Source organism: Macaca fascicularis, chromosome 6 (assembly GCF_037993035.2).
Source record: "Macaca fascicularis isolate 582-1 chromosome 6, T2T-MFA8v1.1".
Lineage (NCBI taxonomy): Eukaryota > Metazoa > Chordata > Mammalia > Primates > Cercopithecidae > Macaca > Macaca fascicularis.
In genome coordinates this window covers 187,893,203-187,995,908 of record NC_088380.1, presented here as the reverse complement: position 1 = coordinate 187,995,908, position 102,706 = coordinate 187,893,203, and the positions used below count along the sequence as shown (strand labels likewise).

Sequence of the window (102,706 nt, the reverse complement as noted above, 5' to 3'; positions counted from 1 at the left end):
TCCCTGATGATTAGTGATGTTGAATATTATTAAATGAAACTATTGGGCATTTATGTGTTTTTTGAGAAATGTCTCCTCAGGTTCTTTGCCCATTTTACAACCGTGTTGTTTTTCTAACTATTGAGTTTTTAAGTTCCTTATAAATTTTGGATATTATCCTCTTATCAGATATATGGTTTGCAAATATTACTTTTACTCTACAGGTTGTCTCTTCACTTTGTTAATTGTTTACTTCACTGTGAGAAGCATTTTAGTTTAATGCTATTCCATCTGTATTTTTGCTTTCATTGCCTGTGCTTTGCGGGTGATACTCAAAAAATAATTACTCAGGTCTATGTCGTGGAGCTTTTACCTTCTTTTATTCTAGTACCTTTACAGTTTCAGGCCTTATATTTAAGTTTTTGGTCTATTTTGAGTTTATTTTTGTACATGGTGTGAGATAAGTTTTTAAATTCTTTCTTCTGCATGCAGGTATCCAGTTTTTCCAAGACCATTCACTGAGGAGACTGTTCTCTCCCCATTGTGTGTTCTATACATCTTGACTAATCGTCAATTATTTACAAATTCATGGATGTTTACTGGACTCTGTATCCTGCTTCTTTGGTTGACATGTCTGTTTTTAGGCCAGAAACATGATGTTTTGATTACCATAGCTTTGTAATATATATTTAAGTCAGGTAATGTGATGTCTCTAGCTTTGTTGGTTTTGCTCAAGATTGCTTTGGCTATTTAGGGTGTTTTGTGGTTCCATGTAAATTTTAAGATTTTTTTTTCTAATTATGTGAAAAATATTATTAAAATTTTGATAGGGATTCTATTGAATCTGTAGATTGTTTAAGGATAGCATGGACGTTTTAATATTACATCTTCCGATTCATGAACATGGAATAACTTTCTGTTTGTGTTTTTACCAATTTCTTTATCAATGTTTTGTAGTTTTCTGCATATAGATCTTTCATCTTCTTAAATAAATTTACTCCTAAGTAGTATTTTTTGTAGCTATTGTAAATGGGATTCTTTATTAATTTCCTTTTTGGATAATTTGTTAGTGTACAGGAACACTACTGATATTTACAATACGATTTGGTTTCCTACAACTTCACTGAATTAGTTTATCAGTTATAACAGGTTTTGGTGGAGTGTTTAGGTATTTCTATATAAAATATCATGTTGTCAGCAAACAGACAATTGCATTCCTTCCTTTCCAATTAAGATGTCCTTTATTTCTTATTCTTGCCTAATTCCTCTGGCTAGAACATCTAGTACTATGTTGAAAAGAAGTGGGAAGAGTGGGTATTCTTGTTTTGTCCTTGATTATTGAGGAAAAGCTTTCAACTTTTCCCCATTGAGTATGTTGTTAGATGTGGACTTGTTATGTATGACCTTTATTGTGTTAAGATACATTTCTTCCATACCTAATTTGTTGAAAGTTTTTATGGTGGAAAAAAGTGTTGAATTTTGTAAAGTGCATTTTCTGCATCCATTGAGATGATCATATGGTGTTTGTCCTTTGTTTTGTTAATGTGATGTGTCACATTTATTGATTTACATATGTTGAATCTTTCTTGCATGCCTAGGATAAATCTCACTTGATTACAGTGAATGATCTTTTTAGTTTTGTTAATTTCCGGTTGCTGGTATTTTGTTGTGGAGTTTTGCGTATTTGTTCTTCAGGAATAGTGGCCTGACCCTGTGTATCCAGTCCCAGGTTAACCACTGAAGCCCCAGGACCCAAGCCAGCCATCTCAAACCTAGCCAGTAGCTTAGCACGGATACATTTAGCCTGAAGACCAACACCAGTGGATACAGGCTCCAGGACAGCCACTGTGGCTTCAGTGACAAGGCCAGCACTGACAATCCTAGGCCCCAGTCCAGTTCCTGCAGAGTCAGGCTCCATGCCATCCTAAGTACTAAGATGTTCTCAGGCTCTAGACCAGTCTCAGCTGCTCCATGACCTAGAACCTGCTCCAGCAGACTCAAGGTGCAGGAACATTAGACTCCAGTGACAGGAAGGATTCTGTGAATTGAAGTTCTAAGACCACCCCTGAAAACAAAGGCTTTGGGCCAGCCACCATGGATTCCAACTCCAAGGACATTTTACTGGTCTCAGTTGCCAGGTAAGCCCCAGAACAAAGCTAGTTCTTTTGGGCTCAGGTTCCAGGCCCATTCCAGTGGATCCAGGTGCCAGAGCCATCCTTGTGCCTATCTAGCCCCTGCAGACTCAGGCTCAAGGCCCACCCCAGCACCAGGTCATCCCTGTGGATCTAGAACTTAGGCAGCCTCAGCAGATACAGGGTCACCCTCATAGACACAGCCTCTAGGCCCATCCCCATAGACTCAATCAATAGGTCTACCCAAGGGGATCCAGGCTTCAGGCCAAACCCACAGACCTAGAAGTCAGTTCTTCCCATCTGCTGACGCAGGCTGGCCTGCCAAAGGACTCTTGTAGCAACACTGACCTCAGACAGAGAGCCTTGCTAGAATCTCTAGATGAGATGACTGGTGAAAATGCTTCCCAGACAAATCCAGTCTGCAAAGACTGGAATAATCCTTACTTTGTCAAATGTGCAGACATCAACATAAAGCAAAAAGAAACAGGGAAAACTAAAGAGGTATAATACCACTAAAGGAACACAATAAACTCCCAGTGCCAAATGTCAAAAAAATGAGGATATACAAACTGCCTGACAAAATACTTAAAATAATAGTTTTAAGGAAGCTCAGTGAACTTCAAGAAAATAGAAACAATTCAATGAAATCATAAAAATAATAAATGACCAAAATTAGAAATTTAACAGATATTTAAATTATTTAAAAAATCAAACAGATGTTCTGGAGTTGAAAAATACAATTAATGAAATTTTAAAATGCAATAAAGAGGATCAATAGCAGAATTGATCAAACAGAAGAAAGAATATGTGAACTCTAAGACAGGTTATTTGAAAATATACAATCAGAGGAGGAAAACAGTATAAAAAGAATGGAGAAAGTTTATAAGACCTATGGAATGGTATCAAAAGAACAAATATTCGAATTATAGGAGTTTGTGAGGAGCAGAGAAAGATAAAGGGATAGAAAGAGTAAAGAAATAACAGCAGAAAACTTTCCAAATATGATAAAAGCTATAGCCATCCAGATACAGGAATATCAAAGGTCTTCAATAAGTTTCAATCCAGACCAGAAATATAGCAAGACATTATAACACAACTGTAATAAGTGAAGAACAAAGAGAGAATCCTGAAACTAAGATAAAATAAGTAAATAGCATATATGGTAGTTTGAATGAGGCTTGGATCCATCAGCAGATTTCTCAACAGAGAATGTGGGATGATATAGTCAAAGCGCTGAAGCAAACAAGCAAACAACAACAAAAACTACCTATCAAGAATAATGTACAAGGAAAATTATCTTTTAGAAATGAAGGAGAAATTGCAACAAGTAAAAGCTGAGGAAAGACAAAGATGGCTGACTACAGGCACCCAGCACTCACCTCCTCCACAAGGAAGAACCAAAACAGCAAGCAGGTAATCACACATTGAATATAGCATGTAGAGAAAAAATGCTGGAATCCAGAAGGGAAGCAACTGGACCATTCTGAGGCATGAAAGCTTGAGATGGCAGCACAGAGAGGGAAGTGAGGCATCCAGTCAGATTAGCTCAGAGCCAGGAGGGACTCCCATTGGAGGAAAAGGCAAGTAAGAGATCCTCAGCAGTCCACATGCCAGAGTCCTGTAGTACATGCTACAGGAAAGTCCCTCAGCCCTCAAAGGCCCTGAGTAGTATAGGGATTTGCTGGGTCCATGTTACTGCACTGTTCCACAGAAGGAGTTCATGCAGTGTTACATCCCCAGGACCCAATCAACTGCAGCATGACATCATTTTGAGAACAGACCCAATACAAGACAACATTCTGCACCATGGCTTAATAGCCCCTGCATCTCCACATCCCTGGGGTCCCATGAGCATCCTCTCATATCCACCCAGAAGTCTGCAGCATCAGAGCATTAGCTGGACCCAGATGTACAGTAAATCTGAACCCATGGAGCACTCTAAACCCGGACAGCAGGCATTCCTGCGCATCAGGGAGTCTGCGCTCAGAACATAGAGAACGGAAATACGCACTCCCCAGAACTTGAGAGCCGCCTTCCTGGGTCCACCACCACAAACAGTTACTCTGTTCCCTTCAGTAATTATGTAAATAAAGTTTATATGCTATTTTTAATTTTTAGTTATTTCTTTATAGTTAAACAGTTAATCTTTCAAAAAAAAAAGTGAAATAACTCAGAAAAAGAAGAATGAAGAAATCCTATATGACATATGGGACACAATCAAGTGAACAAAAACTCAAATTTTGGGAGTTCCAGAAGGTACAAACATGGCAAAAGGCATAGAAAACCAGTTTAAAGATAATAGCTGAAAAGTTCTCATGTCTTCGAAGAGATGAAAACATTTATATGTGGGAAGATCAAAGAATCCCAAATAGACCAAACCCAAAATGTCTTCTCTGAGGCACATTATACTCAAATTGTCAAGAGTCAAAGACAAAGAATTGTAAAAACATCAAGAGGAAAACATCAAGTCACATGAATCTCCATCAGATTAACAGCATGTTTCTCAGCAAAAATATCTGGGCCAAGAGAGAATGGGATATGTTCAAAGCCCTGAAAGAAAAAGAAAAAAAAAAAACTGTCAGGCAAGAATATGATACCTAGCAAAGTTATCCTTCAGAAATGAAAGAGAAATAAAGTCTTTCCCAAAACAACAAAATCTAAGTGAATTCATTATCACTAGACCAGGCCTTCAAGAAATGCTTGAAGGATTCCTGCGTCTAGAAGTGAAAGGATGATATCTCCCATCACAAAAACACACAAAAGTATGAAACTCACTGGAAGAAGCAGATACACAAATAAGAAAAAGAAAGGAATAAAATGTCATTACTATAGAAAGCCATCAAATTGCAAAGATAATAAGAGAATAAGAAAGGAACAAGGATATACAAAACAATTAAAAGGCAATTAACAGAATAATAAGAAGTCGTTGTTAGTAACAGCCTTGAAAGTAAACATATTAAATCCCACAATTAAAATTAAAAGTTTTTTTTCCAACATGGTGGATTAGAGGCATTGTTAGCATGCCTCTCCTACTTGGAAAAACAAAATAGTATCTAGACATACACACTGTGAATTTTTTTTCTAATAAGCAGGCAAGAACTTAACAGGAAAACTGAAAGAAACCACAAACTCTGAAAGAAGTGGCAGGCTGCAGCCTACACAATGAGTCAGGCAGAAAACTGTAAGTCCTCAAAGTATGAGGGGGGATAAACTACCCCCAAGATATACACTACCACTGGGGAACCTGACAATACAGGCCATAGGGGATGGCCTTAACTCTATCCAGCCTGAAACCAATTTAGGGAGTAGTGGGGAACAAAAAATTAGAAGCACCAGCACAAGAGAGCCTTGCATGCATTCCCAGTCTCCAGTGTGGACCAAGGAAGCCATTCCTGATCCTACCTCCCAGGGGACCTCACAGAAGTCGACCAGCTAATTCAGGCAGCAGTCACAGGTTAAGAGAAGCTTCTAACTAAAATTCATCATATTCTCTCAAGTGGGATGAACTTCCTTTGCCAGAAGTGGGAGGTGAGTGGAAAGCGTGCTGCATCCGTGAGTGCAGAAGCTGGGCACCCTGGCTTTGCTGGCAGACTGGGAGGGGCATGGCCTAAGTGCCACAGTTGCTGTCTCTGCCAGAAAGGCTTATGGCCTGGAGCAGTTTTGAGTTCTGAGTGAAAACTGCCTGAAACTTAGCCACTGCTAGTGGAACACCATGGGCATGAGATCTGCCTTGCCAAGTACGTGGGGACTGGGTGGGGCTTACTGCCACCTGCTGCTCCCCACTCCCTGTGTAAACTCTTCTGTGCAATAGAGGCAGCTGCACCCCTTCCTAGAACGTTGCCCCAGTGGCAAGAGAACCACCTTCAACCCCCACAAGAGCCACTGTTTTCCTTGCATGTGGAGAGCCAGCACGTGGACCCGCCTGACCCAGCCTCCACCTGGTTTTGCCCCTCCACCTACCCTGGTAGCTTTATACAAAGGACGGAAACTTTTGGGAATTCTGTAGCCCCTCCCATTGCCTGAGACACCAGAGTACCTCCCCTGGGTAACATAAGGCAAGCATAAATCCCACTGCTACTACTGCAGCTGGTGCTCTTTTCCAAGCAACACCTCCAAGCTAGAGGCCAGCTGACACAGTCCATTACAGCAGCTCCAGGTAGAGTAACAGAGCACCCAGGAAGAAGAAAACTTGTGTGTAACCTCAGCTATCACCATTTCCCGCAGTGTCCTGACTAACCAGTGGATCCTAGTCTGTCCAGGTGACAGTTCATTACTACTATAACCATCATTTGAGAAAGCCAACATACCAAGGCTATTTATAACGAAGGAATCTCAGAGTCTACGTTACTCTCCTGCCACCCTCATCAGAGCTGGTGCTGGTACCCATTGCTGGGAGACTTGGGGACAGATTACATCACTGATGACTTTACTGGCAAATTCTACCAAACTTTAAAAGAAGAATTAATACCATTTCTACTCAAACTGTTCGCAAAAGTTGTAGAGGCAGGATCTCTCCCTAACTCATTCTATGTGGCCAGCATTGCCCTCATACCAAAGCTAGGCAAAGACACAACAAAAAAAGAAAACTACAAGCCAATATCCTGAATGAACATAGACGCAAAAATACTAGCAAACTAACTCCAACAACACATCAAAAAGATAACACACCACGATCAAGTGGAATTTATCCCAGGGATGCAAGGATGGATTAATACACACAGATCAGTAAATGGGATACACCACATGAACAGAATGAAGGACAAAAACCACATGATCATCTCAATAGACTCAGAAGTAGCATTTTACGCAATTCAACATGCCTTCATGATGAAACTGGATATACAAAGAAAATACCTCAACACAGTAAAGACCATGTATGACAGATCCATAGCTAACATCATACTTATTGGGAAAAAAACCTGAAAGCCTTTCTTCTAAGATCTGGAAGAAGACAGAGGTGTCCACTTTCAATACTTTTATTCAGCATAGTACTGGAAGCCCTAGCAAGAGCAATTAGGCAAGAGAAAGAAAGAAAGTCCATTCAAATAGGAAAGGAAGAAGTTAAATCGTTCTTGTTTGCAAATGACATAATCTTATAATTAGAAAAACTGAAACACTTCAACAAAAATCTCTTGGCACTGATAAATGAATTGAGTAGTTTTAAGATACAAAATCAACATACAAACATCAGTAGCATTTGTATATGCCAGTAGTGAACAATCTGGAAGAGAAATCAAGAAAGCAATCTCATTTACAATAGCTACCAAAAATTTAAATAGCGAGGAATAAATTTAGCCAAAGAGGTGAAAAAACTCTACAATGAAAACTACAAAAAACTGATAAAAGAAGCTTGAGGAAACAAATAAATGGAAAGATTTCTAATGTTTATGGATTGGAAGAATTATTATTGTTAAAATATTCGTACTACCAAAAATGATCTATAGACTCAATGTAATCCCTATCAAAATGCCAATGACAGTCTTCACAGAAATAGAAAAAGAGTCCTAAAATGTGTATGGAACTACAAAAGACCTCACATAGACAAAGCAATCCTAAGCAAAAAGAACAAAGCTGGAGATACCACGCTACCTGACTTCCAAATTTACTGCAAAACTTTGGTAACCAAACAGCATGGTAGTGACATAAAAACAGGCACATAGACCAACAGAACAAAATAGAGAATCCCAAAACAAATCCGTACATTTACAGTCAACTCACTTTCAACAAAGGCAGCAAGAACATACACTGGGGAAAGGGCAGTCTCTTTGATAAATAGTGCTGGGAAAAATAGATATTCATATGCAGAAGAATGAACTGGATGCCCCATCTCTCACCATATACAAAATCAAATTAAAATGGATCAAAAAACTTAAATATGATACCTGGAACTACAAAAGTACTAGAAGAAAACACTGGGGAAATGCTTCAGGACATTGATCTGGGCAATGGTTTGTGTAAAACCTCACAGACAACAAAAGCAAAAATAGATAAATGAGATTATATCAATCCAAAAAGTTTCTGCATAAAAAAGAAACAACAGAGTGAAGAGACAGCCCACAACATGGGAGAAAATATTCACAAACTAGACATCCAATAGGGAATTTCTAACCAGAATGTATAAGAATTCAAATAAACAGCAAAAAAAAAAAAAAAAAAAAAAAAAAAAAAAAAGACTTGATTGAAAAATGGGCAAAGAACTGGAATAGACATTTCTCTAAAGAAAACATTTAAATGTTTGAAACATATATGAAAAAATGCTCAGCATCACCAGTCATGGGAGAAATACAAACTAAAATCACAATGGGATGTCAGTTAACACCTGTTTGAATAGCGATTATCAAAATGATGAAAGATTAGTGTGAAGGATGTGAAAAAAGAGTTCTTGCACACTGTTGGTGGGAATGTAAATTAGTACAGCCATTATCGAAAACAGCATGGAGATTCTCCCGAAAATTAAAAATATGACCACCTTATGATTCAGTAAGTAATACTACTCCTGGGTGTATATGCAAAGGAGTTTAAATTGGTATATTGAAGAGAGAGCTGCACTGCCGTGTACATTGCAGCATTATCCACAACAGCCAAGAAATGGAATCAACCCAGGTGTCTGTAAACAGATAAAGGGATAAAGAAAATGTTGTAGTTTTAGTAGAGATGGCCAGGCTGGTCTTGAACTCCTGACCTCAGATGATCCACCTGCCTCGGCCTCCCAAAGTGTTGGGATTACAGGCGTTAGCCGGGCACGGTGGCCCATGCCTGTTATCGCAGCTACTTGGGAGGCTGAGGCAGGAGAAATCGCTTGAACCCAGGAGGCAGAGGTTGCGGTGAGCCAAGATCATGCCATTTTACTCCAGCCTGGCTGACAACAGTGAAACTCAAAAAAAGAAAGAAAGAAAAGAAAGAAAGAAAAAGAAAGAAAGAAGGAAGGAAGGAAAGAAAAGAAAGAGAAAATGTTGTGTATATACAAAAACATTTATCTAAAGAAAATATTAAACATTCTGTATGTGTATGTACGTGTGGGTAGACACTATGTATGTATATAGATACACAATGAAGTAGTATGAACCTTTAAAAAGAAGAAAATCCTGTTATTTGTGACAACGTAGATAAACCTGGAGGACAGTATATTAAGAGAAATAAGCCAGGCCCAGAAAAAGAGGTACTGCGTGATCTTATGTATATGTAGAGTCTAGAAAAGTTGAACTAACAGAAGTAAAAAATAGCATGGTACTCACCAGGGGCTGAGTGTATGGGAAGTTTGGGGAAATGTTGGTCAAAAAGTAAAAAGTTTGAGTTAGGAGGAATTCATTTAAGAGATCTATTGTACAACCTGTTGACTATAGTTAATGTATTGTATTCTTGAAAATTACTGAAACAACAGATTTCATGTGTTCTCATCACAAAAAAGATAAGTATATGATGGAATGCATATGTTGATTAGCTGTTTATAACCATTCCACACTGTATAGATATTTCAAAACAACATGTTGTACAACAGATATATACAATTTTTGTCAATTAAAAAGAAAACAAAATAGCTGAGTGCAGTGGCTCACGCCTGTAATCCCAGCACTTTGGGGAGGCTGAGGCGGGCAGATCACCTGAGGTCAGGAGTTTGAGACCAGCCTGGCCAACATGGTGAAAACCTGTCTCACTAAAAATACAAAAATTAGCCTAGCTGCTTGTGGTGGCGGGTGCCTGTAGTCCCAGCTACTCAGGAGGTTGAGACAGGAGAATCACTTGAACCCGGGAGGTGGAGGTTGCAGTGAGCCAAGATCACACCACTGCACTCCAGCCTGGGGGACAGAGCGAGACTGTGTCTCGAAAAAAAATTAAATATTAAAATAAAATAAAATAAATAAAATACCAAAAGAAGAAACAAGTAACTTAGCCATAAGGAGAAAGAACCAAATCGAGAAGCCATAAAGTTTTCCCTGTGGAGACAACACTGGGGTAGGTTGGAAAGGGACACTGTAGTAAGGCACTGGGGGACTATTGCTTTTTATTACAATGCTTTTAAAAAATCATGTTTTTGGTTTTTTGTGGGGGGGGGGTTCTGTTTGTTTGTTTGTTTATTTGTTTTGAGACAGGTTCTCTCTTTGTTACCCAGGCTGGAGTGCAGTGGTGTGATCTCAGCTCACTGCAGCCTCAACCTCCCAGGCTCAAACAATCCTCCTGTCAGCCTCACGAGTACCTGGGTCCACAGGCGTGAACCACCCACCTGGCTAATTTTTTGTATTTTTTGTAGAGACAGGGTTTTGCAATGCTGCCCAGGCTGATCTTGAGCCCCTGGGCTCAAGCAATCCACCCACCTGGCCTCCCAGAGTTCTAGGATTATAGACGTGAGTCACCGCACCGGGCCTAAAACCTCCTTTAAATATTAGTTTGCATTACTTTGATAAAAATCCATGTTTAACAGTCACATGGGCTTCTCTACATCCCAAGCAGATCTGGGATGTGAAGTCAGGTTTCCTGTGTGAGTGACGTTGCTGCTGCTTTTTTGTGTGAGTTTTTTTTTGTTTGTTTTTTCTTCAGTTTTATTTTCTTTTTCTTCCTATTTTGGCCTTGTAAGAGAACAAAACCACAGAATAGCTCAGAAAATTTCACTTTTACCCCCACTTCTTTCCTCCTTTCTCCTTACATTACACACACACACACACACACACACACACACACTCTCTCTCTCTCTCTCTCACACACGTCTCTGTATGAGCTTGGCTGCCCAAGGCCGTCCTAGCCCTCTCTCCTTTCCTTTCAGAAGTTAATTTTCTGACACCACCTTCCACAGTGCCCTCTCAGCTATTTTGTTCCTAGACAGTTCACAGCAGTCCATCCTCCTATCTCTAATGTCTGTCTTCTGGTAGTTTCTGGGAGTATTTATTACTCCCTGAAGAACACACAGGGAACCTGCCAGCATCTCTTGTCACTCACCACGTGCTCCTTCGGCTCCCTCTGTCCCTCTGGCCCCTGGACTCAGCTCATCGACTACAACCCGCTCTGCTTCCTCTCCCTGAGGTGCCTCAGGAGCCTTGCATTCTTCCCCAGGCACAGCGGGGGCACTTAGCTCCTGATTTGGGCCCCACCGTCCTGCTTCTCACTGCTGTCCTAAGGTGGGAAGCTCAATGGCTGCACCAGGAGGCAGGCTCTCCGGAGCTTCTAAAAGCCCATGTTGCGAAGATTTGGCCCCTGACACCAGCCTGGGCCTGAGCAGCAGCCACTGGGCCTGGTGCTCCTGTCTGTCGCTGCTTTAGTTTGTTTTAATCATCTCTATGATGAAAACTAACTTGGTGGTTGGGATGTTTTGTGGGGGAATTCATTATATTGGCACTTATTGTTTCTAGTCTGACTACCATGTTACATTAATGTTAACTTTATCACCTGTTGTTCCAAGTTTCTTATTCATGATTTTAGTCCTTATTTAGTTTGGATGGCACAGCTAATGGCATCATTCAATTTTGATTTGTTGAAGATAGTTGTTCTGATATTCGAAGCTACAGAATTTTTTTAAAATCTTCTATTTCATTGTCATTTGATGTGGGCCAATACCAGTTGAATCTCTGAAACTCTGTTTCACACACATTTATTTATTTCAACAACCCAACTTCATTTTGAAATAAATGTGTTTTTTTGTTTGTTTGTTTGTTTTTTGAGACAGAGTCTCGCTCTGTCACCCAGGCTGGAGTGCAGTGGCTGGATCTCAGCTCACTGCAAGCTCCACCTCCCAGGTTTATGACATTCTCCTGCCTCAGCCTCCCGAGTAGCTAGGACTACAGGAGCCCGCCACCTCGCCCGGCTAGTTTTTTGTGTTTTTTAGTAGAGACGGGGTTTCATCATGTTAGCCAGGATGGTCTCGATCTCCTGACCTCGTGATCCGCCCGTCTCAGCCTCCCAAAGTGCTGGGATTACAGGCTTGAGCCACCATGCCTGGCCAAATAAATGTTGTTTTTTTAAAGCTACTTTACAAATTTTTGTTTTATTTTGAAACAGTCGTATAAATTTCCAGGAAATTGCAAAAATTGTTGAGTCTTGAGTACCCTTCACCAAGCTTTCTCCAATGTTAACAATTTTTTTAAATTAAGGTAATGGCAACATCTTATGCAGCTTTGCTATGGCACAATATCGAAACCAGGAGATTGATATTGATATAAATATGTTAACTAGACTCCAGGCCTAATTCATGTGTTACCAGTTTTTACATGCACTCATTTGTGTGTGTGTGTGTGTGTGTGTGTGTGTGTGTGTGTATACATGCACGTGCGTGTAGTTCTGTGCAATTTTATTAGATATATAGATTCAAGTAACCACCATCATAAACAAGATACTGTTCCAAACCAGGCATAGTGGCTCACACCTGTAATCCCAGCACTTTGGGAGGAGGATCCCTTGAGCCCAAGAGTTTGAGACCAGCCTGGGCAACATAGGAAAACCTAATCTCTACTAAAAATAAAAGTTAAAAAAGTAGCAGGGCATGGTGGCACATGCCTGTGGTCCCAGCTACTCAGGAGGATGAGGTGAGAAGATCATTCAAGCCTGGGAATTTGAGGCTGCAGTGAGCTATGATTAAACCACTGCACTCCAGCCTGGGAGACAGAGCAAGACCCTGTCTCAAGGAAAAAACATACTATTCCATCACTGTTGAAGACCTCCCTCAATGTGCATCCATAAATCACTCTGATATGGTGTGACTCTGTGTCTCCACCCAAATCTCATGTCAAATTATAATCCCCATGTGTCAAAAGAGGGACCTGGTGCAAGGTGACTGGGTCATGGATGTGGTTCCCCCATGCTGTTCTCGTGATAGTGAGTTCCACGACATCTGACAGTTTAAAAGCGTGTGGCAGGTCCCCCCTTGTTCTCTTTCTCTCCTGCCGCCATGTAAGACATGCCTTGCTTCCCCTTTGCCTTTTGCCATGATTGTAAGTTTTCTGGGGCCTCCCCAGCCATGCAGAACTGAGTCAATTAAACCTCTTTTCTTTATAAATTACCTAGTCTCAGGTAGTTCTTTATAGCAGTGTGAAAACAGACTAAAACACACACCTTTCCCCCCCTTTCCTAATTCCTGGAAACCACTTATTTTTCTTCCTCTCTATGATTTTGTGATTTTGAGAATATTATGTAAATGGAGTCATATACTATGTAACTTGGTGAGATGGACTTTTTTCACTGAATATACTGCCTTCAAGATACATCAAAAATGTTGCATGTATCAATAGCTTGTTCCTTCTTTTTAACCAAGTGGTATTCCATCTACAGCTGCTTTAAGACACACTCTCCCAGCGCTACAGAGAAGGGACTGTGGAAGACCCTGTAGATTTTCACTTCAGTCCCCCTCAAGCTCCCTGGGGTAAGGCCAGAGGGATTGAACATTGGCACCTCCTGGGAGCTGCCAATCACCTGGCAGTCACCTCTTCTCACTCAGCAGATGCTGCGTTAAGAAGCACATCCCTCTCCCACTCTTGACACTGTCTATGCTCAGGTACCTGAGTACCCACAGACTTGGACATTCCATAAAATCAATAAATGAATAGTAGTGTATCAGGCATATTACTGTGATTTTAAAAATGTGAGTGTTCATATTATAAAGTGAAAGAAAACAATCTAAAAAGACCACATAGTGTATGATTCCAACTATATGACATTCCAGAAAAGGCAAAACTCTGGAAATAGTAAAAAGACCAGTGATTTCCAGAGGTTAGTGGTGAGGGAAGCAGGAATAGCAGAGCACAGAGGATTTTGGGGGCAAAGAAAGCATTCTGTGTGATGCAGTGATGATAAATCCATGTCATTATCCATTTGCCAAAACCCATAGAATGTACAACACCAAGAGTGAACGCTAGTGTTAGCTGCAGACTTTGGGTGATAATGAGGTGTTAACACAGGTTTATTGGTAGTTGCAACGTTCCACTCTTGGTGGGATGTGGACAGTAGGGAGAGCTATGCACCTGTGCAGGCAGAGGGTATATGGGAACTCTTTGTACTTTCCATGTGACTTTTCTATGAACCTAGAACTGCTCTTTAAAATAAAGCATACATTTTAAAACATGGGCATAGCACTCAAAGGATGAGGTTCGAAGGCCAGGAACCTTCGCCTTTCTGGTCTTTCACCTTGGCCACGCCTTGGCTGGGCCTCAGGCTGCTCACCTGGATCTTCTGGATGTTCTCTCTGTCCAGCCCGGTGATCCCTGTGTAGTAAGAAGCATTTGGAACTGTGGAGGGCTCTGGCTTGTTACAAGGCAGATCCCTGCTGCCAGCACAAGCACTGGCCACATGAAACGTAAGGTCGAGGATGCATAATATGGTAGCATAATAATTTTCACGATATTCTTCTAATTCATGAACCCGGGATATCTTTTTATTTCTGTGGTCTTTAATTTATTTCATCAATGTTATATAGTTTATGTACAGATCTTTCACTTCCTTGGAAAAATTTATTTTTATGTATTTTGGGGGACAGCTATTGTAAATGGCTTGATTTCCTTTTTTGACAGTTTATTGTCAATATATAGAAATGCTGTTGATTTCTGCCAGGTGCAGTGGCTCACGCCTGTAATCCCAGCACTTTGGGAGGCCAAGGCGGGTGGATCATGAGGTCGGGAGTTCGAGATCAGCCTGACCAACATGGTGAAACCCTGTCTCTACTGAAAATACAAAAATTAACCGGGCATGGTGGTGCACACCTGTAATCCCACCTACTCGGGAGGCTGAGGCAGGAGAATCGCTTGAACCCAGAAGGCGGAGGTTGCAGTGAGCCAAGATCACACCACTGCACTCCAGCCTGGGCAACAGAACGAGACTCTATCTTAAAAAAAAAAAAAAAGAAAAAGAAATGCTGTTGATTTTTTTTTATGTGGTAGCCTGCAAATCTACTGAATTTATTTATTAGTTCTAACCATTTTTTAGTGATGTCCCTAGGGTTTTCTACATATAGAATATGTCATCTACATACAGGGATAACTTAATTCTTCCTTGCCTATTTGTTTGTTTTGTTTGTTTGTTTTTTGAGAAAAGGTCTTGCTCTGTTGCCCAGGATGGAGTACAGTAGCGTAAGGTTGGTTCACTGCAACCTCTGCCTCCCAGGCTCAAGTGATCCTCCCACTTCAGCCTCCTGAGTAGCTGGAACTACAGGCATGTGCCACTATGCCCAGCTAGTTTTTGAATTTTTTTGCAGAGACAGGGTTTCACCTTGTTGCCTAGGCTGGTCTCAAACTCCTGGGCTCAAGTGATCTGCCCACCTCAGCCTCCCAAAGTGCTGAGATTGCCGGTGTGAGCCATTGCATCAGCATTCCTTTCCAATTTGGATGCCTTTTATTTCTTGTGCTTGTCTATTCTTGCTAGTTCTTTCAGTACTATGTTAACTAGAAGTGGCAAGAGTGGATCCTTGCCTTGTATGGAGTCAAATCTTTTTCTGCATCTATGGAGATGATTTGGTATTTATTTCTCTTTTATTCTGTTGATGTGATGTATCACATTGATTGATTTGCATATGTTAGACTAACCTTGTATTACAAGGATAAATCCTACTTTCTCCTTCACTTTTGAAGAATAATTTCACTGAATATAGATTTCTAGGGTGGCATTGTTTTTTCTTTTAACACTTTAAATATTTCACTACTCATTTGTTGTTTGCATGGTTTATGACAAGAATTATGATATAATACTTATCTTTGTTCCTCTACCAGTAGGGTGTCCCCCACCCCCCACCCCGACAACCTTCCTGCACCTCTTCAGCTTCTTTCACGGTTTCCCTTTTTGTCTTTGGTTTCCTACAATTTGATTATGATGTATCTAGGTAAAGTGTTTTTGTTTTTTATTCTACTTAGTATTCTCTGATCTTCCTGGATCTGTAGTTTAGTGTCTGACACTAATTGTGGGAAATTTGTAGCTATTACTTTAAATATTTCCTTTCTCTGTTTTTCTTTTCTCTTTTTTTTTTTTTTTTTCTTTCTTGGTCTTTCTCTATTGCCCAGATTGGAGTGCAGTGGTACAAACATGGCTCACTGCAGCCTGGACCTCCTGGCTCAACTGACTCTCCCAGCTCAGCCTCCCAAGTAGCTGGGACCACAGGCACATGCCATCATGACTGGCTATTTTTTTACTTTTACTTTTTGTGGAGACATGGTCTCAGTGTGTTTCCCAGGTTGGTCTCAAATTCAAGCAATCCTCCTGCCTCCACCTCCCAAAACATTGGGATTACAGGCGTGAGCAACAACACCTGGCCCTGTTCTGGCGTTTTTCCTTCTCTTTTCTCGTATTTCAGTTTGGGAAGTTTCTATTGAGATATTCTCTGTAGCAAATTCTCTTCTGAGATGTTCTTAAGTTCAGAGATTCTTTCCTCAACCATACCCAGGCTACAACTAAGTCCATTAGAGGCATCCAGCATTTCTGTTATGGGGTTTTCATTTACAGTGTTTCTTATAAAAATTAAAAAAAATAGTTTTTGCAAATTAATTTTTTTTCCCTTTTTTGGGATGGAGTCTTGCTCTGTTGCCCAGGCTGGAGTGTAATGGTGCAATCTCAGCTCACTGCAACCTCTGCCTTCCAGGTTCAAGTGATTCTCCTGCCTCATCCTCCCAAGTAGCTGGGATTACAGGAACCCGCCACCATGCCCAGTTAATTTTTGTATTTTTAGTAGAGATGGGGTTTCACCAGGTTGGCCAGGCTGGTCTTGAACTCCTGACCTCAGGTGGTCCACCCACCTCGGCCTCCCAAAGTGCTGGGATTACAGGCGTGAGCCACTATGCCTGGCCATTTTTTTCTTTTTTAATAGAAACCACAAGGTCTCACTTTGTGGCCCAGGCTGGTCTCGAACTCCTGGGCTCAAGCTTCCCAAAGTGTTGTGATTACAGGTGTGCGCCACTGCAGCCAGCCTCTTTTTATTTTATTCTTTCTCAGAGTTTCAATCTTTCTACTTATATTATCCATTGTTCTTTATATTGTTCGCTTTTTTCATTAGCATCCTTAGCACATTGATCATACTTATTTTAAGTGCCTAGTCTGATAATTTCGAAATTATTGCCATATCTGAATCTGGTTCTCCTGCTTTCTTTTCCTCTTTAGATGGTTTTCTGTTGCCCTCGAGCATGCCTTGTAAAGTTTTGTTGAAAACCAGACATGATGTATTGGGTAATAGGAACTTAGATATATTGGCTTTAGGGAGATGGTTGGTGTTTATCTCGCTAGGAGAATTATGCTGTGTTTACTATTTGCTGTAGCCGTAGATGTCTGAGGCTGCAGTTTCCTCTAGTGTTGCATTTGCCTCCTCTGGAAGGCCCTTCTGAAATAGTCTGAGCCTTGCAGGTCTCTCACTGTGATCCGCTGTTGCTGTACAGGAGTCCTGCTGCCATGGAGGTGGGGAGGGGAATATTCCCTCATCTTGTGATTAGGTCTCAGTGGTTCTGTGGTCTCTGCATTTGCTGTATGACCTCCACACGTGCTGCTCACCTCCCCTCCCACTTAGATGTGACAGGGTGGCTAGAGAGGCTGGGTCGTTGACCCTCCCTGGGTCAGGTCAGGCTTTCATCTAGACTCCCATGTGTGCTGGCCTTTGTTGCAGGGAAACTGGAGGAGAAAAGAATGCTCTGCTACATTTGCAGATGGTTGCTTTTCCTCTGCCCCTGCTGGAGGCATGAGATTTCCCTCCAGTCTTCACAGTGGGGACCTGGTGGGGCTCCTGGAGATAAAACTCAAGAAGGTGTGGGAGCCCTCAAGGCTAGGGTTTTGAACTCTGACTGGTCCAGCCTCTGCCTCCAGCAGCTGGTTTATTTCAGTCTAGTTGTTCCTACTTGTTCTGGCTCCAGGCAGGCTTCATCTCTTGGGCTTCTGCTCGTGGTTAGTTGTGATTTTTTGTATCAGCCTCTCTCTCTCTCCAGTTTTCAGGGCAGCAGTTTGCCCTGTGATCTACGAGGAGCTATTGTGTTTTAGTTTGTTCAGTTGTTTCCCTGTAAGTGTGGGAATGATGCCGCTGAGCTCTTCATATGGCAGAGCAAAAATCAGAAGTCTAGGATGCCTTTTTACTGTGCCAGAGGTTCCCTCCCCATGACGGTCAACAGAGAAACCTAATTACACTTCAGCATTTCCTCTGCACTGACCTTGCTTAGTTTCACCATCTCTGTCCATTATCCTGCTTCTCCGACCCACTGAGAGCAACTTGTTCAGCAAGAAGGTGACAGTTAAAAACTGTGGTCAGATGGCGGTGACTCACGCCTGTAATCCCAGCACTTCGGGAGGCCAAGGTGGGCAGATCATGAGGTCAGGAGATTGAGACCATCCTGGCTAACACAGTGAAACCCCGTCACTACTAAAAATACAAAAATTAGCCGGGAGTAGTGGCGGGCGCCTGTAGTCCCAGCTACTCGGGAGGCTGAGGCAGGAGAATGGCGTGAACCTGGGAGGCGGAGCTTGCAGTGAGCGGAGATCGTGCCACTGCACTCCAGCCTGGGCGACACAGCGAGACTCTGTCTTTAACAAAAAAAAAAAAAAAAAAAAGTTGCAGTCAGATGCACTAAGTCTCTGGCTCTACAGTGAGCGCTCAGGTTAGTAATAGATGACAGTTGGGCTCCAGCTTATGCAGGGCTCACCCTTCCAAAAACAGCCTCGGGCCCAAGAAAGACCCAGCCAATGCCAGTGCTGCCCAACCCACCTGCTGCTTCCCTGTTTCCCAGTTCCAGGGCTCCCCCAGGGCCCCTGCTGACCAGCTCTTTTCCAAGGCCACACTCCACAGGAGGACTGGAGAACATCTCAGGGAGGCAGCCACAGCAGCCACTGCGTGGAGTCCCAGCAATGACATGGTTTTGGACCTTTTTCTACAAAATCTTTGAATTGTTACTGGGAAAGGAGGTGAGAGGTCCTCGGCCCGATGTGGACTGTGGCAGCCGGTACTCAGGGGTCCGCTGGCTAGAGGAGGAGCCCCCTAAGTCTCATCAGTGTGGAGGACCCCCTGAGCCTTGGCCCCTGACGGACTGAATTCTGGGCTTTGGAAGCAGCACAATTCCCGGACACTGCCCTGCCTGGAGCGAGGGTAGACAAAGATCCTGGGAAGGAAGAAGAAAGGAAGTGGAGTTGTTCGGAGCCCTGGCCCTGGCATACAGATTCCAAACCAGAGGCTTCCATCCTGCAGTTAGGGTGGAAGAGACCAGCACTATTAAACTTGCAACAATTATTTTAAATTACTTTTGAAAATACTTACTTTTTAACCTTTAGTAACGAGAAGAGTTACATTTGGAACACTTTCTATATCTGCTTTTATTTATTTAAAAACATTATTTATTTTTATAGAGATGGGGTCTTGCTTTGTTGCCTAGGTTGGTCTTGAACTCCTGGCCTCCAGTGATCCTCCCACCTCAGCCTCCCAAAGTGTTGGGATTATGGCATGAGCCACTAAACCCAGCTTTGTATCAGTTTTTAGATGTTAGAAACTAGAGGCTTAATTCTGGAAAGCATATCTTGACAGTAGTTTAAATGTGAACATGTATTTTTAGAAACAAATTTTGGCTTATGTGAACACAGATTCACTGTAGTATCTGATGTTGTCACAGTCTTCAAGAGAAGAAGACAACCATTCACCATCCTTGGACGTATGTGTTGAAACGCATGCTGCTGTGTGTGCAAATGAACCCACTTTTATACTTGTATTATTTTGCATTGATGGTCTATTTTGAATTTAAATAATCATGCTTTGATTCTTCATAAGTTTTTATGTTATGGAATTGTTTGCACTGATCATAAAATAAAAATAAAAATATAAATAAAATAAAATAAAAATAAAAATAAAAGAAATGTGTGAAATAAAAAAGTGGTCCAAAGAGGAGCTCATTTCTTTGGGAGGGGCTGGGGCTGGGACATAGGCTGGAGAGGGAGTCACCATGGCGCTGGGCATGGTGCTCATGGGAAGAGCTGATTCCCTGCCCTCCATGGGGATGGAGTTAGGAGTACTTGCCACTCTCCAAGCTGCCCCTAAAAGAATCACATGGAACTTTGGGGGATGCCTGCAAGAAGAGGAGCTTGGTATCTTGTTCTGATGGGCTAGACGACCTGCCCAGAGGAAGAGAAAACTGGGAGATGAAGCCCTTGGAGAGAGCCCGCCCAACCCTCCCCAGTGCCAGCTTGTGTTTCCCATGGGTCAGGTCACCCGGGAAGCAAGGCATGTTGAGCCATCTGGCTGCCTCCTTCCCAGGCCGTCTGCCGGGTGGGGAGTGCATGGGCGTGTCCTGGCACAAATGGCGTGGAGCAGAGGCTAGGGGTTCAGCCAAAGCACAGCTGAAGGAACTGAGGAAAAGGGAGGACTTGGGGAGGGTGTGGCCGCCTCATTTCCTTTTTAATTGCAAAGCGATACATGCTTCCTGTAAAAATTTCTGTGTACCATAAAAATGTACAGCGCCGTAGTACCCCATAGTACGAATAAACCATGTCTGTTCCCCTGGTAGCAGGTGGATGGTTTTCGACCTCTGCGCACGTACTGACGAACTGAGTGTCCTGCGTCTTCAGGTGCTAACGCAAACATTTCTGCAGAACAGATTCCTGGGAGCGGAATTGTTGGGTCAAAGGATGTTCACATTTATAAACTGGTAGATGTTACAAAAATTGACCTCGAAGTAGCTGTACCAACTTATAAGCCCACCAAAAATGTGCAGGAATGCCCAGTTCCTGGAATCGTTGTCGTCCCATTCAGATTCCCTGTGGGGCTGGGGATCCCTTGCCGCCCGCTTGGCTGAGGTCTTTCCCCCGCTCTGCTGATGGCAGCAGCTGTTGCTAACTCGCAGCACGGCTGGGGCTGCACAGTCCGCAGAGCTGGCGGGAGCCCCGCCCCTTCTGAGCTGGGGCCGGAGCCCCCCGCGCCCAAACCGCCGCTGCCGACCCGGCCTCGCGCTCTACGGAGCCGGCAGGAGGCGCACCCAGAGGACGGGGCTGGAGCAGCCCGAACCGCACCTGCTCCGAGCGCTCCTGGGCTCCAGCGGGACGGCCGGGCGTAGGGAGGGTCGGCCTCGGCCTTCCCGGGGGCCACAGCTGCCCTCTCACCTGCAGGACCCGGGCATCTCCGCAGCCTGCACCCTCGGGGGCCCCGAAGGACCCCTCCCTTCCCCGCTCTGTCCCCGCGGGCTCTGGGGCGTCTGCTCCGGTTACCCGGCCTCTCTCTGCTCCGATCTCGTGGCGGGTTTAGGGCCGAGCCCTGGGGGCCTTGAATGACCACGGGAGGCAGACGGAGTCCTCGGCGGGAGGGGGAAGGTCCCCCCAGTAAAGGTCCCACTTTCAGGTCAGGCCGGGCCTTGAAGGCTGGGCGGCCAGTCCTGCGGCCCTGAGTGGGGACTCGCGGTGCCTCCTCCAGGCCCGCCCGTGGCCACGCGTTGGCCAGTCGGCCTGTGCTTCCTCCGCTCTGAGGTCATGAAAGTCCCGGGACCAGGCAGAGCAGAGGCCGGAGGACGACCCAAGAAGGGAGGCAGGTGAGTGGACAGACGGCCGCTGGAGAGAGCGGTAGAGACCTGCAGGCAGGGAGGAGCTGCAGGCCGGGGGGAGCTGCAGGCCGGGGGGAGCTGCAGGCCGGGGGGAGCTGCAGGCCGGGGGGAGCTGCTTTCTCTGCTGAGAGCCTCGGAGACCTGCGGAGACACCGAATTACTTGCCTGTGGAGAGGAGTTAATCTCTCCAGGGCCTCCTGTCTGCTTGGAGCTGAGCACTCCATGGGCAGCCAGCCTGCAGGGAGGAGCTGCGTTCCTCTGAGTTGCTGTAATACTCAATAAAACTCTTCTTCATCCTTGGCAGGTCATGCTCTCCGTGGGCTATCCTTTTACTTATTTGTGTCTTCGCTTTATTTCATTGTTTTAGAGTTGTCAGTGCACAGATATTTCACTTTCTTGGTTACATTTATTTTTAAGTATTTAATTTTTTTAATGATATTGCAAGTGGAGTTGTTTCCTTGGTTTCTTTTTCAGATAGTTTGTTGTTAATGTGTGGAAATGCTGCCGCTTTTTGTGTGTTGGTTTTTTATCCTGCAACTTTATTAAATTTATTGGTTTTAACAATTGTTATTGGAGTCTTTAAGGTTTTCTACATAGAGAATCATGCTCTCTGCAAATAGGGATAATTTAATTTTTCCCTTCTAACTTAAGTGTTTTAATTTCTTTTTCTTTCCTGATTGCTCTTGCTAGTGCTTTCAGTTCTGTGTTGAAGTGGTGAGAGGGGCATCCTTCCCTTGCACAGGATTTCAGAATAAAAGATTTCAGTTTTTCCCATTATGATATTAGCTGTAGGCTTTTCATGAATGGCCTTACTATGTTTAGGAAGTTTTCGTCTATACCAATTTTGCTGAGAGCTTTTTTGAAAAAAATCATGAATGTTAAATTTTGTCGAATTATTTTTATGAATCACTGGAGATAACCATGTGGTTTTTATCTTTCATTCTGTTAATGTGGGGTATCATATGGATTATTTTCCTATCCCAGGGATAATTTCCACTTGTTCATATGATGTTTTTGGTGTGTTGTTGAATTTGGTTTGCTAGTATTTATTGAGAATTGTTGCATCTATGTTCATTGGAGATATTGGCCTGTAGTTTTTTAAATAGTGTCTTTGTGTGGCTTTGGTATCAGAGTAATGCTGGCCTCATCAAGTCAGTTTGGAAATCCTAGCTCCACTTCAATTTTTTGGAACAGCTTCAGAGATACTGGTATTAGTTGTCCTTTAAATGTTTTGTAGAATTCATCAGTGAAGCCATCAGTTTTTGAGCTTGTCTTTGGTGGGAGACTTTTTATTACTAATTCAATCTCCTTACTCATTTATACTTGTTTTTATCTTCTTTGTTTTTCTTTTCTTTTCTTTTTTTGTTTTTTGAGACAGAGTCTTGCTCTGTTGCCCAAGCTGGAGTGCAGTGGCACAATCTTGGCTATGCAACCTCTGCCTCCTGGGTTCAAGCAATTCTCATGCCTCGGCCTCCCAAGAAGCTGGGATTAAGGCATGTGCCCTGACACCCTGCTATTTTTTTGTATTTTTAGTAGAGATGAGGTTTCTCCCTGTTGGTCAGGCTGGTCTTGAACTCCTGGTCTCAAGGGATCCACTCACCTTGGCTTCCCAAAGTGCTAGAATTACAGGTGTGAGCCACCACGCCCAGTCTGTATTTTCTATTTCTTAATGATTCATACTTGGTATATGTTTCTAGGAATTTACCCATTTCTTCTAGACTATCTGATTGGTTACTGTACACAGTAGTTTTTTATGATCTTTTTTACTCTGTGGTCTCAGTTGTAATGTTTCCTGTTTCATTTCTGATTTTATTCAAGTCTTCTGTCTTTTTTATTGCTTAGGGAAAGGTTTGTGAATTTTGCTTATCTTTTCAAAAAATCCAATTCTCAATTGTATTGATTTTTTTCTGCTGTTTTTCAAGTCTCAAAGTCACTTATTTCTGCACTGATCTTTATTATTTCTTTTATTCTGCTAACTTGGGGTTTCGTTTGTTCTTTCCCTGGTTGCTTGAGCTGTAAAGTTAGGTTGCTTCTTGAGACTTTTCCATTTTCATATTGTGTTGTATTTTCATTTTTATTTGTCCCAAGATATTTTTTGTTTCCTCTGTGATTTCGTCTTTGGCTCGTTGTTATTCAGGAGCAGGTCGTTTAATTTCCACATGTTTGTGCATTTTCCAAGATTTCTCCTGTTGTTATTTTCTAGTTTCATACCATTGCGATTACAACAGACACTTGATGTAACTTCAGTCTTCTTAACTTACGTTGTGCTGTAACATAGACTCCTGCACAACGTTCCGTGTGCTCCAGAAGAGAGTGCATTCTGTTGCTATTGGATGAAATGTTCTGTATATGTCCATTAGGTCCGTTTGGCTTAAAGGCCAATGTTTCCTTTTTGATTTTCTGTCTGGATGTTCTATTCCTTGTTGAAAGTGAAGTATTGGCCAGGCTCATGCTGGTGGCTCACACCTGTAATTTCAACACTTTGGGAAGGCTAGGAGGGAGGACCCCTTGAGGCCAGGAGTTCAAGTTGACCAGCCTGCACAATGTATCTAGACCCCATCTCTACAAGACAAAAAAAAAAAAAAAAAAAAATTGCCAGGCATGGTGGTGGCACATGCCTGTAGTCCTAGCTACTTCAGAGGCTGGAGGCAGGAGGATTGCTTGAGCTCAGGAGTTCAAGGTTACAGTGAGCTATGATTATGTCACTGCACTCCAGCCCAGGTAGCAGAGCAAAACCCTGTTTCTAGACAAAAAATTAAAAAAAATGTATTAAAGTCATCTCCTACAATGCTTTTTAGTTTATCTCTCCCTTTAAATTATTTTAAATTTGCTTTATATATTTAGTGCTCTAATTTTGGGTGCATATATATTTACAATTGTTATAGCCTCTTAATGTATTGAAATATTATTATATAATGTCTTTCTTCATCTCTTTTTTACAGTTTTTGACCTAAAAACTATTTTGTCTGATGTAAGTATAGCTAACCCTGCTATCTTTGTGTATCCATGCACATGGAATATCTTTTTGCAAGGTGTATCTTTTTCTATTACTTTACTGTCTTATCAATTCTTTATTTTTAAAGTGAGTTGTTTGTCAATCTCTTCTTTTTAATTGAAGTATCTAGTCCATTTGTATTTGTTATAGCTATCTCTCTGGTAAGATTTAAATCTAACATTTGCTTTTTGTTTTCCACATATCTGTACCCTTTTCAAAAAACACAGTTCCTCCTAGTTGCATCCTATTGGACTAATCAAAATTGTTTGGTATTTTATTTTATCACCTCTATTGATTTTTTCAGTATAAATCTTTGGTTTTTGCTATTTTATTTTGTTGTTTTTTTCTTAACTTTAGAATTCACACTATGCAGTCTCCATATACTGCAGTCTACCTGGATTTGTTGTAACAATTTACAGATGACATAGAAAATTGAAAATGTTACATATCTTTTTGTGGAAAGGTCCCACTTTCAGGCCTGGGAGGGCCTTGATGGCTGGGCTGCCAGTCCTGCAGACCTGAGTGGGGACTGATGGCTGGGCTGCCAGTCCTGCGGACCTGAGTGGGGACTCCTGGTACCTTTTCTGGACCCACCTATGCCACCCATGGAATCAGTCGGCATGCGCTTCCTCCCCTCCAAGGTCTATAAAAGTCCCAGGACCAGCCAGCAAAATCAGCACCGCAGAGACCCCTTACCCTGCCACCAATGAGCTTCCCATCCTCAGGCACGCTCAAGCAGCGGGAGCCTCCCAGGCAGGGTCAGCACTGGTGTATTCCGTAGACTGGACAGGGATACACACAAAAGTGTTGCGTTCACCCTTTTCCTACTTTGAGGGTTAGCTGCATGGAAAACGTGAACAGTAGGGAGAAGGACATCCACCATGTGCTATTTGTATGCACTTGCCTGGGGCCACTTGCAGGAGGGAAACATGGGTTTTTACTCTGCATGCTCCAGCCTTCTGGGCGGCCTCCCCTGGGGCCTTCCTGGTTCACAAAATGTATACCTGAATGTCTCGGGTCTCTCTCAGTTTAAGGCTGGGTATGTGCGCCCCCCCTTTTTTTTTAAAGTCCTCAGCAGGTATTTGTTTTCTCTTTTCAACATCCTGTTCTGCAGCTTGTCTCAGCTCTCCATATGCTGAAGAGCCAGGTCGTGGCACAGGCCGTGCGGAGACTAGCAAAGGCTTTGAAGTTCTCCTCCTCGGTGATGATTTAGGCTTTCTCCTTCCCGTAGCCGTTCCTGATGGGCATAACTGGTCCTGTCAAGCTGGTGGCCAATTTCAGTTCTTCTGCTGAACCGTCTCCCTTTCTGGGGGCCAAGGCTTCCTGGGGAGAGGACGCGTTTGGTCCCGCGCACCTTCCTGGGGAGAGGACGCGTTTGGTCCCGCGCACCTTCCTGGGGAGAGGATGCGTTTGGTCCCGCGCACCTTCCTGGGGAGAGGACGCGTTTGGTACCGCGCACCTTCCTGGGGAGAGGACGCGTTTGGTCCCGCGCACCTTCCTGGGGAGAGGACGCGTTTGGTCCCGCGCCCCTTTAGCTGCTGTACATTGGCCTGTGGGACTCAGTGGACTTGTTGTGTCGTGTTGGATCCACAGAGACGCCAACGGTTTGGCCCAGCTTCTGTGAATGCCGGCTACCCTTAGCTCCTCCAGGCTTCAGACCCTGCCTACTTTGGTGTGATGCCTTAGCATGAGGCACCTTACTGTGGGCGGGGTGGGCCCAGGCGCGGGGGTCGGGGTGATGGGATCTCTGGTTGGCTGGTTGAACCACGTGGCTGTGTGCCGCTGCCAGCCCTTGTGAGAGAGGAGTTTGAACTTCATGCCATTCCAGCTGGGGCCTCTGGCTGCCCACAGCCCTCCTGCACAGGAAAGCAGCCTTCCCATCATTGAAAGTGGGTGGATCAGAGCCACTGATTATTTAAACACAGTTTAATGTTGTTTTTTATATTAGCTGTATGTTTGCTTTTCTTATTTATCACATAAATACAGTCCTAAAGGAATAATAACTACAGATGGAGAGGAAACATATTTTTAATGTTATAACATATTTTTAATTATCACATCATAATCCTTTACCCCTTAATACGTAAGTGTGCATTTTCTTAAGAGCATTCTTCTACATCAAAATCAGGAAATTAACGTTTATCCAATAATAACCTTGTTAATGTTATCGCAAAAACAATCATGAGTAAGAACCCCAAATATTTACACGCTAATGCAAATGAATGTAGAAAATAAAACTTGGGTTTTCTGAATATCATATGTTAATAAGGGGAATAGCTTTCTCCCAACAGGTGACCAAGGATATTTTCATAAGCTTAAAATACACTTATCTGACTTGATGGAGAAACAAATTACAATCTCCCTCTAGAATTTCACAGACAGCGGTATCTGGACCTAGCATCTCATGAGGGCTGGTCGTGGGTGTCTCTTCCTGCTGTGGTGAATGTGTCCCTCTCCACCACGCCCCACACACAGGTTGAAATCCCAACACCCAGTGCAATGTAGCAGGAGGTGGGACTTGTGGGAGGGGATTAGGTCATGAGGGTGGAGCCCTTACGATGGGATTAATACACTTATCAAAACAGATCTGTCAGGGGCTGGGTGGCTCACACCTGTAATCCCAGTCCTTTGGGAGGCCGAGGCAGGCAGATCATGAGGTCAAGAGATCGAGACCACCCTGGCCAACATGGTGAAACCCTGTCTCTACTAAAAATACAAAAATTAGCTGGGTGTGGTGGTGGGCGCCTGTAGTCCCAGCTACGCTGGAGGCTGAGGCAGGAGAATCGCTTGAACCCAGAAGGTGGAGGTTGCTGTGAGCTGAGATCACGCCACTGCACTCCAGCCTGGCGATAGAGTGAGACTCTGTCTCAAAAACAAAACAAAACAAAAAACCAAAAAAGAAACAGACCCTGGTGGGGGTGGGGTGAGGTGGCTCATGCCTGTAATCTCAGCACTTTGGGAGGCTGAGGTAGGTGGATCACTTGAGGCCAGGAGTTCAAGACCAGCCTGGGCAACATAGCAAGACCCTGTCTCAATTTAAAATCAAAAATATAAACGGACCCTGGAGAACTCTCTTGCTCTCTGCCATGTGAGGATACAAAGCAAAGTCAGCAGTTTGCAGCCAAGAAAAGAACCCTTGCCAACCCTGACCGTGCTGGCACCCTGATCCTGGACTTCCAGCCTCCAAAACTGTGAGAAATACATTTCTGTTGTTTACAAGCCACTCAGTGTATGGTATTTTGTTATAGCAACCAGAGCTGAGTAAGGCACTTCCCAAGTCTGCCCTCAGTGGTGTCACATCTTCAGCTTGAAGTCAATCATATTGGGAGTGCTAGCACCAGAGAAATTGGCTCAATATATTTTTTTTTTCAGAAAGCCAGTTATTAAACATTTATCAGATACCACTGCATTTCTTTATCATTCTCTCTCTCTGTTTATATTACTATATGTTTTAATGAGCCATTTGAAAATAAGGTACAAACATCATAATCCTTTACCCCTTAATACATAAGTGTGCATTTTCATAAGAGCATTCTTCTACATCAAAGTCAGGAAATTAACATTTATCCAATATTATTTAATCCACACACTTCTTCCAAAATGCCCTTTTTTCCCCCAATAATCTCCCTCTCTTTCTCTCTAGAATCAAGCAATCATTCCACCTCAGCCTCCGAAAGTGCTGGGATTACAGGCCTGAGCCAACTTGTCTGGCCCAGTGATGTTTTTTATAGATCCAGGATCCCATCCTGGGTCACCGATTGCATTTAGTTCTCCTGTTTCCTTTAGTGTGAAGCAGTTCCTCAGTGTTGTCCTGTCTTTCAGGACCTTGACATTTTTGAAGAGTACCCGTCAGTTTGTCTAATGTTTCCTCCTGATTTATGCGTTTTTCGGTGCAGGAATACCTCAAAAGTGATGCCGTTTGTGTTCTCCACTGCATTGTATCAGGAAGAATGTGATGTAAACTGTTTTCCCATCTGGCGATGTTAACTTCTGTCATTTGGCTAAGGTGGCGTCTGCCGGCCTCCTCCACTGTGAAGTTAATTGGTACGTGTTTTGTACTTACGAGTTAAGAAGTAATATTTTGAGACTCCTATTGTAGGGCAGAGCTTTCTCTTCTCTCCATGAATTTGTTTGTGTATGTATGTGTATCAGTGGGGAAATACTTATGGATTCCTATTTTATTCAGGGGTTCAAAATCCATACTGACGTCGAAATCCATTTGACTTGGCTCTTCTGTCCAATCTACTTTATTATTTTCTGTTGTAGGATATTGTAGGCTCTTCTTGTATTTTCCCTGCCCTAGCCTTGGACTCAACCATTTCTCCAAGGAGACTTCATTCCTTTTGCTGAAAATAGTACTAAAAACTAAGTTCTGGGACTTGGTGTGCCCATTGGTACTGGGGTGTTGTTGTTGCTAAGCCTTCAAACAAGACAGAGCTGGGAACGAGCTGCATGCACACACATCTATGTATCTGTCCACGTGTGTGCGTGCATTCCATCTCTCTACATACAGTAAAGCCCACGCGTTCACATTGATACCTCTCATCCCAGTCCACCTTAGACTTACTCTCACCCTCTGCTTTCCCCTTTCTGTATTTCCGTATTTCCCTTCACTGATACAGAAACCTGACTCTCAGCACACTTCGTGAATTTTTTTATTTGTACACCCTCCTCTGGTGTGTAACCAAACTCCTGGGCCTGTGGGGTGAAAGCTCATCCCCAGAGGTGTCCCTGCCCCATCCATTCCCATCCCGGTGCTGAAGGCCCTGGTAGAAATCTCAGTCCCCATGAAGAGGAAAAGAAAAGGAGAGGGAAAGAGGGAAGAAGGAGGAAAGACCAGTTAGAAAGCTTGGCTGCGACTAGTCTCCCTTCCTCATTCTCCTTCTCAAGCAAGATGGGCAAGGAAAGCTCTGCCTGGAATAAGGGGAAGGGGAGGAGAACATTACTCCTCTGAATTGTACTCTGAAACAATGCCCTAGGAGATCATCCAGCAGTTTCATTATAGTTCCTTTCAAATGAATGATTTTGAAGATGAATATTTAAAGAAAAAACAGCTTCTTCCCCTTTATTACAGAACTGATACATATACATTATTGAACGTTAAAAAATACAAAGAAGACATTTAGAAAATACAATTACCAACCATTTTCCCATCCAAAGGTAATCACTAAGCTTTTTGGTGTATCCTTCTCCCCGCCACCCAGCTCTTTCAGTTTGCAAAATTTCAAACCCACAGCAAAGCTGCATTGATAGTACAATGAATATCTGTCGACTAGTCACCTAGATTCACCAAGTGTTGTCATTTTGCTACATTTGACTTGTCTCTTTCTTTATATTAATATGTTTTATATTTTTCCACTTAGTCACTGGAAATTCAGTGGCAGACACTGTGGTAATTTATATCTAAAAAACTTCAGTATGTTTGCTGAGAACAAGAATATTCTCCTACATAGCCATAATACAAATGCCTCACTCTGAAAATGAAGCTGGGCACAGTGGCCCATGCCTGTACACCCAGCATTTGGGGAGGCCCAGGTGGGAGGATTGCTTGAGTGAGGAGTTTGAGACCAGCCTGGGTAACAAAGTGAGACCCCGTCTCCATAACAAATTTAAAATTAGCTGGGCATGGTGTTGTGTGCGGAGGTGGGAGGATCACTTGGGCCCAGGAGGTTGAGGCTGCACCCCAGCCTGGCCGACAGAGAGACTCTCTTGGGGGTAGGGGGTGTAGAACACTTCTCCAGTGATATCCTGTTCGTGTTTCATTTTCCCCAATTGTCAAACTAATGATGTCCTCGGTGCCATCATTGATGGTGTTAAATTTAATCACTTGGATGATCTGGTAGACGTCTCCATTGTAAAGTAAATTTCCATTTGTAAATTTCCCCTTTCAAATTTATAAGTAGTGTATAAGGTCACTGCTTTGAGACTGAAAATACCCTGTTCTCCAAAAGACTCTCACCAATAATTAGACTTCACCTCTAAAAGAAACCTTCCTGTTTCTTCTTTTTAAAAAGAAATTTGAGTATCAGCATGAACTCAAGGATTATGTTTTTATTCAGTGTGTTATCATCTCTCCTGTCATTATTCATCCTGATGTTCAAATTGTCCCACAATTGGTCAGTGAGGTCCCTTCAGCCTGGCTCCTCTACCCTTTTGCCATGTTGCCGTCACGTTTTGAGCGCTTATTTTACTTTACCACACACAATGCTCCAGGCTCACCTGGAAATTTTTGCCCCAGCCCCAGAAGCAGCTGTTTCTTCAACTTCATTTTAATGGGAAATGCTATTTAAAACTAGGATCTGAGCCTTACTTAGGTGAACTCGTTGCTTACGAAGTGTCATTGCGTCTGGACTTTTTTAGAGCTAGCAAACACATACAAAAAATATAAAACTATGCAAATTAACTGATCCCTCTAATGCAGTCACCAAAGCTTTCTCCCGTCTTTCTTCCACACTGGCTTCTTTCCCCCCGCCCACCGCAGGCAACCCCGGCTCTCAGCGACGTGGATGTCTTTGTACTCATTCGCTCAGTCCCACAATCCGCATATGAGTTTTGGACGTGTCTCCTTTCCTTGAAGAAAATCGCATTACACATACGCATCTACGTAGGCAAAGGTCCCCCTCTTTGTCCCCCTGGCTGACATTTTGGCTGGTGCACCTGCTCACTTCAGCCGGAGCAGGAGAGCAAAGCGCGGGCCTGGGATCCGGGGAGCCTCCCGGGCCAGTCCTGCGGCCACGAGGGCGCCTCACCACCAGTCCGGCGCGGGGTCCGTGGGCTCGTAGGGCTGCAGCCACGTGTCACTGTCGTTCTCTTCGGGGACGCGCGTCCCTCGAACCCGCAGCGGGCAGATGGTCAGGGGATCCGGACGTTCGCCGCCGTCGTGGGCCCGGGGCCTGAAGTAGGCACACAGCGCGCCCGAGAAGGTGTCGTGGAAGGTGAAGATGTGGGAGCCGTCGGACACGTTGAAGAAGGACAGCTGTCCCGCCTCGCAGTCCAGGAAGACGCCCAGGCGCCGCGGAGGCACGCGCAGGGGGAGCGCCACGCGGTGCGGGGCCAGGACGAAGTACTCGCAGCTGTTCCACAGCCCCAGCACCCAGTAGCCGGTCGCCGGGCTCAGGCGCACGGGCCCCGCGCGCGGCACCGCGGCCAGGCAGGCGCCCAGGAACCAGCGGCTGCGGCGGCCCACGTGCACCTCCCAGTAGTGGCGGCCCGCGGAGAACCGCTCCAGGCTCAGCGCGCACGTCTGCTCCGAGAACCGCTGCGGGTCGCTCGGCGCGGGGCCTGGCGGCGCCCGGCGGGAAGACACGCTCTTGCCATCCTCGGACACTTCCAGGCTGGGGTGCGCGGAGGCCGCATCCAGAGTCACGTCCACTGCGCAGAGCCTCAGCGTTAGTGCGCGCCCAGGACGGTCTGGGCCGGTCCGTCTCCTCCCCGAGACGGACAAACCTCTAGTTTCTCTTGGTGCAATAATCAGTGAAATGAACCCCTTACTCCGACCCTCGCCCCTGCAAACCCCCTCCCCGGGACTGAAGTGACATGTTGTAAGTCCCTCCTGCGTGTTTGATAGTGACAAGGAATCCTGCCCTTGCTTGAACTCCATACCAGAGATAACAAGGAAGCAGGCTGGCGGGAAGGGAGCCACGTCCCGGTCAAGGGGAAGGACCTATGGGCGGGTTCTAGTTCCTGCTGGTGGCACCACCCCGTGTGACCTTGACATAATCAGGAGAGCACTGAGCATCATTTTACAGAAGTTTTTGGATTTTTTTTTTTTTTACATCCAGTCCTTCAGAAAGTTTTAAAAAGGATTTTAAAAGGACCTTTGAGCTCATCTAGTGCAATGCCCCACATTTCAACACCCCATCCCATCTGACAGATGGGAACCTAGGGGACCCCTTCTGTCAGAGGATCCGGGAGGTTCCTTATAAACTCTGCACTCTCTCCTGCAAATAGCCCCGAGCCAGATGGAAACAAACGTAGTGTAACCCCGAGGAGCGACGTGTTTGGGAGCTCACGTGTGCGTGTGTGTGCACGTGCGTGTGCATGCAACCACGCGTGTGTGCCTACACATGCAGGCATATGTGTCATGTGGCGTGTTTGCAAGTGTGTGTGTGTCTGTGTGTGCAGGCCCCATACTCGGCTCCCAGAAAGCCCCAACCTCTAATCTCAGATCTCTCCACCTCCCTTCTGTTTAAAATGCAGCCAACCCAAAACAAATCAGTTTCCTGGCTTCAGTTACCTGCATATTTTTGGGCTGCTCTCCACTCTGAAACCAAACAGAGAAGGAGAAAAAAAGGTCAGAAATCTCAGTCAGTAACTCTGGAACCTTAGCAAAGGCTCCAGATGCATGAGGGATGCATGCAGCGAGAATGAACCCATTCCCACCATGACAATGGGCTTGAATTCAGACTGGTCTTGGGGTTCACCATGTATTTTCCTGAGAAATTTTAGATCCAGTAGAGGCCTGTGTCATTGATACCAGAGCTACATGCAGGCTGAAATTCTGCTGAAAAAAGCAGGAGAATGGAGCATGTAAGTGAAGAGACTCTATAGGCAGCCTGGATGCCCTGAGACACAGACGTGGAGCCTCAGACTCTGACTGGCCAGGCTGTGCCCAGGAGGACCAGCTGAGCCTGACAGATCCCGAAGATGCCCTCCAGATGTTCTGTCTTTTCGTGACATGCCTCCATTCTTAATGTGAATCAATCTGAGTGGATTTCTGTTGTGTTTTATCTTGTTTTGTTTTGCAACAAAGATATCCCCAAGTCACAAAAGCAAAAGCAACACAAGACATTCTCAGAGTTCCAGATATTTACAGCAAGGCTTTGTTGCCCCAGTTTTGTGTCAGGATAACTGGTGAAGCCTTAAACACAATAGCTCTTGTGTAGAATATCTCAATTCTACAAAGATGTTGATTTTCCCTAAGTTTATCTGTAAGTTCAAAGCAATCCTATGTAAAACTCCTTTTTGGATTTTTTGGGGAGATTTATGAATTTATCCTAAAGTTTATATTTTAAAAAAGTTCATTCACTTTAAAAAAGGAATTGGAAATGGAGAAGGAAAACTTGTACTTCCAGATACTACAAAAGCCATAGCAGTAAAAACAATGATGTAATAGGTGGCCACTGGACAAACTCATATAGAGACAGGAATCCAATGTGCATCAAAGGTGGATCCCCACATCAGTGGCGACCCTGGAATGGTGGAGTAAATGGCGTTGGTAAGCCCAACCCACTATATGGAAAAAAATCACAGGATTCTCACCCAACACCTCATAAAATGGCAAATTTTAGATGGATTAAAGATGCAAATATAAAGATAGTAGAAAGGTTTTTGTAGTTACAGAAAGAAAAAGAAATAGAAGAAAGTGTAAGAGAATATCTTTGTGACCTAAATGTGAGGAAGGTTTTCTTCAATGAAACTTCAAAAACACAAACCATAAGGTAGGTAAAAAGGTGATGGATTACATTTTATCAAAATTAATAATTCCTTTTCAGTAAGGGGAACTATGGACACAGCTAATGGCAGATGGCACAACAGAAGAAGGAATTCACAATGTTTACCTACAAAGGATTAATCTCTCTCTCTCTCTCTCTCTCTCTCTCTCTCTCTCTCTCACACACACACACACAGAGACATATAATATTCCTGTTAATAATAAAAGACAGCAATCCCAAAAGAAAAATGGGTCAATGATACGAACTGGCAGTTTTCAGTAGAGGAAGCTCCCGAACTAACTAGCATATATGGAGATGCTCAATCTTCTCAGCATTCACAGGTGTGCAAACCTAAAGAACCATGAGCCATCACTTATCCCCATTGACTGGCAAACTTAGAAAGCTGGCTCACATGAGATGTGGGCACATGGAATGTCCCTGCATGGCTGGTGGCAGGATGATGACGCTGCCTTCAGGGTATCCCAGTATCCCCTTACCCCATGGGACACACCCACCATGGGCCAGCAATCCCCCTCCTAGTTATAGACCCCAGAGAGATCTCCACACAGGGCCGTAAGGCAACGCGTTTGAGACTATGCATTCAGTGTTGTTGTGGAGTTAGAGGCAGCCTGGATACCTTCCCCAGGAGGGTGGCTGGCTAAAATGACACTCTGTGGTAAGGAGGAAAAACAGACTGAATACACATGAGTGGCAGCGATGGATATTAAAGCATCGTGAGCATGAGAAAAGCAAGGAACAGCACGGAACCATAAATGTCACTTACATGAACTAAGATGCATATGCATAAATCGATATTCACATTTTGCAAGAATATATACAAACTATATACATCAGACTATCTGTATTATGGGTGGATAGAGGAAGGTATACAGAGAAGTATTTACATGCACAGCAACACACTCATGCCAGAACCATGAGTCTGTCTTGGAGGATGGGCACCAGGAGTCAAGGTAACTCTGATATGTAACCAGGATTGGAACTAGTGGTTTGCAGCACACTTAGTCCTCAGGACGGAGTATAACCTCTACCCAGTGACATAGATTAACACATGCTGTGTGAGGCCGCGGAATGCAACCAGAATGAAGCCCGATAGGTTCATCAGGGTGAGTTGGACCGGGGTGCTCAGACATAAATGAGGAAGAGTCAGAGAGAGACGGATTCCACTCACCAGCCTGGCCTTCAGCCCGTCTCCAGTCTGAAGCAACCAAGGAAAAGCAGGAAATTAGCACATCAGTACCCCAAGCTTCCCCGCTCACACATCACATCTTGCACCCACCGCGTCCCCTCCCCTCCCCTCTCTCCCGCCACCCACACCACCAGCAGGGGTCCTGCCTGGGCATCATACCTGGTTGGGAGATGAGAAGATATATCGGGAGCCAGATGCAAAATGATGAATAAAGAGAAATAGTTCTAAGAGGGGTCACTTACCAAGCTCTTTCTGAAGCTTCTCTGCAGGCAGAACACACAAAGAAAACATCAGCCTGCAGATGGTGGAACCATCTTCCCAAGAGGCCACTGGGAAGAGCTTCCTCAGTCTTAAGCCATTGCTAATCATAGCCTCATTTTTTTTTTTTTTTTCCTGCAGCTTCATCTTTGCCCCTTCATTGCCCTCAAAAAGGAGTCCCACCTGCAGGACTCTTATGCCTCATCCTATCTTAGCTCAAAGGTAGAAATCTGCACAGGGCCTAGAAGGGGAACCAGATCTTAGTACTGACATGCCTCTTCCCAGGGTTCAGGTTGTTCATTCTGTCTGAAATCACAAGCTTCCTGGGGGCAGAGCTCCTACGTAAGTCCAGGCAATGAGCGCAGCCTATGTGAGCCTCAGGGTCACTTACTGGGTACATTATTTAAAGGACTGGAAGGACATCACACCCAATTATTTCCCCTGACCAAATACCGAGGACGCCAACATTTTGCTACTAAAAATGCATTCCTTTGATCTGTCCTCCCAGTGTCAAGCTCTTTCAAAGGTAAATGCTTCTGGTAGAGGCATTCGTACTATAGTGTTATGACTTACAATTCATACTATAGTGTTAACGACTTATTAGGGCTATTTTTTTTTCATTCCCCTTGAAGGACTAGGTAGACGTCAAGACAAGCTTCCCCAACCTTACAGTTTCATCTGAATCGCACCCCAACCCCAACACCACGATGGCCTTTTCCTCCATTCCCCCTCCCTTGGGTTCACTCTCTCTTCCTCTCTGCAGAGACACATTCCACAGTTTTACGTTTCTGAGTCCCTCTGGGGAGAAAAGTGAATCTGAGAAATTATTCCCATTTTGGTGCAAATTAAAGGTGTCACCCTTCCTAGTGCCATTTGCATTAAAAAAAGAAGGATATTTTAGGAAGATGAACCAGAGACAGTAAACGTTTTATGACGGAATTTTAACTGAATTGTCTAATTTGCAGGGGAGGAGCTGGCAGGGTCTGTCCGGAGGGTCTCAGGCAGCTGGACAGTGGCAGGCAGCCACCCTTTCAGCCCCTTAGCAAGAGAAGAGGTGGAGGCTCACAGGGATGGTCTAGAATTAGACAGTTGCCAGCCGACTCTGTCCAAAGGGAGCCTCTCCTCCCACTGCAGAGGCACAGGGGTCCACCCCACTGGCTGACAGGCAGCACTGTGGCCCCGCACCCAGAACTTACCCAGCTCTGCAGTGAGTTTCCCTAGAGAGAGAGAGAAAAAAAAAAAAAAGAAGAAAGACTCTCAGGTTGGGGAATGAAGCAGACAGAACAGGTGGATGAACACTGAGGCCACACCTCCGATGTGGCACTTCCACCCCCCGTGGTCTGGGGGCCCAGGCTGGGCTGGACAGTGAGGCTCCAGGCAGGGGATGGGGAAGTGCCCATGCTTGGCTCCCCTTCTCCATAGGAAGGTGCTAGTGTGAAAATAGAGGTCGGAGCCTTCCAAATTTACTATGCCCAGGGGAAGCGTTAAGCCCTGGACACTGCCTCACATACCACGGCTATTTGTTTGCTCTGGTGCCTGACCGCTGCTTCCTGACCTCGTGCTGAGGTGTCACCCATCAGCCCGACTCCCTGAGCTTCATGAAAACCTGGACGCAATGACGCTGGCACCTCCGTACGGTACAATGTTAAGCGAGCTCCGAGGGTGTAATCAACAGCAGCCAATCAGCCCTGCACCGCACGCTAACCTCTGCGTGGAAGATGCAACCGTTCAGCACCTCCGCTTTTGCCCGTATGAACAATCTTCCCTTTCCCCACCGAGGGCGCTGATCGCCGTTCCCGGGGGCCGCCCTGACACCTTGCGCTGGAACAAACCCTCGCCATGGGGTCCAGAGCCTTTGATTGACTGCACTGCGGGCGGGCACTTCGGGAGGTGGGTGCAGAGCGCCCGGTCCCCGCTCACCTTCTCTCTTCTGCGCCTCCTTCTTCAGCTTTTCTGAAGGGAAAACGGGAGGGGTGAGGCTGAGTGTACGTCCCCGGCTCTTTCCAGGCCCCGTTCCCGCGCCGCGTCCTGGGAGGAGGCGCCCCCGTGGCCCGGGGTCTGGGACCGGACGCCCCTCCCAGCCCCACTGCCCCCAGCACAGCCCGCTGGGCGGGCGGCCCCGCGCCGGTACCTTGGCATCGCCGCCGCAGCCGGAGGAAGCCCAGCGCCAGCGCCGCGAGGACCGCCAGCAGCGCCGCCAGGGCCCCGACCAAAGCGCCCTTCCACGGAGGGGCTCCGGGAGAAAACACGCCTGGAAAACACCCCCCGGGGCGGTCTCGATTCAAGCGCCACTGAACACCCAGACGCAAGCCCGGCCTGCCCGCTGCGCGCCGGAAAACCTCCCGAGGGACCTTCGGCCGGCGGCCGCGGGTGAAACGCGCGTGGAGGTGGGAGCCGAGCGCGATCCGCGGACGGGCCGGGGCGAGCTGCAGCGTGTGCGGGAGGGAACCGGCGCCCCAGCCCCGCTCGCGGCTTCTGCGGCCACGCGCTGCCCTCGCTCCGCTTCTTCCCACTCTTGCCCCACGCGGGAGGGTCCCGGGGCTTGGCAGGCGCTGGACGTCCAAGGAGCTCCCGCTCTGCGCCCGCGCTGTCTAGTCCACAGCTCGTCTCCTGCTTGTTTGCAGACATTCGGCTTCTACCTCGGTTCCTACCGCGCTTTTGGAAGCAGTGAGAACGAAACCACGCGCGCGTGGCCTGGCAGCTCCCACCTCCCTCCTGGCTCCCCAGGCGGGACCCGCCCCGAGGCCGGACCAGGCCGGGGGCAGCGCCCACAGCACCAGCCAGCGCAGAACACACTGGCCTTTCACAAACGCTGTGGCAGTTTAACAGAGTAACTTTCTGTGTCGTCTAATTATTAGAAAATGGTGCTTTGATCTCAGATCTTTAAAAAATATATATTTTTTATTGTAGTAAAATATACGGAACATTTCCCATCTTAACCGTTTTTAAGTGTACAGTTCAGGGGCGTAATTGTATTCACCGTGTCGTGCAACCATCCCCACCGCCCATCTCCGGAAGTTTCTTCATCTTTCAAAACTGAACCTCTGTACTTATTAAACAGTAGTTCCTCTTCCACCCCCCAGCCCCTGGCGCCCTCCATATACTCTCTCCACCCCTGTGGACTTGACTTCTCCAGGTAATCCCACATCAGCGGAATCAGACAGCATTTGTTCTTTTGTGTCTGGCTTATAAGTGACATTAATGGGCTTTGGCTTTTAATTTTGTTTTTCTAGCAGTGCATTTTTATTGTATGGTACAAGAACACTGGGTCACAATGGATTGGTCCTCACAACAGATGGTGTGTGAAGCAATCGCCTGGGGTCAAGAGCACGGGCTCAGGCCCGACTGTCTCTCTGACCTGTGACCCTCCGCCTCGACCCTCTGGCTTCCTGGCTGTTTCCCTCTCAGGCCCCTGGCTTTGCCCTTCCCACCACCTTCCCAAAGGTATCCATGTGAATCATGCCCTCTGTAAAGGGGTCCGTGCATGCAAACATTTACCCATCTAAAAATTTATATATAAACTTAAGTTTCATAATCAATATAAATAATATAAATTAAGATTTATATTAAAAGCTACAAAGAAAATATTGGGTTTTTCCTGGTGCAAAAAGAGAGACACTTTCCTCTTCCCCTCTCTTAGTTCATTTTCCTTAGAAAATGTATCAATTCTTTCTTTACAACCCAAGAATATTTTTCCTAAGGGCGGCGTATTTGAAATGCAAACATAAAAGGGAGAGCACTGCCATGGAGATCCCTGTCTCATGGGAGTTTAGCTTAGCTGCATGGCTCCAACTCGTAACTACAGGCTTGCCGTAGACATATCACATGCTTTGTTTTTCCTTTGGTTAAAGACAGTTGGCTCACACAGATGGCCATCCCAGTTCCCAGGAGATTTAGAACCGTGTGTGATAAGTGGTTTGCCAAGTCCTCCTACTTGCAGACAAGTTATCATTTATCTAGAGAACATGTATGCATTGGCTTGTATCTGACCGACTATATCAAAGGGTGAGATTTCTTTTCTGTTATAATAAAATAGCTATTGATTTGGACTCTGTGAAAAATGGCCCATAGATTGGGTTTGTCCTGAAAATGTAAAACAATTAGAACCATGAACTTGAAACCTTTTGGTGGCTGCCTCGTAATAAGACTTTAACCATGACCCTGCCTTCAGCTCGCTGCCTAAACACCCACTTCTCGGATGTGCCTCATCTGTCAGAGGTAGACACACAGCTAGTCCTCTTAAGTATTACCAAATTCCCCTGTTCTGGGGCTTTCCAACTTTGAATTCCAGTAACATGGTACAAGAGAGCTTGCTTCTCCGTAGCTCCATCAACAGCCCGTGGAAGAGCTTTTGAAATTTTGCGTCTGACAGTTAAAAAAATTGCATTTAACATAGCTTTGATTTGCCTTTCTCTCACTAAGTGTAAGTCCCCACTACTTTTGGCCTGCTTCATTTTTCTCTACAGCACCTACCACCTTCTTTTTTTTTTTTTTTTTTTTTTTGAGACAGAGTCTCACTCTGTCGCCCAGATCTCGGCTCACTGCAACCTCTGCCCCTCAGGTTCAAGCGATTTTCCTGCTTCAGCCTCCCAAGTAGCTGGGATTACAGGCGCCTGCCACCACGCCCAGCTAATTTTTGTATTTTCAGTAGAGATGGGGTTTCACCATCTTGGCCAGGCTGGTCTTGAACTCCTGACCTCGTGATCCACCCACCTTGACCTCCCAAAGTGCTGGGATTATAGGTGTGAGCCACTGCGCTCGGCTGCACCTACCACCTTCTAACGTGATGTGACAGGATGCACTTCTTTTGCTTATTGTCTGTATCTCCCACTGGCATGGGGACCTGAGGGCAGGGACTGGGGTCACATTGCGGAAACTCAATAAATACTGTTTGGGAGATAGCATGACGAATCTATTGGCTCCCATGATGGCCTCTGATGAGTAGAGTTTTGGGTTTTAGTGTATGGCCTTAGGCACAGAAAGGTGGGCTCTCTGGGGCCTCCCTCATTGACTGTTTGGGGTCTCAGCAGTGTTCTTAGTGTGTTCCTAATATCCAGGTTACTGACTTTTCAGGTGTCAAGGCCAACACACCCTATACGCAGACAGGCGCAATACCATTGTGTCTTTATAGACTGCCTTTGGGCCAATGTGTATGTAGACGTGAGGACTAGGAAGACGGGTGTGAGCTGACAACCACTGACCTGCTATCTGGACCACGAACTCTTTCTTCTGGTTCAAGAGGAGATTCTGGATGGAGAGGGACACATTGCTGAAGGCTTCCTCTCGGACAACCACAGATGTTTCCAGACTGAACAGGCCCTGGGCATCCCAGACAATGGCTTCAAACTCTGGAGACAGGCACTGTCCCTGGTGGTCTCTCCACTGAGCCTTAGGCTTGGGGTACCAGCCACTGGATCTCAGCCTCAGTTGAATGCCTCCTTCCTTGAAGCCCTCAAGGGAGAGGTGAGGGTCTGAGCCCAGCCCTGGCGGAGGCAGGAAGAGTGGGAAAGATCAGGGTCCTTCCGAGAAATCACGTCTAAAGTTCATGCCACTGTTCACCATTTGTAGTCACCATAAAGCATCATGAAGTGTGGCTGCTATTAAGACACGTGTGGGCTTGCAGCTCCCCACCCATGGACTGGAAATGACAGTCTAAATTAGTGGTAGCATGTGGGGACAGTGATACCCCTGAGGGACATTTGGAAATGCTGGAAATGACTCTAAATCAGTGGTAGCATGTGGGGACAATAATACCCCTCAGGGACATTTGGAAATGTGAAGGGGGTCATTGGGTGGGGAAGGGCTCCTGGCATTTAATCATATCAGGTAAGGGCCCGTTTCCTAGAATGAAGAATAGCACCACCCTAAATTCTAATACATTCGAGTTGTGACTCTTCTCTTTTTCTTGAATCCCTCCAGAGCTCCAGTGCCTGCGTCATACACACTCCTTTATCTCTCCATCCTTGTGGAACTAGCATTATATTTTGAGTATGCAAAACATTAATGTGGTTTAAATGCCAATGCTGTATAGAAATGTATATCAGGAAAAAAACTCCATCCTTTCCGTGTCATCACACCTCACCCTAGGTAACCAATTTCATTAATTTCTTGTTTATCCTTCCTATGTTCCTTTTGGCAATGTTTCTCCTTCTTTCTTACGCATGCAAGTATGTATTATTGAACCTTGCATTTTAATTTTCTCTCTTAACAATACTAGAAATCACTCTGCATCCATTCAGAGACCACCTTATCATTGTTTCAGATGCATAATACATAATGTAGATTACTCCATTGGGTGGATAGAGCATACTCAGCTTTCATACTTGGACATTTAGGTGGTTTCCACTATTTTGCAATTGTTTCTAAAAAGCTTTACAAAGATTAAACTCATACATATGCTTTTTCATATTGGAGGTGTCGGAGGTGGCGTAAGTTCCTGGAGGTGGGATTGCTGTGTCAGAGGGTAGACACACAGCTAGTCCTCTTAAGTATTACCAAATTCCCCTGTCCTGGAGCTTTCCAACCTTGAATTCCACTAACATGGTACAAGAGAGCTTGCTTCTCCATAGCTCCATCAACAGCACGTGGAAGAGCTTTTGAAATTTTGTTAGTCTGACAGTTAAAAATAAATTGCATTTTGACGTAGCTTTGATTTGCCTTTCTCTCCCTATGAGTAACTTTGTTACTCATAATGTATTATATATAACATATAACATTTTAATATTTTATATATTTATAAATTTTATAATTTATAAATATATAATATATAATATGATATATATAAATAAATACATGATATATTATATATAAATATATATGATATATAACATATATCATATATATATATATTTTTTGAGACACAGTTGTCGCCCAGGCTGGAGTGCAGTGGCAAGTGAAGCTCACTGCCCCCAGATCCTTCCACCTCGCCCCCCTGAGTAGCTGGGACTACAGGCATGCACCACCACACCTGGCTAAGAGATGGGGTCTCCCTTTGTTGCCCGGGCTGGTCTCGAACTCTGGGGCTCGAGTGACCTGCTTGCCTCGGTCTCCCAAAGTGTTGGGATTAAGCCTGAGCTTAAGGCTTGAGCCACTGTGCCCAGCCTTTTCATATGTTTAAGGGCTGTTTGTGTATGTTTTGGTGAACTGTTTGTTTTGTTTGTTCATTTGAGAAGGGACCTATCCATCAGCTTTTATGTTTTTTAAAAATTACCAACATTCTTCCATTCTCTGTGACTCTACCTCTACTCGGGCAAAGCACTTGCATCTCCCTCTCCCCTGCAGGGCGTTAGGTCAGTCCACGCACCTGCTACCTCCAGTTCCCAGAGAGCTTCGCCAGAGAAGTTGTTGGAGAGGAAGCGGCAGCCATATGTGCCCTCGTCGGAGGGGACGATGCTGTGAAGCTGCAGGATCACACTGCCGTAGGCGATGTAGTCCTTGACCAACTTGGTCCTGTTTCGGAACGCCTCCATCTGTCTGCCAGGGAGCTCCTGCTGCTCCTGGTACAGGTGCACCACGTCTGAGGTGTGGCTCCGGAACCAGCGGATCTCCATGTGCTGGGCATCCAGCTGTGGCCATAGGTGGCACGGGAACTCCACCTCCTCCCCGACGAGGGCCAGGACGGGATACTCGGGGCCTAGCACCTTGACCTCTAGGATGACAAGTCAGAACAGGCAAAAGCAACCCTCATCCAATTAAAAAAAAGTTATCGCACCCCTTTATAACTGAGGAATCTACAGCAAGCCATGCAAACAAGAAAGGTAAGATCCTCTGCAGGACAACTGGCCCCGATCCTTGAACAAGTAATTTTTACGAAAAAACGTGAGTGCACAATTAAACACACAGGTGACATCACAACCAGATTTGTGGTGCTAAGCTGGTAACTGGTTTCATCCAACCAGGTACAAATGTTATTTTGTGGACAATTATGTAAATATGATGAAAGCATGAAGTGAAATGGAATCTTTGATCAAAAAAGCAAGTTTCAAAATAATCTGTACAACATTATCTTAAGTAAAAAACATATATATTTGCATAAATGTGCAGAGAAAAATATCTGAAAGGAGACACCAAATTGCTGATGATGGTAATTTCTGCTTGATGAGAATATATATTTTCTTATTTTTGCTTGCCTGATTTTCTGAGTTTAAAAAATAATTCACATGTACAGGTTCTACAAAGGGTATCAAAAATCATCTACGAGGGTTCCCTGCTCCTCAGGTTTTCTTATCAAAAGGTCAACCAAATCCTTCTGTTGAGACTTATTTGTTGGGCTCTTTCATTTGATCACCCTCCTCTTTGAAGGCTTCTTCATGGGGCCTCTCTGCTCCCTCCGGTCTGGTCTGTTGTCTGCAGTTCCCATGAGAGTTGCTGCTCCTGCGCTGGTCTTCCGCATGCACGGATCCCTGCCGCCCCACAGGCACTCACTCTTCTCTCTGGCCTCTGTACCTCTCCTCTCCTTTCTTTCCAAGTTCAGCTGAAAGCATCCCGAAGCTCTCCCGTCATGGACCCCCCTGTCCTGCACTTGGCCCACAGGAAATGGAGGGACCTTGCTTTGTTCACACTATTTGAGGCTCCTCATTGGCGGCTGGGTGAATATCCAATACCCTTCCGACAAGTTTCCCTCTCCAGGTTCTCTCCGGCTGTCCCTCCACACACCGATGTCTGGCTGTTTCCCTGGGCACACCCTGCCTCAGCTTATCCCCTACCTGTCATCTTCCTGGAGAATGTGCATCCTGCAAGCCTCTGCTCAAACTATATTCCCTCTCTATGGCTCTCCTCAGCTTTCCGGGAACAAATCATTACTCTTAGCTGTGCTCCCAAAGTCTCTCTCTCTCTCTCCCTCTCTCTCTCTCTCTTTCTCTCAGCCATGGTCACATAAATGGACAGCCATTTCTGCCACATCCACACCCCTCCCTTGACTACAGACTGCTGAAGACCTGGGCTATGCCGCGGTCACCCCAGTATTCCTGGTTTCCAGCCCAGGAAATTAGGAAATCACCTTTGAATTATTAGTTTACACTCTCTGTTGGCTACATCGTTCATGAGAGAAGCTTTGCAAGGGGTAAAGTTAAAAACGTGTATCAATGGGCTCAGCACAAACACAGGCCGATGAGTTTCCTGGCACCCTCTTGCTCGGCTCCCTGCTGTGCCCGTGGATTTCGGAGGCTGGGAAGTGTGCAAGGGCGGTGGGAGCTGGAGAGATAGTGGAGGAACACTGCAGGCTGGATAATGCCCAGGGCTGGTGTTTCTTTAACAACCAGGATTGAAGACCTTTTTGTATTTTAGCATCTGGCATGCCCTGGTACTGTTCTAAGATCTTATCCCTGGGGAGCACCTGGCAGGAGGGGTGGCGTTCATGTCCTGGCTGGCTGGGCTACAGATCACACACAATACCTGAGTTCAGCTCCCCGGGCTGAAGGAGGAGGAGGTGCATGAGGAAGACTAGACTTCTGGTCAGAGATGCTGGCTTCAAGGAGTCCAGGGAGACTGGGAAATCCACCATCTCTCTTCAGCAGTGGGGGCCACCTGGAGAGGGACAAAGGGATGCTGGAGCGACGTGCAGAGGTGGGGGGAGCTGGAACTCACTCCATCAGACCCGAAGCCAGTTGTGACCTCAGTTATTTTTGTCTTGCTCTCAAATTCCTGACAAGCCTCAGTGCTTGACTTCTTTAGCTGGATGTGAGAGCTGCTTCTAATTTTTCCAGGGGACACTGTTAATGGCATCCCTGGCCTTGCTCAGGTTCACAGAGCTGCAAGGGGACAAGGCTGAAGGGTCCCAGAGGAAGCAGCTTCTGTGCTGCTTATTGTTTAGAGCCAGGAACAGAGTCACACAATGTGTAGGGGCTCAGTGCCCCCCCACTTTTCTGGGCTCAGTGACTTTGCTCGAACAAAGGGCAGTCTCTGAAGATCTCAGATGCATTTTCGTTCTCCCTGCCTCACCGCCACCAACCCAACCTTCCACCCACTTCCCTTTGGTCCGGAACATTGGGTCCACAAAACACAGGAACAAACCCAGAGTTCTGCTCTCTCGGAAGTGGAGTGCATGCGGGTGGCTGCCTGCCAGCCCCAACGACATCCTGGGACACTTTCCTCCAGGCCTGGGACCTTGAGTTGTGCCTTCAGGAGGCCAGCTGGTAACTGTCTCTGTCGAGAGCGTCTTCGGGGCCACAGTGATGGAGTCATCCCATCTAGCCACCCCTTCCTCATCTGTGACCCAGGAGGCCCAGACCCAGCCCAGACAAGGGCTGCCCCCTCACTCCTGATGCTCTGCTCCCTTGGGCGCCACTAATGACTCAAGCCCAGCGAGTGTGTTGCAGTCAGTGAGTGTGGAGACACACAAAACTCTCCATATTTCTCTTGCATTTAGTTGTGCAAGATTTTAGGCAGATTTTTAATTGGCTGGACCTAAATCTCTGCCTGAACCATGGAAGAGACCAGTGCCCACTCCCACGGGTTGCTGGGAGCTCTTGAAATCAAAGTCAGCACCCCCCTTCCCCTCTGCCTTGCAAACGTCCACACTGTCTTCGTCCTGGGACTGCACCCCTTGTCTTTCACTGCATCACAGTGCCCTTGCTGGGGAAGGCCGCGGTGGGCTCCTCTGTCCAGCCCTCTCTGTCTCCCCGTCTGCCCCCACGGCTTGGCTTTTCTTCTGAGACCTTGGCATGGCAGGTGTTTCTGGTGTCCTGTGGCCGCAGGACACGGGCCACGCTGTCAGCAACGCCACCAGCAGGTGTGAAGGATGGACTCTCAAAGCTGCTGGCCGTGCAGTGGCCGAAGGATCAGAGGGGTGTGCAGGGTGAGTTAATGAGGTGGTGGAGGCTTCCCAGGGACCCTTAGGCTGAGAGGGACCCGGGTAGGCAGGAATACAAGGGAAGAGGGGTGGCCCGTGAGGCTCATGGGCTGATGGCCCTGTCTCCTAGAGCTGAAATTGAGGGGACAAACAGAGGACAGTTTGGGACAGCTCCAGGTGTGTTTCAAGAAGGTCTCAAGGACAGGAGGTCCCCTGGATCGGGGCCATGTTGACAGCTCTCAGTTATTGGAATCCGATTCACACAATGACATGGGAGAGGCCTTGGGCAGGGTCCAGGCTCTGGCTGGACAGTCCGGACTCTCACCCTCTGCGGCTACTGGTGGGAGCGTCTCTGTGAGAGGTGGGGAAGAGGGTTCTAGCAAAGGGGTCTACACTGGTTGTGCACCTTCTCACCCTCTCTTCTGTTCCCTTCTCTTTTCCTGTATGCTTCAGTCTTTTCTTCTGGATTCTAGACACAGGTTAGAGCCCCATGACAGCAAAGCCAGGAGGGGCATGTCAGTGTCCAACTAGTGCCTTCCAAAACCAAGCGGGGCTCAGAGTGTGTTTGTGCATCCATCTGGGTGGGCTGGGTTCTGGGGAATTAGTCGAGGTTGTGTTAGGTTGTGACACAGGTCCCCTCATAAGGTGGTAATGGGGCGCGAGACAGATCCCACAGCTGGCCTCCTCACAGAAGGAACACTCGTTCTAATTGCCTGGGCTGGGGGCAGGCTGCCACCTCCCAGGGACAGGGGATTGGGGCAGGATGTTCCAGAACCGTGGGAGTGCTAGAGGGACCTCCGTTCTCTGTTGTGAGACACCCGTGTGATTTCCATCATGGATGCCTCAGAGGAGGAGGATTGTAGACAGACAGACAGACACACACACACACACACACACGTGCTCACAGTAATAAAAACAAACATGCACTGGGTACTTCCTATCAGGCACTTATCTATACCTCAAGTATTATTAGTATTTGTATTATTATTATTACTAATAGGTCCAAATTATAGCTGAGGAAACGGAGGCCCGGAAGCTGAGTGACTTGCTCCGGCCCACAGTGGGTGAGTGGTGGAGGGGGTTCCACCCCCCCTGTCCGGTTCCAGAGCCTCGCTCTATGCTTCTCAAATTCAGATTCCTCACCAGCTGTGTCGTGTGTCTGGGTACACCCTTCAGTCACTCCTGTGACCCAAAACATGACGTCTGAGGAACCAGCTGGCCACAGACCAAACACTCACCCTAACCTGCCATCACACAGAGGCACTGAAGCAGCGACCGGCTCCCAGGGTGCCAGCCACAAAACCAGCCACCAACCAACCAACCAACCAACTAATGAATAAAAACTTTAAAATCCCACTGCCAGATAAAACAACTTAAAACTAGGGTCTCCCTAAGACTTTGTCAAGAGCATCTTCTCAGCCAGGAGGGACATGTACCTGGTCCCTTGGCTCCCAACACTCAAGGGTATCATCTTGAAAGCCTTTAGTCAGAGACAGATGGTCTGGCAAGTTCCTGAAGGAAAAAATCAGCGACTACTGAACAGCACCCTCCTCCCCGTTTGCTGCCGCGAGTCCGCCCCTTCTGACCTCACTCTCCAGTTAAGGATCGAGGGTGTTCAATCCGTAGTTGAAGTTCAAGTCCCCTCCTTGAAGGAAACACTTTCCACTCTCTGCTATTTTGATTACAGTGTAAATTGATTTCAGGTTCTGTTCCTGGTGAGGTTTTGCCTGGGGAAGGAGTAAGCGACTGGACACGTCGGATATTTGGGGAAGATTGAAACTCGGTGTGCGTGAGGACCGCCAAGGGATCCTCCAGCTGCAGCTGAGCTCTGCTGGCGCGCACCTGCTCCTCGTCCTCCCAGGAGCCTCGGGCTGCTCCCTCCGGAAGGCACAGGGAGAAATAAGTGTCCTGGGAAATGTCACCGCCTGCACCCAGCAAAAGCCCATTTCTTTCTTCTCCTTCTCTTTTTATTTTTTTCTTCTTGCTCTCTCACTGCCCCCAGCCCACCCCATTCCTGTTCTCTCCTCCTGCACCTGCAATTCCTAAACAACTCTGACGTTATTTTGATTTCCAGTCCCTCAGTCTTGAGTCTGTCTTTAAAGATGAGTAGTTTTTGCTTTGCTACTGTTATTTTTTTAGATAATTTATTGTTAAATGAAGAATTTTAAAGCAAAATGCAGTGGGACAGATGTCAAAGGCAAGTTGAAAACATAATTTCTGTCGAGTACTATTCTGGATTTCCTAAGATTAGGCACAAGAAAAGCGTCGAATGAAAGGTACTTACTCAAGCTAAGTCTTTTTAAAAGGTCTGTGTTTGAAAGGAAAACAACTTTTCACTAAAAATATAAATCATTCTTATTACATGAAAACCATAATTTAAGAGACTGAGAAAAAAGCTTTTTGATTCACAAATAAGCGGCATCTCCCTAATACACTTAGGAATGTTTGTTTTTAATCAGTGACTCTTAAAAGTCACTGCTTCCACCTGACAAACTCATGCGAATCACTATGGATTGATGTCCTCCGATCCACCCTGAAGTGTCCCATTTTTCTCTACACACATCCTTTTCTGCAACTTTCAGCAAAGCAAGATTGGAGAAAAAGAGCATTAGAAGGAACCTCAGCCGATTCCCTAGTGAACAACTTAACAAAATAAAACCTGCTTTTCCGTTTGCATTACACATTCACAATCTCTCACTCTTACTATACTGGTGTATTTCAGATTCTGTCCACACATATAATTATTTGCCTGAACTTAACACTGTCTTCCTGACAAAAAGGTAAATCTCCCAAGGACATCTCCGAACCTGGCAGTGTCCAAAGGCCACGTCCTCCCACAGAACTGCCTTGCCTGCCGTGCAACTGTTGGTGTTGCCCTGAGCGGTCCCAGGGTCTCCATGGGGCGGAGCAAAACCTTGGGGATTTCCCTAACATAATTTTAAGACTACGTTTAACACTTACGTGACCACATTATGAAACCCAGCAGGAAAATCCATTTTTGTTAATAAATGCCATGTCACTTGCTCTCCCAAACACAGGAGGCATTTTTTGCCCTGCATGTGTGTGAGGCGACTATGGGGTCCCAGAGCGGAAAACTTCTCTAGTAATAAAGTATAGAAATTATCCCTGAAAGTATAGTCTTTGCTTTGCTACTTCTGTAAGCTGTGGAACTGGTGAATTTTGCCTGTCTCCTATCCTCCACTCCCCCAGCTGCAAGTCCCCAGGTGTCAGTGGGGCCTTGGTCCTCTCCCACTGGCCTCCCTGGCACCCCTGCAATGCCCTTGCCCCCGGCAGACCCCAGCCAGTGCCCACTGCCTGCACTGGTTCGATTTCAACAGGTCCACAGGAGGATTTCCACCCTCTTAGTCTCTACGGAAGATGGACTGCCCCAAGAAGGGAACTGCCATGAGGCTTGAAATCCTTTTCATCTGGTGAGGGGCAATGGGATGTATCAGGATCCTGCCTCCTGAGATGGGGCCTACCTAAACGGGCGCCAACATCTCCTCTTGGCCACACTCGGAACATCCCATGCTGCAGCCAAGCTCGTATAATAAAATGCTGCCACTAATTGTACGTCCTCCCAAAGCCTCCCACCTTCATTTTCTGATTGCCGTTTCTGAAAAGTGGAGGTGTAGGCAGCTGTTGAGAATGAGCCACTTACCTGTCAGGTAGCAGCAAAAGGTCTGCAATGGCAGATGAGTCCCGGTGATCTCACCTCCTCTGCAAAGGGTGATGATCGCTGTGAAGTGTCTTGGTCCTAGATGCTAAGATTCCGTAGACGTGGACTGGCAGCTGAGCTCCAGAGGCCAGGACATGTGTGAGAATTATTTATCCATCTTCCTCCCAGAGATATATGCTGTTTGCTCTGCCCTTTGCTATGAAAACCAAGGTGGATAGAACAAAACAAGGAAGTCGTCACATCCTGTCTCTGAGAAAAATCTCGAATTCTCATGTAAAATATCTCTCCAGGGTCACAGAAGGAGGGGAAAGGTATCTGAGAGCTTTGTAGAGAGTGACGGCTGCAGAGGCTCAAAGTGGGGAGAAAAGGCCCCAGCTGGGTGCAGCGTCTTTGTGCTGGTGAAGCTGGGACTCCTGGGAGGCAGGGGGCAGTCTCCGAACGTGAAAGAGAGTCGACTGCAGTCTCCACTAACTAAGCATGAGGAAGGGGCTGACGCCCAGTTTTTAACCCACCATAACCTTCTCCTCAGGGCGAGGTCAGTAAGGAGTAACTCCTGGGGGCATTGCTGTTAGTGCAGCCTGCAAAACCTGTTCGCGTGCAGCTCGGAAATGCAGGGGGTGCTGGACTGGGATTTCTCCAGTGGAGCAGAGCTCAAGAAAGAAGCAGCAAGCACTACCCCACCCCAGCCCACCCCATCTTACTGTAGGCCATGGTGCGACTTGGGCATAAGTGGACTGAGGCACTAGCCACCCAGCTGCAGCCCACATTGACATCCCCTCCAGGGAACGGGCCAGAGCTGAGGCACGAGCCGCTCAAACACATGCAATATTGTGGTAAACTGAGGACCAGAGAGACGGATGTGAAAATCAGGAGGATTGTTTATTTTAGGTACACACCGGCTCGGTGGACTCACGTCCAAAAAGCTGAGCCCTAAACAAAGACAGGGTGGGGTGTTTGTAAGTGGACTTACGATAAACAAAACAAAAGCAGTTAATCATATGATAGGTCACATAATCTATAGCACAGCATAACTTGTGGCCTTGCATAGCCGGTGGCCTTGTAGCTGCATTGAAAGAAAAACAAGAACTGACTAAATACAGACATTCGTAAAACACGATCACGCTGAAGAAGCCTGAGGAAAGAGTAACAGTAAAAGAATTTGCCTTTCTTTCTTTTTCCTTTACCCTTGCTCTGGAAGTGGGGCGGGGGGTGTCTGGAGCCCATTCCTTTGGCCTTGGTTTTCTGGACAGCATTATCTTATCTGTCCTTGAAGTGAGATTGCTAGGCAGAGGAAAACTTGTTTTCTTTTTAACCCTTGCCTTGCCTGTTACTTTTCTTGGAGTAAATGAATGCATATGTATTTTAAATTTTTCTGCCCCAGCAGGACACCGCAGGGACTCCCAGAAGGGCCTATGTTTGGAGAGGGGCCTGTGCAGGTGGCAGGGCTCTATATGGGAGGGAGACAGGAGCCAACGAGCTACAGGCATGGACCTGGAGGTGACTGTCCGTGCTCAGACAGGCTGGCGAGACTGGGCACCCAGGCTTATTAATGTGGAAAGATGTCCCTAGGACAGCAAAGGGGCTGAACAGTGAGCTCAAACAGTGGGTGCAGTTCCCCGGGCCTGGGGAGACAGAGGAGGGCTCAGGGACAAGGTATACTGAAAATGGATGCTGCATAAACAGTAGGATCAGGGAAGCAATGGGGCAGCCCGGGAGGACAGACATTCTTCGTGGAGGGAGGTGATTAGCACGTGGGAGGTAGGAAAAGGCTCGGGGCTGGCCAGGCCAGTGTGTGGCTCACTAGTGGAAGGGAAGGCTGAACAGAAATGGATGGGACCACATTGCTGAGGCCCTTGCATGCCACACAGGGGAGTGAAAGAGAAGGGAAATTGCACTTGTAGAGAGGGGCTGCTCAAAAACGAGAACATGGCCTAAGCTTTTCATTGCCCTTAGGTTGGGTTCCTCCATGCTGCCTGGGGAAAGGTGAGATTGTCACATCAGAAATGCAAAGAGAGAGAGAAATGGGCAGAGTCCACTTCTGTGACTCGTAGACACAGCCCTGGTGGGATGCGGAAGGGGGACACCACCTGCCACCACCGCCTGCATATCAGGTGCCTCATGCAGCAGGAAACTTGTAGACAGCAGCTGCGCCCTGCCAGCCGCACCTCCCATTCCAAGACCCAGTAAATGCATAAAGGCTCAGATCCAAAAGGAAGGTAGGTGCTGAGCCCCCGGCAGGCTACAGGTGCCACTGGAAAGAACGGACCCTCATCTGTCCTTGTGTGCGATCTTTGGGGTGTCGATTTTCTTCCTGGAAACCTCTGTGGCACCTGAGTTCTTGTCCCGCCTCCAGGAAGAATGAGGTCATGAGGTACACGGAGAAGTAAGGGTGAAGAAGATGCAGAGGAGCTTTACGGAACGTTGGAACAGCTCAGAGGTGACCTGCAGTGAGCTCCTCTCTGTAGGTAAGTCCTCCCGTCCCACTGAGTGTTCAGCTCTCAGCAGAGAAGGCCCTGGAGAGGGCAGCTCCTCTCTGCCCGCTGGTCCTCCTGCCACCTGCTGCTCTCAGCAGACAGAAGCCCCTGGAGACAGCGGCTCCTCTCCACAGGCAGGTTGTCCGGCATGCCTCTGCAGGTCTCTGAAGCTCTCAGCAGAGAGGGTAGTTTCTCTCTGCAGCTGGTCATCCTGTTGTTTCTCCATCCTCTGCCCTGCTCTGGCTGAGCCTGGCGCTTTTATGCACCTCTGAGGGGAGGAAGTGCATGCGGATTGGTCCATGGGCAGCCAGAGGGAGACATCACAAGTCCCCACTCCGGTCCCAAGGACTGGGGGCCCGACCTTCAGACCCTCCCTGGCCTTGCTGGGGACCTGCCTTCTCCCTCCAGGGACTCTGTCTGCCTCCCACTGCCATTCACGGTCCCTGGCCAGGCCCCAACCCCGCTCCGAGATTGGGAGCAGAGAGAGGCCAGGCAGTGAGGACCAGAACCCCTGAGCCTGCAGGGATGGGGGTTGGGGGGCTGGGTCTTCCCAGGCCCCGGCGGTGCAGGCTGCACAGATGCTGGGGTCCTGCTCCTGGGAGCGTGGCCGAAGCCACACCCGGGGAGCTCCTGCCCCGTCAGTTTGGAAGGGGCAGGGCTCCTGCTTGTCCTGGCTCCTGCCTCCTCCGTGGAGCAGGAGGCCGAGGTCTGCAGCTGTGGGTCGGGCGGCTGCAGCTGCACGCGGAAGGGCAGATCCCGCCTGTCCTCGGCTCCCACCCAAGAGCTCAGGGAGGCTCAGACCCACAGCTGCAGTTTGGGCGGCTGTAGCCCACACAGGAGGGTGGGGATCCTGCCTGATCTGCAGAGCAGGCGGCCTGGGTCTGCGGTCACAGTCTGGGTGGCTAGAGTGGCACCCGGGGAACGCCCGCCCCGCTCGGAAGTGTGTGGCCCCAGCCAGGCCTCCCTGCTGCAGCTGGTGTGAAGGCAGCGGCCACCACGTGGAGGGGGGTAATTAGCATGCGTGGGGTAGGAAAAGGCCAGGGGCTAGCCAGGCCAGTATGGAGCCATCACTCGGACAGTGGAGAACACGCCCCATTGCATAGCCTCGCCATGAGGTCGTCTGAGGGAATTCTGGAGGGCTGGTGGGAGAACCCTCATCCCCAGGGCAAAGGCTGTTCTCACGCCTGGCGTGGGCTACCAGAGGAGACAGAATGCAAAGTCATGCCAGCCTCACAAGGAGTGAATTCCTCCTTTTCTGACTATTCCCCATCCACCTCCCCCAGCAGCCCACACGCCGCCCTTGAGCTTCCTTAGCGCATGTTCTCCTTGGCGGTTCTCCAGGGAGCTCACACTGGCTTTCTGGTGCCTGTCAGCGGGCACAGTGCCCACCATTGTGCTTTGTCACACAGATGGAGACATGCAGAGCCACTAGAAGAGGAGCAGCCCACTGGCTCCCTCCGGGCCGCAGGTGCTCATCTTTGGCTCCTGAGAATGTGAGAGCTGCAGGAGCCACACACACCCTCTACTCCCAAACAGCCTGGCCTCCCCAAGGTCCTGGCCCTCTGACCCCTAAGCTTTGATATTTGTTCTTTGCTGCAATGTATTAGGTGGGTATTTCACTGTCTTTTTTTTTTGAGATGGAGTCTCGCTCCATCACCCAGGCTGGAGTGCAGTGGTGTGATCTCAGCTCACTGCAACCTCCCTCTCCTGGGTTCAAGCGATTCTCCTGCCTCAGCCTCCTGAGTAGATGCGACTACAGACGTGCACCACCACACCCAGCTAATTTTTGTAATTTTAGTAGCGATGGGGGTTTCACTATGTTGGCCAGGCTGGTCTTGAACTCCTGACCTCAAGTGATCCGCCCACCTCAGCCTCCCAAGGTGCTGGGACTACAGGTGTGAGCCACCACACCCGGCCTGGGTATTTCACTTTCTAAGTGGACTGTATCTTTTACCAGTGTCAAACATCTGTGCTATGTTTAATTTTTTTTCTTCTATTATTTTTTAGGCGATATTACTATTGTAATTTCAACTTTCCTTTTTGCTTTCCTGCTAGACTGTCTTTGCCCATTCCTTTGTTTACAAACTTTTTCTGTGGTCTTGTTTTATTTTATCTCTAAATAAGTTACTAAAAATAAGTTGCTAGGCCAGGTGTGGTGGCTCACACCCGTAATCCCGGCACTGTGGGAGGCCAAGGCAGGAGACCAGGAGATTGAGACCAGCCTGGGCAACATGGCGAAACCCTGTCTCTACAAAAAATTTTAAAAAAATTAGCCAGGCATGGTGGTGCATACCTATAGTCCCAGCTACTTTGGAGGCTGAGGTGGGAAGATGGCTTGAGTCTGGGAGGTGGAGGTTGCAGTGAGCTAAGATCGTGCCACTGCACTCCATCCTGGGCAACAAAGCCAGACCCTGTCTAAAAAAACAAAAAAAAAAACAACAAAAAAACTTGCTATATAGAAGCATTTAAAACAGTATCTGGATTATAAGTAGTAAGTGTTTGCTGCTTTCGTCGTTATTAAGAACTATTACAAGAAGTGTCACCTTTTCTGCCTCCAGATAAAATCTCCATTTTTAAGGGAAATTAAATTTGTCACATATATAGCAGTTAATAATTTGCTTTGACTTAGTTTTGTTCTCTTGTTTTCTGTTCCTATTAAATATGCTTTCTGTTTTATATTTGCTTCTGCGACTGGGTGATGCAGTTTTCTTTCTTTGTGTCCCCTCTAGTGGTTTGAACATTCTATGACCTATTTCTATATATGCTTAAACGTTTATAAACCATATATAGATATAAACTTTGAGAGAGGATCTAGCTCTGTCACCCAGGCTGGAGTGCAGTGGCAAATCATGACTCACTGCAGCCTCGACTTCCTGGGCTCAAGCTGGGCTCAAGTGATCCCCCCACCTCAGCCTCCCAAGCAGCTGAGACTACAGGCACGCACCATGCCAGGCTAATTTTTTAATTTTTCTGTAGAGCCAGGATCTTACTATGTTGCCCAGGATGGTCTTGAACATTTGGTCTCAAGCAGTGCTCCCTCCTTGGCCTCCCAAAGTGTTGGGATTACAGGTGTGAGCCACCTCACCCAGACTGTAAACTACATCTACACTTTTATATTTTTTCTTTAATGTCTAGAAGTGCTGGTCATTCCTGAATGAGACAAAATATTGATCATGCTTTTACTCCTCTTCCATTCCTTTCTACTCTTCCCCACCCAAACTTCCAGGTTTTGTTGAAGTCATGTGGAAGTTAAATTTCGGATGCTCTAACATAGAATCTTTTCACCTTCTATTTTAGGAATTGTGTCCTAGAAATTGCATTAAGCATCACAGATGCACTTGCAGCTGCTACAGCAATAATCACTCCTTTTGGTGGTTTTGTTCACCACCGTTTCTTGTGTTACATGTCTCATCACTTTATTTTGTTACGGGCTCATTTTGCTTGAAACGTCTCAAGTATTTTATTTCCACTATTGTTAATGAGCAGTATATTTTTTTCCGTTTATCTCTGAAGTTCTGTAAAACTTTCTTAGTTGAAAGGTATTTGTTCAAAAATGTAGCTGTAACCCTGGAGGAAGTGTAAATAGTGAGGAAGTGTAAATAGTGAGGAAGTAAGGACCGGGTAAGGAGGTAGAGAGCACTGTTGATGACTCACAGCCCTGACCCCTCACAGCAGAAAGCCAGTCGACAGGTAGTGGTGATATAAACAGGTAACTTAAGGAAGTTAAGAACCTGAAAAACCCCAAACAGAAGCCGTACAATTATTTCTCTGGGAAACAAGACCTGGAAGGATAGGGGAAAAGATGCAGAAGGGACACGGTTAGGAGATTGTTGCTTTTTATTACAGTGCTTTTTGTCAAATTTTACTCTTGAAACGTGAGCCTGCATTATTTTCATAAGAATAAGTTTCCAGTAACTCAAAGGGACTTCTTAGTGCTGGCCAATCTAGGATGTCAAGTCAGGTTTTAGGTGTGAGTAACTCAGCTGGCTTTTTGTTGGCTGTATTAAGAGAGATTAAACCACAGAAGAGCCCACAAAATCTCTCTCTCTCTCTGTCTCACAAACACACAAATACCTCTGTATGTGTGTTTCTGTGTGTGTGTGTGTGTGCGCGTGTGTGTGTAGCCAGCCCTTTCCCTGGTCAGGACCCTCCCTGACTTTTTTCTCCTTTCCTCTCAGGAGCTAAGCTTCAGCAGCATAGCAGAATGCTCCTTCAGCAGCATTCCCTGAGCTGACCATTTTGTTCCCACACAATGCCCCTGCCTGGCCCAGCCTACACTGATGTCCTTCATGAGTATCACCTGCCAGTTCTTGGACTCATATTTACTGCTCCCTGCAGGGCACACAGGGAGCCGGCCATCGCCTCTGCCACTCACCGCATGCTCCTAGACTCTCTGCTCCCTCTGGTCCCTGGACTCAGCCCAGCCTCTACAACCCACTCTGCTTCCTCTCCTTGAGGCTTCCCAGGGCCCTCCATCCTTCCCCAGGGACAATAAGTGGGCCTAACTCCTTTTGAAAAAATTGTTACAACTAAAAAAATGTATTTATATAAACTTAGGGGTGCAAGTGCAGTTTTGATACATGGATGTATTGCACAGTGAAGTGTAGGCTTTCAGTGTAGCCATCACCCAGATAGTGTACGCCGTATCCATGAAGGAATTTCTCATCCGTCGTCCCCCTCCCATCTGCGCACCCTTCTGAGTCTCCAACGTCTATTATTCCACACTCTATGTTATCCTATTTTAATTTATTTTTTCAGTTTATTTTTATTGTAGATTGGCATTATAATTTTATATATTTATGGAGTACAAAGTGAGGTGATATATATCATATGCATATAATCATTGTATATATATTGCATAGGTATACACATAGACAATATGGGATGATTAAATCAAGCGAATTAATATATCCATCATCTCAAATTTTTTTTTTTTAATGATGGGAACACTTAAAATCTCCTCTTTTAGCAATTTTCAAATATACAATATATTGTTATTAACTACAAATACCATTATGTAAACAGACCCTTTGAACATATTCCTTCTATCTAACTGAAATTTTGTATTATTAGACCCACATCTCCCCCATCATCCCCCACCCAGTCCCTAGTAACTGCTATTTTCTACTGTCTGCTTCTATGAGTTAAACTGTTTTAGATTCCACATGTGAATGAGGCCATGCAATGTTTGTCCTCCTTGTGCCTGGCTTATTTCATGTAGCACAATTTTATTCCAGGTTCATCCAATTGTTTCAAATGATAGAATTTCCTTCTTCTTATGGCTGAATAATATTCCATTATATATATATATTATATATTATATATTATATATTATATATGTTATATATATTATATATAACATATATATAACATATATAATATTATATATTATATGTTATATATAATATATATTATATATGTTATATATATAATATATATGCCATATTTTCTTGACCAATTTATCTGTTGATAGACACTTGGGTTGATTCCATATTTTGGTTATTGTGAATAACACTGCAATAAACACAGATACACATATCTCCTCAACATACCGATTTCTTTGATTGCTGGATCATATGATAATCCTATTTTTAGTTTTTTGAGGAATTTCTATACTGTTTTCAATAATAGCTATAGTAATTTATTCCCCACAAAGTGTAGAAAAATTCCATTTAATTTACATCTTCTCCAACACTTGTTATCTTTCATCTCTTAGAAAATGACCATTCGAACAGCTATAAAGTAATATCTCATTGTTGTCTTAATTTGCATTTATCTGATGATTAGCGAGGTTTAGCATTTTTTCACGTTCTTGGCCTTTTGTATGTCTTCTTTTGAGAAACATTGATTCAAGTCCTTTTTCCACTTTTAAATTGGGTTATCCTGTACTTTTGAGGTCATATCCAAAATATCATTTCCCAGACTAATGTGGAGTTTTCCCCTATGTTTTCTTCTAATAGTTTTATAGGTTCAGATCTTGTAATTAAGTATTTAACCCATTTGGAGTTAATTTTGATATATGATGTGAGACAGGGGTCTAATTTTTTTTTTTTTTTTTTTTTTGCATGTGGATATTCAGATATCCTAATAGCCTTTACTAAAGGGACTAGTTTTTTTTTTAAATTATGTATTCTTGGCACCTTTGTCCAAAATAAATTGACCATAAAATTGTGGGTTTATTTCTGGGCTCTCTATTCTGTTCCATTGGTCTACATGTCTATTTTTATGCCAGGACCATGGTGAATTACCATCATTTTGTAATACAGTTTGAAATCAATTATTGGGATGCCTTCAGCTTGGTTCTATTTGCTCAAGATTGCCTTGGGTTTTGTCTTTTGTGATTCCATATACATTTTAGGGTATTTTTTCTATTTCTGTGAAAAAAAGACATTTCACCCATGAAGCCATTAGTCTTGGGCCTTTTTTTTTTTGGATGGAAGTTTTTTTTTAATTACTGATTCAATTTCCTCACTCATTCATTACTGGCCTACTCGGATTTTCTATTTTTTCATTATTCTGTCTTGGATGGTTGTGTGTTCAGGAATTTATCCATTTCTTCTAGGTTATTCAATTTTTAGCATATAATTTTTTATAACAGTCTCTCATGATTCTTTGTATTTCTGTGGTATCAATTGTAATGTCTCCTTTTTCATCCCTGATTTTATTTATTTTAGTCTTCTCTCTTTTTTTTTGTAGTTTGTCTTGCTAAAGGTATGTTGATTTTGTTTATGTCTTCAAAAAACTAAGCCTTTGTTTCATTGGCCTTTTGTATTTTTAGTCTCTATTTTACTTATTTCTGCTCTAATAGCAATTATTTCTTTTCTGCTGCTAATTTCGGATTTAGTTTTTCGTATTTTTCTAGTTCCTTGGGGTGCATATTAGGTTGTTTGTTTGTGGTCTTTCTTCTTTTTTTAATGTAGGTTTTTTGTTTGTTTGTTTGTTTGAGTCAGTCTCCCTCTGTTGTCCAGGCTGGAGTGCAGTGGCGGGATCTCGGCTCACTGCAACCTCTGTCTTCCAGGATTCTCGTGTCTCAGCCTTCCAAGTAGCTGGGATTACAGGCGTGTGCCACCATGCCCAGCTAATTTTTGTACTTTTAGTAGAGATAGGGTTTTGCCATGTTGGCTGAGCTGGTCTCAGACTCCTGGCCCCAGGTGATCCATCTGCCTCTGTCTCCCAAACTGCTAACAATTATAGGCTTGAGCCACCACACATGACTAATATACACGTTTGCTGCTATGAACTTCCCTCTTAGAACTGCTTAGAACTGCATCTCAGAGGTTTTCGTATGTTGTGTTTTCAATTTTACCTGTTTTAAGACAGTTTAAATTTGCTCTTTTAATTTTTTAATTGATCCACTGGTTGTTGAGGAGCATGCTGTTTAATTTCCATGTATTTATAAAGTTTACACATTTCCTCCTGATGTTGATTTCTAGTTTTATACCATTATGGTTAGAAAATATACTTGAAATGATTTAGATCTTAAATTTGTTAAAGCTTTGTTTTGTGACCTAACATGATCTGTTCAGGAGACTGTTCCATGTGCTATTGAGACAGATGTGTATTCTGCAGATTTTGTCATGTTTGTTTGCTTGTTTTTGAGACAGAATCTTGCTTTGTCGTCCAGGGTGGAGTGCAGTGGTGCGATCTTGGCTCGCTGCAACCTCCACCTTTCAAGTTCAAGCGATTCTCGTGCCTCAACCACCCGAGTAACTGGGATTACAGGAGTTACCACCATGCCCAGCAGATTTTTGTATTTTTAGTAGAGACGGGGTTTCGTCATGTTGGCCAGGATGGTCTCTAACTTCTGGGCTCTGTGATCCGCCTGCCTCAGCCTCCCAAAGTGCTGGGATTACAGGCGTGCACCACCGCGCCCGGCCTTGAGCAGCATGTGCTGTAAATGTCTGATAGGTTCATTTAGTCTAGTGTGTGGTTTAGATCTGTTTTCTTTGTTTATATCCTGTCTGATGATCTGGTCGTTGCTAAGGGCGTGAGGCTGAAGTCTCCCGCTATTGAGACTGAAGGGAAGCGCTGGGAAGGGAAGAGCGTGGTCCCTTTAAATGATACGGAAGAGGAAGGGAAGCCCCGGAAGAGGAGGGCGTGGCTAGGGCTCCACCCCCAGGATCGAGGTGTGGACAGGCCTTTCCCGCCCAAATGCTGCATTTCCCAAGACCACCCTGGCCTGCCACGCCCCCATCCTGTGCCTATAAAAACCTCCCAGGCCTGCGGGCAGACACACAGGCGGCTGGACGTCTAGAGAAGCTGGCGGTGGCGGCCGACCACCAGCCGAAGCACCACGATGCAGTTTCGCGGGGCAGCTGGAGACGAGCCCAGGATGCTGAGCGGCCTGACTCCAGGGGAAAACCACTCCATGTTGAGCTGGTTAACACCGGCCACCTATATAGACTGCAAAACTACAGGAACACCCTGTAACACACGTCCGCTGCGGCGTCCAGAGCTGTGAACACTGACCCCTAGACACTGCCTGGGCTCGGAGCCCCACGGCTTGCCCGTCTGTGTGCGCCCCCAGAGGTGTGAGTAGCGGGGCACCGAAGGAGTGAGCCGCAAGCCCTGCTTTGGGGACAAGGGAACTTTTCCCGTTTCACTATTATTGTATTGTGGTGCCGTATTATTTTATTGCCATCTCTTTTTAAATCTAATAATAATTGTTTATATATTTGCTTCAATGTTGGGTATACGTGTATTTACTGTTGTTATGTCTTGTTGAATTGACCTCTTTATTATTATATAATGACTTTGTCTCTTTTTACAAAAGTCTAACTTATCTTACCTGAACTTAGCTACTCCAATTCTTGTTTCCCACTTAGGTGGAATATTATTTTCCATTCCTTCATTTTTCATTTATATGTGTCCTTACAGGTGGTGTGAGTTTTTTGTGGGCAGCATATAGTTGTATCTTCAAAAAAAAAAAAATCCCTTCAGCCACTCTGTGTCTTTTAATTGAAGCATTTAATCCATTTATATTCAAGGTTATTACTGAAAAGTAAGAACTTACCCCAGTCATTTTGTTAATTTCTGGTTGTTTTATAGATCCTTTGTTTCTTTTTATTAGTTCCATTTGTGATTTGTTGGTTTTCTCTAGTGATAAGCTTTGATTCCTTTTACTTTTCATTTGTGTATCTTTTGCAATTTTTTTCTTTGTGGTTACTCTGGGATTTATATAAAAATCTTAAACTTTTAAACTGATACCACCTTAACTTTTGTGGCAAACGAATACTCTAGACTTTTCCTGTCTCATAATTGATAATCTTGTTGCTTCAATTTAGATCTTTCTATACTGTGTGTCCCTTAACAACTTATAGTTATCACTGATCGTTTTGACGTTTTATACTGGAGATCTGAAAGATTATATACCTCCATTTCAGTAATATAGTATTCTGAATTTGATTATTAATTTATGTCTACCAGTGAGGATTATACCTTCATATGTTTTCATGTCAGTAGTTGTTGTCCTTTCACTTCCAGGTGAAGCACTTTATTTTTATTTTTTATTTTTGAGATGGAGTCTCCCTCTGTTGTCCAGGCTGGAGTGCAGTGGCGGATCTCAGCTCACTGCAAGCTCCACCTCCCGGGTTGACGCCATTCTCCTGCCTCAGCCTCCCGAGTAGCTGGGACTACAGGTGTCCACCACTTCGCCCGGCTAATTTTTTGTATTTTTAGTAGTGATGGGGTTTCACCGTGTTAGTCAGGATGGTCTCCACCTCGTGATCCGCCCGCCTTGCCCTCCCAAAGTGCTGGGATTACAGGCGTGAGCCACCACACCAGGCCGATGAAGCACTTTCTTAAATGTTTCTTGTAAGGCCAGTCTTGTGGTGATGAATTCTCTCTGCTTTTGCTTGTCTGGGAAATACTTTATTTCTGAGGTATATCTCTGCTGGGTCTGTTATTCTTAGCTAACATTTTTCTTTTAGCACTTGGAATAAATCATCCCTTTCCCTCCTATTCTGCAATATTTCTGCTAAGAAATGCGCTGACAGTCTATTGTAGCTTTCCTTATGTGTAATTTGTTACTTTTCTCTTGCTGATTTTAGAACTCTCTCTTTGTTGTTGATTTCTGACAGTTTGAATATAATATACTTCAAAGATGATCATTTAGATTGAATCTATAAAGGGTCCTTTAAGATTTATGGATCTAGTCGTTCATATCTCTTCCAAGGCTTGGGCAGATTTCAGCTATTATTTTGTTAAATAAGTTTTCTGTGCCTTTCACCATCTCTTCTTCCTCTAGAACTCTCATAATGCAAAAGTTTCTTTGCTTAATAGTCATTTAAGTCCTGTAGGCTTTCTTTGTTCTTTTTCGTTTTTTTCCTCTTTCATTCTTCTGACTAGGTTACTTCAAAACACCTGTCTTTGAGTTTATAAATTCTTCCTTCTGTTTGATATAGCCTGTTGTGAAGCTCTCAGTTGCATTTTTTTGGTCATTGAATTCTTCAGTTCCAAGATTTCTATTTGGTTCTTTATGATTTCTATCTCTGTTGAATTTACTATTCAGGTCATAGCTTATTTTTTCATTTTGTTGTCTATCTGTATTCTGTTGCTTCTCACTGCATTTCTTAAGATCATTATTTTGAATTCCTTTTCAGGCAATTCATAACTTTCCATTTCTTTGGAGTCAATTACTGGAGAATTATTGTCCTCTTTCATTGACTTCATGTTTCCTTTTTCATGTTTCTTGTGTCGCTGCATTAATACCTGTGGATCTGGTGCAATGGTCGCCTCCTCTGATATTATAGAGTGGCTTTTGCAGGGAAAGTTTCGCCTGCAGATATGTCTTAGAGAGTCATTTGGGTAGGGTTCATGGGCTTTGGTTTTGAATGGACACAGTAGTCTCTCTGCAGTTTTTCAGCTGTAGTGGTCTAGGCTGCAGAAGTTTGTGCAGCTGGCCTGCCAGATCTGAATGGGGATCACCTGGGAGTTGTGTGCCTCACCAGTAAGTGCAGGGGCCAAGCTGCCTGTGATTGGAACCCCTTGGAAGCAACACCTGGCTGGTGAGTGTGCTGGTGGTACACTCCTATTATGCAAAAATTAGTTCTCTTGATGGTGTTCCGTAACTCTTGTAGTCTTTCTTCATTTTTATGCTTTTTCCTTTTGCTCTTCTGACTGGATAATTTAAAAAATTTCTGTGTTTGAGCTCATTAATTCTTTATTTGCCCTGATTGAGCCTGCTGTTGAAGTTTTCTGTTGACTTTTTTTTAGTTCAATCATTGTATTCTTAATCTCTAGGATTTATATTTGGTTTCTTAAAAATTGTTTCTATTCATTCACAGGAATTAACCTTCACTATTTAGTTTAGCCTGTGATTCTGGATGGGCCAACTGGTAGTGACCACAGGCAGGCAGAGCTTGCTGTTGAGTTCTCTGTCTGGGTGGGCTGACGCTTTTTCTCTGAGGTCGAGTGGGGCTGCTGGCTGGGCTCTACTGTCCAGCGAGACCACTGGCTGGGCCCTGCAATTATGTGGAACTGCTGACTGGACACTGCAGTTACCACTAATGAGGCCAGGTCACAGCATATATTCCCTGGCCAAGCAGTTTTGCTATTTGAGTTCTGCAGTTGGACAGGACTGCAGGATGGACCCAAAAGCGAGGCAGAATGTTGCTCAGGATGAACTAGACTAGAGGCTGTGCTCAGTAAAAATGGATGATACGGGCTTGCTCTCCAGCTTTGGGGTGAACTCTGCGGTTGGTTCAGACTGCTGTGTGGTCTCCTGTGTTGGGCAGGTCCAGCCCCTGTGCTCTGCAAAAACGTGTGGTGGCAGGTATCTCCCTGCTTGGGCAGAGCCTTGGGTGGGCTTTGTAGCTGGGTCAAGTGTCTGTTTGGTCTCTCATGTCAAGTACCTGTGGCCCTTGTGCTTTGCCTAAAAGCACTGTGGTGGGAATTTTCATGCCCAAGTATGGCCTTGGCATGGGCTGTGAGGCTGGTCGTGGAGGCTGGCCATCTAGGTACTCAAGCCAGTTTGAACAACTTCTGGGAGAAACTAGCTGAGGTTTGTGGGTGGATCCTGCCATTGGCTGGCACTTCTGACTGGGCACCACCACTGGCAGGAACACAGAGCTATCCCAACAATCCATGTTATCATCACTGTGACCTCTGCTTCACTTCTTTGTTTCTACCTGACCCAAGACAGTCTAGTCTTGCCTATACTTTCAATGTTCCCCATGAGGAAGGGCCACAGTGGTAGGCTTCCTGGGAAGCATTTTAGAATGCTAGGGAAGCTGGATGTCCACCTCTGGCCTTCTTCTCACTGTAGAAATTACGCATCAAAATGAATCTTCTCTGTGTGGTGCTGTGTGGACTTGGGGGAGGGGAAGGAGCAAAGTGGTCAAAGCAAGACCATACCTCTTACCCTTCTAATGTGGTTTTTATTTGGCCCTATGGTCCACATGGGTGTCTCAGGCTCGCTCCCAAGTTTTGGAGTTTCACAGAGGTGTTCTTGTCTGTGGATGGTTTCTAGTTGAACTTTCTGTTGGGGAGGAAGTGAAACATGGGACTTCCTGTTCTGCCGTCTTGCTGATACCGCCCTCTGGCCTAACTTCTGATTTGGGACCTATGACACAGCTCCCTACCCACTACCCTAAGGGGAAAACTCAGAGGAAGGCCCCAGGAGGCAGGGTCCTTAGAGCCTCCAATAGCTCGTTTCTACAGAGATTTGACCCTGGCACTATCCTGGGTCTCAGTAACAGACACCAGGACCTGTGTTCCTGTCTATAGCTGCTTTGATTTGTTTTATTCACCTTTTTGTAATGAAAAGCAACATGGTGGTTGGAATTTTTGAGGGGAGAGGTTCATTATATTGGCACTCATTGATTCCATTTTGACTACCATTATTATGTAGTATTAACTTTTTCACTTACTGTTTCTTGTTCATAATATTTGTCCTTATTTACTTTGGGAGGTATAGTGAATGACATCCTTCAGTTATGATTAAAGATAATTGTTCTAATATTGGAAATGAGGGATTTTTTAAAAGCCTTGTTTCATTACTATTTGATGTGTGCTAACACTAGTTGAATCTCTGAAACTGTTTCACATTTCCTGATTTCAACTGCCAATCTAATGAACTGAGACTCAGATGAATCATGTTTTTCATTAAACTTTTCATTTTGACATAATTGTACACTTAAAGCTGCTTTTTAAGTGAAACTAGTTTGCATTTTCTAGAGTTTTATTGTAAATTGAGTCAGACAATATCTTGAGAGGGAGTCTGTCTCTCTTTACTTGGAGTAATTTAAAAAACTGTTTTTTTAAAAGAATTTTACTTTAAGTTCTGGGATACATGTGCTGAACATGCAGGTTTGTTACATAGGTATACATGTGCCATGGTGGTTTGCTGCACCTATCAACCCATCATCTAGGTTTTAAGCCCCGCATGCATTAGATATTTGCCCTAATGCTCTCCCTCCCCTTTCCCCCTCCATCCCCCAAAAGACCCCGGTGTGTGATATTCCCCTCCCTGTGTCCATGTGTTCTCATTGTTCAACTCCCACTTATAAGTGAGAACATGCAGTGTTTGGTTCCTGTGTTAGTTTGCTGAAGATGATGTTTTCCAGCTTCATCCATATCCCTGCAAAGGACATGAATTCATTCCTTTTTATGGCTGCCACATTTTCTTTATTCAGTCTATCATTGATGGACATTTTGGTTGGTTCCAAGTCTTTGTTATTGTAAATAGTGCTGCAGTAAACATACATGTTCATGTGTCTTTATAGTAGAATAATTTATAATCCTTTGGGTATATACTCAGTAATGGGATTGCTAGGTCAAAAGGTATTTCTGGTTCTAGATCCTTGAGGAATCACCACACTATCTTACACAATGGTTGAATTAATTTACACTCCCACCAACAGTGTAAAAGCATTCCTATTTCTCCAGATCCTCTTTAGCATCTGTTGTTTCCTGACTTTTTAATGATCGCCATTCTAACTGACATGAGATGGCATCTCATTGTGGTGTTGATTTGCATTTTTCTAATGACCGGTGATGATGAACTCTTTTTCATATATGTGTTGGCTGCATAAATGTCTTCTTTTTGCCCACTTTTTGATGGGGTTGTTTTTTTTTTTTTTTTTTTTTCTTGTAAATTTGTTTAAGTTCCTTGTAGATTCTGCATATTAGCTCTTTGTCAGAAGGATAGATTGCAAAAATTCTCTCCCATTCTGTAGGTTGCCTGTTCACTCTGATGATAGTTTCTTTTGCTACGCAGAAGCTCTTTAGTTTAATTAGATCTCATTTGTCAATTCTGGCTTTTGTTGTAACTGCTTTTGGTGTAATTGCTTTTGGTGTTTTAGCCATAAAGTCTTTGCCCAGGCCTCTGTCCTGAATGATATTGCCTAGGTTTTCTTCTAGGGTTTTTAAGGTTTTAGGTTTTAAGTTTAAGCCTTTAATCCGTCTTGAGTTAATTTTTGTATAAGATGTAAGCAAGGGGTCCAGTTTTTGTTTTCGCATATGGATAGCCAGTTTTCCCAGAACCATTTATTAAATAGGGAATCCTTTCCCTATTGCTTGTTTTTGTCCGAGTTGTCAAAGATCAGATGTTTGTAGATGTGTGTTTTTTTCTGGGGCATCTGTTCTGTTCCGTTGGTCTATATATCTGTTTTGGTACCAGTACCATGCTGTTTTTGTTATTGTAACCTTGTAGTATAGTTTGAAGTCAGGTAATGCAATGCTTCCAACTTTGTTCTTTTTGCTTAGGATTGCCTTGGCCATACAGGCTCTTATTAGGTTCCATATGAAATTTAAAGTAGTTGTTTCTAGTTCTGTGAGGAAAGTCAATGGTAGCTTGATGGGAGTAGCACTGAATCTATAAATTAGTTTGGGCAGTATGGCCATTTCACGATATTGATTCTTCCTGTCCATGAGCATGGAATGTTTTTTCCATTTGTTTTTGTCCTCTCTTATTTCCTTGAGCAGTGGTTTGTAGTTCTCCTTGAAGAGGTCCTTCATGTCCCTGATAAGTTGTATTCCTAGGTATTTTATTTTCTTTGTAGCAGTTTTGAATGATAGTTCACTCATGATTTGGCTCTCTGCTTATTTTTGGTGTATAGGAATGCTGGTGATTTTTTTTTTAAATTATACTTTAAGTTCTGGGCTACATGTACAGAACGTGCAGTTTCATTACATGGGTATACACATGCCATGGTGGTTTGCTGCACCTATCAACCCGTCACCTACATTAAGTATTACTCCTAATGTCATCCCTCCCCTAGCCCCCCACCCCCCAACAGGTCCCGGTGTGTGATGTTCCCCTCCCTATGTCCATGTGTTCTCATTGTTCAACTCCCACTTATGAGTGAGAACATGCAGTGTTTGGTTTTCTGTTCTCCTGATAGTGTGCTGAGAATGATGGTTTCCAGCTTCATCCATGTCCCTGCAAAGGACATGAACTCATCCTTTTTTATGGCTGCATAGTATTCCATGGTGTATATGTGCCACATTTTCTTTATCCAGTCTATTATTGATGGATGTTTGGGTTGGTTCCAAGTCTTTGCTATTGTGAATAGTGCTGCAATAAACATACATGTGCATGTGTCTTTATAGTAGAATGATTTATAATCTTTGGGTATATACCCAATAATGGGATTGCTGGGTCAAAGGGGGTATTTCTAGTTCTAGATCCTTGAGGAATCACCATACTGTCTTCCACAATGGTTGAACTAATTAACACTCTCACCAACAATGTAAAAGTGTTTCTATTTCTCCACATCCTCTCCAGCATCTGTTGTTTCCTGACTTTTTAATGATCGCCATTCTAACTGGCATGAGACAGTATCTCATTGTGGTTTTGATATGCATTTCTCTAATGACCAGTGATGAGCAGTTTTTCATATGTCTGTTGGCTGCATAAAAGTCTTCTTTTCTGATGCGTCTGTTCCTATTATTTGCCCACTTTTTGATGAGGTTGTTTGTTTTCTTCTTGTAAATTTGTTTAAGTTCTTTGTAGATTCTGGATATTAGCCCTGTGTCAGATGGATAGATTGCAAAATTTTTCTCCCATTCTGTAGGTTGCCTGTTCACTCTGATGATAGTTTCTTTTTCTGTGCAGAAGCTCTTTAGTTTAATTAGATCCCATTAGTCAATTTTGGGGTTTGTTTTGTTTTGTTTTTTTAACTATATTTTAAATTCTAGGGTACATGTGCACAACATGTAGGTTTGTTACATAGGTATACATGTGCCATGGTGGTTTGCTGCACCCAACAACTCGTCATTTACATAGGTATTTCTCCTAATGCTATCCATCTCCCAGCTCCCTACCCCCCGACAGGCCCCAGTGTGTGATGTTCTCTGCCCTGTGTCCAAGTGTTCTCATTGTTCAATTCCCACCTATGAGTGAGAATATGTGGTGTTTGATTTTCCGTCCTTGTGATAGTTTGCTGAGAATGGTGGTTTCCAGCTTCATCCATGTCCCTGCAAAGGACATGAACTCATCCTTTTTTATGGCTGCATAGTATTCCATGGTGTGTATGTGCACATTTTCTTTATCCAGTCTATCATTGATGGACATTTGGGTGGGTTCCAAGTCTTTGCTATTGTGAATAGTGCCACAATAAACATAAAGTGTATGCATGTATCTTTATAGTAGCATGACTTGCAATTCTTTGGGTATATACCCAGTAATGGGATCGCTGAATCAAATGGTATTTCTAGTTCTAGCTCCTTGAGGAATCGCCACACCGTCTTCCACAATGGTTGAACAAATTTACACTCCCAACAGTGTAAAAGTGCTCCTATTTCTCCACATCCTCTTTAGCATCTGTTGTTTCCTGACTTCATAATGATCACAATTCTAACCAGCCTGAGATAGTATCCAATGACTTTCTTCACAGAGTTGGAAAAAACTACTTTAAAGTTAATATGGAACCACAAAAAAACCTGCATAGCCAAGACAATCGTAAGCAAAATGAACAAAGCTGGAGGCATCACGCTACCTGACTTCAAACTATACTACAAGGCTACAGTAACAAAAACAGCATGGTACTGGTACCAACGCAGATATATAGACCAATGGAACAGAACAGAGGCCTCAGAAATAACACTACACATCTACAACCACTTGACTTTTGACAAACCTGACCCAAACAAGCAATGGGGAAAGGATTCCCTATTTAATAAATGGTGCTGGAAAAACTGGCTAGCCATATGTAGAAATCTGAAACTGGGTCTCTTCCTTACACTTTATACAAAAATTAATTCAAGATGGATTAAAGACTTAAATTTTAGACCTAAAACCATAAAAATCCTAGAAGAAAACCTAGGCAATATCATTCAGGACATAAGCATGGGCAAAGACTTGATGACTAAAACACCAAAAGCAATGGCAACAAAAGCCAAAATTGAGAAATGGGATCTAATTAAACAAAAGAGCTTCTGCACAGCAAAAGAAACCACCATCAGAGTGAACAGGCGACCTACAGAATGGTAGAACATTTTTGCAATTTAGTCATCAGACAAAGGACTAATATCCAGAATCTACAAAGAACTTAAACAAATTTACAAGAAGAAAACAAGCAACCCCATCAAAAAGTGGGCAAAGGATATGAACGGACACTTCTGAAAAGAAGACATTTATGCAGCCAACAGACACATGAAAAAAATGCTCATCAGAACTGATCATCAGAGAAATGCAAATTTTGTTTTTTGTTGCCATTGCTTTTGGTGTTTTAGAGATAAAGTCTTTGCCCTTGCCTACATCCTGAATGGTATTGCCCAGGTTTTCTTCTGGGATTTTTATGGTCCTAGGTCTTATGTTTAAGTCTTTGATCCATCTTGAGTTAATTTTTGTATAAGGTGTAAGGAAGGGGTCCAGTTTCAGTCTTCTGCGTATGGCTAGCCAGTTTTCCCAAGACCATTTATTAAACAGGGAATATTTTTTCCATTGCTTGTTTGTCAGGTTTGTCAAAGATCAGTTGGTTTTATATGTGTGATGTTATCTCCCAGGCCTCTCTGTTCTCTGTTCCATTGGCCTAAGTATCTGCTTTGGTAACAGTACCATGCTGCTTTTGTTACTGTAGCCTTGTAGTATAGTTTGAAGTCAGGTAGCATGATGCCTCCAGCTTTGTTCTTCTTGCCCAGGATTGTCTTGGCTATGTAGGCTCTTTTTTGGTTCCATATGAAGTTTAAAGTAGTTCTTTCCAATTCTGTGAAGAAAGTCAGTGGTAGCTTGATGGGGATAGCATTGAATCTATAAATTAGTTTGGACAGTGTGGCCATTTTCACGATATTGATTCCTGCTATCCATGAGCATGGAATGTTTTTCCATTTGTTTCCTGTCTTATTTCTTTGAACAGTGGTTTGTAGTTGTCCTTGAAGAGGTCCTTCACATCCCTTGTAACTTGGATTCCTGGGTATTTTATTCTCTTAGTAGCAGTTGTGAATAGGAGTTCACTCATGATTTGGCTGTTTGTCTATTATTGGTGTATAGGAATGCTTGTGATTTTTGCACATTGATTTTGTATCCTGAGACTTTGCTGAAGTTGCTTATCAGCTTAAGGAAATTTTGGGCTGAGACGATGGGGTTTTCTAAATATACAATGATGTCATCTGCAAACAGAGACAATTTGGCTTCCTCTTTTCCTATCTGAATACCCTTTCTTTCTTTCTCTTGCCTGATTGCCCTGGCCAGAACTTCCAATACTATGTTGAATAGGAGTGGTGAGAGAGGGCATCCTTGTCTTGTGCCGGTTTTCAAAGGGAATGCTTTCAGTTTTTGCCCATTCAATATGATATTGGCTGTGGGTTTGTCATAAATACCTGTTATTATTTTGAGATATGTTCCATTGATACCCAGTTTATTGAGAGTTTTTAGCATGAAGGGGTGTTGAATTTTGTCAAAGGCCTTTTCTGCATCTATTGAGATAATCATGTGGATTTGTCATTGGTTCTGTTTATGTGATGGATTACGTTTGTTGATTTGGAATGCTGGTGATTCTTCCATATTGATTTTGTATCCTGAGACTTCGCTGAAGTTGCTTATCAGCTTAAGGAGATTTTTGGGCTGAGACGATGGGGTTTTCTAAATATACAATAATGTCATTTGCAAACAGAGACAATTTGATTTCCTCTCTTCCTATCTGAATACCCGTTATTTCTTTCTCTTGCCTGATTGCCCTGGCCAGAACTTCCAATACTATGGTGAATTGGAGTGGTGAGAGAGGGCATCCTTGTCTTGTGCCGGTTTTCAAAAGGAATACTTCCAGCTTTTGCCCATTCAGTATGATATTGGCTGTGGGTTTGTCATAAATAGCTCTTATTATTTTGAGATATGTTCCATCAATACCTAGTTTATTGAGAGTTTTTAGCATGAAGGGGCGTTGAATTTTATTGAAGGCCTTTTCTGCATCTATTTAGATTATCATGTGGTTTTTATCATTTGTTCTCTTTATGTGTTGATTGCGTTTATTGATTTGCATATATTGAACCAGGCTTGCATTCCAGAGATGAAGCCCACCTGATCATGGTGGATAAGCTTTTTGATATGCTGCTGGATTCTGTTTGCCAGTTTTTGTTGAGGATTTTTGCATAGATGTTCATCAGGCATATTGACCTGAAATTTTCCTTTTTTATTGTGTCTCTGCCTTGTTTTGGAATCAGGATGATGCTGGCCTCATTCCTTCTTTTTCTATTGTTTGGACTAGTTTCAGAAGGAATGGTACCAGTTCCTCTTTGTACCTCTGGTAGAATTGGTCTGTGAATCTGTCTGGTCCTGGGCTTTTTTGTTGTTGTTGGTAGGCTATTAATTACTGCCTCAACTTCAGAACTTGTTATTGGTCTATTGAGGGATTCGATTTCTTCCTGGTTTAGTGTTGGGAGGGTGTGTGTGTCCAGAAATTTGTCCATTTCTTCTAGATTTTCTAGTTTATTTGCATAGAGGTGTTTATAGTATTCTCGGATGGTAGTTTGTATTTCTGTGGGGTCAGTGGTGATATCCCCTTTATTATTTTTTATTGTGTCTATTTGATTTTTCTCTCTTTTCTTCTATATTAGTCTAGCTAGTGGTCTATCTATTTTGTTAGTCTTTTCACAAAAGATTAACTCCTGGATTCATTGATTTTTTGAAGGGTTTTTCATGTCTCTATCTCCTTCAGTTCTGCTCTGATATTAATTATTTCTTATCTGCTGCTAGCTTTTGAATTTGTTTGCTCTTGCTTCTCTAGTTGTTTTAATTGTGAGTTAGAGTGTCAATTTTACATCTCTTCCACTTTCTGATGTGGGCATTTAGTGCTATAAATTTTTCTCTTAACGCTGCTTTGGCTGTGTCCCCGAGATTCTGGTATGTTGTGTCTTTGTTCTCATTGGTTTCAAATAACTTTGTTATTTCCGCCTTGATTTTGTTATTTACCCAGTAGTCATTCATGAGTAGCCTGTTCAGTTTCCATGTAATTGTGTGGTTTTGAGTGAGTTTCTTAATCCTGAGTTCTAATTTGACTGCAGTATGGTCTGAGAGACTGTTATGATTTCCATTCTTTTGCATTTGTGGAGGAGTGTTTTACTTCCAATTACGTGGCCAATTTTAGAATAAGTACTATGTGGTGCTAGGAAGAATGTGTATTCTGTTGATTTTGGGTGAAGAGTTCTGTAGATGTCTATTAGGTCTGTTTGGTCCAGAGCTGAGTTCAAGTCCTGAATATCCGTGTTAATTTTCTGTCTCGTTGATCTATCTAATATTGACGGTGGGGTGTTAAAGTCTCCCACTATTATTATGTGGGAGTCTAAGTCTCTTTGTAGGTCTCTAAGAACTTCTTTTATGAATCTGAGTGCTCCTGTATTTGGTGCATGTATATTTAGGATAGTTAGCTCTTCTTATTGCATTGATTCCTTTACCGTTATGTAATGCCCTCACTTGTCTTCGTTGCTTTAAACTCTGTTTTATCAGAGACTAGGATTGCAACCCCTGCTCTTTTTGCTTTCCATTTGCTTGGTAAATATTCCTCTATCCCTCTATTTTGAGCCTATGTGTGTCTTTGCATGTGAGCTGGGTCTCCTGAATAGAGCACACTGATGGATCTTGACTCTATCCAGTTTGCCAGTCTGTGTCTTTTAATTGGGGCAGTTAGCCCATTTCCATTTAAGGTTAATATTGTTATGTGTAAATTTGATCCTGTCATCATGACGCTAGCTGGTTATTTTGCACATTCCTTGATGCAGTTTCTTCACAGTGTTGTTGGTCTTTATATTCTGGTGTGTTTTTGCAATGGCTGGTACCAGTTTTTCCTTTCCATATTTAGTGCTTCCTTCAGGAGCTCTTGTAGGGCAGGATTGGTGGTGACAAAATCCCTCAGCATTTACTTGTCTGTAAAGGACTATATTTCTTCTTCACTTATGAAGGTTAGTTTGGCTGGATATGAAATTCTGGGTTGAACATTTTTTTAAGAATGGTGAATATTGGCCCCCACTCTCTTCTGGCTTGTAGGGTTTCTGCAGAGAGATCCACTGTTAGTCTGATGGGCTTCCCTTTGTAGGTAACCTGACCCTTCTCTCTGGCTGCCCTTAATATTTTTTCCTTCATTTCAACTTTGGTGAATCTGACAATTATGTGTCTTGGGGTTGTTCTTCTTGAGGAGTATCTTAGTGATTTTCTCTGTATTTCCTGAATTTGAATGTTGGCCTGTCTTGCAAGGTTGGGGAGGTTCTCCTGAATAATATTCTGAAGTGTGTTTTCCAACTGGGTTCCATTTTCCCTGTCACTTTCAGGGACCCTGATCAAGCATAGGTTTGGTCTTTTCACATAGTCCCCTATTTCTTGGAGGCGTTGTTTGTTCCTTTTCATTCTTTTTCTCTAATCTTGTTTTAATGCCTTATTTCAGTAAGTTGTTCTTCAGTCTCTGATATCCTTTCTTCCTCTTGATCTATTTGGCTATTGATGCTTGTGTATGCTTCACGAAGTTCTCGTGCTGTGATTTTCAGCTCCATCAGGTCATTTATGTTCTTCTTTAAACCGATTATTCTAGTTAGTAGGTCCTATAAGCTTTTGTCAATGTTCTTAGCTTCATTGCATTGGGTTAAAACATGCTCCTTTACCTCAGAGGAATTTGTTATTACCCATCTTCTGACGCCTACTTCTGTCAATTCGTCAATTCTGTCAAACTCATTTTCTGTCCAATTTTGTGCCCTTGCTAGAGAGGAGTTACGGTCATTTGGGGAAGAAACATTCTGGTTTTTGAAATTTCCAGCAATTTTGAGCTGGTTTTTCCTCAGCTTTGTGGATTTACCTACCTTTGATCTTTGAGGCTGATGACCTTTGGATGGGGTTTTTGTGGGGGGGGACCTTTTGTTGATGTTGATGTTACTGCTTTCTGTTTGTTAGATTTTCTTCTAACAGTCAGGCCTCTTTTCTGCGTGTGCTGCAGTTTGCTGGAGGTTCACTCCAGAACCTATTTGCCTGGGTATCACCAGTGGAGGCTGCAGAACAGCAAAGACTGCTGCCTGCTCCTTCCTCTGGAAGCTTCATCTTAGAGGGCCACTGGCCTGAGGCCAACCAGAGCTCCCCTGTATGAGATGTCCGTCAACCCCCGTTGGGAGGTCTCTCCCCGTCAGGTGGCACAGGGGTCAGGGACCCACTTGAGGAGGCAGTCTGTCCCTTAGCAGAGCTCGAGCACTGTGCTGGAAGAACCCTCCCTGTCAGCATCTGCTGCTGTCTGCAGAGCCAGCAGGCAGGAACGTTTACGTCCACTGAAACTGCGCCCACAGCCACCCCTTCCCCCAGGTGCTCTGTCCAAGGGAGATGGGGGTTTTGTCTAAGCCCCTGACTGGGACCGCTGCCTTTCTTTCAGAGATGCCCTGCCCAGTGAGGAGGAATCGAGAGACACAGTCTGGCCACAGCCTCTTTGCCATGCTGTGTGGAGTTCCGCCCAGTCCAAACTTCCAGGCCTCCTTAGCACTGTCAGGGGAACACCGCCTACTCAAGCCTCAGTGATGACAGATGCCCCTCCCCGCACCAAGCTCCATCGTCCCAGGTCAGCTCCAGACTGCTGTGCTGGCAGCGAGAATTTCAAGCCAGTGGTTCTTAGCTTGCTGGGATCTGTGGGAGTGGGACCTGTTGTGTGTGCCCACTTGGCTCCCTGGCTTCAGCCCCCCTTCCAGGGGGTGAACAGTTCTGTCTCACTGTGGTTCCAGGCGCCACTGGGGTACGAAAAAAAAAGCCTGCAGCTAGCTCGGTGTCTGCCCAAACAGCCACCCAGTTTTGTGCTTGAAACCCAGGGCCCTGGTGGTGTAGGCACATGAGGGACTCTCCTGTTCTGTGGATTTGCAAAAATTGTGGGAAAAGCATAGTGTCTGGGCCAGACAGCACAGTCCCTCGCAGCTTCCCTTGGCTGGCGGAGGGAGGCCCCCCACTCCTTGCACTTCCTGGGTGAGGCAACGCCCCACCTTGCTTCTGCTTGCACTCCATGGGCTGCACTCACCGCCTAACCAGTCCTCATGACATGAACAGGGTACCTCAGTTGGAAATGCAGAAATCACCTGCCTTCTGCATTGGTCTCGCTGGGAGCTACAAGCCGGAGCTGTTCCTATTCAGACATCTTGCCAGATCCTTCCAGTGTTTTTCTTTATCGTAAAATTAAATTTAACTATGGAACACTTCATGGATGTGCACGTCCTCCTTGTGCAGGGGCCACACTAATCTCTGTATCATTCCAGTTTTAGTAAACGTGCTGCCGAAGCAAGCACTACTGGGAATAATTGCTGTGAGATTTCATGATTTTGTGTGTATAAAATAGCTTATTCTTTTTTGTTTCTGAGTGGCACTTTATTTGCATGGATATGTCATAATTTGTTCATCAACTGGTGAGCTTTGTGTTGTTTTCAAATTTTGGCTGTTACAAATAAAGCTGCTATGAACATTCACATATTTCCTTTTCTCTTGGAAAAATAATTAGAAGGCCATGCTGGATCATATGGTTAGTGACTGTTTAACTTTTAAGGAAACTACTGAACTGTTTTCCAAAGTGACTACGTTATTTGACATTCCCATGAGCAGTGCATGACAGTTTCCCTCCTTCCACATCCTCACCAGCGCTTGCTATGGTCAGTCTTTGTAATTTTAGCCACTCTAATAGATGGTAATGGTATGTTGTTGTGGTTTTAGTTTGCATTTCCTTAATATTTAATGACATTGAGTATCTCTTCATGTGCTTATTTTTCATCTGTATATCTTCTTTGTTGACAGGTTTTATCAGTAATGATGGTGGCTTTATAAAACTCTTGCTCTGTATCTATTGAAATGATCATATGGTTTTCTTTTTTACTTTATTAATGTGCTGAATTACACTGGCTGATATTTAAATATTAAACCAACCCTGCATTTGTGGGACAAACCACACTGAGTAGTTATATGTCATCTTTAAATAAATTGTTTAGTTTCATTTGCTAAAATTTTATTTAGAATTTTTGTGTCTATGTTAATGAGGGATATGGACCTGTAGTTTTCCTTCCTCTTCTTCTGTTTTCTTTGCCTGGTTTTGGTATCAGGTAATGCTGGGCTTATAGAATCAGTGAAAAATCCTCCCTCCTCTTTATTCTTTGAGCCTCACATAGCAGGTGTTCAATAACTATCCCGTGGGCGATTTGGTATAGAGAAAAGTAAATTAATGTGGAATAAGCAAACAGAGTTTATGATGGGAAAATGTATAATATAAAAACACATCATTAGCAAACACTGTGCCATCAAACCTGCAAGCAGGATTCACATTCATCATCTCTTTAATCTTTACCTGCGAGGTGGGAATCACTATTCCTGACTAACAAGTGAGGAGCCTGGGAGGTTGTGACTTGTTCAAGATCACTTAGCTGGATGGAGTTTTCGCAAAGTAAATCTTATGTGAGTCTATTCCATCCCCACTTCAGGGCAGCCATGGCTTCTGACTCCCACAGGGACAGGCCAATCCTCCCTCATCTGGAAGCTGCTGCTGCTGCCGGGCTTAGGAGAGAAGAACCTCAGCACCCTAAAGGAGAGTGGGAGGTGTGACTTCCTGTGCGCAGGCTTCGGAGAGGAAGCTGGGGCCGCCTGTGGGCAGCACTCTCCCTTGGCTGTGTCTGGGTCTGCGGTGTGGGGCCCTTTAAGCAGGGTCTTCTCTCTCTGATCCCAGGACACTGGACATATGAATATGGGAGTCCTATTTTCCTCTTCATAGATCACATGCTGGATATAGGGTCTCAAGAGGCCTTGAAACTGACATGTCAGGATACAAATTCTGGACTGGTCATTTGTGTTGAAGAAGGAGATGTTCCCACCCTCATAGTCCAGGAAGACCCCTACTCGTGTAGGAGGGGTCTCGAGGGAGAGGTTGATAAAATGGGGATTGAATGTGAAATACAAATATTCTGTCGTCAGTCCGAAGACCCAGTACCCATTGTTGGGAGACAAAGTTACAGAGTCCTTCCTCCTGTCTGTGTCATCCTGGCACACTCCCACACACCACCCTACATGTTGTCCCACGTCCACCTCCCAGTAATGTTTCCCTGCCTGGAAACCCTGAGACGCCACCACACTCTTCCTTGTGAATCTCTTCGTAGAGTAAGGCACCTTCTGGGGACCTTTTCTATGGGTTACAGTTTTCAGATCAGAAACGCAGAGCTGTGGGTGAGCCGTCTCCGGGTCCAGAGTCACCTCCACTGAGGTGCGGTGGGGGAGAGAGGAAGCGTGAGTTACTGAAGAGGAAATCTGGGCTGGAACAAGAGGTCGACCCTCCCACTGCAGACTGGCTCCCGATAGGATCTGGCCAGTCCCACTATCCCCTCAGCCGTGTCTCTTCTCCAGGGCAGCCCCTGTGCCTCACTGATGCTTGGAGATGCTCAACCACCAGAGGTTCAACTCCTCTGCATCACCCAGCCCGACCACTGCCCTCCCAGGTAAGCCCATATTTGACTTTGTGAGACCTTGAGTGACTCCAGAATTCACCTTCCTTCCACCCACCCATTCCTGCTGACTTCACTTCTTTCCCCTTAGCACAGACCCCTAGAAGCCAGCTACTGGTGCCCTCAGTTCCCTGGCATCTTGCCTGTGACCCCTCCGAGCTGACCCAGTCCCTGTGCTTTTCCTTCCAAGTCCTGGGCCAAGAAGTGCATTTAGAGGCAGCGGCAACCTGGGGTGGATTGGGGCATCACAGATTTGCTGTCTGCAAGCCGGGTGGGCTCCATATTTGTCACTAGTCATCTTCCTACTCCATGCCCACTGTCACCCTCTCAGGCGTTGGTACCTGCGTGTTTCCGGGCATCTCTCAATTCTGAAAGCAAGCAGACAGAACAGGCAGTTCAGTGCTCCCGTGGGGAACAGGACACAGGGAGAAGGGAGAGACCAAGGATGAGGACCTTTTTGAGTGTCATGGGCCCTCTCAAGAGATCTGAAGGCAGCTATGGGGCTTCTCTACAAAATGCACCTCCCCCAGAATCTAGAAAATTCAGGGTCCCCATCACAAACTTGGTTCTGCAGGGACCCATGGGCCTCAGGATATAAAAATCCATAAATGAGGAACTTGGAAGAAAGAGGTAAGTTGAGGGAGCAGAGTCTCTCACCTGCCTGTTTGTGTATCTTCACCAAGTCTGAAACAAAAAGAAAAAAAGAAAAACACATAAGAGGCTGACATCACAGAGCAGGGCCCAAGGACAGCGTGGGAGGAAAGCCCTGCATGTGATAACACTCTCACTTAGTTTATCCTGCAGTTTCCACGAAACAAAAAGCAGACGATTTAGTGGTTGATACAGGACTGGGTAAAGTCTCAAAGCATCAGGCCAGGGAGGTTGAGGATCACCCACCAATTTTTCTCAGGTTCCTCCCTGTGGTCCACACCCTCAGAGCTCGTGATCAACACCTCCCCCCACCACACACAGAGCGGACCAACGGGCAACAGGCACAGATGGGACTTCCAGGCCCTGAGGCCTATCCTAAGCCCTCCAGATATCTGAGGGGCAACTCATTAGCCGTGGATGGAGAGAGCGAGGCAGCTGCTCTCCTCCCCCTGCTGGTACTTCCTGTCCAGCCTGGAGCCGGGGTCTCCAGAGGCTCACGCTGTGCATCAGGGAGGGACCCGGGAGAACCATGTGTGGGAGGCTCAGGACGTGACACACACTTACCCAATTCTGCCTGGATTTTCCCTGAAACAGAAACAGTGTATTCAGTGGTGGACACAGGAGTGTGCAAGGTACAAACATGACCCTGGCTGCTTGCACAGGTGGGACAAGCTGGGGGTGTGAAGGGCAGGACCTCTCCTAGAACACTTACATGTGCTCCTCTCCGCAGCCCCCCGCACGGATCGTAGCTGTCTGGCGGGAAGCAAGAGATCAGGAAGGTTCATGCTAAGGAGAAGGACAACAGCTGGGATGCTGTGGAGGTGGGGATGGAGATGGGAGAAGGCGGCTGGGAGGGGAGGCGGGGGGATGGAGGTGGGAGAAGGCGGCTGGGAGGGGAGGTGGGGGCGGCCTCATCCCCAAGGGGAAGTGTCACTCCCAAGGAGGAAATTTGTTCTGGGGTGAAGACTCTTACTGAGATTTTCATTTTATCTCAGTCAGTGAGTTTTATTTCCTCTTTTATGAAAGAGGAAATAACTACCCTGAAATTTTCTTATAAGACTCTTGTTGTAGCTAGTAGAAATTTATTTATTTTTATATATTTATTTTTTGAGTCAGGGTCTCACTCTGTTGCCCAGGCTGGCGTGCAGTGGTGTGAACATGGCTCACTAAAGCCTTGACCTCCTGTGCTCAAGCCAGCCTCCCATCTCAACCTCCTGAGTAGCTGGGACCACAGTCATGAACCACCACACCCAGCTAATTATTTTATTTTATTTTTTAAAATTTTTTTATAGAGAAGAGTTCTCGCCATGTTGCCCAGGATGATCTTACACTCCTGGGCTCAAGTGATCCTTCCACATTGGCCTCCCAAAGTGCTGGGATTACAGACACGAGCCAACACACTCAGCCTGTTTGTAGGAATTTATGGGAACTCTTTTTGTACTGAAAATCAATGATCTGCTTATCCTGTGCTCCATGTAAAGTAGAAAGGGATTGGCAGAGGCTGGCATTTCCTGAAGGAGCCGTTTCAGGCCAGCACAGAGGAGGCTGAGGACTGGCTTCCCTGTGCCTCAGGTGGCGGACCCTGGGGGCCTAGGGCTGGAACAACAGAGCCCGGAGGTGTGTGAGGGCAGCCTGATACCAGCTCCACAGGAACCACGAAGAAGGTGTGGGCCCATACTTCTCTCTCTCACTTACCTTTGGATTTGAAGAAAACAACTGTCATCCCCATGACAACAACACATAGGCCACCACAGAGTAATCCGAGTAAAATAGAGGCCAGGCGCCAAGGTGAGGGCTGGAAAAACGTCTCTGAAAAACAGTCCCACAGACCCCTCAGTGATTACTAAGCAGGTAAGACCATTTTACGCCCATTTAAGGAATCCCCCAGTACTCCAATTTCTTCTACAGCTTTAAAGCTTTGCATTTCTGTATAAGTCTTGATCCATCTGGATTTTATATATATATTCACGTGTGTGTGTGTGTGTGTGTGTATGTAATGAGGCGGAAGTTCAATGTCATCTTCTTCTAAGCAGGTATTGACTGTGCTGGCAATGTTTATTGAGTGGACCTTGCTTCACACACTACCACACATGCAAGGTCACCTCTGTGTACCTCAAGTTTCTGTTCCAGCTTGGATTTGTTTCTGGGCTTTCTGTTCTTTCTCATTGATCCATAGGGTTATCTCTGTGCCAATAATTTTAATTGGCTTAATCTTCAAAGCTTTGGGATATGTCTCTGAGATAAGACTAAGCTTCTTAGCTTGCTCTTATTCCACTGTATCTTAGCACTTCTTGGCTATTTGTTTTGCCACATAAATTTTGGAATTGACTTGTTAGACTTTAAGAAAACTCTGGGTCAAGTGCGGTGGCTCATGCCTGTAATCCCAACAGTTTGGTAGGCCGAGGTGGGAGGATTTCTTAAGGACAGGAGTTCGAGACCGGTCTAGGCAACAAAGTGAGATCCCCATCTCTAAAAATATTTAAAATTAAAAAAAAGTAGCCAGGCAAGGTGGTGCACACCTGTGGTCCCAGCTACTTGGGAGGCTGAGGTGGGAGGATTGCTTGAGCATGGGAAGTTGAGGTTGCAGTGAGCCATGATTGCAACACTCTACTCAAGCATGGGCGACAGAGTGACAGCTCGTCTCAAAAAACAAACAAAAAAATGTGCTGAAATTTTTCTATGGAATTGTATTGAATCTGTATAGCAATTGTAGGAGAACTGATATCTTTAAAAATATGCATCTTATCTGAAAGGTGTTATATTTGTTCTCTTATTTTAGTTTTCATTAGTGTCTGTTAATGCAGTTTTGTAATACCCTTCAATAAGATTTTGTAAATGTTTTATTAGACTTATTCCTGGTTAACATTTTTTTATTGTTATTGTACATGGCATGTGCTTTTCTTCCTTTGCTGGTGTTTACTAATGCAATTGATTTTGTTTATTTATCTCATTTTTCATGAACACGATGGGTTCTTTTATGAGTTGAAAGAATTTGTCTGTAAATTTTCCTAAATTTTCCATTTATATAATCATGTAGACTGTGAACAATGGCCATTTTATTTTTTTCTTTCTAAAAGTTATAACTTTTACATTTTCTTCCCTTATTGAAGTGACTGCTAATAGTAACAGTACTCTAATATAATACGGAGCTGAAGTGTTTAATGCAATCTCCTTATGTTATGATTTTAAATGACACATTAGGTATGTTTTCTGTGTGTATTTAAAAAATTAAGTGGCTTACTATTTTGTATGATGTTTGCTGCAAGTATCTTTAGATATCTTTTTATCCGATTAAGCAGGGTCTCTCCTATTTCTAGATTGATGGAAAGTTTTCTTCTATTTCTAGATTTGCAAGTGTTGAAATCATGATGAATAGATGTTGAAAGTTATCTATGTTTTATTTATGTCTACTAAGAAAATTATAGTTTATCTCTTTTAACTAATTATGGTAATAATCACATTAATATACGTTCCCATGTTGACCTAACATTTTTTTCCAGGATAAGTTTGGTCATGAGATATGTTTTTGTGGACTTTTCTACTTGCAAAATTTTTGGTAAGATTTTTACATTTTCAATTATGAATAACGTTGGTAAAAATTTTTCCTTTTTCGAGTTGCCCATTTCTGTTATGGTGCCAAAATTATGTTGACTCAATAAAATTAGTTTAATATTTCCTATTTTTTCTGCTTTCTGGACGACTTTCTGAAAGATACATTTTCTCTTTTCTTGAATATTTGGTAGACTTTGTACATAAAAAAATGTAGCCCTTGTGTCTTCCTTGTGGGAAGACTTTTAAATGCTGACTCTACCTCTTTCGTGGTTACAGATTAGTCAGGTAGTCTATCTTTCCTTTGGATTTTGTATTTTACATTTGTCTTTTTTTAAAAAAAATTTTGAGACAGAGTCTCACTCTGTCCCCCAGGCTGGAGTGCAGTGAGGTGATCTCAGCTCACTGCAATCTCTGCCTCCTGGATTCAAGTGATTCTCATGCCTCAGCCTCCCGAGTAGCTGGGATTACAGACACACACCACCATGCCCACCTAATTTTTGTATTTTTAGTAGAGATGGGGTTTTGCCATGTTGGGCAGGCTGGTCTCGAACTCCTGACCTCAAGCGATCTGCCCGCTTCAGCCTTCCAAAGTGCTGGGACTACAGGCGTGAGCCACTGCACCTGGTCTGTATTTTACATTTTTCTATGAAAACTTTCACTTCATCATATTCAGTAGAAAAGGAAAAAGTTATTCAAAGCAGCTTATCTCATAAATCTCTACTAAATCTTTAGTTGTACCTTCTTATTTCCTGCATTATTTAATTGTGCTGTTTCTCTTTTATTCTTAACTGATGTTGCCAGTTTATCTATTTTAATAACACTTTGAACCATCTAACTTTAGATGTATTAATCTGCACTATTTGTTTTAATATTTCCGTATTTCTATATCTTTAGGATTTCTTCCACTTTCTTTTGCTGTTTTCTGAAATATATATAGATGCCTAATATCAATATTCAGCTATTTCATGCTAATAAGAACATTTAAGGATTTAAGGATATAATTTTTTTTTTTTTTTTTTTTTTTTAGATGGAGTCTTGCTCTGTCCCCCAGGCTGGAGTGCAGTGGCATGATCTCGACTTACTGCAACCTCCACTTCCCAGGTTCAAGCGATTCTCCTGCCTCAGCTTCCCGGGTAGCTGGGATTACAGGTACCCGCCACCACACCTGGCTAATTTTTGAAGTTTTAGTAGAGACAGGCTTTCACCATTTTGGCCAGGCTGGTCTTGAACTCTTGACCTCAGGTGATCCACCCGCCTTGGCCTCCCAAAGCGCTGGGATTAAGGCGTGAGCCACCGCGCCTGGCCGGATAAAATTTTGACTCAGAAAACCGTATTAGTTCCATTTTACACATTATGATAGATTGTAATTTTATTATCATTCAGTTTTAAGAATTTTCTACCTATCACTATGCTTTCTTCAATTTCTCAGTTATTTTTATGTTTAAAAATTTTTCAAACACTTAAGAATTTAAATTATCATTTGCTATGGTCATTTAACTTTATTAAATTATGATTAGAGAATTCTGTGTGCATGATATCAATGTTTGAAAATTTTCTGAAAACCATTTTATGTGTTTATATCTGATAAAATTTTGTAAAAGTTCCAAGTGTGGTAAAAATTCATGTGTATTCTACAAACCTGGAATCCTTCTCCAAAATATGTTATTTCAGGCTTATTAATTTTTACTTCAAATATTATATATTCTTACTCATTTTGTCTACTTATTTGATCAATTTTAGAACTCAAAGTATGATCTTTTTTCTTATATTTCTGTTGATATTTTCTTTTTATATTTTACATGTATCAGGTACATATATATTTAAAATTTTCATATTCTTATACTGAGTGAACTTATGTTTTTGAAATAACTCTATTCCTAATGTCCTTTTTCTTAAACCCTTGTCTTCCTTTTCTTGACACTAATATATCTGTTTGATTCTTCTTGATTAATATTTCTCTAGTATTTTTTATTTTCAATGAATAGGTCATATGTGCTACATTTTTCCTCTTATGAATTGCAATTGAGATTTTTATTATTTATTTATTTTTATTTTTATTTTTATGTTTTTGAGATGGAGTCTCGCTCTGCCGCCCAGGCTGGAGCACAGTGGTGCCATCTCGACTCACTGCAACCTCTGCCTCCTGGGTTCAAGCAATGAGACTTTTAAATCCAGTCTGAGATTCTTTGTCTTTTAAATGGCAAATTAAATCCTTTTACATTGAGTGTGATTCTGGAAACATTTTAGTTTATGTAAATTTTCCTACTATTTGTAAATCCTTTCTGAAATTTTCTACATTTTTATTCTGCTTCATGAAGGAGCAATGACGTTTTCTCAAAATGAAGAAACAATTATTTTCTTAATCCTAGAGTTAATTTCCTTAAGTTTTGTATGTGTTGAGTTGTGAGTGTTGCACCATTGGGGTATTGTGTGGTGAAGGAAATACTTAATTCTACTGCCTTGGAATTGTAAACAATTTTACTTCTGCCTTATCAAATGTTTGGTTATTTTTTTTATACCTCATCAATCTTTGACTCTCAAAACAAATCACTGAAGCTGGGTGGTACTACACAGCAATTCCAGACACAAGCTGCTGCTCTACCCTGGGTTACCTATGCACACACCCATTCCTTGCTCCTCCTTCTCCCCACTCACCTCTTATCAATACCTTGGATTCCACCTCATGACTCTGCTCAGCAAGGTGGATGGAACACGATATGCTCCCAGCATTTTCCTGGACTATAATGGAGGTCTCCACATCATACATGTTGTGCCCATCTGCATTTGCTCTGGAGTCTGAAGACAAATGCTGTCCTTGTGGACCTTTCCACTTGACTGTGGGCTGTGGGAACCAGCCTGAGGACAGGCAGAGTAACTGGATACCTCCGTCAACATATCCCACGATGGAAATAAGAGGAAGTGAGCCCAGTGCTGGGAAGAAAACAGGGAAAGATGAAAGTGAAGACCAAATTTCAAGCTTACAGCTATTTTGAGTCTAGTTCATCAAGCCTGTACCCATAACAGCACACACATCCTTCTCTCTCTCTCTGTCTTACACACACATCCACTCATAATACTACTGTAAGACTTTCCATGGTCTATGTTCATTTAGCATTTATTTAGGAACCACTATGTATGCCTGGATATTCCTAAGTATGAAATAGGATGCAGTGCATAAGACACAGCCCCTTCTAATGAGAAACTCATTGACCAAATAGTGAGGAAACTGTATAAAATACATTTCATAGTGAAACGCAACTATGAAAGCACAGTCAGGTTAGCAAAGAGAAGAGTGCTTAACTGTCAGGGAAAGTCACAGCTTCCTGGAGATGACATTTGCACCCTTCTGTGTCAGAAAATAGGAGTTTTATTGTGGTCAGGTTAGGGAGAGGGGAAGCATTTTAGATAAAAAGAGGCAAGTGCAAACCACAATGTGAAAAGTTAACATGCCACAGTGATTTCAAGGACTCATGAGTATTTATATTCCAGATAATGATGTATAAGAGAGTAGGGGTGTGAGACAAGGCCTGAAAAAGGCACAAGGCAAGCCATGGGGGTCATACATTCACTGACCTGAGCAATGTGGACTTGCCCACAGCCACTTTAAGAACTGTAGACCAGTAGGGCTCTTACCAGTCTCCAGCAGGTGGGAGTTATGGCAAGACCTGTATCTTAGAGAGGTCTCCAGACAGCAGCATGGAGGCGGGACCACAGAGAACACTCCGGAGGAGAGTGACCCGATGTGCAACTACTGAAGTGACTCCAGTGAGAGAAAAGAAGGGCTGGGGAGGAGGAGGGTTTTGAGAAGGGGAACTGCAGATACAGAATCTATTTGGGAGGTTGATTCAATAGGACTGAACATCAAGGAAGGGTTTATTGTGACATCCAGATTTGTGACTTGGGAAATGTGGAAGAGTACCCCTTATGTGGTTGACTTCAATTTGATGATTTAATATTGCCTTTTAACCACTCCAAACAGAACTTCCTCTCTGAGTGCTGTTCTCTGCCGTTCCCCAGGATCTGGATCAATGCATGGAGCGTAATAAATGTTTATTAGTCAATAAATTAATGAAAGAATGATGATGGTGTAAGCACCAAGGAAGGGGGCTCAAGTAAGATGATGTAGACTTATCTTCCTTGCTCCTTCCTCTAAGTAAAAGTATAAACCCTGGAAATGAGGCAAGCATAGGTGCATTGTGAAAAGTGGAAAGACTAAGGAGGACTGACTAGGGACCCCAGGACTAGAGAAAAACCACAGCAGCTGAGCATCCTACAACCACTCCCCCACTCCCACCTCCAGCAGAAGTAGGTGGCCCAACGGGAATCTTTCCACCCCTAAATGGCTGAAAATACATGATATGCAAAGTGGTGCTGGCAGAAGAATTGACCATGAGCCCCACTGACTGGAGGCCAGGGGAAGAGTTCTTTGTCCCACTATGCCAGATGATCACCTCTCTCACAAGAAACACTGGGGAGCAACATGGGGAAACACCTTTTACTGCCACAGTCGGTACTAGAAAAGATGATCAGAATCTCCAGGGACATCAGATAAGCAAAGCAGACCAAAATAATACAGTAAAGTCTCTGCAAATTAAATTGTATTTGGAGCCACAACCACCAAAAATAGACTAGGACCTGAGTCATAAATCTAAACACAGTGACTGCCTGCAAAACAGAAGCTTTACATAGGGTCTAGAGTGTCTTACAATAACTAAACCACTTAGATTTCAACTAAAAATTACCCATCACACCGAGAACCAATTAAATATTAACTTGAATGAAAATAGACAATCATGTGATTGCCAAGACCAACATGAATAGCTATTATTAAAGTGTTTCAAAAAGCAATTATGAATTATCTCAAAAAAATTAAAACTCACAAAAAACACAGATGTTATAAAAAACAAATCGGAAGTTATATAACAGAAAGAAATACAAAAACAAAAACTAACTGGGTAGCTTCAATACTAGAGAGGAGATGACAGAAAACAAAATTATTGAACTCCAGGATACAACAATGAAACTTAACCAGCATGAAGAGAGAGGAAAAGATTTTTTCTAAAGAGGAAAAACAGATCCTCCAGGACCTATGAGACAATAACAAAATATCAGCATTTATATCATCATAGTCCCAGAAGGAGAGGTGAAAGAGAGAGAGCTGAAAGAGTATTTAAAGAAATGATGGCCGATCTAATCAAATGAGGTGAAAGTCCTTTCAAGAAGCTGAGAGCAAACCAAATAGGAGAAGTGCAAAGAAACTCATGCCTTGATAGATCATAATTAAATTTCTGAAAATAAATAAAACTATCTTGAAAGCAATCAGAGATAAATGATGCATTATAAATAAACCAATGACAGCAGATTTTTCATGAGGAATCTTCAAGGCCAGAAAGAAGTAGCACATTTTTCAACTGCTGAAAGAAAATAACCATCAGGAAACTTCACAAATTCTATATCTGGCAAAACCATTATTCACAAATAAAGAGGAAATCATTTGCATGTTTATTCTCAGATAAACAGAAACTAAGAGAATTTGTCACTGGCAGACCTATCCTAAAAGGATGGCTGGAGGAAATTCTTCAAACAGAAAGGAAATGATAAAAGAAAGAATCTTGGAATATTAGGAAAGAAGAAAAGCAATAGAAAAAGAAGAATAAGGAAAACTACAATAGATTTTCCATTTTATTAGTGTTTAACAATCACATACGGGCTGGATGTTGTGGCTCACGCCTGTCATCCCAGCACTTTGGGAGGCCAAGGCTGGGGATCATTTGAGGTGAGGAGTTTGAGACCAGCTGGCCAACATGGCAGAACCTCATCTCTACTAAAAATACAAAAAAAAATTAGCTGGATGTGGTGGTGCATGCCTGTAATCTGAGCTACTCAGGAGGTTGAGGTACAAGAATCACTTGAACCCAGGAGGTGGTGGTTACAGTGAGCTGAGATCATACCACTGCACTCCAGCCTGGGTGACGGGGCAAGACTCTGTCTCAAAGAAAACTAAAAACTAAAAATAAAAATTATATATGATGGTTTAAACAGAAATTAAGTCACTCTCTGATGTAGTGCTTATGTATATAGAAGAAATACTCAAGGCAGTATTATTTTTAAATTGTGGAGATTAAAGGGATCTAAATGAAAATGAAGTTTCCACACTTCAAAGTGGTAAAATGTTGATACAGTAGATTGTGACAAATTATATATGAATATCATAACACTAGAACAGCACCTAAGAAAACACGACAAAATATTATACTTAAAAAAAGGCTAAAAATAAGTTGTAATAGAATCCTAAAAAAATTTAGTAACACACAAGAAGTCAAGAAAAAAGAAGAAGAAAACAAAAGAAATTGAAACAGGACAGGCATCGTCACTCTCATTTCACCAACAGGGTGGGAGTGGTTTTCCTCCGTATCCTGTCAGGTGGTGGCAGGTGCAGGTGGCTGTCCTCTGTGTCATGACCCCACCTGTGTGATGGCAGGGCCAGGCTCATCTCCAGAAACCTCAGGTCAGGGATGCCCACCAAAGCCTTTTTACATCATGTCAGAATCTGGAAAACCTGTTTTATTATTTCATTATCTGAAATACTTTCAAGAGCTGATAATGGTAGCATGACTTTGCAAGACAACTCAGTCATAAATAAACAACTGACCTGACACCTGCAGCTCCCAAGTGGCCTCCTCGTCATAAATCTGGGAACTGAACCAGCACCCATACAGGCCCATGTCCAAGAGAGTGATGTTTTTTAGTCTTAGAGAGACATGCCCCTCTCTAATGGAGTCCTTCACAAGCTTCGTTCTCCCTCGATACTGTGGCATCTGCATAAATTCCCAGTCTTCCTCATCTCTGTAGAGGTGGACCACAGCATGGAGCTGATTCCTGAAGAAACGCACTTCCATGGCCTCTGCACTGGTCTCAGGAAAGAGGGAGCAGGAGAACACTGCGTCCTCCCCCACTGAGGCCTGGACAAACTTGCCCGGTCCAGTCACTTGCCACTGTCCTATAGGAGGAAACATAACAGATAACTGAGCAAAATCTACTTGAGTCCTTCTCAGGGCTCTGGTGGGTGGAGATGTGTGGGGTGTGGGGTGGGGTTCCATCAGTCTTCTTTCTAAACCTGATGACTTGGATTTGCACATCTTCTTACACTTGCGAGAATGCTTCCATGTCAGTTACTTCACTCGGTTCTCATACACATCTCCTGTGAGATGAGGTGAGGTCTGTGCTATCAATATTTCCCACATTCAACATGAGGAAACCCTGTCTCTGGGGCTGAGTTGTTCAGAGGCCTGAGAGGCACCTTCCAAATGCAGACTCCCTGACTAGAGGAGGATCTACCTCCACATGCTCTCTGCCCAGCTGCTTAATGAACACTCACACCACCGCCTTTGCATCTTCTATGCTAAAAACCTTTTTAAATGACTCAGGAGGGGAGTAAGTGGCCATAAAATATCCAATTTGGGGAAATTTATTTCCTTCGAATAGATGATTACGTCTTGTAAATGTTTTATGGATACAAGAGAGAAATACATATTCTCTGCTGAAGCACATTTATTTGTGCTTCTTTTTTTAAGTAGACTTCTGCCACATTCTGAAGGACATGGTATGACACAGTGAGGAGATTTTATAGTTTTTGTTTCAGAGATTTGCTCTTTAGTGCACTCACGTTGTGACATATCTTTTCCATGACACCTACCTTTTACTCCAGGTAATAATTTTATGTTTTTCCACTTTATTATTTCGTACTTGAATAGTACTTCATCTAGCAAAAGCTTGTCCAAGCCACAGCCTGTGGGCTGCATGAGGCTCAGGACGGCTTTGAATAGGGTCCAATACAAATTCGTAAACTTTCTTAAAACATTATAAGACTTTTTGTGATATTTTTTCATTCATTAGTTATCGTTAGTGTTAGTTCTTTCAACATGGCCCAGGGGAGCCAAAAGATTGGACACCCCGACTCTGGTGCTTTATCAACATGGCTTACCTGTTTTTTTGTTTGTTTGTTTGTTTGTATTTTCTTGGTACAGCTTTGTCTTGATCCTCACTTGAAACTGTCATCATCTTGCTGCAAGTGACATAATTGTTTGTTTTCTGCAAGTCTTCCCTGCACAACTCTCAGCTTCATGAGGACAGAGTGTGTGTGTTTTCCTCAGCACAGGATTCCCCATGCCCAGCACAGAGAATGGGCTCCGCAGACAGGGATTATGCTCGTGAATGGTGAGTGCTACTTTCTTTGTGCATTTGCTTCTCGGTTTTGTGGTCAACTAAGTAATTTTCCTGGTGTAAATCACACTTACAACTCTGTATGATTAGAGTTCTTCTTAGAGAGATCACAAATGATGGAGGCCCACTCCCTTCACCTTCCAAGTACCCAACGCTTTGACTGGCAGTGTCTCTTGATTCATTCACATGTATCCATTTATGGTATATTGGTATACCTGTGTGTGCTGTCTGCATGTGCATCAGAGGCAAAGTGGATCCCATGTGTTAATTTCCAGATAAGTGGATGTTTTTAATTTTAGCACTAATTATGTCTAAGTTGAAGTACATTTTATAAATCTTGCTGAAATGTATTTCACTTGTGCATCTTTAAGAGTATTATTGGCCGGGCGCGGTGGCTCAAGCCTGTAATCCCAGCACTTTGGGAGGCCGAGACGGGCGGATCACGAGGTCAGGAGATCGAGACCATCCTGGCTAACACGGTGAAACCCCGTCTCTACTAAAAAAATACAAAAAACTAGCCGGGCGCGGTGGCGGGCGCCTGTAGTCCCAACTACTCGGGAGGCTGAGGCAGGAGAATGGCGTGAACCCGGGTGGCGGAGATTGCAGTGAGCTGAGATCCGGCCACTGCACTCCAGCCTGGGCGGCAGAGCAAGACTCCGTCTCAAAAAAAAAAAAAAAACAAGAGTATTATTAAATGAGGTGTGATTTTGCCACCTGATGTCTGACTAGCTGCTGATGTGTTGTAGCAGATGTTGAGGCCCTGCTCCTCACCACCCAACCCTGAGTCCCCCTGCAGTGGGATGGGCATTTCCCTGCCTGCTGACAGCTCCGCCCCTGGAGCCTGGCCTCTGCCTCTCTGCTGATGGCTTCTTGCAACCTTTGGAACTTACTCAGCCCAGGCACAGGGCAGCCAAGAAGGTTTGCGATTTTAATAGTCCCGGGGGACACATCTCACCCAGTGGGGAACAGGAAGCGGTGGATGTTGGGAAGATCCTGAGCCATCATCTATATGGTTCCTCCAAAGGACACAGTGGGACTGGGTCCCAGTTGCCACCACCGCAAGCTGTTCATTCGTGCACCTTCTATGGCTTTCCTCCCACTGGCTTCACTCTTTGCACCTTGTCGCTTTTGTTTCTGAGAACGATCTGTTAAACAAACCATCTGCAGAAAGGCCCTTGCTCTAGATCAGTTTTTGGGAACCAACCTGTCAGCTGGGCTGCTGTGAGTGCTGCCCTGAAGGCTGCGTGAGACTCTCAAGCTGGGCAAACAGTTTTTAGTACATGTCTGTTTCTCCGGCCGGCCTTGCTGCTGTCATTTTTCTTGCTGACAGCATCTCCCTTTACTCCTTCCCCTGGGGAGAAGCAAGGAATAACACTGTCTGTGGTTGCAACACACTGTGCACCAGTGGAGCTCTGTGCTGCATGCTCTACATGCAGAAGTCCATGCAGTCCACATAGTAGCCCTTCAGCCACAGGATGTCACGGATGTGATATTATTACCTCTATGTCATCACAAACAAAAACTGACACTAATAGAAGTTATTAGCCACAAGCTCAAAAAGTTTTAAAAATAGTCTTACTTCCTCCAAGGTCATTTCCAGGATGCCCTGCTGCCTCATGCAGAAACAGAAAGCAGACAGAAAAGCTCGTCAGAAAATGGGTGAGAATGTACTTAAATGGAGGCTCTCTTGTGAGTAACACACATGGATTGTGGTTTTTTGTTTTTGTTTCTTTGAGACAAAGTCTCACTCTGTCACCCAGGCTAGAGTGCAGCGGCACGATCTCGGCTCATTGCAGCCTCCACCTCCCAGGTTTAAGCAATTCTCCTGCCTTAGCCTCCCGAGTAGCTAGGATTACAGGTGCCCACCACCGCGCCCAGCTAATTTTTGTATTTTCAGTAGAGACAGATTTTCACCATGTTGGCAAGGCTAGTCTCAAACTCCTGACCTCAGGCGATCCACCCACCTCAGCCTCCCAAAGTGCTGGGATTACAGGTGTGAGCCACTGCGCCCGGCCAACACACATGGATTTTGATGCCCTTATTTCTGTTTTTTTGGCTTTGTTTAGCAAAACAGTCATAGGTAGACAAATAGCAGGATGGAACTGTTTCAGACAGAAAGTGAACACAGTCAAATGAACTTTTCATGGCTTGACACTGACCACCCAGAATCCAGTGTTCTACTCCAGTCCCTATCTCTCCCTGCCCAGTGTTCTACTCCAGTCCCCATCTCTCCCTGCAAAATTTATTGGATTACTGAAAATCCTATACACCAGGCTTTGTGTTGATGGTTACTAGAAGGAGAAAGAAGAGTGGATTTCTGCCTAGAATATGCCAGGTTCCAACTTATTCCTCACTTAAAGGTCTGGTGCTTTACCCCATATCCACAGGTGTTTCTAACTCAGCATGTACATAACTGGACACATTGTCTTTTTCTCCAAACATCCTAAACAGTGTCACCTTCCACCCAGACACCCAAGTTAAAAACCTGGGGATTTTATTAGAGACCTCCCCTGCCTAAGCCCCACAGCCCACTGGGGAAAACAATGTATTTACCTTAGCATTCTCGGTGTGTTCCCTCTCCACTCCCAGGGCTGCTCCCATTATTCTGGGCTGCTATAATAGTGCACACAGTGCCCATGTCCTTGAGAAACAGCCCACAGGGTCTGCTCCTGAATTCCTGCTGCCCTGTGCTTCCCACAGCTCCTGGCATTGGTAGTTGCCAGCCTGAGGCCAGGGGAAGCTGGAGAATGCAAGCACCAAAGATTTCTGCATCTCGCTGTGCTGAGTTCATTGTCACGAATGAACTCAAAATATTATTCAACAAGGAGACAAACAACATCTAAACGGAAAGGCTTACCTGACACCAGCTTGTAGAAACTGAGAACCAAAACGAGCACGAAAGCCATGGATATTCCTGTGGGTTGATCTCACACCGTGAAAACAGATGACGGCAGGGGTGGATGGATGATTTGGAGGGCAGGCCAGCTGTCTCAGATGCAGGAGCCATGGAGAGGCTCTTCATGAACTGATGTCAAGCTGTGCTTTTCTCCTGGAACCTCCCTAAACATGGCTGTATGAATGAGGAGTGTGGGCCCTGGACTTTGAATCACTGCATTTATTGGCAGGTCATAAACACCTATCTCAGACCAGAGAAACGGTCATGGAAAGAGAGTAGGGTACACTTGGAGGGACTTTGTTCTGAGTCAAGACAGTGCCCCACATAGGTGGCATAGGAATGCCAGACGCAGAGGTATTTTCAGGCTTAGGCTGGCAGGCAGAGCTGCAAGACAGAGTGAGCATCTATCCCTGAAAGAGAGATTGGACGGGTGCAGTGGCTCATGCCTGTAATCCCAGCACTTTGGGAAGCCAAGGCAGGTGAATCATGAGGTCAAGAGCTCAAGACCATCCTGGCCAACATGATGAAACCCCGTCTCTACTAAAAATACAAAAATTAGCCAAGCATGGTGGCACGCACCTGTAGTCCCACATACTTGGGCGGCTGAGGCAGGAGAATCGCTTGAACTGGGGAGGGGGAGTTTGCAGTGAGCCCAGATCACACCACTCCCTCCAGCCTGGTGACAGAGTGACACTCTATCTCAAAAAAAAAAAAAAAAAAAGATAGAAATCATCTCAGCACAGGGCAGTGAGGCAGTGAATTTGTCCAGGCACACAGGCAATGCTCCATGAGACTCATATTTCCTGGCACAGCATGAGGAAATTCTGCCCATCCCTCCCTTGTCTTGAGTTCAGGGACAGGACTCTGATCATGAGGCCAGATGGGGTTGAACTTGCCAGAACAACCAGGACCTTGATCTCCAAGGATCCAAGGTATTGAGAAAGAGACCAAGACGAGGCTTCAGGCCTGGGGGTAAGGCAAAGATGCATTCATTCAGTCATTCGTTAGATGTACTAAGCCAGGACAAACACGGTTAGAGATTACGCAGTGATTTCAAGTCTGGGGAAGAAGAATGCACGAAGAATAAGCACTTACTAGATCAGAAAGCAGTTTCCACGGAGAGCACTATGAAGGGCAACGAAGGTAAAGAGGAATTTAAAAAGAGGAAACCCCGTGAACTCAGAAATTGCTAATAACACAATTTTAAATAACTAATAGGTCTAAGAGAACTAATAATAGAAGTTGAAGGTAATTAGACTAGAAGAAGAATGAAAACACTACATTTAAAACACTGTATGATGCATGTAAGGCAGTTCTTACAGAAAGGCTTATCCTTAAGTGCTTATATTAGGAAAAAAGAAGTCTGAATATTGGCTGAACAAAGTATCTGAGTTAATCCGAGTTAACTCTTGGATCCTGAAGTTCTTGGGCCACTCGCCCCATCTTTTCTCTCCCTTCACTCTTCTTTTTTTTCTTTTTTTTTCCACAATCTGTAAACATGTAATCCTGCCTTAAGTACAAAGCCTTTACAAATGCAAAAAAATCAAAGATTACAAGTCAATTTCTTTCTGCATACAGTAAGAGCTGAAATGTAAAGAGAGCAACGTCAGAAAAAATACACTGAAAAACATGCCACTTGAATAATAATAATAAGACAAAACTGCAAATTAAATCAATAGAAATTAGGTAGATCCATTTATTTTTTAAATACAAGTATAATTTTGGAAGGGCTATTTGACAAATTCAGCATTAACTGCCAGCTCTATAGACATGTTTAACAACAACGACAACAAAACAAGGCATTTGTTCTTGGCCCTTTTAGTACAGGTGAAGTGTCCTATTGCATCACAAGTATTAGTGATGAAGTAACAGATCCAAGGGCATAATATTAAAGAGGTTTTTTTCCAACTGCGATTTGGTTGAAAAATAACATAATATGAAAGTATATTAATAACTATCAAGACCACTGGTGATCTGCAGAATACCTAGAGGACTACATACTTAGAAGGCTGAAACTAGTAAAACAGTGTTAAAATGCATGTTTTTATTCTTAGATGAACAATGAGAGTGAGATTTCTGATTCCAATTTTATAGTGTGGTGGGGAATTGAGAGGAGATATTGGGGAAGACTGGCAGTGTGTGCTGAGTTAGTGTTGGGAATGTGGCTCAAATTAGTTAATACTCAGATTAGGATATTGTTTTAGAAAATTTTAAATGGGTTCTAAATTGTGGCATGTTGAAAAGGATATTAAGGAACAATGATTCATTAGCCCTAAACACAATTTAATGAGTGCCATCAATGGGCTTAAGAAATAAGCAGGGATGAGGGATGATGAGGCAACAGGAGGTGAAAGAGAAAATGGAAAGTGGAAAATATGCTTGAACATTGGAGAATGTAAAAAGTCCACCAAAGAAACTGCTTTCGTTATCACTCAGAAGTGCTCTTCCCATTGGCTACCTGCTCCCAATCACCCAAACGCCAATTTTAGAGCACAGGAGCAGTAACCCCCTTTATCTGCAATTTCACTTTCCATAGTTTGTTACCCGAGGCAACCTTGGTCCAAACGTATTATGTGGAAAATTCCAGAAATAAACAATTCATGTTTTAAATCACAAGCCGGCTGGGCACGGTGGCTCATGCCTGTAATCTCAGCACTTTGGGAGGCCAAGGAAGATGGATCACCTGAGGTCACGAGCTCAAGATCAGCCTGGCCAACATGGTGAAACCCTGTCTCTACTAAAAATACAAAAATTAGCTGGGCATGGTGGTGGGCACCTGCATTCCCAGCTACCTCGGAGACCAAGGCAGGAGAATTGCTTGAACCCAGAGGGCGGAGGCTGCAGTGAGCCAAGGTCACACCACTGTACTCCAGCCTGGGTGATAGAGTGAGACTACATCTCTAAAAAAATAAATAAAAAAAATAATAATAATAACAATAATAATAATAATAAATTACAAGCCATGGAGTGATGAAATCTCATGATCCTCCTGCTCTGTCCTGCCCGGGGTGTGCATCATCCCTTTGTCCTGCTTGTCCACACAGGTTGTGTACAACCTGCCCCTTAGTCGCTTAGTAGCCGCCTTGGTTGTCAGATTGAAAAAACATCGTCTATAAAGGGTTGAGTACTATCTGAGGTTTCAGGCATCCACTAGGGGTGTTGGAATGTATCTCTTGCAGATAAGGGGAGACTACTGTATTATATTTCAGCTTCCATAAAACTTTACTAATTTGGATTAAGAACACAAGCCTGATTTTGTAAAAAGTATCCATAAATATTCAGAGGTATAATTTTGTTTCATCAAGTAAAAAGAGCAACTAATTCCAACTGTTGAAGTAGTAACAAGTAAAGGCTTCACCAGGCTTGCCTTGATGAAGAGTTAAGACATATTTTTAGGTCAACAGCACAAGATTATTAAATAACTTGTATGCTACAAACATGTTGCTTCCACTCATCAAAACAACCCAACAATCCTTACTATTCCAACTTGCTGAGAACCATGTCAGATGTTGCCTTCAAGAATGAAATGTTTCTCAAAACTGTTCTATCAAATGTAGTAGCTATTGGACATAAAACAGGTAATTTGTGTCAGACTTTAGTTAGTTTTCATGAAGTATTTATCTCCAACTTCAGTTTATCCCAACATTAATTTATGATAGGACAGTTATTAAAATTAGCCATTTCTCAGACTATAGCTTTGAAATAATAAGAAATGGACAATTAATTTCACTAGTTGAAATCTTGATTCAAGTGATGATCCAATAGCTTACAAATGTCTCCAATAAACTGAGCTTTGAGGCAGGACGGAAAACAGAAAAATGTAAAACCTCTCTATCCCAATCACCAAAAATGGAGGCTAAGCAATTATACCTGCAAATCCTTAACGACAGGTCTCTCCTAATGAAAAATCCTGAGATTTAAGCACTGTGACTTACAGAAGGCAGGTTGGCTTAATGAGGAAATTTACTTTTAGTAAAAAAACCAATCAGCAATATTTTATTTTGGGCACTTAGTATTTCACAGATCCTCAACACGTTTTGAGGTAGGTCAAATATTAATAGCGTATTTTACAAACAAAACTCACGCAGATGTTTTGTTACTTGTCCCAAACCACAGGAGCAATTCTGTCACGATCAGGAATAACGTGGTCTCTCTGATCTTCCAGATTAATCTGTCATGTGTGAAGTTAAGGGTAATCACTTGCAAATATTCATGAAAAAAAAACAAAAACAAAAACAGAAGACTAGATATAGAAATTCTACTTCGGGATATTTTAAACTTCTTAAATTGATCCTATAATGAGTATATACTTGCTCTCATTACAAATCTATATATAACTGATCTTTACAATTACAAATGAGCACAGGAGTGACTATGTTGCTTTTCTGCCTTTTAGGGTGAGTAGAGCAGGGAGATAATCAGCCAGCTTTCCCTGGAGCACTAGGCAGCCTTTACCTGAAGGTGCTGTGTTCGAGGCACCATTGACTATGATTTGGGATCATAGGAGAGCAGGTATACTAATGGGAACAGGATTCAGAAAAGATGCCTGGATCCAAAAAGCAGAGGCTCTCTGCAAGTCAAAGGTGAAGAGAAAAATAGTAACATCTCAAGCTTCTGATCCTGAGTATCATGGCATGGCATTACAACTGCTTGTGAGAGGACCTCCTACAAGAGCGGTACACTTGTCCCAATAAAGTCTGTTAGAGTTCTTACTAACTAGATAAGCCACAAGTAAAACTAAATTGGTATTTCACTAAAGTGGACACCTATAGAAGCAAATATCTAAACATTTTTAATATGACTAAGTTTTACCCATCATGTAAATTCCTCTCATTGTCACAAGACCAATTCTATTAGCTTGTCATAATTCCTAAAATAATTTACCAAAATTCAGCTCATCTTGACATAGGTTCTTGAGCCAGCATTCTGTACTGTTTCATCATAAAGTTCCTTTTATTTAAACAATTGTATAATATTAGTAATAATAAAGGATTAAGAATAGTTAACTTGAGCCTAGGAGTAAGGTTGCAGTGAGCCATGATTGCACTACTGCACTAGAGCTCAGGTGACAGAGCAAGACTCTAATCTCAAAAAAAAAAAAAAAAAAAAAAAGAGAGAGAGAGAGTTTAACAACTGAGAAATTAGAAGGAAAACATCATTACTGTGTTATATAAAAGAGTAAGGATATGTTTCTGTATAGAACAAACAACCCAATACCATTTGAGTCGAAGAACAAAGGGGAAAACAAGCGGGTGGCAGGGGGCATGGAATGCAGAGTATTGAAGCCTTTTACTCTAGTGTCTCCAAAGTTGAGTGTGGAAGTAAAAAGTTTCTACATTTAAAAAGTTTATATAAATTATATGAATTGTAACTTTCATAAAAATCAAAATGAAAGGTTCTGCATAGGACAAAAGCTATTCCTAAGCAACACATCGTATTTGCACAAGGCCACTGAATGTCGTGGATATTAGTAACAAATGAAAAGCTTAAGTCTATGACAGATTGAACTAAGATTTCAGTTTGGTATTCTATAAGCCCGAGATTATAAACTACTCTTATGATACAAAAGCTATAATGACTTACAGACTTTTGTTTAGGAACTCTTGAGCTTCTGGTTGGCACATTATCTACTTTTTAAATATGTGAAATAAATACAGACATTTGTGAGAGGCTGTGCAAAACTATTGTATTTACAAAAATGGCACAAAAGTGAATTCAACAGTCAACGCACATGCATACTTCATTTACATCTTCAACAACAAAAGGTATTCTGACTCTACAGAACTGAATAAGAATATTAGCTTCAACGGCAGCTGCTAAGCACTAGAGACACATAAGTTACACCAGAACGGGGAAATATTGCCCAAGTAAAATTCTACTGTTAAAACTGAAACAGGTTTAAGGCCATTCAAGTTCAAGCAGAGACACAAATCTTGTGGAGACCTATCTAGTTGTATTTGAAATATGTGACCTTTCTTCTAACTTGTAGTCTTAAACTTCTGTTTAAGGTAAATACAGAAGAAATCAATACAATAGAGATTATATTAAATAAGAGTAACATACAAAGCTGTAATTAAGATGAAGTAATGAAAGCCAAAACATTAAAATTTTAAAACTTGCTGGTTACTTGTTTGAACCAGTACTACACTTGGAGTTAGATAATCAAACAATTATTTTCAAGTAGTTTACTAATGTTGCTCTAACACATCCTCTTCACCAGTGCACTGTTAAACGAATCAAAAACTCTACACAAGTATATTCCACAATAGAAGCACACACTACTGCTACCTGCAAAGCTGTCAGTCTCAAATGACTTAGTGAATGAAAGAAAATAAAAAGTAGGTAAGTAACATATTAAGGAGAAATCATGGGAATTAGCAGATTCATGCAGTTCAGCTCTTTTAATCAGCTGGCCAGCTTGCTAGCAACAGGAGATGGTTTCCGTTGAGGAAGATCCTGTGGAGTAGGAATGTGCTCACCAGTGACACATCTAAAAAGAAGACATACAAATGGCCAACAGAAATATAAAAATGTCCAACATCATTAGTCATCAGGGAAATGACAATCAAAACCATGAGATACCATCTCACAACTGCTAGGATAGCCATTATCAAAGAGACAAGATATAACAGGTGTTGGTGAGGGTGTATAGTAAAGAAAACCCATTTGTTGATGGAAATGTAGATTGGTGCAGTCATGTTGGAAAACAGTGTGGAGTTTCCTCTAGAAATTTTTTAAAAATAGAACTAATATATGACCCAGCAATCCCTCTTCTGGGTATATACTCACCACCTTGTAAACATATATGTGCTTCCATATTCATTGAAGCATTGTTTACAATAGTCAAGATATGGAAACAAATTGTGGTGGGGAGTGTCATCAAGATGGTAAAATTGGAGATACTAGCCTTTATCCCCCACCAAAGAAAATAAATAGCTATCCACAAATGAAAATATCTCTAAGAGGACTCAAAGGCACATTAAAGAATGTGAGGCAACACAGTGGAGCAAAAACAGCAATAACAACAAAACACAATAAAAAAGGAGACAATCCACAGAAAGGAACACTGGTGAGACTGGCGTATCTGAGACTCCAGGAGATGGTTTATTTATGAGCTCCTTATTTTGTTCCATTCGTCTATGTGTTGACTTTTATGCCAGGACCATTCTGTTTGATTTCTATAGCTTTGCCATAAATTTTGAAGTCAGGAAGTATGATGCTCCAACCTTATTTTTCTTTCTTAATACTATTTTGATATTTAAAAGTTTTTGTGGGTTTATACAAATTTTAGTATTTTTTTTTCTGTGGAAAATGCCATTAAAATTTCTATATAGTGTTAAATCTATTGATCATTTAGGATATATAGAAATTTTAACAGTATTAATTCTTCCACACAAAACACAGGATATCTATTTATTTACTTATTTATTGAGAGGTCTCACTCTGTCACCCACGCTGGAGTGCAGTGGTGTGATCATAGTTCATGGAACCCTCAAATTCCTGGGCTCAAGTGATCCTCCCTCCTCAGCCTCCCCAGTAGCTGGAACTACAGGCCTGTGCCACAATGCCTGACTAATATTTTAGGATTTTTTTTGTAGAGATGGGGTCTTCTTTCCATATATTAATATCCTCTTTAATTTCTTTCATCAATTTTTATAGTTTTCAGTATACAGATCATTTACCTGAACCAGGCATGGTGATTCACACCTGTAATCCCAACAATTTGGGAGGCCACTTGGGGCCAGGATCTTGAGACCAGTCTGGGCAACATAGCAAGACCCCATCTCTAAAAAATTTTTTTGTGAAAAGGTGGTACAGATCTTTTATTTCCCTTGTTAGATTTATTCCTAAGTATGTTCTGTTTTGTAGCTCTTGTAAATGGTATTGTTTTCTTGACTTCCTTTTTAGATATTTCTTTGTTAGTGAATGGAACCAGCTGATTTTTATGTTGATTTCATATCTTGTAACTTTACTGAATTTATTATTGCTAAAAAGTTTTTTTGGTGGAGTATTTACAGTTTTCTAAGAAAAGGATCATATTATATGCAAACAGAGACACTTTTACTTCTTCCTTTCTGATTTGTATGGCTTTTCTTTCTTCTCTGATTACTCTTGCTAGTACTTTCAGTACTGTGTTAAATAGAAGTGGCAAGAGGGAACATCCTTTTCTTTTACCAGACCTTAGCAGATTTCAGTTTCCCTCATTGATAATGGTATTCATTGTGGACTTGTCATAAACAGCCTTTATTATGTTGAGGAAATTTCCTGCCATCTTTATTTGTTTGGGCTGCAATAACAAAATACCTTACAATAAGAAGTTATAAACACGAAAAATGTATTGCTCGCAGTTCTGGAGGCTGACAAGTCTAAGATCAAGGCACTAGCTGATTGTCTGGTGAGAGCTTGTTCTCTGTTTCAAGATGGCATCTTCTTATTCTTACATGGTAGAAGGATGAACAAGCTGTTTTAGGCCTCTTTTACAAAGGCACTAATTCCATTTTTGAGGGAGAAACCCTCCTGACTTAATCATCTCCTAAAGCCCACATCTCTTAATACTATTGCATTGGGGTTTAGGTTTCAACTTTAGAGACACAAACATTCATACCACAGCATTTTCTATATCTATTTTCCTTGGATTTTTTTAACCATGAAAGGATATTAAACTTCATTAAATGTGCTTATTGCATCTATAGAGATGATCATGTGGTTTTAATCTTTCATTCTCTTCATGTGGTTTATTATATTGATTGTTTTGCATGTATTAAACCAACCTTGTATCCCAATGATAAATCTCACTTGGTCATGGTGTATAAACTTTTTGATGTGTTGTTGAATTTGGTTTGCTAGCAATTTATCAAAGATATTTTGCATGTATGTTAATCAGAGATATTAGCCTATAGTTTTCTTTTCTTGTGGTGTCTTTGGTTTTGGTATTAGAGTGCTGCTGGACTCATAAAGAAGTTGGAAGCATTTCCTCTATTTTTAGTTTTTGGAAAGGTTTAGGAAGGATTGGTGTTATTTCTTCTTTGAATGTTTGGTAGAATTCAGTTGTGAAGCCAATTCGTCCTAGATTTTTCTTTGCTGGGAGGCATTTTATTACTACTTTAATCTCTTTGTAATTGGTAT

At 43.7% G+C, this 102,706-nt stretch overlaps 2 protein-coding genes, 4 long non-coding RNA genes and 1 other non-coding gene across 7 annotated transcripts; 4 read left to right on the top strand and 3 right to left on the bottom strand.

The window, feature by feature from the left end:
• The first annotated feature begins 21,042 nt into the window (after nt 1-21,042).
• LOC141407115 (uncharacterized) lies at nt 21,043-26,806 on the top strand. The gene is made up of 2 exons (XR_012414478.1): nt 21,043-21,547; nt 24,502-26,806. It is a non-coding gene; the product is annotated as an uncharacterized lncRNA (long non-coding RNA).
• A 1,183-nt stretch (nt 26,807-27,989) lies between these two features.
• On the top strand, nt 27,990-33,267 carry LOC141407116 (uncharacterized). Its single transcript, XR_012414479.1, has 2 exons — nt 27,990-28,598; nt 31,036-33,267. It is a non-coding gene; the product is annotated as an uncharacterized lncRNA (long non-coding RNA).
• LOC102137522 (butyrophilin-like protein 9) lies at nt 29,593-50,109 on the bottom strand. The gene is given in 12 exon segments (XM_065547176.1): nt 29,593-31,988; nt 31,991-32,011; nt 32,791-32,817; nt 35,178-35,204; nt 35,438-35,458; nt 36,650-36,670; nt 37,374-37,406; nt 37,585-37,704; nt 40,655-40,936; nt 42,757-43,101; nt 44,847-44,978; nt 49,904-50,109. Coding segments are annotated over 11 exon segments (1,695 nt in total). The 5' UTR covers nt 44,956-44,978; nt 49,904-50,109; the 3' UTR covers nt 29,593-31,299.
• On the top strand, nt 42,736-49,375 carry LOC123574097 (uncharacterized). Its single transcript, XR_006698992.3, has 2 exons — nt 42,736-43,210; nt 47,946-49,375. It is a non-coding gene; the product is annotated as an uncharacterized lncRNA (long non-coding RNA).
• Nucleotides 50,110-74,175: 24,066 nt separating the features above from the next.
• Nucleotides 74,176-89,743, bottom strand: LOC135971492 (butyrophilin-like protein 3). Its single transcript, XM_065547175.2, has 7 exons — nt 89,114-89,743; nt 85,117-85,392; nt 80,605-80,718; nt 79,474-79,494; nt 78,916-78,942; nt 78,600-78,626; nt 74,176-78,015 (listed from the first exon to the last, which is right to left on the bottom strand). Exons 1-7 carry the CDS (start codon nt 89,598-89,600, stop codon nt 77,228-77,230), a joined length of 1,740 nt encoding a protein of 579 aa, XP_065403247.1. The 5' UTR covers nt 89,601-89,743; the 3' UTR covers nt 74,176-77,227.
• LOC135971547 (U6 spliceosomal RNA) lies at nt 75,968-76,071 on the bottom strand. The gene has a single exon (XR_010587770.1). It is a non-coding gene; the product is annotated as a U6 spliceosomal RNA (small nuclear RNA).
• On the top strand, nt 79,637-91,064 carry LOC135971493 (uncharacterized). The gene is made up of 4 exons (XR_010587757.2): nt 79,637-79,730; nt 80,202-80,760; nt 83,489-83,610; nt 90,489-91,064. It is a non-coding gene; the product is annotated as an uncharacterized lncRNA (long non-coding RNA).
• The last annotated feature ends 11,642 nt before the right edge of the window (nt 91,065-102,706 follow it).

Coding starts and splice junctions, on each gene's coding strand:
- LOC135971492 (XM_065547175.2), bottom strand. CDS start 89,600: ATGTGCAAATCCAAGTCATCAGGTTTAGAAAGAAGACTGATGGAACCC. Junction 85,393..89,113: donor TTGGGAGCTGCAGGTGTCAG/GTCAGTTGTTTA, acceptor TTTTCTTCCCAG/CACTGGGCTCACTTCCTCTT. Junction 79,495..80,604: donor TGTTTTCTTCAAATCCAAAG/GTAAGTGAGAGA, acceptor TTTCTGTTTCAG/GGAAAATCCAGGCAGAATTG.